This window comes from Gallinula chloropus, assembly GCF_964237585.1.
Source record: "Gallinula chloropus genome assembly, chromosome: 1".
Taxonomy (NCBI): domain Eukaryota; kingdom Metazoa; phylum Chordata; class Aves; order Gruiformes; family Rallidae; genus Gallinula; species Gallinula chloropus.
This window is the reverse complement of record NC_140085.1, coordinates 65,458,386-65,602,564: the sequence shown is the minus strand read 5'-3', so window position 1 is coordinate 65,602,564 and position 144,179 is coordinate 65,458,386. Positions and strand designations below refer to the sequence as shown.

The window sequence follows — 144,179 nt, the reverse complement described above, 5'->3', positions numbered from 1 at the left end:
GAGATCGTGAAGCATGAATATGAAACGGTGGATGGATGAAACACTGTGTGAAGTTTGGAAATGTTTCTTGCACAGGTTTCTACAAAACAAAAACTCTGTAGGTAACCAAATATACACACTTGTGTTCTGTAGCCGTGCTGGAAATGTTTCTGAAGCATTTGCAGGTATCACTTAGTGCCTAAGCCCTTTCCCTTTCCCAAGAACTTTGCAAATACTAGAAGTGAAGAAAATCAAAATGACATTAAGTTAGACTTTCTTGGTGAGATAGTTACAGGGCTAGATGTTAATTTGTTTACTTATTGGTCTCAAAGAGCTCCTTTCTCAGGTGTCAGACACAGTATTTCCCCTGGAGCTGCAACCCAGCATTCTGCCTGGTTCTCAAAACAACTTCTCCAAACAACTGGCCTCTTGTAAGAGAGGAAACTTCTTTACCTTGTGATTTGTGTAGCATATAGGCCTTTATGTCATGATAGCCCTCAGGTGTTTGCAAAGAAATGTGTTTATTGGGGTTTCTTTAAGCCATTCTGTTTTCTTACTGTTTGTTACTTTTGCTGCTTCTCTGTTAAGCCACTATATGAACTCAATACATGACCTGAAAGTAAAATAGATCTGTTACTCCTAAGCTGTATCAGAACCATTCTGTATTCATCAGGGGGTCACTCTTAGTGCAGAATGGAAAGCAGTGGCTAATGTATACATCCTGGCACAAATTCATGAACTGAAATTCAAACCCAAAGAAATGGTACAGTGCACAAAGGTACACCTTTACGAACTTCTGGCCAGCATCACCCCTTAGATAGCACTAACCTTACTATTTCTTGGTTTATGGCAGAGTGTGCATGTGGAAAAACAGGCCATCTTCACTGATTTCCCTTCTTCCATGTTCCGTATGTCCAGTACTGAGAAATCTCTTTCCCTGACTAATATAAACATCAGTACAGACAGTGTTTAAAATCTCAGCTAAGGTGGAGGTTTGTCTTGCTGGGCTGTAAGCATACATCCAACAGGGCCTTCCTGTTTGCATGGGTTTACCCCTTCCTGGCTTACTGAAACCTGACTGAACTGGCATACAGCTGCTGGTTCCTGTCTGCCCTGCCCTTTCCTCCCCCTTTGTGCTGCCTTTCCTCAGGCATGGCAACAGTATTCCTACCCTACACCTTTGTATTTTATTCCATTCTCTGTTTTTGCATTCCTAGGCAATTCTAGATCTGAATTCCTACCTATCTTCTCTTACCTGGCCAGTTTGTTGCAGCACTTCTCTATGTCACTCTCATTCTCCTTGGCATCTGTTTACCTACCTCTGAGACGTGCATGCCAGCTTTTCCTCACTTGCATGCTGATGATCTTGTCTGCAGCTCCCCCATCTTCTGTTCCCCTAACCATAGGGTACAAATAGGAGGCTTTGGTCATTTGTGACCTTCATATATTATGTACTTCATTAAACTGCTCCTCACTCTGCTCAGTTGTTGCATGATTGACTGAGCAAAGCCGGTTAAAACCATCAAGGTTTATATACATCAAGGGCAAATTTTATCATTTGGATTATTAAACACCAGCTTCACTGAATGTATCAAATCACAGACTGAATTCTCAGTGTGATGGGAAATCCTTTGAACAGGACACAAGGATGGTAAAAAATTACCACTATGAGAAAAATCTGGAAGGCTGCGATTGGGAAACTGCAGTTGATGCCATCTAACATCAGTGGGGAAGTGATTATTTCAGTTTCCTGCAGCGCAGTACTGGTGAGGTCACATCAGGAATGATGTGCCCAGTGCTGAGGCTTACAGTGCAGGGGAGATGCTGACAAACAATTCCAGTGAAGGACCACAAGGAGATTTTTAGAGGTCTGGATTTTTTACAAGGCCTGAGTAGGTGGGTTCATTTACCTTGAAGAACAGCCTGATTTACATAGTCTTACTTTACCTAGAGGGACTAGTAGATGTAATCAGGTCCTTCTCAGAGATTCAGAGGAAGGACAAAAGGCAGTTGTCACAGTGGCCAAATAAGTCCCAAATGGAGGTGAGGAAAAAAATTGTTCCCTGACAGTGCTGCTGAGGGAAGAGGTTACTTAAGAAGCTGTGGAATCATCAGCCTTGTAAATTTTCCAAACTTAGCTGGACAAGGTCTTCAGTAATACAGCTTTGAAGGTAGTCCTGCTTTGACCATGGGACTGGACCAAGTGATCTCAAGAGGTCCCATCCAACTTGTATTATACTGTGAGTCCAAAAAATACTACCTGCCACTTTCTTGTAGCAGAATGCCAACTGCTAAAATTTCTTCTAATATTAAAAGGTGATTAAGGGAGTGTGTGAAAAAGAGGTTAATTATTTTTTTCTTCCTTACCCCTGAATTTAAATAGTTTGTGTTTAGCCAGCCTTTCAGCAGTGCCACTATTGCCTAATTATTGTTCTTGTGAGATGGTAGCTAAAATGAAGTGTCAGTGTGAGAGAAGATTGGCAACTACAGTGTTGACCCTCAAAAGACAGGCAAGGTTTTCTACGCGATTGCTGTTCTGAAAGTGTAACTACTGGTAAAATAACGGGCCTGATATTAAAAGATGATGCAAAACTGAGAGCCTGCAGGGTGACAGAATGTAAGCAATAACAACACGAGTTCATAAAAAATAAATCTTGCCAGGCAATGTAATTGCTTTTTTTGATAGAATTACAAAAATAATGATTTCAGGGAATGAAGAAAGAAGTAGGTATTTGTTTACTTTTTAACATGAATCATAGAATCATACAATTGTTTTGGTTGGGAAAGACCTTGTGGAAGATTAATCAAAATTGGGTTGGGTAGGAAGAGTAGCAGGTGGATTGAAAGTTGGGTGAGAAATAGTAAACAAAAGCTGTTTATCGGCAGCAGTGCCGATGGTTATATAAGTTGGGAGTTAGACTGGTGTTGTGTAACATTTCTGTTTAATGATGTGGCAGGAGAGGGAAAATGCTCTTAATGAGCATTGAAAATAAACTGGGAATTGTGAGCCTCAGAGCAGAAAAATAAGGGGGCAGCGGGTTTAGATGCATAAAGAGAAAATAGAATGAGATTTTAACTTGGAGAACTGTTAAATCAGGACCGTGTATGTTATCTGGAACATACGTCCTAAATAGAAGTGGGAAGAGAGGTGTTCAAAAGAGGGATGCCTCTTTGGTGGTGCTGAAAATGGCAGCTAGGGTCCTGGAACCCCTCTTGAGCTGGGGTCTTGGTGTTGCCACTGGGCAGAACAGCCTTAAAACTCTTGCACTTGAACAGCATTGGGCTTGAAGAACAGAATGTGCTGTTTGCAGAAATTGCTTAGAATAAGCTTTGTCCTATCTGCATGACTCAGAGTACACCTTCTAAAAGCAATGGGGAGGTACTGGGATGACCTATGGGTAAAATTTGTTCTCTGGAAATGCCTGTCTTGATAGAAGGAGACTGGGTTGAAAAAGACTGATAGGAAATCATTGCGCCCATAACTGTTCAGACAACGAACTGAATAAACCTTTCCACGCAGTTATGAGAATCTGGGGCTTAAATGTCACAGTTTATAATGGAAACCGTGCGAGAAAAAGCATCCATGGCTGAAAGTGTGTTTTGGTGGTTGGGCTTCTGAGCCCTTCATGTGCCAAGAGCACTACCACTTCTCAAGTACTGCTCTTGGCACATGTCTTTTACGTGATGCCTTCTGCATACCATTTTCAGAAAGTACCATGCAACCTATGCACAACCCTGTGACTCCACTAGCAAGGGCTCACTTTTTTCAGTATGAATCATGGATTCATTCAGTAGGTCTAGGGCAGTGGATGTGCCCCTGTACTTGGCATTGGGTAGGCTGCACCTTGAGTACTGTGTCCAGTTCTGGGCTCCTCACCATAAGAAGGACATTGAGGTCCTTGAGTGAGTCCAGAGAAAGGCAATGAGGCTGGTGAAGGGGCTGGAGGGCAAATCTTATGAGGAGTGGATGAGGGAACTGGGTATGTGTAGCCTGGAGAAGAGGAGGCTGAGGGGAGACCTTATCACCACCTACAACTACCTGAAAGCAGGTTGTAGAAAGGTGGGCGATGGTCTCTTCAGCCAAGTAATAGAAGATGGGACAAGGGGAAATGGCACAAAGCTGCACCAGGACAGGTTCAGATTCGATGTTAGGAAAACATTTTTCACTGAAAGAGTTGTTGGGATGTGGAACAGGCTGCCCAGGGAGGTGGTTGAGTCACCTTCCCTGGATGTGTTTAAAAAAAGGGTAGATGAGGTACTTAGGGATATGGTTTAGCATAGGACAGGAACAGTTGGACTTGATCTTAAAGGTCTTTTCCAACCTTGTGATTCTGTGAATCTATGTGCACCTTCTACAAGCAGGTCTGTACAGTGCCAAAGCTTAACGGATTATTTTTTGTATTGCATCATTTTCTTAGAAACTGCAGTAGGAACTAGGCTTATGAATTTTAAAGCACAAAGCAGAAAAAATCTTTGGCTCAGTTTATTCTAAATATTGTGGTACCACTTAAATTTTTTCACAACCTCCCTTGACCCTCTAACGTGCAGAGTGGTTCAGTTCTACCATGCTAGGTGCAAGTAATGAGCTACATTAATTATTCTCATTTATATGAAAGGATGTAGTTATGTACATTTGATCTCATTGCATGAAAGATCATGGTTTAGAGAATAAAAAAAGATATGTGAGTGAATGAACCTCACCTTCCTAACATGAAAATAATTCTTAACTTCAGATTGGCTCAGTTATTTATTTAGAGGTAGTTTAGCATCAGGACAACCAATACCCAGGTTGTTTTTTGGTTTTTCACTTCTCTACTTACTGAGAAGGATGTTAGCACAGGTAAGAGTTAGGGAAGGGGGGTTTTTACACTTGGAGGGGGAATTTTGGGGCTAATTTGAGGGTTAAATTAGGGGTCACAGGGTTTTGGGGGAGTATCAATCAAACATAAGCCAATGGAGAGATGCTTTTGTGAGGAGTGTACTGAACTGGGTCCTCCTTGCGAGTGTGTGCTAGACTCCTGAAGACTTGTTAGCTGGCTGAAAGACAGAAATAAACATACATGGCTAGATATTATTATGACTTTATTCTTGTATATAAGCTTATGGCTTGAACTGTCACCAGTACTTTCTGTCTCCTTTCATCTTAGTATTTGTCTTTTGTTCTGGATGACTTGGTGCTCTAAGAGTGGGGTGTGTTGCTTTGCTTTCTTACCTGATTTTGTGTGTATTGTAGAAAATAACAGTTGTGGTAAAAAAATTAAATTACTGTAAATGTTGTTGGGAGTGGTTTGTTTCAGCATTGAGAGAACTGCAAGACCTGTGGATGGACTGATTAAAATATTTGAGTATTTTGGGATCCTTTTTTCAGTGGTTACACGAGGGCAGCCTTTAAAGTGAGTTTCTGCCTCGTCTCCTCCTAGCCATGCTGCTTTGATTATTGCATTCACATCGACTGCTGCTCAGCTGACAGCTTCAATCAAGCTCTCTCTAATGTCTTTAGTGAAACACTGTCTCAGCTTCAGAGGTCTGGCTCTCATATAGGGCATGTAATTTCTTTTAGCTTACTGTTAAAATTCCAGGGACACCTGTGCCCAGTCACAAGAATCAGGTTCAGTTTTTTGCAAAAAAGAAAAAAGTATTTAATCCTGATAGGCATAGAAATGAAAATTATGTTCAGGTTAATACATGAAGGTTCTGCCATCCAGTCAGGTCATGGCCATCATACAGTGGGAGTCCATAAATTTTCTTGCAGAATGCTGTGCACTGGAAGAGGGAGCCTGGGACATTTTGCAGACACTTAAGGTTCATGACTACCATGGTCAGGTCATGGACATCATATGGTGGGAGTCCATAAATTACCTTGCAGAATGCTGTGTACTGGAAGAGGGAGCCTGGGACGTTTTGCAGACACTTAAAGTTCATGACTACCATGACCTGACTTTTGAGTATTCACTTTCTGCTGCTGTTGTGATGTGTACACTGGAGGCTACTATTCCCACTGTTAGAGGTGTGACCGCCCACCTCCAGTTCTGTCTGTTACCATTTAAAATTCTGCCAAAAGCAGAACTAATTGATTCTGATTTTCTTTTGGACTTTTATGGCTGACCTTATGTCATGGATTAGCCCCAGCCGGCAGCTGAGCATCACACCACCACTTCCTTGCCTCTCTGATGGTAGGATGGGGAGGAGAATGGAGAGAGAGGGGCAAACCACAGGGTTGGGATAAGGACAGTTTACTGGGACAGCACAGGGAGAGAGAAGCAACGACAACAGGACTTGGAATATACAAAACCTGTGGTACACAATGCAGTTTCTCACCAATAACTGTACAATTCAGACTGTACGGCTCAGACCCATCTCAAAGCTGGACTGTCCCTGAGCCACATGTCCTGGAGCCATTTCAACCTTTCCTAGCTAGCCCTATTTTATATTGAGCATGATGTCATAGGGTATGGAATACCCCCTTTGGTTAGTTTGGGTCACCTGTCCTGGCTGTGTCCCATCCCAACTTCTGGTGAAAATTAACTATATTTCAGGATATTATCCACCCCTTATTCTGCACCATCTACGTCAAGCCCAGATTCAACAGTTCCCTTAATCACCACCATTTTCCCTGTCTTTGAGAGATGTGTGTGTATATGTATATACACATGCATACAGATATAATTCCCTTAGTCTATAGGCCATCCTTCTAAACGTCTGTTGAGTTCATTTAGTTCATGGCTTTGGGTTCCATCTATCATAACATTCTCACAGTGGTGATGTGTGCTGTTGGATTGTTGCATGCTGCATCCAGAGCTTGTGACTGGTGTATCTAGCATTGGTCCATGCTTGTGGTCTGCGGGTTGAAGATGTTGATTTCAATGAGGTTGTTGGGTGCTGGCTGCTGAGGCCAGTTCTAGATCCATCATCGTGGCACTCATCCATCATTAATTTCAGTGATTCTTACTGTAATACCATTGGTACAACATATAGCAATTGTGTAACATATGATGGCAGGGTTATTTAGCAATTAACATCATTCAGTTTCTAACTTATTTGTTATTCTCACTGAAGATCAGATCAGACTTGCACATCCTTCTGCATCGCCCACCAAGTGCACCCAGGTCTTTGGGCAAAAGCAGTCCCATGGGTGGGTTTTGCTTTGCCTGAAGCAAGGATAACCCAGACTGTCTTCCCCAACATATTCTTCATGTGCACTATGGGCACTTTATTCCCTTCTACAGTGTGGAAGTTTTGACTGGGCAGGGCCAGCTCAATTGTCAGACCCCCCAGCTAACTAACCAGATGGGCTTTGCTAAATGTCTGTCCCAGTGTTTGAGGGTCCCACCACCCATTGCACTCAGTGCAGACTTCAGCAGCCCATTGTGTTGTTTGACTTTCTCAGAGGCTGGTGTGTGACAGGGGATGTGACACACCCACTCAATGCCAAGCTCTTTGGCCCAGGTGTCTATGAGTGTTTTGAAAATGAGTCCCATTGCCTGACCCAATTCTTTCTGGGTGCCATGTTGCCATCGGACTTGCTGTCTCAAGGCCTAGGATTGTGTTCTGAGCAGTGGCATGGGACATGGGATATGTTTCAAGCTTCCTGGTTGTTGCTTCCACCACTGTAAGCATGTGGTGCTTGCTCTGGTGGGTCTGGGGGAGTGTAGTGTCATCAGTCTGCCAGGCTTCCCCATAAGTATATTTCATCCACTGTCCTCCACACCAGAGAGCCTTTACACACCTGCCTTGTTTGATTGCAGTGCATGTCTCACATTCATGGATGACCGTTGAGATTGTGTACATGGTTGAGTCCACCCCTCAACCACAAGCCCATCTGTATGTGCATCTCTTCCTTGATGGGCTGAGGTATCATGGGCCCATCGAGCTAGGAATAATTCACCCTTATGTTGCCAGTCTAGATCTACCTAAGCCACTTAAATCCTAGCAGCCTGATCCACCTCCTGGTTGTTTTGATGTCCCTCCACTCTTGGGTATATGGGCATCTATGTGATGTACTTTTACAACCAGCTTCTCCAGCTGGGCAGCAATATCTTGCCATAACTCAGCAGCCCAGATGAGTTTGGCTCTGTGCTGCCAGACGCTTTGTTTCCATTGCTGTAACCACAACAGGGCATTTGCCACTTTTCTGTTCTGGCAATGTCCACAGCCAGCTGGATGGCTTTTACCTCTGCAAACCTGATTCACCTTGTCCTTTGGCAGCTTCTGCGCCTTGTCGTGTAGGACTCCATATAGCAGCCTTCCACCACCTCCAATGCTTTCCAACAATGTGACAGGACCTGTCAGTGAACAGGGCATATTGCTTCTCATTCTCTGGTAGTTTATTTATACAGAACATGTTGTTATATGCTATGGAAGACCCCCTTTGGGTCACTTGTCCTGGCTGCATCCCATCCCAGCTTTTGGTGAAAATTAACCCTATCCTAGCTGAACCTAGAAACATCATTCCAGGTTTCTTGCTTCCTTCCCCACCTTTCACCCCTCCCACACTCCAGGATCTCCACCATGACCCCCAGATACAGCTGCACAGGGTAAGAGCACGGAGTGCTGAGCGCAAGCCTGGAGTCACGTGCGTGCCCATTCCTCACGCAGACTCCAGGTCAGCCTTTGCAGAATGTTGCCTTGCTGCTATTGATACCCCAAACACATGCTGCTGTGGGTTGGGTTTCCAGGACTCATATGGTACCGTGCCTGCTCCCTTGCCTCAGGTTTAGCTGACGCTCATAACAGTCTGGTTGCATAAATCTTACTTCTTTAGAAATCCAGAGTGAAAATAAGGGGAAGCAAGCATGCCAGGGAGCTCTTGCTGTTGCAGCTTTGTTTATAGCAAAAAGGTAGACTTTGTTGTTGTGCTTTTTTTTGTTTGTTTGTATAGGAAGTGTGGAGGCAAAGAGGCCACCAGGATAGAAGGAGAATTGACCATTGAATGACGCTGGGTTTGTTGCTGGCTGTATTTCTTTTAGAGCTTAAAAAGGAAGTTCAGCTAATTTTCTGCATGTTAATCTCCTCCTTTGTCTCATAACAGCTTTAAGTGTGCACTCATCTGTACTGATGTGCTGAAATGAGACTTTTAAAGTCTCAGTGAGACCTCATCCTGTTAGGAACAGAAGAACTGCTTATTTTTCAAATCTATGGAACAATACCATGAGTTTTTATTTTGGTCTCTAGCAAGTTAGTTTTCCTCTGACTTGTAGCAGGTAATTCTGGCTTAACATAGTTGAACATAGAATATGTTATCTAGCAATGGAAAGAGACTCTCTTGTCAACCTGCATGGCTACCCAGCCTTGAAAAGGTAAATAATGTCAGGGTGTGAAAACCTGTTTGATTCTGTAAGAATGAAAGGAGTGTACAGGACTTCAAAGGGATGTGCAGAGGATTCTTTATCTTGATCGTCAAAATTAATCGTGTTTTATAGTCACATGAGTAGTGGTAGTTGGAAACTTTCACAGTAAAGGCACAGCAAAACACTGCAGAGGAGGTGTTTTCACATGCTAAGACTTGCCATGAGAAGAGCTGTGACAAAGACATCAGAGACAAAGTGACTAATAATCCTTCAAAATTTGAAGGACACCTCATGTATATCTGCTGTGGAATGAAACATTTTGGGGGGCTCAGCCCAATGACAAGACAATCCTTAATTTTTAAAAGCTCTAAGAATAAAGCAATTATTTGCAGGTGTAGCCAAACGCAGCACCATTTTGCTTCGTAAATTGCCTTTTTCCTTTCATAGAATCACAAAGTTGGAAGAGACCTGTAAGATCAAGTCAAACCGTTCCCATCCTGTGCTAAACCATATCCCTAAGTACCTCATCTACCCCTTTTTTAAACACATCCAGGGATGGTGACTCAACCCCCTCCCTGGGCAGCCTGTTCCAGGCCCTGACAACTCTTTCAGTAGAATTTTTTTCCTAACATCTAATCTGACCCTGCCCTGGCACAGCTTTGTACCATTTCCCCTTGTCCTGCCTCCTGTCACCTTGAAAGACGAGGCCTTTACTCACTATTTTGATGAAAAGCTTTAGTATTCGCAACAATGTATGTTATTTGCATACTCAATCTGATAGTTCTTTTTGCAGTTATACGTACAGCAGCTGCTAATGTCAGTCTTCTGTCACAGAGTTTTATTCACTCCTACTATAGTAGCAACTGAGATGCCCTGAACTGAAGTGTTTGAGTGAGCAAAAGGATTTTTCTCCCATCTTCTCCAACACCTTTCCTTATTCTCCTCCCCTCTTCTCTGCTGATTATTTTTGTGCAATGTGTCACAGACACTCCTTTCTTCCTCACTGGGGCTATAAGAAGAGAACAGGATGATAGGAAAGCTGTAGAGAGAGATTTTCCACACAAGTTACATCTGAAACAACCTTCTAGACTGTAAAAAACTGTGACATTGTTTTATGTTGACAATACCCAGTTAAGGAGATGGGTGCATCTGGAACTGTATCAGCCTCTCAGATCAAAGGCTTTAAATAGCTTTCCAGTGTCATGATGTAGTGACAACGCCAAAAGAAATTCCAACATCTCTGTCCTCAAGGATCAAGGCTTCTTCTCCCATTATGAACAGCTTTAATTTGGGATTGTTCAGAAATTTACTCTTGAGGAGATTAAAACAGCCCTTCATCTGCACAGCCGGTACATCTCTAGGGGCAGATGGATTGCTTTTAAATAATTACTGATCCCTGTTCTTGCGAATAAATTTTATTCTTTGCCTTGGGGAAGGTCCCGCATTCTGACAAATACACCTGTGTAGGGGATTCAAACTCCAGTAGGGAAAAAAACCCCTGTGGAACATGGTAATGGGAAAGACTGGAATTTGTTGTATCATTTCTTCTGCTAAATGTGTTTTTCAAGAAGCCATTAGTTAACAGATTGGAAAGGATAACTAACGAATTAAATCACAGAGATCAGACAGGCTTTATGATCTGTAGATACTCAATTGATAGGGTGAGGATGCTCCTAACTTGTCAAATCTAGCTCCTGATAAGAAACAGACTTTTTTTTTCCCTCACCAGAGTGATAGCAATTTCAACTTGCCTGATTTTCAGTGCCTGCAATTATGCTTATGTTGTCAGCAAGTCACTGTTACTCTGTCCTTAGAGATATCTATACCATGGAGTTCAGTGTTGGGCTTTGGCATTCTGGGGAGGTATTATGCTGTGATAGGGAATGCTTTGGAGGCAGTAACTGCCTCAGCTTTCTGGATATTAGGACAAAATGCAAAATCACAACAAAGTCTACATTGGAAGGAGAGACTGGAAGCTTCCAATGTGCCATTGAAAGCAGAGCCTCAGTTTAGGTTATCCAGGCCCCTGTTAAACTGAGACTTGAATATTTCTGATGAGGGAGATTCTACTGTCTCTCTAAGAAGTCCATTCCAATGTTCTCCCACTGAAAGATTTTTTTTCACTTATATCCTGATCAAAATTTCTGCTGAGCAATTTACAAGGCTGCACGTTGGCAGGACAAGTAGTGAACAAAGTACCACCATCTTCTAGAACTGCCTTTTAGTCTTGGGAAGACATCGATTAGCCTTCTGGAAAGTTAGTCTTTTAGATGTTAGGTAGCATATCTGTCCTGACCTAAGTGTCTGCCTAAAGCCCTAATATTAACATTTTATGATCTGAAAGGTTTATTTCAAAATACCATGTAGCATCTCTTGAGGATATCTTCATTTGGAACTCTGTCCCTAAGGGTGCATCTTTTATCTTCTGCAAGGGCTGTCAGTACTTTAAGATTTTCCCAGTATTGAGAAGTGTACATCAGTAATTTGTATCAGACTTTTCATTTCAAAGTGTCCCTGCTTGCTTTAAAAATGTAGTGTACAGATTGTGCATTAAAGATGCTGGTGACCAGCTTGTGAAATCTGAGAGGGAATCTGGTTGACAGAACTTTGCAGCACTCACGTAGCAGTGTGCCATGCCAGGCCTTAAGTGGTCTGGGGTTTGGGTTTTTTTTTTCCCTCTTATTTTCTTTTTTTTTTTTTTTTTTTTTCTCCTTTAGAATGCAGTACACTGTGCAGAAATCTGTTTTGGATTCTTTGACTTTTAAGTATTTGTTCTTTATATTAAAATAAAAATAACTGGATATAAAATATGAAGGATGTTTAAAATGCATCAAGATAGTTCTGTGATAGGCATTTTAAAGGCTCTGGTGCCTGGAAACAGTTCATTAGGGAACAATTCACAGGGAAGAATTCATTACTTCCTCCTCCTTGCCTGCATCTTAGTATTGATGTAGTCTTTTAGACTCAGTTGAGAGATCATCAAACAGAGACAAAACTGAGACATCTGTATAAATGGAGCTAAAAGTGGTTCAGAATATGATAGGCACTCTTTGGGTGGCACTGAACTGTTTTTTTTTCAAATGATCAAGATGCTTTCTTAAACTTTTTTTGCTTTTTGCAGCAGGATATATAAACCTGGCATTGAATTACAGGACAGGTGTCTGGAAAAATATTCTGTGTGGCAAAGGAAAGTACACCTTCCAAATCAGCAGCTCTGTTCCCTCTGTATGTCCCATGACTCCTGGTTCTATTGATGAAGCGTTTATTGCTTTTTGTTTCCTTTAAACCTACAGAGTTCCCATGTCAGGGAGTGAGAAGGGGTTTTTTTTTCCTTATTCTTTACTTTTACTCTCAGGCCTCATTACTTGCCATAGTTACAATGTCTGAACCCTTAGTTTAGAAAGCACTAAAGTTGATTTAAAAGAAGAAAACCCACAACACGGGCAACTGAGCTGACTTGATTTAGCAATCCTTGGAATATGAGAAACATGGGATTTCAGAATGTGGTTTCTACAATCAGGTTTTGTTTGGAATAGTGTTTAAAGCAGTGTGTTTGAGTATAGTGTTTCTTGAAAAAGCCAAACATACAGAATCTTTTCATGATGGTATCTGCCAAATTATCTTGCTTCAGCTTGCAGGAGAGGGGAGTCACCCCATTACTGATTAATATTTAATGTAACAGTTTCCATGCGATTGGAGTAGGAATACTAAGTACTACACAAGAGTGTCCTGTAATTAAGCCAACAGCACAGAAGGAGGTGGGGGAGGAGAAGACTGAAATCTGATCAATTTAGAAAAGCTTTGTTTCACAGATGGGATAGGATGTGAGTTCACAAAACTCTTCTGAAAAGTCTCGTGAGTGGCCTGAGAGAATTTTGTGTTTCTTCTGGCTAGATGCTTGGCAGGAAAGAGACTTGTGCAACGTAAGGAAAGACTGACTGAGAAAAATAAGACAGAAGGAGAACACATAGGCTGGATAAAATCCAGGAAGCAAAGTATCTTTCATGTTAGGAACATGGATGTCCAAAGCTGTGTAGATCTGTCTTCTAGACACTGACATTATAGGGTTAAAACAACAACAAAAGCAAATAAAACATTGCCATGTGGATTATATTATTCTAGATTTACAGCTAACTTGTTTTTCTGAAGGGAAAGCCTTTTCAGTAAGTTAGATTAGGCTTGAAATTAGTCTAGACACGAACATTTATTAGAGAAGGAAGATCATATACATATCGCTGCTATGGGCATAAAATTTGATTTCTACATGGCATATTTGGACCAAAATTAGCACTGTCTACCCTTATGTGGTATTGCATTTCGAAAGCCTTTAGCGTAGCTCGTGTCTGGATGCACACCATTTACTAAGCATTTTTGGCCATGTGTTTGATAGATTCCTCTGAAGCAGTCTGCAGCATAGCATAGCACGGAGCATTGTGTTGGCTGCTTCTGAAACAAAATGCCAGCATCTCAATTAATTTGTAAATGGAAAATATCTGCCTGTGATGAATTACAAAGTGCTGCTTCTAAAGGCCAATTGATATTTCAGACTGTAACTACTGTGTACTTGTTACACGCTTGAGTAGATTAGAGCAGATTGAATGACAAGAGTAGTTTTCCCCTCCCAAAACCACTTTTTTGTCTTTCAGATACCACCATGAGGAATTTTTGTAAGGTTCCTTGTTTCTGGCTGCTGATCAAGGTTATCTCAGTTTTCTCATCTCTGAGAGCCACTGATGGTCCAAATAAAATTTTTCAAAACTCAAGTGAATGTGGGCTTGGCTTTTGGGAAAGGGTTAAACATGCTTGCACCCATTCTTCATGCTCCATATTAGGCTCTGAATGCCTGGTATTGCAGCTAGCACACAGCCTTCTCACCAAGTGTAAATGAGTTCTTCTTAATGCAAATAGAACTATGTTTTGCCATTACACTTCTGCCTCTATGAAAGGTCAGTAATTAATACACTGTAAAGTTAAGTAGCTTCTACTGTAAATCTGGTAATTGAACTGCTGCATTTTTTTGGTGGCTTGATAGACAGGGTCACATCAAACTGTGGTCTGATTTTTGCCCCTTTGCTATCCTCCTTTGTCATTTTAAATCTCTCACACCCTTGTAATAAGAGCCAACACCGATCACAAGGCTTGTGAACAGCAGCACTGTTATATAAACCTGCTGGATTATTGTAAGAGGTTTACCTTGGTTTAATTTTTACACCCTTTCTTGTATCTCACGCAGTATAGGCGAGAACTGTTTAGCCTTGTTCTTGTGGGATGAGTAAGGTGGCTGAAGTATCTGCCTCCTCTTGGGATTTAAATCTGACTTTGTTGTTGGCAAAGCAAAAAACATTAGTTGCATGGCTGTTGTGTTCCAGGCACATCCTATTTTTAATGTTGAAGTTGACCATATCCCACAGTGTTACCACACACCATGCAAGAAACTTTATTGTAAGGGTAGATAAGCTTTATTTCAAGGGCAGATGCAGATACTCAGATAGGATTGTTTGGTTTTGGGTTTTTTGTTAATCTAAAGAGCTTCAAGACAGGAAGGAGCATGTGGACTTACCTCTGGCTAGATGTTGTAGATATGTGTTGGAAGCCCAAGCCACAGAAAAGAGTCCAGCCCAAACCAACAGGATGAATTGTTTGTCTTATGCAGTGGTTTGATTGAAACTTGAGCTGTTAATGGCCCTTCAGGTATGTTTGGGTTATCCTGAATTATTCAAAACCTGGTTCTCATGAATGCAGGAATGTCTCCCTTGAAATACCCAGTGAGGGATGTGCAGGGATTTGTTAGGCAGTGTAGCTTGTTGCCACTGTTGGTAGACCTGGAGTAGGCTGGAGATTGAAAAGCTGTAGCTATGTAGGAGCTATATAGCACCCTTTCTCCCAGCCATTTCTACCCTGAGTCACCTTGGGGGTCTGGCAGCAGGGAACCTGGTAGTCTACTCTGCTGACAACTTTCAGTTGTGAGGGTTCAGGCTCTGGGCAAGTACTTCATTCGTTTGTCAGTTTGACTCCTTTGTGAAAGCTGTCTCTCTTTGATCTGAAGGTGGAACCTGGGATCAGGTTTTGCTTGGAGATGCTGCTAGATAACTAAGAGAGGATCACTCTCAAGGCCCCAGGGCAATCAGTCTATCACTTGCAGTGATGTCCATAGTTGGAGGCTGGTGAGGAGTTAACGGGGAAGGGAGCCTAAAACAATGGTGTAAATTTGCTGTCCACTGTAGATAGAGAGTTGGGTCTCTGCTAGCCCTGACAGCAGTGGTTTTAAATGTGCCCATTCATGGAGTCACACCTGTTTATACTTAAGTGCCAAAAAGTGAATATTTTAGCAATGAAGGATTTCACTCAATTGTAAAAAGCACGTGCGTAGAAATGTTCCTTCAGGGCATAATTGGGGAGATTTGAAAGATGTGTGCTGCCTTTTAAAAATGAATGGTTACATCATTCCCATTTCTTTAGGTAGAGCTATATGTAGGAGGGTTGTTTTTTGGTTTTTGTCTGTAATTTGTTTGTTTTGAAGTTTAATAGTTCTGCTTCTACATAGACACCAGCTGCCAGTTAATTCAGAACAGCAGACTGCTGGTGAAAGACAGCCTCTTTAGGACAGAAAGAATATCCACCTCATTTTGAACAAGCTGGACAGGGTTAGAACAGTTCTTGTATTAATGAAGTCCTCCCACACTGTCCATGAAGGCAGAAGGGATGTCATCTCTCATGATAGGCAAGAGGCTTCTGCTACTTGCTAGCTTTCTTTTATCTGTAGTCAATTGGGAAGACGTAATAATCTAAACTGTCATTTAAAGCAGGAGTGGAAAATCAGCTCTCAGGTCATGGACTTTACCTCCACAAAAAAATAGGTGGTAAATAAGAAGAACCCTTCTCACTTCCTCGCCCCTGCTTTCTTTTTTGGGTTTTTAATTTTTAAAGGTCTGATTTGTGAAGTTTTGTCCCATGGGGATATCAGGGATATGCTGCTGCTGACTTCCTGCCTGTGGTTGACAGCTTTTTTTCTCCCTTGATCTTCTTTTCTCTGTGTGTAGTAAAAAGCACTTCTCTGCATATGCTTTTTTGTATACTAGGAGGGAACAGCAGTTGGTACCATGGATTTTTTTTTTTTTTGCATCATTGATAGCCAAGGCTTGGTTTGGTTTATGTTAGCTCCTTTTCAAGGAGTTCCTACTTGAAGATGGGCTTATTGATGGTTTTACAAGTAACTGGTGTTAAACTAATTCTGCTGTAGTGAGAAAAGCCCCTTTCCTCCTACAGGTAGATGCAGAATTTAAACGACAAGGATTTTCCTGGTAGGCTCTGAAATAGAAAAGCCAAATAGGAATGGTGAAGAAAGGTCTGTTGAATCTGAATTACTTTACTTTCATAAAGGTAAGATGTTGATAGAAGTAGAACTTATTACGTTAATTTTGAATTTGAATATTAATTATTGTCCTTTAAAAAGAGGATTGGAAAAGGTTACGGTATAAACATGACTCAATTGGAAAGAAACCCTAAGATGATTAACTGAAATTATTAGGGGATGAGAGCATTTTCAATAACAGGAGACACTAAAATGATAAATGCTTAGATTAATGAAGGACAAATAACATGGGATGAAATAAAGGATTACAAAATAATGAATTATGGGATGAGTATGGATGCCAGAACAGAGGAAAGAGCTGGAAAGCTTAACACTGGCAGTGAATAGGAGAAAAATGCTGGTTTATGACATATGGGCCTCACTGCTGTAAGACATTGAGGCTAAGTTCTCAGCAGAATTTAAGAAGGATTAGCTGTTGGAGATGAAACAATGTATTCATTGCTATAGAAGATGAGATAAACGCCCTGTAATTAAAAGGGATACAGATTCTTAGGCTAAAAAGCATAAGTAGACTGTTCAAAAGCATCTGGCACTACATGCTGCCCAGCTGGATAGGCCTATCTACTTGGACACATGCTGTTCTCTTGCCCCTCATATGTTCTGTTTTCTCCCACCTGCTAGTTGCAGAATTGGTAAGGTAGTTTGGGGATGAGTAAAGAAAAAGAAGAGGAAAAAAAAAGTTGAATATAGTTGTTATATTTAGAGTCAGCTATTAGTTGCTTGTTTTCTGCCTGGATTGTAGACTGACTGTTGTGTGGGTTGACTTGGTCCCCATGTGTATAACTGCCAAGCCCAAGAAGTCTCTGACTTCCAGGGCTTCTACACTGATCTGGTGCAGCCTCACCTTGAGTACTATTGTTTTGGGTGTCACAGTACAAGAGGGACATAAAAGTATTGGAGAGTGACCAGAGGAGGGCAACGAGGATGGTGAAGGGTCTGGAGAGGAAGCCTTATGAGGAGAGGCTGAAGTCCTTGTTTTGTACAGCCTGGAGAAGAGGAGGCTGAGGGGAGACCTCATCGTGTTCTATAGCTTCCCCACGAAGGGGAGCAAAGGGGCAGGCACTGATCTCCTCTTTTTGGTGACCAGTGATAGAACCTGAGGGAACAGCATGAAACTCTGACGGGGAGGTTTAGGTTGGATATTAGGAAGAGTTGGATACTGGGAGGTTGGTCGGGCACTGGCACAGACTCCCCAGGGAAGCGGGCACAGCCCTGAGCTTGGCTGAGTTCAAGAAGTGTCTGGATGATGCGCTCAGTGCCGTGCTCTGACTTGTCTGGTCCTGTGTGGAGCCAGGAGTTGGACTCGATTATGCTTATGGGTTCCTTCCAACTCAGGATATTCTGTGCTTCTATGATTCAGAAACAAACAGTGAATAGACTTCCTAAATTTTAGTTATTAAAGCTGAAAATATCAATGGTTTTTTGGATTCTAACATAATCTTTGGAGGGCTTGTTTCATGATGTTTTTTGTAAAGTGAAAACAAAATCCCAAAAGGCCCTTGTGCCAGTGTGAATGTTTTGATTTAAAAGTTTAAATATAAGTAGGTAGCAGAATTTCGAGTTTTTTGCAAAGTTATTTTTTCTGTTCCTTTGGAAACTCAGGTATTCTTTCTGCTCAGTCTGAGGGCCTCTAAGGGAAAGCTGGTATGATAGTGTGTCATAATCACAATTTCTTACCTTTAGGACCTCATATTGCACTTTGACCCTCATCTCCCACATGTGCTGTGCCTATCAAGCCATCAACTGTATCTAATCACAGTGGGTTAAGGTTCTTGACATGGTTTACAACTAATTCTTTCGTATAATTTTGAGACAGCATCTTGTTCTCTCTCTTGTGTGAAATCTAAAATGAGAAGCCTCAACCACATGTGCATTGTTGGCAATAAATGATTTTTAATGGAAATTTCAGGGACCACATGACATTGAATGTTTGACAAAGTAGAAAGTCTTGTAATCGGGTCTTATTTTCTTGATCGTCCCTCCAGTGAGGGCCCCATGTCAGAAGGTTGAACTGTTTTTGTTGTTGTATGTAATTGTAAACTAGAAAATATTAGTTTAGGCCATTCAAAGAGATTGTGCTTCTTTGCCTGGGGGAAGCAAGGAACATAGCTGTGCTGCTGCTGAGGAACCACAAGCTGTTACGCTGGTGGCCTTTGTATTAGAGAAAACAAATTAATTAATTTCCTTTCCAGTAACAATTTCAAGAAAGATAATTTCTCTGGGTGAATTCAGGACTGTTGAAGGTGGGGGTTGGATTGAGGTGGCTGGACACTCAATTCCTGTGTCTGTAAGAACAGATTCTTTCCCCATAGTTCTCAAATTCTGTGTCTTCTCAGGGATGCTCCTTCACATGGTTCCTGCGTCCTGTAGTGTCCCACTCTTGCTTCAGTGCCAGGCCTCCTTCAGCTATGCCAACGATAGCTGGAGTCCCAGAATGTGGAGCCTAGCCTCTTAAGAACTCATCTGAGTGTCTTGTGTTTTCCTTTCCACTTACTTTCAATGAAAGTTTACCTGTCCCTGGTCCTTTTAGCTGGAGCCCGGTCCTTTTAGCCCTGGAGGTGGCTTTCTTCTGCAAGTGGAACTGAGGGTCAGATGATGCCTGTTAGATGAGCTTCGTCCTGCTACAATGTGAGGAGAGAAAGGCATTAACTTTTCTTTATCCTCTCTCACAAAACTTTATAAAAGAATTTACAGGTCAGATTGCAGGTACCAGCTGAGAGTAAATTTGTTTCTTAATTAATTCAGTTTCTTCCTGGGTCATCTGTCCGTTAAGCACCCAAGGAAGTGGTGGTTTTATGAATATATTAGAAATCACTGATATTCATGCTAAGTAAGAAAACTAAGTATGCATTTCACTCTTCTCTAGATGCTTGGTAGCGATTCCTTTTAGCATTTGTAACAAATGAGCTGTTCTCATATACTCTAAATAATGTGGGAAGCTAGGATCAGTGATTAGAGACTCCAAACCTGACCTGACAGTAGTTCTGTCTGTTTCTAATGGAATACTTTTCCTGTTGGGAAATGAAAGTGTGTCAGTGGTAAAACATGGGTTGGGATATTTGGTTCTGAAAAACAGTCAGGTTTTAAAACTTGTCTACCATGCAAAGTTGTCCTTGAAACCTACTTTGTTTCTGTCCAATCCCAAGATGGGTAGAATACTTTGGATTTACAGCATGCAAGCTGGGAGCTTGGGAGGTCCCAGGATGTGGGCTACAACTCTCAAAACATCCAGGTTCTTGCTTATAAATCCTGCAGCCTTGTGAATCCTGGAGCCCTGTGAACTCCAGGTATTTTCACTTGCTGGAGCCTGTAAGCTGTGTTTTGGAAGCAGGAGCACTGAAGCCCCGAGATCGCCATGCTTTTGTCTCATGAGATTCTAATTTCAGTTTGATTTTTTGGACATTCTTTTCCTTTTACATGTATTCCAAAATCAATTGTGTGGGGTTTTTTTAAACCCAAGCTTTCCGCTGTATGTATACAACTGTACGCCAGAGCCATAAGCTGTTCTTTCCAATTCTTGGTCCGTATCTCCTTCTCACGACCTTCCAGGATTCAGAGCAGTGACTGGAAAGATGTAGTCACTGAGTTTATACTCAGCAATCTTGGTTCTTTGTTTACCTTTCGTACCCCGAGGAGGGCTTGTATAATTGAGTGCTTGGTCAGTATCATTCAAAGCAAAAAAGAATGAATTTAAGAACCATATCTCTTAAACCCTTGATAGCGTATGCGTCTGTGTGTCTCTCCGCAGGGCTCAGTATTGTTTTGAAGTCATGTGGCAGGGTTACTAAAACTCATGATTTCTAAAAATAATGAATTTGAGAATGGTGCAATGGTTAGTATAATAGCCAAGGCCATGTGAGGCACGGGTTCAGTTTGCTTTTCTGTCACCCATTTCCTATTAATCCTCAGCAAATGTTTTTGGTCCTTAAGTTCCCCGTGTTGAAAATGATGATGGTAGCACAATCCTACATAATAGAAATTGCAAGGTAAAGTATTTAACAAGTTGCAAAAAAGGCTAGTATATTGTGGTGACTGGGGTTTCTATTTTACCGTACAAAAAACTCCCAGAGTTTTGTATTTTCAGGTCAGGGATCATGTGAGTCTGTAACAAAAGCTGAAGATATTTTTGCTCAGCCTTCAGTGTTTATTCGTGGTCTTGCCTATTGTAGTCCCTCTCCCTCTGACTGGATCAGCAAGATCATTTACAGAAATGGCTTGTAAAATGAATTTGGAACTTTTACAAGAGGAAAAACAAGCATAGTGTTTATATATTGCTGAAATACGTTTTATATCTATATTATATCATTAGAAATACATGTTTCTAAATATGTGTATAAACTTGGTCAGCTTCTGCTCTGTTTTGCAGCGTGATTCCATAAGCTAGTTGTGCAAAAGTAGCTGAAGAGGGGAGGTTGAGTCACCATCCCAGGATGTGTCTAAAAAAAGGGTAGATCAGATACTAAGGGATATGGTTTAGCTTAGGACAGGAATGGTTGGACTTGATGATCTTAAAGGTCTCTTCCAACCATGTGATTCTGTGAGGGCAGAAACAAACAGAGGTATTCAGGAGCACTGTAGCTGGGCACAATTAGCACTGAAGTTTTGGTGAGATGGAACTAGGGGCTGAGAAAAAATCTTAAGTATTTTGTGACTTCAAATAAAACCTGAAATTGTTGGGATCTGTACTTTGAGGACTACGGCGGACTGTTCCCTGAGGGAACCCAGGAAATCAGGTTCACTAGGAGAACCAATGTATATTGTTTGGGCCTTGTTAGTAATACCTTTCCATTCTTCTGCTACACCCATTGTGATGTTGATTTTCATACCTGGTATCTGAAAGTGGCCTAAATTCTTACCCTTAATGCTCTGCTGAGCCATTAGATGTGATACTCCTGCTTGTTGCCTTCCTATTCCAGGCATTTGTGTGTGGGACTGACATGATTTTCTTGACGTGGAGGGATCCCTCTGCAACGAAATTCTGTGATTTGGTAATCTAAGATTAATGAAGTACAGAGTGAGCTTTTGAAGGTTTTCATGCCCTGGTTTTACTTAACAGAGGAGAGATCCATTGTGAAGGCAACGGTCGTTGTTCCCGTGCTGTGGTTCCGCTGTCAGGTGCGACCACGGTCAGGTGCTGTTGAATGGCCTTGCGGCAGCATCTACCGCTGAAGTCATGATCTGAGACAGAGATGAGTGCAGTGGCCAGTCAAAGCATGCTGGATGAACCAGTTACAGCTTTCTCACTGCTGTTTAGGGTTTTCTTCCCCAGCAAATATGTTCTGTGTGATTTATTAACTGAGCTACATAAATACCGAGTTGGAGGAAGTGGCATCTAATCTGTAAAGCTGCTCTGTGGCTGCAGATTCAAATGGTGGAAGCTTGTAAACTCTCCCTGTGACAGCAGCATCACTGTCAGAGGGTCGTATGCTTCCTTTGTACACAGAAAGAGGGGATGCAGAGCTGGAATTGTGTTTGCCCTAATGTTTGTTGCTCAGCTATGGGTTTTGAAGCTATTGGGTATTGGCTATACCCGTGTCTTTGGTTGGTTGTTTTGAAGAAGAAACCTTGATGTAGACCAGCCATGGAGAACTCTTAATGGAACATGCATTGCAAATAATGATAAGGGAGACTAATCTTTTGGAGTATTTGAAGGCAAAACCAGAAAACTGGGAAACTTCAATGAGGTCTAATAATGAAAATTTTGGGGCGAGAGGGGGAAGGTTTATGGGGGAGCTGTGTTGCTTTTAATTTTAACCACCAATATGAATGTTTCCAGTATTCATAAACTCTGAATGGATTTGCAGAGATTTTCTTTATTACAAAATATTCTTTCAGTCTTTTAACCTTGAGGAGGACAGATTAATTATTATTGCCATGTAACTTCATGTGGGAAGAAAAAGCAAATATTTGTATTACATTAATTTTCACAAGTGCCCAGCATTTTAATTTTTATTTTCCTTAAGCTAGTCCACTTCAGTGTAAATTTTACGGTAAACCAATGGATGCAACAGGAAAATTGCTTAAAAATACTTCTGCATTCTCATAATTTTTTGGCTGAGAACTCAGGTTTTTATTGTGACAGGTAAAAAACACCGAAAATCTCTCATCTTAGGATTGCAGTGGCACAACTTTATAGTGCCAATAAGTGAATTTTCAAACAGAAGAGTTTTTTCAGATTTCTAAAACTATACAAAGACACTGGCTGTGTGTTTGAAAACAATTTATCCTGTGTGCTCAGGTGTCTAAGGCAGGTACCTGGCTACAAGACTCTTCCATGGATTTTTTTTTTTTTTAAGAAAGTTGGTTCTTGATGACTTCTTGCACTGAGGTTTCCATGTGCACCACAGAAATGTACATAAACGCCCCACTCTACTTTGGCCACTGCTAATTTAGCTTTCACTTGGATGTTTTGTGTGTAGCCTTTTCTGCTGTCATCAGGAGTGCCAAGTGGTCATCTTGCAGTCGCCATTCTGACGGACACATTTGATGCAGGTCCTATTAAAATGACTTTTGAAAAGCAAAGTGAATAAACCCTTTTGATACAGGACTGGACCTGCCTGTTCTTCGAATGTGATTCTAGAGCAGAAGGGGTGAGAAAAAGATGCTGCAGACACATAATACTGGGTATTTCATGGCATGTAGTACTTTATAGTGGAGGCATCTTTTTCTTGGCAGGCTTCTTCTGAGAAGGTACAGCACTGCTTTAGGGTGTTGATACTGATGTTAGATATCTAAGATTGAGTAAATATTATATTATCTTTTCTTAAAGTTACCCAATAAAATAATTGACAGTGGCTTGTACTATGCATGTGGAAGGGTCAGGTGAAGATTGTGCGTGACTTGTGTTTTCTGGCAGCTGTATTTCTTTCACGGTGTCTTCCCCTAACAATATAAAAGAAGAACCCGCATTTTAAACCCGGGTGTCTCTTCGCACCTTCAGCGTGCTGCTTTTATGCTTACAACAGAACGTCAAATTTGGCAGCACCAGGCATGACCCGAAATACTCCTTTACTTCCCCTCCCAGCACTTGCACGCATGCGCAGAGTCACACGTGCGCGGTCACGACCTCCCTTTCAGAGTCCTGGCAGCCATGTTGCGTTGCGCCGCTGTTTGGAAGAGAAGCGTGGCAGTTGCGTCAGCGCTCCTCGCTCACAGACTACCTGCGATGCCGGGCGGCTTGTTGCCATACACAAGGTCTCTAACATACCAGCTAATTGGAGGGTAATAGCGAACTACAGGGCGAATCACTGCAGGTTGGGATGTCCTTGTGTCTGGAGAGTTCTAAGAGTTGACCGATGGTCCCATAAGAAACGGTGTCTCTGCTTTTCTGGTTGATGATATCACAGGTGATGGCATCGCATTATGTGCACGTCTAACTGAGACGCGTGCCTGCTCCGTGGATGCTGGGTGCCAGCCTGTTCCAGTTCCTTGTCCCGTGCCGTTTGTTTAAGCCTGAAGAAAAAAAGTAAAAAAACACGTCAGTCGCTGCTAATTTAACGAGCAGGGAGAGGTTAACACCTGTCTGCCTAATCCGTGCTTTTCCAGCATTTTGTTGCATTAAAGGAGTATCACTGCCTCCCAGTTCTCGCTTACGAACAGCTAAACAGTACTTGACATTTAAAGAGATTTTCTGTTGTGCACTTGTATAGTCAAGAGTAATTCTAATCCTATTATGTCATGGAGGCGTGCCCTGGGGGAGAAGGCTTCTGCTAACTGGCCCGATGGAAAGCAGAGGGGAGGGGCGAGCGGGAGGGTGGATTTATTACTTGATAGTTAGGTCAGGGATTTCTGTGGGAAATGCCCAGTGGTTGCAGTTGCTGATGATTTCACGGCAACAGCGGTGAAACACAGAGTTGCGCTCCGGTAGCTGGTTACTGAATGAGATGCTGCAGATGGGTGGAAGGAAAAAAGGCAGCGTGTGAGAGAGAGAGAGAGAGAGGGAGTCAGAGAGACACGGAGAGGGAAGCTGAGGGCAAAGAAGGTGCTCCGGCTCGAGGAGAGTCTCCCAGGTGTACTGCGGAAGCTTTTTGGAAATGGATGCGAGGACCATCTGCTGCCTATAGATGAGAGGGCTGTAGACTAGGAGCAGAGAGAAAGAACTTATGGCTCTTTGGAATAAAAATTGAAATCCTGCATAACTGATTCATCAAGATAAACCATGAGTATGCTCTTGCACGGGATATTAGTGTATAAATCCATGCCACAGATAGACAGAGTACAGCCTACATTGCTATAAAAAAATAAAACCAGCAACAATGCAGTGAATAAATTCTGCAGTGATTATCTGGTTTATGCACGGAGAAAAAGGGAAGCAAAACAGGGACAGCTCTTGTTGCACTGTGGCATTTGCAAGGCACTGCATTTAGTGCTGAGAGATGCTATGCATTAAATCTGACAACTGTGAAAAGAGAGATCATGGAGAAGTCAAGTAGTGAGGATTCTTCAATTCACCGGAGTCCATCTTTGGATAGCAAAGACTCAGATTTTGCTAAACCTTCTACCTCAGGGAGGCAGTTTGGTCGAGGTTTTACTGCTGGAGCTTTCTATGGTACAACTGGATCACGCACACAGAGCCACACTGGGGTCGGAACTGGGACCGGCATCGGAACTGGGACTGGCGTAAAAAGTGACAAATACAACGCACCCAAAGGCAGCAAATACGTGGTCTTTTACCTGGATCTATCCTTTGTTTTCCTTTTAGAATTTAAGAAGTGCAACATGGCAAGAGGCTGCTTGTGTTGTTTGAAATACATGATGTTCCTTTTCAATTTAATATTTTGGGTGAGTACTGCCTTTTCAGTTGCCTTCATTCATTAGTGTATCCTGTACTGCTGCATTATGTGTATGGTGCGTCTTTGAAGCAGTACAGCGAGTTCCCCCCTTCCCTCCCTCCCTCTCATACCTGCTTGGAATATTTTCGGTGTTAAACTTGTGTCTGTTGGGAAAATGTACGTACTTTCAATGTCTTTATTACCACCTGGTTCCTGTAGTTTGGCTACTGAATTCCTCAAACTTGCTGTTCTAATAGGTGCTCTGAACCGGGTTATCTAAGTAAAGGCAGAATTGTTGCCCTTTAAGGAAGAGCAGAATTATTGTAGCATTAAAATCCTGCAGCGGCAGGATTTCTGCGTTCTGTTATAATACCTCGTGTTGCATTAAGCTGCAGGTTAATTTAACATTCTCATTGTACTTTAAAGACATTCTCCTCATTGTCACCATAAATCTCATTTGCTTTTTGTAAACTTCATTTGACAAACTGCTTTTTCATTCGAAGGAAGTCCTGTCCCATTTCCCCAATTAAAAAGCCAATAAATCACATACTTTCTAACCTCTTAAGGTATCGGCATAAATGTGAAATGACTGGAATGGTGAATTAATCTGGATTCAGTTTCAGATGCATTTGTCCACAGCGGCGTGTGAACTTGGAGACTTGCACTTGCTTCTGAGGGATCAGAATTGATTTTCCTCCATCAGCCAAGAGGCATGAGGAGTTGTAACAATGCCTCAGCAAGCAAGTTAAAAGCATAATGGCTACTTTGAGCAAAGTATTGTCATGTACAAGGGAGTGAGGAAAAGTCATCTGGCACCTAGGCATCCTTGAGTGAACTGTACTGTTGAGGAAATCACAGGCTAATTGAAATACTGAATATAGCCCAATATGAAAGGGTTTGCTTAGTTTGAAATCAAAGGTCACTGCTTTCCTGATGGTTGTGGTGTGTGTGCACATGAACAAAATGTGTTGTGGTTGTGATCCAGAAATATGCAGTATGCCTCATAAATAAATGAAAACACCATCCCTGGATTCACTTTGAAAAAAGGGGCATTAACGGTCTAGTTCACATAGCTACCTCTGGTGTAAAGATATCTCTGTTCAAATTAGGAGTCTTACTAGCAGCTTCTCTGTTTATCTTGACCCACTTACTGAAATGACCTTTAAGAGCAAGAGTTAATGGGAGATTTGGTACAGCGTTGAACCACTCACGTAACAGTGAGATTTATCAGTAGTAGACCGAAATGCTACGCTCACTGGACTTGTGGGAGTCATGCTTAAATAACTGGTCACTGAAGAACATCCGATTAAAGTTCACTTCTGATTTTTTAAATCTTTTTTTTTTGTCTTCTCTGTACATAAAACCTACCAGAAAGTTGCCTTAACTATTTCTGGGGAAAAAATCACTTTGAAGACACCAGATTTATACCAAACTGGCTGTTTGACCCAATGCTGCACTACTTTGACACCTTGGAAGTATTTTTTTCATACGCCATATATCGTAATTAATTTTGGATCAGCATTTTCCTGGTATCGTTTCTCTTTGCCTGTGCGATCTATCATTGGATATTGCTTACCCCTCACCTTCTTAGAGGCAATATCTTTTTTTGCTTTTATCTTCTTCCGAAGCAGCAATTTTCTTGACTCTGCATCAGACCTTCAAAGTCCATTTTTCCATTCCTTGAACTCACATAAAATATTTCAAATCTCATCTGCATGCTTATCTCTCTCTGCTTAGCTCCCACTGGGCTTTTTACACAAATACATCGCTGCTTAGGTTAAAACTAGCATGCCATCTGGAAGAGTTCTCCAGTACCCTGTTCTTCTTCAACTCTTACCTCTTAATCCCCTTTATGCCCTCCCTACCATGTCTTTTGTTGTGAGGCTTATACCACTTTTCTTTCTGTTATTAAATGTTGTCACCACATCTCTGTCCAATATTCTAAAAATGCTTTTTTTTTTTATTTGAATGAGGCTATACAAAATGAAAATGGTACCCTGGAATGATGAACCTGAGAGATTATAGAAAAATACTAAATGCAACATGTCAGGTACTTCTCAAAGTGGTTTACAATAGGAATTTTGATCCACCACCCTGGGTTAAATTGTTCAGATGTTCCCCTTTCTTCACTTTAGCTGGCTTATGCTCAGTTTTGCAAGCCAAGCTTGATGTTCCCATGCATCCTTCCAGAGGACTGCAGTCTTGCTAGATTATTTACTTTTTTGAAACCCAGGCTATTTTATTGCTTTGAGCCATTCAGATGAACGATATTATCTCCTCTCTTTACTCACGGAGAGGCAAGCTGGAATGAAGCATGCTGCAGGCAGGTGTTCTGTCGTTTGCCGCCTCTGACTCTGTACCTGGAATCAACTTTAGTTCTGCTACAGCTGTCTTGAGATATTCTGGATGTTTGGCTCTGTGCGTGCGCCTTGCTGATGCTGTGCACTTGCAGTATCTCTCCCTCCTGCCCTGAACTCACCTGCCAGCCCAGCTCTGGGTTCCCCATGCAGCGCTGCCAGTGCCCTCTACTCCTACCCTGACCCATTATTGCAGTCCTGTCTGCCTTCTTAACTGGTTTTTCCATTCCCAGGTTTGCCTGTTCTCATTGCTTCCTTCTGAATTTCTGTTAAGAAACCCAAGTGCACAAACATGAAGTTGTGGCCTGCTCTTGAGCAGTGACTGTCATCTTTTTCAGTGCAAGGTGCTTTATTTGTAAAAAGAGAAGACTCATTTTCATGCATGACATTTTCTGAACCTGTAATTCAAAGCAGAATGAGACTCCTGGTCTTCAGAGGCAAGGAGACTGCTTCCACACTGTTATCTTCTGACAAAAGCAAGAAGCATTTTGCTTTGCTTTTTTTTTTTGTTCATTTTGGGTTGGTTTTTTTTTTTTTATATACAGGAGCTGACTTAGGCAAGTGGAAACAGAGGTGGAAAAACTGTTTCAGGGGTCTTTAAACAAGTGCCAGCCTAGCAGCTGTGCAGCTGCAATAGGCAATCCAGCTGACCAGACTGCTCACCACAAAGCTGCATTGTCCTGAGCCTGTAGTAGCAGAAAGCTTGTCTTAGGGGAAGTGTTGCTCTGCCACAGTAAAATGGTGTTTCTGAGGTGCTTCCTTTGAAAATGAAGACTGGTGGTATCCTTTGGCAATGCTGACCACTATTGTCTTGAACGTTCTCAGCACTGTCCCAAATAAAGGTATTCTGTAGGAAAAGAGGAATCCTTTCCCATTATTTGCTGCTTGACGCAGAGAACAAGACAGGGACCTCATCTGTCCCTCATGTGGCAGCGAGCTGTACTACTCCTTCAGCCTGGCAGCCAGATCATATGTGTATATGTATTTGAAGGCCCATTATATATGTATGTTATATACTGTGCGTGCTGTTTTAGATACATTTTACATACGTGCTGGAAGGTGATGGCTGGAGAAGTGCGACAGTTAGCGGCCTCTCCGTGTCGCTGCGTAGCAAACGTGCTGTCACTGCAATAACGACAGTAAAAAGGTGGTGCCTTGTTTCTGCCCAGCAGGAATTCAGTGTTTGTGAAGTAGGTTGACAACAACAAAATACAGCTTTTCAAAATTAGTAGCACCTGTGTTGGTTGACATGGAAGGATCATGAGATCCGAGTTCTGCGAAGCAGCTTGATCAAAGTGGGGCCCAGCAGTAAGTTGAAGCAGAAGGTGTTTTTCCACTATAGCACTAAAAGCTTCAGGTATTTTTCGGTGGCCCTCTGATTCTTAGCAGTTGTTCGTGGCCATCTGGCATTGCTTTCTTTTAGAGATTAGGAAAGTCTGAGCTCAGGGTTAAGGAAGCTTATGGTATTTAATTGTGTGGACGATGATTTACACTGAATTCAGCCTAAGTGTATAATGTGTTTTGAAAGGGACTGGGCGACTACAAATGTTGGTTGGCTTAGTTTGCCTTCAAGAATATTTATGTGCAAATATATGGAGATTCCAAAGTAGCCACTATACCTCTGCAGAAGAAATAAAACACTGATTTTTACTGCTACAAATAGCAGTTTAATTTTCAAGAAAGGTAATCACCAAATATAAACATTAGGGTATACTTCTCTCTAGTGTAAATTTCACTTCATTGCTTTTTTTAGAGAAAAAGATTATGATAATTATTTTCTCAAAATGTATCAGAAAATCTTACCAGCTATAAAGTGGAAATTTTATAAACCATATTTTTAAAAAAGAAATGTCACTTGTGAAATGAGAATTCCATAGGGTCCTAAAAAAGAAATTTTTCAGTGATAAGTTATCAGAAATTCACTAGAGAACTTTGCAAGTAAATGGTGGTCGTGGTTAAATTGTGGGCCGTTCTGTTCATTTAACTAAGGTTAATGAATCAATGTACAGTGAAGCATTTATAATACACATCTCATTAGACTTCAGAATTGCTTAAGTTTAATATAAAATGCATTTTATTGGGGGAATGTATGGCAAGATCATTAAATCTCTCATCTTCTGTGTTCCAGGTAGAGGTAAGGAAAGACTAAATATAGTTATGAAGATCCTTAGGGTGGTTTATTTGTTCAATTGTTTATGTTTAAACTACTACCAAGAATAATCTCCTAGGAACAATACCTATTTATTAATGGTATAATTCTGAGCGGAAGTTGCTATTTATCAAAGTTAAATTAAGTCAGATTTGCAAATTCAGATATTTAATATTCAGTTTGAAAGTAAATTTTATAATAGGTTGGGAATATTTTTCTTTGGCTAAAACAGAAGACTGGAAGAGAAAAAGATGTGTTGGAAACTTATTGGTCAAATGTAGTAGGAAAAAGTCACATACAGCAAACTTTTCGCTGAGACTTATTAAAATAATTGATAAGGATTATTGCTCCTGAAGACTATTTTTCTGCATTAATTAGTTATCTAATTTATTCTTGCAGTGGGATATAAATATATATATATGCTTTCTCTAGATTAAAAGCAGCATTCTGTGTTTCATGGTGAGCATAAAGGCAGTGGTACAGCAGCCATGCAGGTCACTTTTACTAAAGTCTCAGATCAGACTAAAGGAAAAGGAACACGTCCGTTCTCTCGGTCTGTCAGAGCTATTGGCACTGTAAAGAGCTAAGAACTTTACAATGGTTTATATAAGGTAATCCATACTTCCTTATACCAAACTGGAACACAGACTATAGCACGCTGTTTAGTTTGAAGTACGACGCTTTAATGCTTCACTGAACCTATTGGACAGGCAGATAAATCTGGTGAAGAGACTTTGTCCCTACGCGTGACTGGAAGGTAATCACTGGGCTTTAAGTGGGGTGGACAGTTTGCCCCTGAAACAAGAACAAAATTGCTATACACAGACAGTTTGGGGGAAGAAACACATTCAAATTCTCTTTTGGTTGTTGTCTTTCCCCTATCTCAAATTCTCATTTGGTTGTTGTCTTTCCCCTATCTGCCTTATCTTGATGTGCCCCATTTTCTGACCCAGGGAATCATGACAGTAGGAGTGACCCTGGGATGCTTGTCTCTTGACATAATAGCAATATTTACTTCTGTCGTATTTTGAGTCTCATGACACGAGTCAGCAGTGCCGTGACAATTGCAGCACAATCCTGTGAAAGTAAAACAAACCAGCAAGCAAACAAAAACCCAAACAACAGCATCCCAACAAAAACACTCTCCTCCCCCAAACCAACAACAACCCCAACCAAAACAAGCAAAGGCAGTGAAATCTGGAAAAAGCTTTTAGATGGTTTTAGTCACGTTGGCAGGAAGAGAAATCATTTTTTTAGTAGGGGTTTGGTAAGCAGTGGAAAGGTTGCTGCTGTTGGTTTTAGTTTCCCCTCCCAATGGTGTAGCACTGTTGCTGTGTCTGTGCAAACGTCCACCTTGGGGGTGGGGGGGAGCTATCAGGTCGAAGTTTTAACATGCCAATGTTTTTGGCTGGTAAGAGAGGCAAAGGTAATACGGAGTTCAAACACGGTGGTGTCCCAGGGAATATGATGTAAGTAAAGTCCATTTAAAAGCCTCCACGGTGACATTACAGGAAAACATTGAAATGGCATTTGAGGCCTGAGACTGGTTTTAATTTAAAATAGCAAGGTTTGCTTCAGAGTTGAGTTAGACTGGTCAGTGCAGATGGTGAGGCCCCCATAACTGTTTTTAGGGTATAAGCTGTTCCAATTTGATAGGGAAAACCTCCGATATGGCATTTTTCACAGCGTTCCTCTCACTAACTGCACTTTGCTAACACCATATTCTATTCAGGCAGCTTTGGGGGATTTTTTTGTGTGTGTTTGGCAAGGGCTTTTTAATTATTTTTCCTTCACTGTGGAAATGTTTTTTACTCTAGTTGTAGTTAGGTGTGAGAGCCATTTGTGTCTGTTATTTTGGATAAATGATGAGTTGATTCATGACTCAACAAGCAGATTTGTTGTATACATCTGTTGTAATGGAAGCTGCTAAACACGGTTTAATCATTTGTATATGAGGGGGTTTGTAGTTGTTGAAAGTGAGAAGTGGAATAAGAATTTCAAAATGGAAAACAAATTACTCCCCTCCATATGTATGCTCACCCCCAATATTCCCAGAGTCAAATCTTTCTCCGAATTTGTGACTCAAGTTCTGTTCCTCAGATCCTATGGCTGCGTGACCTTAAGCAATTTTTTTCAGCCTTCTGTGCCTCAGTTCCCCTAACTCTTACAAAGCAATGGTTGTAATCATGGGGTACAGCTATTGTTAACTTTGAGTAAGTTTAATAACTCTAATGTTTCTTACACACCTCTGGACTCCTAGACCCATGCAGAACATGTCAGTATGCTGCTTGATAGGGCCTTAGTTAGTATGCACCATTTTTGTCTGTTCTTGCAGCCTTCCAGGTTGCAAGAGGCTGATCCAGTGGGTTATAACCTTCGTCACGTGAGTAGAGCCTAAGCTTGTTTACTCCATTATCTGGCTGTCTGAGGAGGCATCTAATTTGCTGATTTAAATGCTGCTGACATAAAGTAAGACCCAGGTAGAAAAGATAGGAAGATGCAGTCCAATTTGTGGAAAGTGAAATTCAATTAATTGGGGTTTTGCTGTAGATAAAGTTAGGGTCTTCCTAATAGGTAGTGGAATTATCACAGGTAATTATCACAGTTTACTATACTTATTAGCCCCTCTGTTTATATCATATAATTCATAAAGTTATCCAGCCTTTCAGCAGCTCATGGAAACTTTGAATCAAAGGTGAAATTCTGCTGAATACCTTGGGCTTTGCTTTAAATTTATTGCAGAAATAAATATACCACACCTTCCAAACAAAGTAAAGGATGGCTGAAGTTGCTTTATTAAACAGTGAATGTTTGCTGTGCTTGTTGGGGTGGTCACATAAAACTTAATCATGTTGGTATCACTTTACAGAAATGACTGCAGGCACTGAACTCAAAGCAATCTTAGTAACCAATTTGAACGCATCTTTAAGTGTTTAGTGCCAGAGTTAACACGCTGCCTCTATTGACTGGTCTCTTACCCAGATCCTCCATGCTGTCTGGGGACACAATGCTGCTGGGTTACCCCTTACATCCCTTGGAAGAGGGGAATGCAAGCTGAAGTGCAAAAAAACCTAGCTTGCCATTTTCTTCTCTTATTTCTTTCTCTGCCTCCCAGCATTTGATATGTTTTTGTTGTTAAAATGCAGTAAATGAGAATTAACTTTTCCAAGTCAAATGAATTAATAATGTTTGCAAATGGAAAGAGCCCTTTACCCATGGATTTTTGTTGAATCTACTTGGTTCTCATTGCAAGCTGCATTTGGTACTCCTGTCATTTTGTCTGTCTTCTGAGTCTCCTGAATGAAAACCCCCTGTGCTGTTTCTAATCAGTGCACTAGGGATATGTAGGTTTGAGAGTACAGTGAGCTGGCTTCACTATGTATTTCTTCCCCTATAACACTGGCAAGTCATGAGGCATCAGGGATTAAATTTGTGGGTTTTTTATTTCTATTTTGGACTTCCTCATACTTGTGCTTTATGTGCATTCTGGTACAATTTCTACTGCTGCAGGTACAAATTGTAGATCTGCAGTAGGAAATAATCACATTACTGTCAGTTCTTAAAAGTCACTATGCACTGAGTGTTGCTCCAAGGAACTAAAACCAGCAGAAATTTCTATGCTAATCATTAGTTACTTACATAATTATTAATTTCTAACACCCTAAGCTTGGAGTTGTGACTGATAAGTATTTTTTCATTATAATAAGTGGGGTTTAATGTTGTTTAATTTTTTTTGTGGTGGAGGAGATTGAAGCAAGACAATTGTGAGCTGTAGATGAAGATAAGATTATGGACAAATGACTATAAGCTGCAGGCATTCATCAGCTTAGCGAATTACTAGTCATTAGCAAGAGATGCATTAGTTTCTTGTGCGCACGTTTCTACCGTGTAATGCAAAACATGTTGGCTTAAACCAAGCAGTTCACTCTGTGTGTCATGATTAACAGTGGAAGTAGTCATCTTGGAGTAATTCTAATATATATAATCATCTCTGTATACTGCAGCGTATGATCACTTGAGTCTGAAATGATGCAAAACTGAAACAGAGGGAGAAGAATCGGCACTGTGCTCTTCAATCAAATTCTCTCACTTAGTTTCCTATCTTAGAAAACTGAAATTTACTGGAAGGGCTACTTCTGAGTCAGAGGTTTGTTCTTTTAGGCTTCTTGACTGATGTATTAAGAACGCTTTTCTTTAAATGATGCTGCTGAATACTTAATTTTGTTAGTAGCAGTGTCACTGCAGAGCAGCGTAGGTTCTTCAGAAGACAAATTTTTTCTTCTTTATTGTCTTGGAGAGTTTTCAACCCATTATGATTTTAAGCAGATAAGAGAGCTGGCAGTGGACTGTAATTCAGAAATATAAACATCTAATTCTGTTTCATTTCATAGAACTTTTAAAATTTAGAGGTTAAGAATCCTCCTGTCCTGTACTTTGGTGCTCCTGCCACCTTTTTCTGCTTCATCTAGCTATTGCTGTGTCCCAAAGAGTGCCTTTTCTTCTGCAGTGTCCTCTGGATAAAAATGCAATTAAATCAGGAAAACCCCCTGAGCTTTAGTTCTCAACTGCTCTTTCCTTAGAGTTTTAACTGCCCTATCACCTCAATTTTCACTGCTTTAAGGAATTGACATTACCTCTATTGCCATAATCCCACAGCACCTTAGGACCACTTAAATATATTTATCCTCTTGACACCTTATAAGTATGGGCCACACTTTTACCCTCCTGGTACAGATAGAAAGCTGAGCCGCCAAAATAAAGAGAATATCTGTGGTGGAGCACAGGGTAGAGGGCTGAGAGCAATTGTAGTCCAGGACTAGGAAGTCCTCGTACACGTAGTGCAGTTCAGCATGGGTAGGCTTGTGTTGAGTTCTACCCATCTGTGTGTGTTCCTGGCATCGTCCATGAGCTCAGAAATCCTGCCCATCACCTACCTCAAGCTTGGGTGTCTGCAGCGGTCTTTCCTGCACTTTCATTTCCAGATTAGCTTGGGCAGAGACAGCTTAAGTCTGTCTATATCCACGGTGTAGATGTGTCCTACTAAGAGACTTGTACAAAGTTAAACTGAAATAGAATCTGGATCTCTGAGTCCTTGGTAAGTGACTTAAGCAACAGGCCATCTGTTATGTGCCACGCCTTGTGATGGACTTGATGCAGGCAAGCCACCTCTGAATTACACATACTTGTGGAGCAGGGTCTGCAGGCACAAAACTCCTTTCAGATTTAGGATCTGTTAGGCCATTCTTTTATTTGGCTTTGCAGTCCAGAGGTCTAGCGTGATCCTGACTTCCAGAAGTACCTAGAAGCATGGAAGTTTTCTCATGACACACAACATAAATCCTAAACCTTCCCACCACCTGCAAAGTGTCACTGCAGTTCTCTTCCTGAGATTGTCATCCAGTAGATGAAAGTCAAGGTGAAGACTTTGCTATAGGATTGTCTCTCTCTATGGTTTCCATTGGTTTTATGTCTCCAAGACAGTTGATAAGATAGTTCCATAAATGATAAATAAATAAACCACTGTATGTAAGACTTATGCAGAAGGTAGAGGTAAGAAGATGAAAAAGTTTCTTGTTGGCTATCTGGCAGTAACAGTCTTCCTACTTTCTGTAGCCTCTCAAGCTATGGAACGTGGTCATCGTCTGTCAGAGCAGCATTTGCTCTCAGGGCTTTTACAGCGGGTGGGATGTAAAAAGAAATCCGGTGGGATATTTTATACTGTAAACATCTGGGACAATGTTGGGTTTACGACATTTGGTTCCACACTGGTTTTTCTGTCTTATGGGGTGTAGTTTAAAATGCAGAAAGCTGGTGTTATCTTTGATCATGTTTTGTTATTTTTGTGTTTGTTTTAGCCTTTTTTTTAGGTGTTATCTACTCTGCTTACAGAAGTGACCTGTGGAGGTGGCTATGATATATGACCTTGGTGTGATAGAGCTTTCTGTTACTTTCACAGGTTGGAATCCCATTTTCTTGGGAAATTGAACTCTTTCTTTCTACCTTTAGGTAGAAGTGGAAGCTGTCACTATTGTTGGATTTTCTCCCTGTTTTTTGTTGGGTTTTTTTCTTAGCCTGTTCTTGCATTTACAACTTCATTGGAATACATAATTCTTGTGCTTTATGATTTATTAGATGTTGGTGGTAAGGTCTCCAATGTTCATTTAGATTGATGAACAATAAACCATAGCAGGGTTACAAGTTAAGACAGTTAAGATTACTATGTTTGACTTCTGGTGGTTTGCCTCCCGTTCATGAAGCTTAAATGTAAAACTGGACACAGTGGATCAGACCACAAAAATCTGCATAGACTTCTTTGAAAGCAGATGGTAAAGAATACTTTAATAGATACTAAAGGAATTGAAAAAATCATGAAACTTGAGTCATTTATCCTATGGTCTTCCTAAATTCTCTGGCAGTAAGTTCACTTGTTTAATTGTACATTATGTGAAAGAACATTTCCTTCTAAACCCACTGCTTGATAATTTCAATAGATGCTAACAGATATTCTAAAAAACAATGAACTGTCCTCCTTTCTGCTTGTCTTTATTGATGTATTGTATTTTGTATTTAATTTTATTTTATTTTGGAATGGAAAGAAAAATCAGAGAACTTCTCTTAAAATGAGGTTGCTGCAAAAATATTATTTAGCAGGACTTAGAATAGCATGTGTTCAGATCATAGAATCGCAGAAAATTCCAGGTTGGTAAGAATCTGAGTAAAACACCTGTTCCAACCTTGAAAGCAAGGCCTTAGATTAAGTTACACAAGGCCTTGGCAACCCTTGCCTTGATTATTTACAGTATGAGAGGTTCCACCACCTCTTGGTGATCTGTTTCAACATTTAATTGTTCTGAATTCATTCAGTTTGTTCTCAGTTTTTCTTACAGCCACACCAAACTTTCCCCTGAAGCATCTTGTGCCCACTGTTTGTCTTGGTGGTGCTCTGCTGGATGGTCTCCAGCTTCCTTAGCTGGGACAACCAAACCTGAACCCAGTAGTCCCAAGTGTGATCTAACAAGTGCTGAGTGAAATAACCACATCCCTTCATCTGCTGGATAGTCATGCCAGAGCAGCCTGGGGCAGGATTTAGATGCTTATACTAATATTTATACCATTGTGGTGCACCGTGGTGTAGCTTTTGTGTTGAGTTGAGTTTAGAGCCTGAGGGAGCTGGGCTTGTTCAGTCTGGAGATGAGAAGGTTGCGGGGCCATCTCATTGCAGCCTTCCAGTACCTGAAGGGAGCAGAGAAACAGGAGGGGAATCAACTTTTTAAAAGGGTGGACAATGGCAGGACAAGGGGGAATGGATTGAAGCTTAAAGGAAGGAAGGTTTAGATTATGTATTAGGGAGATATTTTTTACAGAGAGAGTGGTAAGGTGCTGGAACAGGCTGCCCAGAGAGGTGGTGGATGCCCCATCCCTGGAGGTGTTCAAGGCCAGGTTGGGTGGGGCCCTGGGCAACCTTGTGTAGATCCAGGCATGGAGGTAGCTGTCCCTGCCTGTGGCAGGGGGGTTGGAGCTGTATGATCCTTGGGGTCCCTTCCAACCCAGACCATTCTATGATTCTGTGAGTTTATCACAGCAGTAGGCATGGCACTCCATCTGGAATTCAGTGAGGTGAAGAAGCTGTAATGTGAGGGCAGAAATTTTTTCTTCCTCCCTTCTGAGCGTTTACACTCATAATACATTGCTGCAATTAAACCCTTTAATCCTTTTATTGGTTTTTCCCTCTGAGAGTGGGTCTGACTGCCTTCCCTTCTAGTCTCTCCTGAAGTACACTTCAGCTAAAACCCTTCAGCTTCTCTGAGCTGTTCAGCAGTTTTTGCGGCTGTTGTGTCACTGTAAGTCACTCTTAGTTTTAAACTCCGTCCAGCTTGAACGTACAGTTGGAGCAAGTGCTGACAAGAACAAAAACATTGATTTTATCACTCCCCCAACCAAACAGCCACGCTGTGTGATTGTGTTCTCTAGTACAGTATATTGATTTTATGCATTCTATATGTGTTACACCGCTTCACAGTATTTATCGGAACTGCTGACGGCTTTTTTTTTTCCTTCCACGGTGCTTTTATTTCTGGTCTGATCAAGGCTTCTGCCAGCCAGCTAGTGCTTGTTTTCTCAGTTCTGTTGAGTCTCATTAACAAGGTGTATATTTCAGAATCACGAGATTTTAGGAGTTCTTGATTTTTAACCAGGTCTGGGGTGGGTTAATGGTGGTGGGGTTTTGTTTTCTTGGGGATTTTTTGTTAATAAAAAGCTAAGGGTTTTTTGCATTCTCATGTGTGGCATTTTTAAAAAATGATACTTTATATTGGAGGGTTGAGGTCAGGAAACAGCTAAACCTTGAAAACAGCATGTCTGTATGAAGATTATTTTTTAGAAATAGAGATGTTGGGTTTTTTTAAAAAATATTTTGCTCGAGCGTAGACTGCACGACAACTCCATGTTTCCCAGCAGAGTATCTGTTCTGACATGTGTCCTAGTTTTAGTCCTTTTTCAAGATCCCAAATGTGTTTTCTTGAGAGGGCTGCATTAGAGCCCAACGGTGTTTCTTTCAGGATACTTCGTCTTGCTTGTCCTCACAAAAATTGCTGGGATCAAACATGTTTCTGTAACACACAGAGGTCTGAAACGTCAAAGAATGCAGGTTCCTCGCTTAAAAGCTTCTGCAGTTGTGTGTGAGCAGTAATAAATGGCCTCTGGGGACAACTCTGAATGGGTGAACCGTTCCCTATTTCAGCAGTCTCGGGGATTTTTTTCCCCACTGGTTGGATGCTATGTAATGAGCTTGACCCAATCCTTAGTGACAGCTTGTCGGGCTGATTAATGTAGACTCCAGAGAATAGCTCTTTGCTGTCTGATTGATTCATTTTGCCAATAGAATTCACATTCCTGTAGTGTGAATAATAAACAAGTGATTTAATGAGCTCTCCCCAACCCATTCCAAATGGTACATGCTGATTGGAGCAGGTCATGCTTTTGGAAAGGTTAAATACTTGCTGTGTGTTACATGCTGAAGATCTACTGAATTCTATACTTCTCCCAGAAATCCAAATTAGAAAGTTAAGGATGAATTTTCTTCTGTGTCATACAATTAGACACATTATCAGAAATGTCACTGATATTTAAATTGCTACTTACTTATAAATTTTCTGGTTCTTAACCGCTTTTTTTTATCCTCTATGTTTCCCACACAGGAATGTGTTTCGCATGAAACTATTATTTCTTTGCAGAATTCCCTATTTTTTCTCTCAAAAGGTGATGTGAAAAAAGTGGGAAAAGATTTGTCCTTCCTTGAGGTTGTCCTTATCTCTTGTATCCCTGATGTTGGGATTTTTTGGTGGTTTGCCACCTTGTTTTGTGCTTGTTCCCTAGTTGTTGTCTATCTCAGTTGCTTCACCTTGGGAGACTCTCAGGAGCACACAAGAACAGGTAGCATTACAGCACAGCAGAAAGATAGGAGAGTGGAGCCAGAGCAAAGGGAAGGAGGAAGAATTTCTTGTTTGGATTTGGATAGTTTCCATTATTCTTCAGAACTTTTACAACCCCAATTAGGACATCCTGATTCTGGGTCTACAAAGAGTTCTCAAAAAAAGTATTAAAGAAGGATGTGCATAAAATTAGCATAAAAGGAGGAAAAGGACGCTTTTGTAATTCTTTATGATCTCTTACTTGGGGGGAACATATACATAGATGTATTTTTGTCTTTTAAAGCTTTACTCTGCGCATCATAAAGAAATATGAAAGAAAATAGGGAGGCTAAAAGCATCCTTCATTCCTTCTCCTGTCCCCCCATGACTCTTCCTCCTTTCCTCTGTCAGAATCCACAGCACACAGGTTTTTGCTGCCCGGTTTCACTGTACACCCACTTCTCTGTTCTCCACACCCAGCCTTGCTGGCGCTAATGTCACACCTGCCCTTTTTTTGATTCAAAATTTGAGTTAACTGAGTGGGGGAAGCAAAGATCCTGATGAGGTTATGATCAGGTTTCTGAGTAATAACAGCTGCTGGCTTATTTGCTTTCTTTCCCAGCCTCCATCAGGGAAAGCTGAGAGGATTCATTTGCACTTGTGTGAGGCACCGCTTTTATAAATGTGATCGCGCTGTGCCTGCATGCACGCAGTCCTCTGATGTGACTTCAGATTTTTTTGAATGGATAATCTGTAGAATTTTTTCTGTTTTCTGTTGAAAGAAGCTCAGCACCTTCTAAAAACCATTTTTTTTCTGTCCTCAAGTTGCTGGTAAAAGGTTCTGAAAGCTGTAATTGCAATACTGCTTTGATGACAGTCTTTGGCATAATTTTTTGCTTTATTGCAGCTTGGGCAAGATAGAGGGGAGGCTTCTTCCTTCATTGTTTCTGCCCTGTAGTGTCTCCTACTTCTTCCTTCTGTTCTTCTGAGACTGTAGCTTGATGGATGTGACATTCATTTTAGCAGTGGCTCTTTTTGCTGCAGTATCAGTGCAGATTTATGTCTGGTCATTGATGCAACGTATTTTCTGGGGAGTCAGCTCAAGGTTAGCTGTGTTACAGGATGTGTTGTGGTCAGGTTTACCAAAGAAAACATGCAAACCCAATAGCATGGAGAGAAAAAACAGGCTTATGGAATTATGGCTGTTCAGTATTATATAGACTTAAGATCTGTCTTAGGTCTGGAATGAGAACAGTAATGCTGAAACGAAAGGCATTGTACAGAATCAGGACTATATGCTCAAATGGAAGAATCCTGGGGGCACAGAGTTTGACACAGAGACATGACAGTGTCATCACTGTGCTGGATGGACCCTGAATTAGTTTTCCTTTGACAGATTAGGTAGCATTTGCCCCTGTACTTGGCATTGGTGAGGCTGCACCTTGAGTACTGTGTCCTGTTCTGGGCTCCTCACCATAAGGACATTGAGGTTCTCGAGCACTTCCAGGGAAGAGCAACCAGGCTGGTGAAGAGGCTGGAGAGCATATCATATGAGCACCGGCTGAAGGAGCTGGGGTTGTTTAGCCTGGAGAAGAGGAGGTTGAGTGGAGAGCTTATCACTACCTACAGTTACCTAAAGGGAAGTTGTAGAGAGGTGGGCGATGGTCTCTTCAGCCAGGGGACAGGAGACAGGACAAGGGGAAATGGCACAAAGCTGCACCAGGGCAGGTTCAGATTAGACGGTAGGAAAAAATTCTTCACTGAAAGAATTGTTGGGATGTGGAACAGGCTGCCCAGGGAGGTGGTTGAGTCACCTTCCCTGGATGTGTTTAAAAAAAAGGGTAGATGAGGTACATAGGGATATGGTTTAGCATAGGTTGGGAACGGTTGGACTTGATGATCTTAAAGGTCTTTTCCAACCTTGTGATTCTGTGTTTGTGGCCCTTGTTTTGCTTAGGTTAGGTGTCCCATTTTTAAATCTAAAAATGTTTAAGGAACACAGAGAGTGTGACATTACAGATGATCGAATTTGAGACTGGTCTAATGATAAGGCACAGCTCAGCTCTTTAAAACTGAGCAGATGCAGCCTTTTGCCTAGCACTCCAGGAAGAAGGAGCAAGAAGAGGGTGCAAATGTTTTTGGTTCTCCAGGGTGGGTTCTAGAGAAAGACTGAGTATGCTCGGTCATGACTGCCTGAATTGATTTTGAGTGCTTGACAATAGTTGAGCCCATTAAAATATGCCTTTTTATTAGACTGTATTGTTTTCAGTAAAGCTGTTAATTTATAACACTTGTGCAAGTACTTGGAAAATACTTGGGGGAAAAAAAAAGTACTTGGAAGAAACCCAAAAATATTGTACTCTAGTCCTACCTGAGATTCACTTTTAGAAAATGATACCTGAGCCGACAGTTGCAAAGAACCCCCAATGAACTGGGCAACCAAAAAAACCACCAAACCAGCATTTTCAAGGGAGGTTCTGAACTTGAAGATTGATAATCAGCAATGGGATTTTTGAAAGCTTTCATCACTGTCTGTGCTTTTCTACCACTAAAGTCACTGAAAGAAGACCGGGCTGATGGTCAGTTTTGAGACTCCCGGATGCCTGGTACCCTGTTCAGTGACTGGCCAGATGCTAGTGCCTGAGGATTTGTTACAGTCACTCTCAGCAGCTTGTGACAGAGTTCTTTGTTTTGAAAACTCCATTGGCTTTCCAGCTCTGAGGACAGGAATCATCTTGCCTTAATTATTTATCTATGCTAAGAGATGTCTGCTATAGAGACCTTATTAATGTTTATAAATATCGTAGGTATGGGATGCAGGGGGAAATGGCCAGCCCCTTTTCAGTGGTCTCTGGAGACAGGACAAGGGGCAATGGCTGCAAGTTGGAGCACAGGAAGTTCCACACCAACATGCGGAAGAACTTTTTCACAATGAGGGTGACAGAGCCCTGGGACAGGCTGCCCAGGGGGGTGGTGGAGTCTCCTTCTCTGGAGATATTCAAGACCCGTCTGGACGCCGATCTGTGCAATATGAGCTGGGGAGCTGCTTTGGCAGGGGGGTTGGACCCGATGATCTCTTGAGGTCCCTTCCAGCCCCTACGATTCTCTGATTCTATGATTATGCTCTGGATGCTCTATCTATGAGATTCCCCAAAAGTGTCCTTCATAGTTCGGCAGAGAGGGTGTAGTTAAACTTGTTTTAATGTAGGTGCTTCATATCAGACGGGTAAACATGATCGAAAGAGCTTCTAAATGGTTACTTTGTAGATGGCTAAAGCAAAGAGAGGTGGATCTTAGTGTGGATACTCAGTTTAATATTGCTGTGATTCATCTGAGTGATTCATGACAAGGATGTTTCCATTGCTGACTCCCATGGCAAATGGACTTGTTCTAGTTTGGTTTTTTTTTTTTTTACGGTGGGGTTGGTTGTTGTTTTTTTAGAAAAATATTATTTATTTTCTGAATAGAGTTGTCTTTCATTTAGTGGAATGCTTAATTTAAAACGTCTTTGGCATTAAGCAAAAGCTCTTCCCTTGATTAGTTGCTGTTAAGTCACATTACTCTGAGTTATCTCTGTTAAGGGTATTAATTAGAAAGGGATTTTTAAAAGTTTTCAGTGCATAGTCATTAAAATATAGCAATAGGCAGAGAAAATACATTTCAGCTGACAAATGACATGAGCTTTTATTTAACAGTTCTTATTCAAAGGTACTGAATCGGGAAGACCTGCTTAAATGAATCCATTCTTCTATGTTCAGAATAGTGTGGTTTTGTAAAAGAGATTCCTGCTCATTCTGGACTGATACACCCATGTGATCCCATGGAAAAAGCATAAAGAGCTCCATTTGTTCATGACTTCATAGGGGACTTTCCAAAGTTAGTGCAAGCCATCAGCACAGAATGCTGCCTTAGCTACCACTGAACTGTAAACTTGAGGCAGTTTCTATACAGAGGTTTCCTTTAATAGATTTGTTCACAAAAGGGTGCCTTCCAAATGGGTTTGGGATATGGTCACAGAGGAAAGCATCAGATTGACTTACATTATTGTTATCTGTGCTCTAGATGACCTTGTAGGTTTTTTTTCATTTTCATAAGCAAAAAATGGGGTCACTAGTAGGAAGAGCCCAAGGATCTGGGAGATACTGAATTTGCTTTGTGGTTACATGCAAGTTGCTTGTTCCTGCTGCGTTTCTTGACCTTAAGTAAAATAAATAAATTAAGAAAGTCCTGTTAACTCCCTCCTGAAAGGAAAACTAACAAAAAACCCCAAGATGAAGATAGGGACAAGGAGTGTTAAGACACTTCTTCAAATTTAAAAGCCCTTTCTTAAAGTTACAAGGCAGGCACCTGGGATACAGAGGGCCCAACAGCCTTAAGCAGGGTCGTGTAAGAGAACATGTCAGACCTGAGAGTAGCACTGTGTACTTCCCTTCTAGTCAGGGCCCATCTGCTATAGGTCATGTCTCTGTTTTTTTCCTCTTTTATCTTTTGCTGTAGTTGTGATGGCCTGTGGAGTAACAAGCAGTTGAGGTGGTGTTTGATTAGCTGTGTTGCTTGTGGTCTGCGGGCTGTATGAACGTGACACTTAATGCAGCCATTTGTATCTTATTGGTGTCCACTTCTTCCAACCCTATGAGACTTGAATTAAACTTCTCAGGAGTGGAGGGTGTTTCTGTAAGTAACTCAGGAGTGTGAGGTGGAAACAATTTCTTATAGGTCCCTCAACTTTGTTGGTGCCTGGGGCTAATCTGGATGTGTGGTCAGATGGGGCTGACCCATGAGTGTTACCTGCACTCAAAGCATTCAAGCCGTACATGGCTCAAATGCTGTAAGTTGTCCACCTCAGATGTATGTAGTCATGTCTGTTGACTTTGTTGACTGAGGTAATTTGGAGAGCTTTTCATTTCTCTTCCTATTAGGGCTTATCCAGCCCAGGAGCAGTTCTGCATGTTTCACAGAAATAGTGGCTTCATTGAGTTAATGAGACCCAGCACGGCAGAACTGCACCGACTTCTCGAAGAACAGAACTTGCCTGTGAAAGCGTTGCTATCAGTGAAAGTGTGACAGAAGAAAATAGCTCAGCTTGTCTCTAAAACTCGAGGCTTTCAGGGTTCAGAGTCAGCAGAAAAAAAACCACCCACGAAACTGTATTTGGTAATTGCAAACCAAACATGGCTGATGCAAAAAAGAATGGCGATGCAATGTAACACTGGAGCTCCCTCCTGCCTTTTGACATTGCCTTTTGGAAGGGAGCCATGCTCGATGCAGAACGCTGGGGAATATGAGTGGTTTAAATTTTTGATGCTCAGGACAGAAAATCTATTTGCTTGAAAGGGAAGATAGAGCTCCCTGTTAGAGGGATTGTATGTCATCACTGCCCCATAAAATAATCTTGTCTTTATAATTATAATTTTCTGCCTAGAAGCCAGGCCTGGGAGTAAAAGAGCTGCTTTTTACTGACTTGCTTATGGGTCACAGATACTCTCTTTCAGAATGATCTGAGACAGTTTGTTGCTGGCAGGTTTTTGCTAGGCTGGTGGGCTTTTCCAGCTGGAGAGGAGGAGAGGAATTGCAGGAAGGGATAAGCAGTAAATCTGTGCCTCTATAAAGCCAGAGGCCTGCTAATGTCTCTAATTAGTGTTTGTTTTGTTCCAAAACTAATTGTTGAGCAGTCGATTTTAAACATGGTGGGAACTCCCAAAACAAGAAAAGATAATTGAAAGGTGAAGGGAATATGAATTTGCATTCTGTGAATCCTTCCAGAAGATAGATGAACTTCACATGCTGATTACTGGAGTCTGTCTTGACCCGCAAGGTAGGGTTCCCAACCTCGATGAATGGTCTCTCTGTCTGCCTCCTGGGGATCTGCAATCCAGACCCTCTATGGAACCCCAGTGTAGAGGTTTAATATATTTTTTGTTTTCCTGCCTGCTGTTAACCGTGAAATGAAGCACATACTCAACAGGAAAAGTGAGACAGCTGTCATGTTCTTGGAGGATGGCTAACGAGAATGGAGTTCTTAATTATTGTGGATCTTTACCACATGTAAACTGACCATCTGTTAGAGGAGAGTAGTTTCATGGGAGTGAGAAAGGATTTAGTGTGTACATTTCAATGACAGTGTTGCTCACTGATAGAACAGTAGTAGGTGTTAGCCAGAAGGATTTCTGAAGTTTCATCCCATTGCTTTTAGTAGCTGAGTTGTCCTTATGAAAGCAAGTTTCCATTTGCTTGCTTTCCAGTAATGGAGGTTGTCTAAGCTGACCAGGCTTCATGGTGAAGCCTGGCATTTTGCTTAGCACCTGCCATCTTGCAACCTCAAGAAGCATCTTGTTTGAGGCACTACCACAGGGATGAGGGACTTACCTTGCTGCTTGTACACTCCTCAGGAGTCTATGCCCTTGATGTCATTGGAAAGAAGTCTTGGGAAGTCATGAACAGTACTTTTCAAAGACAGTGCACTGAGGTTTGTGCAGTTAAATTCACAGACATTGAAATATGAGGCTGTCATGGGCACATGTGGCATTTTACAGGGATGATGATTGCAGAACTGATGAGTGAGTGTTGAGCAAGCATTCTGGCTAGGAAGCAATCCAAAAAGGTAGATAACCATCATTTTAATAAAGTATTTGCTGTCATTACTGTTAGTGTTTTTATGAAATTAAATTACCCAGTTACTCTGATGATGGCTGCAGGTAGTTTCATGGTTATCTATCTGTGTGTGAAGATTCTGCGTAGGGTGGTGTAATAGTTGCTCTCTTAGAGAGATGCTTCTCTAAGAGAAGTTACCCTTTTTGCTTGTAATCCTAGTAACACAGGAGTGATAGAAGCTAATTCTTCCCTTCATCTGTTGCACTTCCTTACTGAAGTAATGGCATGCCTCTGAGAACACTCATACTTCATGCTGAGTGTCATGCTGCACAGCAGCGCTTCCTCACTTCACTACCTGTAGTTAATGAGCACATACAGTTAGCCTGTTTCTTGACATATCCATGACCGTCCCCTATTTTACCTTCCTCCACTCTTTAAAGCCATGCATAAGGGTGATCTGCTTGCTGACTGATTTGTCTATTTTTTGCTTTTCAAAGCAGTTTTCTATTAAAATTGTATCGTAGTGACCAGGGTATTTTTAAAATTTACTTACATAAGCCCTTTTTGATCAGATTAATAATACAGTAGGAATCTATCATATTTCATTTGCTAACTCCAGTTGGAACTGTTATATGTAACAAGATGTTTCTTGATCCTGTTTGGGTCCAATACCTGTTGTTGCTGAACAAATTTAAATAAAAATTCTCTTCATCTAAGCAGTTAAGCTGTATTGTATTATGGGAGGAAAATAACTTTTCCTTCACAGCCCCTGATCTCATACTGAAGCAAGAGATTTGATTGCCCATGTTGTAGGGTGCAGAGCTACACGTTAATGTATTTCACACTCTTTTTCTGTGTTTGCTTAATTTCCAGTTTGCCTATTTTGTTCAATCCTCTTATTGCAAAAAAAATATATTAAATACTCTAGAGAGAAGGTCATTTTTCAGGAAGATGGGTTTTGGGACTAGTGAAGAATTAGGTTATCTTTACATTATGAAACACAGTGTCAGAATTAGGTCACTGTTTCCTTTAATATCCAGTATAACTGGCTGGGAAATTTGCAGAAAAGTTTAGGTAGCAAAGGGGTTTTTTTTGATCAACCACTTATTTTCTGGGCTGATACAGGTCCAGTGCACTGATGCTGAAAGTCACCCAGGCAGATCAATGAAGGCACTTTTCTCAAATCCATGTAAAAATTATGCCTGACATAGTGTTTGAGAGCCATCTAGCAGATCATGGGTTTATTTCCTTTGGATGAGAGGCAGAATAGCCTCCCTGGCCATTTTTCAGAAGTGCTGGAGTGCTAATCCTGGCATCCTAGCCAAGACCAGCTCGGATAATTATGCGCTGCCTTCTTAAATTCCACATGGTGTCTGAGTGGGCAGACTATTCTTCAATCCATGTCCCAAATGCAGTATCACATTTAGGTATTTTCCCTGATGTAATTTGTGCTGATTATGTGGATCTTACACAGTGCTACTGCTGTTGCATCTACCAACATTATTCCTGTCCTCTTATGTTGAGGTTTGTAGGAAGAGATGATATCTTTATTTGAAAAAATAACATATCTGGAGGAAAAAGCTGTGATATAATTGTCAGAACAATGTCTGACTTGTAGAGGCCTAGGCCTGGTTGTGCGAGGTGCTGTGCAAATGCTGAGTTGTAGTCAGGGTCTGTTTTGGGAGATGAGATACTCAGAGGGAGAGGCAGGTACAGGGATCAATGTGTGCAAGTGGGGTGACTGATGGTAGAAACTGGTGAAATAGGAGTGGAGCTCATTCTGGGTGAAGTGAGTTAGTTTGCAAGATACAGGAAGGGAGAATAAATGTAGCAGAGATGGGGCTTCATGAACCTCTAGGCCAAACAAGATAGGGGAACCGGGTAGAGGAGAGCTGAGGTGAGCAGGTTGTGAGTGCTGGTGTTCAAGCAAGCAGCTCATCAGAACAAGGAAGGAACTCTCCAGATGAAACTGCGTGGTCATTAGTGCCCGTTTTTACTGCTGTGCAACAAACCGGGTCTTACTCTGTTTACTTGGCCTGAGGATCTAAGCTCTTGGTATCCAGTTCTGTGTGGCTTGGTCTGAGCATGGAAAACTGTTGCATCTCTATGGACACAAAAGGGGGGACAGTACTTTGTTCCAGAGCTCTACATTTGATGCTCTGGGCAATACAGGCAATCTCATTTTGGCTACTTCATTAATTTCCCACTCTATGCTGGTTGTGCACGTGCAGTAGAATAGCGCTGGGATGGAGCATCTATCTCACGTAACCTGCGTGTGCTGTGCAGCTACTGTGCAACTCATGAACATGCTAAAGAGCTTTTCAAGCAGCTTAGGAGGCCCACCTTTCTGTGCTTTGTCCTATGTTTTTGAAAGCAAGGAGAAAAGAGCTCTTAGCTTCCAGTTAGTGTTGCTACTTTGAGAGGAATATCCTGTGTATGGTGAAGTCCAGAGAAGAGATCCCTGGGCTGTTCTCCAAACCACCTGCTTGCAAAATGGCTCCCTTCCAGCTACTGTGGTGATCTTACTCTTCATTTGTAATATTGGGGAATGCTTGCAATAAACACATCTGCTGTTTATGTTAGTGTCCTAGAGTACAGTTACTTTTTATGATGCTAGTTTATATAAATTTAGCCCTGAAAAAGTGCATTTTTCTTTCATTCATGTATTCATTCATTCATTCCCTGCAGAACTGGTTGATTCCTTGTCTTTTAGCAACCAAATATAAAAAGCAAAATGGTTTGGCAAGTCATTATGTGCAAATTCCAGCACATGGCCCAGCAGTGAGATAGGTGTTATAGCTCTTCCCCACTGGCTTCTCATGATCCCCATACCTACAAGTGACATTTGAAGTAGCCTAGACTAAAGAACATAATAATTCTTTCCCTGTTGCAGTATTTGTGCTGAATTATGAGAGCTCTCAGCTCATTTTTCTTAGTGCTTCTTTTATTGTCAAAAAACAGACCACTGACAGAATATACATTTATTTTTGAACTGCTGAGTGGAAGTAAGTTTTATCAAACTTACAGAGAGGGGCCATCTAGCAGATTATGGGTTTATTTCCTTTGGATGAGAGGCAAACCATCTTATTTTCAGTTCAGCTATTCAGACTCTGTTCTTGTTACTTTATGATTCTTGTCCTCTGTTCTGATTTCTTAGTTTCCCCATTACTGAACAGCTGAGCTATCCAAGCGACCAGCATTCCACTTGTTTGTGTTATGCAAATATTAAGGTTTAAACTTTTAGAAATATAGATTTTGTTGTAATGCTTATAGTGTATCTTGGCTCAGTGAGCAGAGATCCAGAGAATGGAAAAATAGAAAGAGAAATGGATTCTTACAAATAGGGGACTTTGGTTAGTTGATTTTTGACCCTGCTCACAGTGTTCTGACTAAATTAAGCAATGAAAAGTCTCTTAAAGTTATGAAAAAAACCCTTCAGTTCTATCAGATCCTTGGAGTAATGCACGTTCGTGGTGAGCTGTTTGTTTCATCAGCCTGATTTGGTTCTGCTATTTTTCTTTTTTGGTCCAAAATAAATCCTTTCTCCTTGTGTAGTAGCTCATTTTTATTATGAAGTGTGTGTGTGATAAACTAGCACTGTGTGGGTAGATACATCTAATGATGGTACCTACCTTCACTGAATTAAAGCTCCACTAGAAACCAATAAGATGGATGGAATGACTGTATCAGCAAAGGATAAGATAGCACTGTAGCAGTTAGAATTTGAAAGATGTCAATATTGCCTAATAGTGTGACTTTGAATCTCCAGTCATTCAAGAGTTACCTTAAGACCTCTCTTCCAGAGTCATGTGGTAATTCAAAACCACAAAACTGGACAAAGCATTAGCCCTGGCAGTCTTGGAAAAAAAGCTTAAAAGCATGAGTTAAAAGGCACTGGGGGAAAAAATAAAGACAGAAAAAGAATCCAGAATATATTACTTCATTAAAAAATCATTGTGGGATTTTTTTGTTGGGGTTTTTTTTTTTTTTTTTTTTTTTTTAGACTCATAGAACAGTTTTGGTTGGAAAAGACCTTTAACATCATTGAGTCCAACCCTTAATTTAGCACTTCCACATGCACCAGGAAACTATGTCTCTAAGCGCCATTTAAATCCCTCCAGGGATGGTGACTCACCCATTTCCCTGGGCTGCCTGTTCCAGTGATTGACAATGCTTTTGGTGAAGAACTTTTTCGTAATATCCGATGTAAACCTCCCATGGCACAAGCAGCAAGCAACAGTTGCTACTCAGGAGAAGAGACCAACACCCACCTGGCTACAACCTCCTTTCAGCGAGTTGTACAGAATGATAAGGAACAATTAAGTTCCTTCAGCCTCCCTTTCTCCAGACTAAACAACCCCAGCACTCGTGTAGGACTTTTACCCAAGACTCTTTACCAGCTTTTTAGCTCTTAAACATGAATTTTAGAGGGACCTGACATTTAATTTTTACCATAAACAAAGGGAAAAAAAGAGTAAAAGGGGGAACTGTGCATTTGGAGAGCAAGGCCATTATATATATATATATATATTATACTGGTATGAAGTTGGAAGTGAAAGAGGCTTCTCCTACAGTAACTTACAATTAGAAGACTTACAAGAGTAAATCCTTCCATCAACTGTTTGTCCTCAGATCCTTGGATTTTCATTGGAGTTGAGTGGTGACTCAGCACTTTATTATTTATGTTCAAATTGATCCTTTCATTGAGAGAGCTGAAAGGGTCATTCAGATTCAAGGAGTCGATTTAAAAAGCAAATTAAGAACTCTAGAGCGTAGTAAAATGGTTTCTGCTTGCAATGGTGAGGAACGAGTTTTAGCTGTGGAGGAGACAGCAAAGCAGCATACTCCAAAGCAGATTTTACCAGGTGACTGCCATGCTCTCTTGCCATCCTTCCTAATTCACATTAGTGGCTTTGTGACTTGAAATGGCAAGTGCTGGTTTCACGTGGAGGTTTTGGGGGCAATGGTCCTGCCTCCTTGTGCATCAGAACAGTGCTCTGTCTGTCATGGGTATTCCTGCATGCAGACAAGAAGTAATGCAAGTGAAGTAGACCCTGTTCTCTCCTTCTCTGCGCTCACCAAAGCTTCTTACAGAAACCTTGCATAGGCTGGGGAGTTGATTTTTAAATGGTCTGTCACCTGTGCTGTGGTATTTCTGAAATCTGTCTCACAAAAATGCTTAGTCAGCACCTTCCATGCTAAGAGAGCAACAGATAATAGTTATGTAGCATAGGGAATACCAGAGATGTATAGAATAGGTAATGGATAGAGATAAATGTATAGAGAATATGTATCGATGTGTAGATAATAGAGATGTATAAAATAGGAAGTACTGGAGAATACCAGATGTGGTGCTCATCTGTCATACACGTTAGCAGCATCTTGAAATAAAAGTCTCTAAATGTTTTAAATACATTTTTGAATGTTTTCATGAGGTTTTATGTTCAGCCATATCATAAGCTGCTTTAACTGCTGTCTCCAGTTTTATACACCCTTGAATGTACCTGAATTAACAGGAAGATAAAATTCATTGCAAACCACAGTTGCTCAACGTATACTTGACTAAATACGATGTGTCTGTTACTCTTCTCTCTGGAAGACTTTATCTTTCTGACAGGAACTGACTCAGTTGCCTGGTATCTAAAGCTTGTACTTCAGGATGGCTACTGTGTAGCTCTGAAGTCCTTCCAGATCAGCCACTGCCTGGGCTTTACTCACGCCTCCTGAGGCAGGCTGTTGGGTGATCCAGGCCCTAGCTGCAGAAGAGAACAAGCTAGCATATTGGGGGGGCAGGGGTGGAAGTGGGAGGGAGCTGCTGAATCTGACATCTGCAAATTAGGGGTTACATCTACAGGCAAAGCCAAGCACTTTGTCTGTTAGAGTGGTGGGCTCTGGAAAGCTGCTATTGCTCAGTTGTTTTCTGCTTTGCCCGTTATGAGCTGGACCCCAGCATCTATCTGCTTCCCCTCTGCCCTGACCCCGCTGCGTGCTGTGTACCTGCAGTGCTCCCATCAAGTCGGAAGCTGCAGGTTTGCTGCTTGTAGGGTTGTGAAGCTTGGTGGCTGGCTATTCTGCAGATGTCATTAAAAGAGATGTCACTAAGCTGGGAGGAAATGTTGATCTGCTTGAAGGTAGGGAGGCTCTTCAAAGGGACCTGAACAGACTGGACCAACGGGATGAGGTTCAACAAGGCCAAGTGCGGAGTCCTGCACTTGGGACATAACAATGCTGTGCAGCACTACAGGCCTGGGGAAGCTAGAAAAAGCTAGAAAGCTGCCTGGCAGAGAAGGATCTGGGGGTGCTGGTTGACTGCTGATTGAATATGAGCCAGCAGTGTGCCCAGGTGGCCAAGAAAGCCAACACCATCCTGGCTTGTATGAGAAATAGTGTGGCCAGTAGGTCTAGGGAGGTGATTTTACCCCTGTACTCAGCATTGGTAAGGCTGCATCTTGAGTACTGTGTCCAGTTCTGGGTGCCTCACCTTAAGAAGGACACTGAGTTCCTGGAGCCTGTTCAGAGAAGAGCAACGAGGCTGGTGCAGGGGCTTGAGGGCAAATCATAGGAGGAGCAGTTGAAGAAACTAGGATTGTTTAGTCTGGAGAAGAGGACACTGAGGGGAGACCTTTTCTAAAAGGAGGTTGTAGAGAGGTGGGCGGTGGTCTCTTCAGCCAGGTGACAGGAGACAGGACAAGGGGAAATGGCACAAAGCTGCACCAGGACAGGTTCAGAATAGATGCTAGGAAAAAAATTCTTCACTGAAAGATTTGTTGGGATGTGGAACAGGCTGTTCAGGGGGGAGGTTGAGTCACCATCCCTGAATGTGTTTAAAAAAAGGGTAGAAGTCCTTGAAAGAGTCCAGTGCAGGGCCACCAAAATGATTAAGGGAGTGTAACACCTTCCTTATGAGGAGAGGCTGAGGGAGCTGGGCCTGTTTAGCTTGGAGGAGACTGAGGGGTGACCTTGTTAATGTTTATAAATGTAAAGGGTGAGAGTCAGGAGGATGGAGCCAGGCTTTTCTCAGTGATGGCCAGCAACAGGACAAGGGTCAGCAGGTGTGAGCTGGAGCATAGGAAGTGCCATGTGAATATAAGGAGGAACTTTTTCACTGTGAGGGTGACAGAGCACTGGGACAGGCTGCCCAGAGAGGCTGTGGAGTCTCCTTCTCTGGAGACATTCAAAACCTGCTTGGATGTGTTCCTCTGATTTAGTCTAGGTGATCCTGCTCTGACAGGGGGGTTGGGCTAAATGGTCTTTTGTGGTCCCTTCCAACTCCTCATGTTCTGTGATTCTGTGAATGGATTCTTATGGAATTTGCTGTCATTCATACTAATTTATGACTACTGTAATATATGCCCAGAGAAGGGGTTTCTAATCAAATGGGTTTGTAAGAACTATTGTGTTGGCCTTCCTGCATCCGCTGTATACACAGAGAGGATTTAAAGCCATGTATGTGCAGGAATTCAGATGTGTGATGATCTTTCACCCAGCATTGCACAGGGTTAAAGGAATGTTTCCTGGTATTTAAACAACTTTAGAGAGGATGAGCTTTTAGACAGTTTTAGAAAGTTGAAATAAGAACTGACCTGAATCAGCCTTTCATCTGTCTCGAGTGCTGTGTGCTAGAGTTTGCAAAACATTTGAGTTAACATGGTGTTGTCAGGGTAATGGGCCGAGCTAGTTTCTTCTACCTTGTTGCAGTGGCAATTTCTTTCTGTTCTTCTGTGCTGGAGCTTTCAGTATTGATGGAGAGTTAACTGTCTGCTAGCCTGAGTGTAAGCAGGTTTCCGTCTGCAGAACAGAGGAGTTTGGGGTCTCTCAAGCAAGTATCTTACACTTGTACATCTGACTCTGCACCCTCACAACGTTCCAGAGAGAATGGTTGGCAGTCATCTTTGTGTTTCTCCATCCCCTGGTATTGTTGATGAGATGTTAGAAAACCTGCTGATTGCTGTGGGCAGCACAAAGACTGGGATGGGCTGGCAGGTCCTTTCCTGGCAGCTGGCGATTTTTTCAGTCTGTTTCAAGCTGTTGACCTAGATAAGGTGAAAGACAGAATATCCCTTGACCAGCCTGTCATCCCTGGAGCCATCTGGCTCCTTCCCATCCCTTCACGTTTGCATTTATAGTTTAAATGCTGAAAGACTGGACAGTGCCTTGGTTTCATGGCTGCATGCACCAAATGGGTAAAGAAAAAAACCCCAACCCCCTTTCTTAAGTTACTTTCTTAAGAACCTCATGTAAAGTTACATAAAACCTATCTCCCCCACTTAAGACTCAATTTCTGGTATCTTTTTTCTTTTAAAGGAACATTATGAGTGATGTATGAGCAAGGTAGTGGAATTGTAGGAATTCAGGTGTTAGAAACTGAAGTATTGTACAGTACATTGACAGTGCCCTAGAATATTTGCATAGCTCAAGTGAAGGGTTTATGAGTAATTTTGTTTGTAATGCCTCGATTGCCAGTGAGTTTGCACCTTTCCAGCAAGCATTTTGGAAGCAGACCAGTTAAGGCTTCCTACCCAGAGCTACTAATTCAGATAGCTTAAAAAAAACCCAGCTGAGGCCAGCATTGCAAAAAGGCTTGCAACAATTCTTTATAGTGCTTGCTAACTCTGTGTATGTGTGTGCATGTGTGTGTATGTGCTCTTACCAAATGGAAAGACAGGGAAGAATTGTTCTGACAACATACAGGCTTCCCAACTAATGCTTGCTTTAGCTTTCTTGTAACTCTCTCTTCCAGGTTTACTACTTCACTAAGGTTTGATAGAACCTAGGAAGTCCCCCATTGCAGTGGTCGCTACAAGTGAAGGCAAAGGAGACAGCCCTTGCTGCATGAAGGTTGTAGTAAAGAAATTTGGGTGCAAAGGTTGATGCCCAGCCAAAATGTAAAATTAATGGCAAGTAGCAAGTCCACTGGTGTGTATTGGGTTCTTAGTGCTTTAAGTCTTGGTTGGTGGCAGTCAACGTAACTGGGTGCAGTTGGCTTCTGGTTTGTCAGAGCTTTTTTAAAGAAGACCACCCATCTGTCTTCAAGTGTTGAATTGATCCCATTCAGTGTGTTTGGCAAAATCATATTCAGAAGGTAAAGGTGTCAGTGAACACTTAGATGGACCATACATGTTCAAAACATGGTAAAGGGATTTTTATGGCTGAAGTAAAGAGGTGTTGGGTTTTGTAGGGATGGGTTGCCAGTAAAAATGTGAAGGTACCTTACACAATAAATACGCCGCTGCGTGGCTGCTGAGCTGTGGTTGGCATCGCTTCTCACAGAAGCAATTCTTTACAAAAAAGCAGAATCTGTCATTGAGTATTGAGTGGTAGAAGCAACTTTCTTGCTTCTATGTTCAGAATTGTTTCATTTGCCTGTGTTAACACATCAATAACTTATGCGTTTAGAGTTAGGATCTAATTAATTGGAAAATTAAGTGCCTTGCAGCCATTCCCGGTTTAGAGTGCAGCAGCAGCAACTTCTTTTTCTTGTACTGTGTTGACAGAGCACATGTGGTTTTGGGGATTTGGTTGCAGGAGAGGACATCTTTCTCTGTCTATCTGCAAGGGACATTGAAGAAGACATTCCTTCCCTCTCCAGTATATCTGATACAATTCAGGACACCCCTCTTGTGAATCAGGAAGCAGGTGGATGTATTCTTTCCTTGGAGCAGGGGTTTGGCTGAGCAGACATGCGTTTGCCCCATCCTTTGCTGTGCAGAGCCCCTCTGTAACCTCCTAGTGCCTGTGCAGTCCAGGCAGACCCAGTGCAGTGCTGGGGTTACTTTCAGCTATGCGTCTCATGGGCAGGAGAATTACTGACTGTTATGGATAGGGCAAAACCGAGGAAGCTTAGCACATCCCTTAGAGCCATGGTGTCCTTTTGGAAGCCAGCAGGATTAAAAATAAGCCTTTCATTTGTGTGCTGGACACATTTGCTCTGGTGTGAGTAGACAGGTGCCAGAGTCTGATTTTTTTTAATTTTTTTTAAACAAAAACTTTACTGCCTATTTCTTAGCTATACGCTACTGTAAGCATCATAAGTTTATCCATAAAATATCTCTGGTGTTCTGAGCCAGAAACTACTAAATGTAATGTATTTCTCTAGTTTCATTGGCCTGACAGTGCGCTGGAGGCTTGATCTGTGCTGTTATAAAGTGCTTTTGTTACGTTATACATAAAGAAACTTATATCAAGTAATTATCACTTGCTCATTCAATATCTTGCTCCTCTGTCATACATTCAAGACACAATGGTTGGAGATTTTAATACTATTTCCACTGTAAGGCTGTTTGTGAAAGGCTTGCAATGTCAAACAAATGCCTTTTCTGTATCTGCATTTCTTAACGTTTCAGAAGGAAGAACCTGCAAGTCATCTTCAGTTCGGTGTACACTGACTAACAGCGCATGGCAGTAACGCTACCATCGTTCAGCAGGTCTCTTCCTGTGCCATTTGAGTGACATAAAATGCAACATAATGGGTGCTGAAGTCCATAGTTTTAATATATAGAAACCTAAGTACAGATCTCCGAACTTGTTCTCTATGTGCTTGTATTTGGCTCAAGTAGGGACTTTTTGATCTATAGTGATGCTGTTCTACTTACAAATTGGAGACATTATTGTGCTAAGCCTGCTTTTAAAATCAATGCAGAGTAATTGCAGAGTGCTCATAGTTTAAAGACATTAACAAGAGAAATGTGCTATAGGAGCAATACTTGGCACAAGCACAAGCAATTACAGCTAAATTCCCTGTCCATTTCCAAGCTAATTTGAACAAAATTTTTACTGTATAGGTTCTTGGACTTTTGAAGTTGGTTACTATGGAAAGAGTGATGAAAAACATCAGCTTGAGCTATCTTGATTAACTGTCTTGCGGCAGCGTTCTGTTTGGAACAGGTACGCTGCCTTTCTGCCCTCCAGATGCAGTTTTTTCAGATGCCTGTCTCCAAGTACCTGCTGCCTCATTTGTTTCAAGGTCATTGGACATGTTGAGACTTCTTGGAGTGTTATGTGATTGTATTCTGTGGTAACTTTGTGGTTTAGCCCTGTCTTCCTCCCATTGAATGTATTTGCAATTCTGTTGTGGACAAATACGATCAGCTGTGTATGCTGTACCTACATGAACATATTCCCACACTCACCTGACAGTTGGCTTGTTGGCTACTGGCAAAGTTGCTCGGTCTAATGGAGAGTGTCTGCTCCCCTGATAATGAACACTGTAAGTAAATGCAGTTGTTTAATTTTTGTGACTATCAACAGCAATTTGGTATATTAATGTGACATACATACTTGAAGTATTTTCTACTAAAGGGCTGGTGGAAGGGACCCCAAGGATCACAGAGCTCCAACCCCCCTGCCACAGGCAGGGCCACCAACCTCCATGCCTGGATCTGCACAAGGTTGCCCAGGGCCCCATCCAACCTGGCCTGGAACACCCCCAGGGATGGGACTACTCTCAAGGAGCTCTTCTCCCAGTCTGTATTTATATTTTATCCAGCAAAGTCAAAGTTGACTGAGTCCCTGTGAGTATTTATAGCCCTGATGGGAAGATTGGAAGGTAGTGGTGCAAATGTAATTCCACTTGTAACCTCCTGCCAGGTATAAGGTATAGGAAATGTGCACAAGTGTTGTCATGAAAGCACTCGACTAGACAGAAGCTTAGACAAAAGGTTGTGTGTTCTTCAGCTGATGTCATAGTATGGACCAATGTTCTCTGATGCATGACAGACAAATAGTGACAGCTGTCACAAAGCATTTAGTTTTAGGTTTAGCCTGATTCCAAAATCAATTTGCCCAGCTATGTATCAACACACCTCCACTTTGCAACAGTGTTAAAAATTGATAGCTCTGTGAGTTAGTGTCTCAGCTTGGCTGGATGGATGGGTGTCCTGGGTTCAGCTAGGACAGGGCTAACTTCCACCAGAAGTTGAGATGGGACATATGATGGCACATGACAGGTGCCCCAAACTAACCAAAGAGGTTATTACATACCATATTATGTCATGCTCGGTATAAAATGATGCTGGTGTGGGACAAGCAATGCAGCTCCAGGACATGCAGCTTGGGGATGGTCCAGGTCTGGACAGGTCTGAGCTGTACACTCAGAGTTGTACGGATTTTAGTAAGAAACTCCATTGTGCATCACCATTTTTGTATATTCTAAGTCCTGTTGCTGTTATTTCCCCCTCCTCTTACTGTCTCAGTAAACTGTCCTTATCCCAACCAACAAATTTTGGCTTTGTCTCCCCATTCCTCATTCCATCCTGCTGGGGGGGCAGGTGGGTGAGCAGCCGTGTGATGCTTGACAGGGGCTAAATGTCAACAAGGAAGGGGTGTGCGTGTAAGTCTCTTAGGACTTCAGTACTGGGTAGGAGTTACACTGCACAGCAACTCACATCATTTTGTTCCAATGATAAAGGCAGTTTCTCTGTGGATAGATAGGAAGTTAAGAATATGGATGCCGGATGTATAAACTTAGAGCTAAGTTAAGATGTCAACATTTTACCACAAGCTTTTTTTTTTCACTTCTAGAATATTTTTTTTTTGCTGTTTGGTCTCATTCAGCTGGAGGAGAAGCACCTTGCTTGTTACCCTGGTATCGATTGATACCAGGAACTGTAAAAATGTCATTAATATTGCGTGTTGTTGCTTCAAGGAAAAAAAATGAAAGGTTTGAGTCTTGATCTGGGAAAAAAAATTCTGTTATTGCTCCTGTACCCTTCATATCATTGATAGTTTTCTTGCAGCACTGTTTCTTGGTTCTGAGGTCCTCCACAGGGGTAAGGAGCTGCTGTGAAGTTCAAGTGACAATATCTTCATAGACGCTTAAATAACAACATTTTACTGTCACTTCCCGCTTCTGTAGAGACTTCATGGTCACCCCACGTCACGGGGTTTGACATGCTTACTGTAAGAGTGTTTGGTGTTTTGAGTGAGTGGCTTCCTCTGTCTGAGAATGATGAGATCTTTGCAGGTAAGAAAGATGGGAAGCATAATTGCAGTCATGTAGCCAGGGTCACGCAGCAAGTTGCTGCCTGTTGATTGTCAACACCTGAGCTGGGTGTAAGTGTTAACAGCTAGTGGTAGGCTTCATGTCTCAAGCCAGAAGCAGGGAATGAAGGGACTGACTTGAAGCAAATTTACTGTAAACCTCACATTGTCCTGCTCAAGTTATCACAGAATCACAGAAGGCTTTGGGTTAGAAGGGACCTGAAAGATCATTGGTTCCAACCCAGGACACCCTCCATGTCTAATGTAAACCTACCTTCTTCCAGCTTGAAGCCATTGCCCCTTATCCTATCACTACACTCCCTGATGAACAGTCCTTCTCACACTTACCTGTAGGACCCCTTTAAGTACTGTTAGGTTGTAATTAGGTCTCCCTGGAGCCTTCTCTCCTTCAGGATGAACAAGCCCAACTGTCTCAGCCTGTCACCTTATCTAGGTAAGTGGCTTGGTGGTGGAGGATACAGAGGAGGTAGAGATACTGAATGCTGCCTTTGCTTTGGTCTTTATAATACATTTAATATATTTTACACTTGAGAAAAAGCAAGGGCTTTAATTAGGAAACACAATGAGCCTGTCATTGTTGAAAAGGAAAGATGAAGGATATAAACAAGTTCATTTGAGTGTGTAGTACATGCAGGCAGCCACCTTTGTGAAGGAAGGAGCTGTAACTGTCTACATCAAACGTATGGCATCATCCTATTTTGCAGCCTATTAAGGTCTGCTGGCAAGTGTTAGTAAAATGGTATTAGTGATCCACTAGTGCATCAAAAGGATTTGTGGGTTGCCATAAGAAATTGAAGGATGATGCACATTCTTTAATCAAAGAATATACAGTGGGGAAAGAAAGTACTTTTATCTCTTAGGTGAGTTCATGTATGAGAAAGGAAGGATGCAAAAAAGAGGATGCAAAGACAAAAAGTTTCTTGTGCCATCACTTGTGTTGTGCCCAATGTAGTAAATTGAGGAACATGAAAAAAAAATACTAATGTCTTCTGCTTGTGGATGTTTCTCCACAGCTGATTATGGGAAGAAAGGAATGGGTCCAGGATGCTCAGTTCTCCTGTAAGGGATTCATCTGTGGCAGGGGCAGAGGCTGAAAGTGACACTGCATTAATAAATATGGTGAAAACTCTCATCTTATCCTAACTGTGATAACGCTTAGAAACATGGCAGGATGGTTTGCACAGCTGGTGATGGTTAGTACAATAGCATGGACATGGCTAGTTAGAAATGACCAGGTGATTCTGGTGAGTGGACATCATTACAGAGTAAGCAAATTATCCCCTTGGGTCCCAGAGTTCCCGCTTCAGGGAAACTCTGAGCCTAAAGCTGTTCTTCTGTTTGCTTTCATAGTCAATTTGTACCAATGAGCTTCCTTGTACGTTTGCTAGTAGTAGCCATGAAGTCTGTGTTTTGTATTCCCAAAGAAACAGAATGCCCATCAAACCCAAGCTATAAATACTCAGTGTTATTTCTAGTGTCATCAGGCTGTTTCTGGTGTGGGGTATCTAGTATTAAAATTGAATTTTTTTCTTAAGGGTCTAGGTTAAAAGTTGAGAAAGATTGGCATTATGGTATTGGGAAAGTCAGGGGTGATGAGCAAGTAATAGTTTGTTGGGAAATGTATTTCTTTTATTACACCAATTGATATCCCTTCCCCCCTTCCACCCCCTACCTCTGGAAAAAAAAAAAAAAAAAGAAGAAAAAGGATGATTTCAGGTATACAACTTGTTTGTTAGGTTTGAATTCCTCTCATCCCTACATTTCTTCAGTCATCTCTGCAGATTTTACTAGAAAGCAGCCAATCCATAAAACCTTGGATTTAAAGTGAGTGAAAATTGATCATTCAGGACAAGGACACTAAAAAACTCCTGAATGGTAAGCTGATGTCATCTTCACTCCTAAATGCTATAAACTGAATATGAGCTGCTGAAGAATTATTTCTGCACGATGAAAATAGCCACGGTTGCTCAGCTCTGGCAGAGCGACCACTCGCAGCAGTAGTGCTTGGTGGAAAAAATACAGAATAAGCATTTTCTTAAGAATATTAGGGATAAATGCATACTAAGATGTTTGTAGTGTGATGATACAGAAAAATGTCAGTGTTCTTAACGTTTTAAGATTATTTCAGCTAGAGCTAATGATTTTGTCTCAAACTTGGAAAGCAAAAGGTCGTGTTACTGCTGCTTTTTGGGTTTCTGTTTAGCCAAGATGACATGGGTAGAGCCACAGGCAACCTGTGATCTTTGGGAATATCTGTGTATATCAGTTCTTCAACAGACAACTGGAGACAATCATGCTTATTTTGCAATGGTATTTCTTGGAGAAATTCCATACTGCTTGTGAAGTGCCTTAGTAAAGACAGCAAAGGAGCCATATCAGTATCTAGATAGATAAATAAATGTAAATTATACTACCTACAGATGATGTTACTGGGGTGCTAACAACAAATGTCTTGTAATGTCTTTCTAAAGTCTCAGCAGGCACAGGGATTGGTGGTGAGCAAGCTATAAGGGACAAAGTGTCTTGTATGCATTTCTAATGTCATTCTAAGGATTAAGTATTTTATTTATTTGATTACTGTGATGTCAGGGATTTATGTTGTAGGATGTGAAAGTAAGGGTTTTGCCCCACAGTCCTGATTTTCATACAGGGATTATTACTGCAGATTCAAACTGCATATTTACGCCTGGGGGCAGGGGTAGGGAGCGAAAGGAGGAGGTGAGATTTTCCTCTCCCTTTGTCTTGCTGGCTGTAGGATGATAAACAGAGTCACGTAATGGAGAATTTGTTTGACTTGATTTCTGACTGCTTTGAATATATATGGGGTCAAAATGGTCCATGCTTCTCTGAAGTTGATAGACCACTCCTAACGTTATTTAAAAATGAGCCAGATCAAGCTCATCCAAAAATTGTTGTGAAAGCCTCTGAAAGGAAATGAAATTTGTGCATAAATTTAAAGGCTCCACAAAGCAGAACCAGCGCACTGAATTCTGTACCAGTAGCTAGAAAAGTTTGATAGAAGACCCAGTGCTTATTTTCAGGGTATTTTGGGTGCTTGTTGCCAAGTTCTCAGAAACAACAGAAGAACAAAATAAGCTAAAAGGAACTTCAAAAGAATCTTGAGTAGCAGTAAAGCGATAGCATACCTCAGATCCTGCAACTGCTGTATCTAAGAAAATAAACCCCCTTGGTGAATTACTTGACCACCAAGTGAGTGACCTATTTCTCTTGCAAAGGTGAAGAGATTCCACTGCTTGTAAAAGATGTACTGAGTGTTTAACTCCTAACTTGCTGCCATGGCCCTGAGCCAAGCAGGGAGAAACTCGAACTCTTCTGTAGTTGCTGGTATAAATTAATTTTGTCTGTTTAGCTTCTGTGGCTCCAAACAGCTTTCTGTTTGTTCTGTGGATTAGTAGCCAAGTGCATAGCTGATCCACACAAACTGGAGTTCCTATGATGGAGAACGCTCTCTGAATTATGAGCAAGTAAGTAGTAATAAGTAGTCCTGTGGACTGTTTTGAAATGTCATGCCTCCTATATTTGTCATCTCAGATTTTGTTCTTGTGACATCTTGCTTACTGCCTGGGAAGGGAAGGTCTTGTGTCACATTTAGATGTGTTTAGTATCCTTTTGAAGTAACAGTACCACAACTCTGCACAAAATCTACTTTTTTGCTGGCAGCTTTCCAGGTATTCCTACTTTTCACAGCTTCTTTCTTTTGCAGTATATGAAGTGAGATGGAATCCTTGATGAGTCTCAGGAAAAGTAGTCTCCAGTTGTTTCCCAAGTGCAATAATAATATACAGACTTTGCCTTGTTTAACGCTCATAGGAAATTCTGTTTCTGTTCTATATGAAGAAAAAGTCTGCAGTATAATATGAAAAGTTCAAAGGAATCACACCAGATTTTAAAATCGGAGTCCTTGTTCGTGTGGAAGATTATTGTACAACATCAAAATGCGTGAGGTGTTTTTGGAGAAGGAAAGCTGCTGTTGTGAGGAAAGCTTATGTTCCATATATAAGGAAAGCTCACTGCTAAGAGCGGTTAGTTACATAGCTGAGACTTCTAAATGCAACCTTAATTATGCAAGCTCTTATCAGTTATATATAGAAGACAGTCCATGGATAGACAAATCTAGTATGTCTTGTGACAGCTATGGCTGTATTAAATTGCATACTCTGGTGGCATTCTGCCAGCCAAATGGGACTGTAAAATTAAAAGAATAAGAGAAATTAAAAATGCTAAATCTGTCCTAAACCCATTGCTACTTTATCTCTCTAGGTATGGGGCTGGGTAAATTGGTATTGAAAGTGATACAAAGCTGCCTTTGTAGATCAGCAGTAGCAGTATTGCCTCTATGCTCTTAACTCAGGACACTCCCTTGATGTCTTCAGCATGCCCGGTAATTACACTGGTGCAGTGATGGCCTGCTCAGTGACCCTGAACCTGTCTCCTAGGAAAAATTTGGAAAGCATCCTGTTTAGAGAAAATACTTCTCCTTGGTTGGTTATATATTCTCAGAATGTAGTTCCCCTCTGACTAGGTGAACAATATCCGTGAAAATACATTTATTGCTTTGCTATTGCATCTGCTTTTGCTTCCAGGATATCACTTGATACCCCAGTTCTTTCCCTGGGATGTCAGATTTCTAGAAGCAGTGAAGTCTGGGAGTCTCGAATAGCATCCCAAATGGAGAGAGAAAAAAAATAATAACTTATTTCTTAAGTACACAACTTTCTGCCGTGGAATGAGTTGCCTCTTGTTCCCCAAATAAACCGAAATTTCAACATGATCTTCCCAGTTGATGTGCGATCTCTTTCTTTAGTACTGAATTTTCTTTCAGGTTTGAACTGTGTTGGAAGATGTCAAGAGTAATTTCAGTAGGGCTTGGTGATACCTTTACTGCAGACCTTAGGGATAAAGTTATGGGAGACAGTTTAATGTCTTTTTTCTTGCTTTTCTTACTGCAAAATATAGAAAAAATTATTTTACTTCTTTTTTTTTTTGCTTTGTTTTGTTTGGGGTTTTTTGGTGGTTGTTTGGGGTTTTTTTTGTGGGTGGGGTTTTTTGTCTGTTTGCTTTGTGTTGTTTGGTGTTTTTGTTCTTTCTTTTTGTCTTGCCTCTCCAGTTGTAGAGTGTCTGGCACACAGCCTGCAGGTTGGAAAAATATTCTTCCTGGTTTTCCAGCTTCCCATCTCTACAGTGCAGGGAAACCAAAGTATGATTGACACGGGTCAATAATATCCTTTTAGATAGTTGTAATCCCTTATTTGTGCTCCTGTGTTAGTTCAAAGGAGAGAAAGGAAAGAAATGAAGGAGTGTTTGTTGTTAATTCTAATAGAATTTACATGTCTAGAAGTAAGTCACTGACACTTTTTATAGGTATTAGAAGAAGGTGACATTGATTCATAATGGAAAATTAATAATTTTTTGAGGAGAATGTGCATATTTCTGTGTAAATAACAGCATGCTTTTGACCCAGAGACTTTTTGCTGTTAAATTATGGCAAGTTGTAGAGGGACATTGAAGAAGTCCTGAAAGCGATGTTAAGAATTGTGTGAGAATATGGTCGGTGAATACAGGTATTCTGAACGGAATGTGGCTTCGTTCCTTCCTGCTGTATGTCAGGCAGCTGTTGCGGAATGATTGAAAGCCCAGTGAATCAGGAAAAGGATTCCTGCTGTTAATTATAGGTTTTATTGTTTAAGAAAAAAAAGAACGTTAAAGAAGTCTAAATAGGAAACTCATCAGGAACTTTTACTGCTTGAAAGACACCATCAGGCTTCTTTGATGTTCCTGTGTACTTCCATCAGTCACCGGTGAGTGGGGGGCTTAAAAGACCCATCTGTTCCTCAGGTGTGTCTTTTGCCAGTGCTGACACCAGCTCTATGTTTAAAAGCCCATCATTTACTCTTTATTTCTTCTGTCTTCCAGCCCTTGTTTTTTTGTTCAACTAGCCTGAGACCTTAAACACTGCAGAAGATGAGAAAGGAAATCCTGAGTTAGTTTAACATCTAATTTAATGAGGGATGGAGGATCAGCTAACTGAGCGCACCAGACTTGCAACGTGCAGATTAATTAGGTAGTAGTTAATCAGGGTAATTTTATTATGAGGAATTGCATGCTTAGAGGAAGGATTTAAAAAGACCTAAGTGAGATCTGGCTTGCCTCTCATGCCCATACCAATTCTAGGTGCCATTCGTGGCAGTTGTGTCCCTTGCTCATTTTTGTGCCTTTGAAAATAAATCTTGAAATAAATCACATCACATTCATTCTTTATTTGGTAGGAGGGGGAACTGAAAAGCGAATTACAAGACCTCTGTTTCAGGGACTGCTGTTGGCTTGCTGTGACAATTTTAGCTGGACCATGTACTCTGACATAGAAATATTCCTTGATGAGTTTACTAATGCTGTGTAGAGTGCCATAATAAGTAGTGCTAATTGTACTTGGCATGTGCATTTCAAGACCTACTTAACTGTTAGTTATGCACATAAAATCAGTCTCAGTATTTCTGCTCATCGCACCTGATTGTGATTAGTGTCTTTGTGTGTCACAAGCACTGCCTGTTGACACAGCTTTACTTAAAAGTAGCCCTTCTGTTAAGCTGTGTATCACCGTCTTCCGAGTTTCTGGCTTTTCCTTAGGTGTACAGACTGTAGTTTCTGGGTTGGCTTAATTAAGCTGGATCACAAGAAGAAGTCATTGACTTCACAGTCAACGATGTAAAATAATCAATTGTAAAAATGATAATTAAAGGTAAGCTAATGGGCTGACAGTAAATGGCTTAAGAGGTAGCGCTTCTGATTTGGATGTGCCCTGATTTCTGCTCGCTCAGGCCTGTGCTGTCCAGCATGCCAAGCTGTCTGGCCTGTTGTATCCCAAGCGATCTGTTTGGAACGGCTGCTTTATTTGACAGGGTTCATACCATCCCTCACTTCTCGCTTACGTATTAACTTTATAGCCTAGCTTTACTGTTCTGGAGCGTCATCTGGAATAAAGGGGGGGTTAATCCTATGCCTGACAAACTTGGGGAATGTGAAGTTAAACTCTGTCTCCTGAAACAGAAAGTAGCCCCGTGAAGGCATAAAAAATGTAGGCCTGAGCTCAATCTCACTGAGGTTGTAAGTACTTTAAGTGCCTTTCTGAATTTGAAGACTTCCCAAAGGTCGTTGCATGCCTCAGGTGCACCCAGGATGGTTGCATAGTAGCCTGTGGGAGCGGGGACAGCAGATTGTTGGTAGCCCTTTGGACGTGCATTGTGTCTTCCATGACACCTCTTTCAGATGTAGTATTGTTGCTGTTTATGATTTCAACATGAGAAATGGGGCACAACTGGTTGGTACAAATGGGAAAAGAAGCAGGCTTAGCACTCCAGTCAGTGTGTCAACTACAATTCTACTTGTTCAGATTTAAGAACATGTCATATGAGGACATACCTTAATAGGGAGTAGGGCTGAGGCAGCTGTTGGTGCAGAACTCAGTGATCCCAGGGTAACATGGAGTGGAAGGTAATGGTAGAAATATAGGCTGATATTACCATTCCAATCTCTGAAACTCTGAAGAGGTGTGATTGCTGTGCCTCCATTATACCTCCCTGTGCCTTGCATGTTCTCCTGGATGTATGAAAACACAGATCTTCCATCCATGTTTCACACCAGGCAGTCACATCCCAGCTAGTTTCACCTGTGGTGCTGTGGATCAAAATTATCTTTGCGTAGGTGGGTGCTAGGCAGGAGTATCATAGATTTCACTTAACATGCAATTCTGTTGTTTACAAATGACAGTTACTTTATTGGTTTGGTTTGGAATAGGATAGTTTAGTTCCAGTTGGAAGGTACCTACAACAGTCATCTAGTCTAAGTGCCTGACCACTTCAGGGCTGACCAAAAGTTAAAGCTTATTATTAAAGGCATTGTCCAAATGACTCTGAAACACTGACAGGCCTGGGGAAACAACCAACTCTCTAGGTGCTGTTCCACTGTCTGGCCATCCTCTGGGTAAATAAATGCTTCCTAATGCCCAGTCTAAATCCCCGGCACAGCTTTGAACCATTCCCATGTGTCCTATCACTGGATCCTAGGGAGAAGACCTCCCTGCTTCCCCTCCTCAGGAAGCTATAGAGAGCAATGAGGTCACCCCTCAGCCTCCTTCTCTCCAGACTAGACAAACCCAGAGCCCTCAGCCACTCCCCATAGGACATTCCTTCCAGCCCTTCCACCAGCCCTCTTGCCCTCCTCTGGATGTGTTCAAGGACCTTCGCATCCTTCTGAAACGGTGGGGCCCAGCACTGCACACAGTGCTCAAGGTGAGGCCACACCAACACTGAAGACAGTGGGACAGTCCCTTCTCTTGTCCTGTGTTTCCGCTGTGTTTGATGCAGCCCAGGATGTGGTTTTCCTGGGCTGCCAGGGCAGGCTGCTGGCTCCTATGGAGCTGCTGTTGACCAGGACCATGCCCTGCTGCCCCCTTCCCCTAGCCCCCTCCGATCCCTTTCTGCAGGGCTGCTCTCCAGCCCAGTTCTCCAATTTATCTAGATCCCTCTACAAGGTCTCTTGTCCCTGCAGAGAGTCAATAGCACCTCCCAGTTTGATGCCATCAGCAAACTCGCTAATGGTGCATTCAGCTCCTGCATCCAGATCATTGATAAATACATGGAACAGAACCGGCCCTGAGGGACACCACTGGTGACTGGGCACCAGGCCAGTGTTGTCCCATTCACTACAACCATATGAGCCCTGCCCTTCAGCCAGTTCTTCACCTATTACACATGTGCCTGTTCATTGCATAGTTGGACAGCTTGCCCAGAAGAACGCTGCAACGGACAGTATCAAAAACCTTACTAAAATTCAGAAAAAACTACATCCACTGCCTTCCCTTCACCCACTGGGCAGTTGATTTTCTCTTAGAAGGATATCAAATTAGTTAGACAGGGCTTTGCCTCTTTGAACCTGTTGGTTGTGCCTGATGATTGCATTGTCCTTTAAATGTCTTTCAGTAATACTCAGTATGATCTTCTCCATACTTTTTCCAGTCACTGAGGTTAGACTAACAAGTCTGTAGTTTCCTGGGTCTTCCCTTACATCCTTCTTGTTAATTGGAATAATGGTGGCTAGGGAATGATATGTAGGTATCTCCTTGGCCACCCAAGACCTTTGGTAGGTGATCCAGGATGGTCTTGCCGTAACATCTGCTAGCTCCCTCTGGGATGAATCCCATCAGGCCTCATGGCCTTACAAACATCCTGGTCCGTCATTATTTCAGTGTCCGTGTATGCAAAACCACTGTTCCTACAGTCATGATCCTCTGACTCAGGGAACTGGGCAACCCCAGGTCTATTGGTATTACTAAAGACTGAGGAAAAAAATATTGAACACCTCCACTTTCTATTCACTCCTATTTGTCAGGTGACCATCTTCAAAAAGTAGTGGTCCAAGGCTTTCTTTAGACCTTCTCTTGGTATTAACATACTTAAAAGCTTCAGAAACCTTTTGTTTCTAACATGCAGTGTTGGCTGTATGAGGTGTTGACAGAATGGGAAATTAGTTTTCTGTAAGTTTTCCCATTTATTTCAGCTTGAGGTTAGGAAAAAGAAACCCCAGAAGTACTCCAACAAACATAATTTTTTAATTGAAGCTAAATTAAATCTTAATGGTTTATGGAACCTTTCAAACAAATAGTATTTGCTTAATTTTCTCACCATAGTTTGTTCTACCACTGGAATGGAAGGGGCTCAGCTTGTGTATGTTTACTCTTCTCCCTGTAAATATCCATTGCTGCTGTCATGTAGGAAGCATGAAGTGTTTTTTAGTTACAGTGCAGTCTGTCTTTCTGTGGTTTGACATATGGAGATAGGCTAGGAACCTGGAAATCCTTTCTCCACAAAGGATTCTGGGGTCTGACAATTGTGAAAGGACTCTGCATCGCAAAGGAGACACATAAGCTGCTACCTCTTTTCAATGCACTAAATAGGCATTTACTTAACAGTTGCCATTGCAGTAATGTTGTCCAGAGTTACAGCTGGTGTGGCTCCAGCATTCTGGAAACAATTCACGTGTCTTTACACATAGTGAGGGCTTTTTGTGACTTTCTTGAGTCCTGAGAGTGGGACTTACTTCTGCATTTGTCTAAGGAGGCTTTATTTGCAGGTGTGGTCCCACTTAATGTGAGGATGTACAGGGCAAGATTCCTTCTTTTAGGCTCAGACATTTCAGGCACTATCTTTCTTTGATAAGAGACATCTTTTTCTGAAGTTTATTAATGAACATCCTTCAAGGATAAAGGAGTTTGGAGACTTCTTGTTAAAGGCATGTTTTCTAACTACTCTCTTTTCAGCTGGGGTTATTTTTGCATAGTAAAGGATTTACTCATGTACAACTAGATGTGATTGGCCGTTGCCAGAGGCAGTTGAATTTGATGGCTGAATAAAGATCTGATATCATAGGACAAATCCCTCTTAAAATGGAAGGAGAGGAGCATAAAAAATGCATGCATGCTTACTGTGGTACATGAAATCCCGGTACATTGCCTTTGCAGTGATTATTTATTTAAGTTCAGTGCTTAGGAAACGATGAAGAAAAGCTGTCCGAAAAGATACTTGATGAATTTTGCTTCAGTCCTTGTGACTGCTGTACACGTGGTCATGTAAGATGTATGGTGCATTGATTCTTTTAATATGGGGCAACGAGTTATTATCTTTAATGACTAAATATGTATTAGTACCCAGGTTGCACTGATGTTAGAACTAATTTCATTTTGAAATGTAAATTGCTAGATGCTTGGACAGGAGCCAGTTACATTAAAAGAATATAATTAAGTATAGCAAATACACCTTCTTAAAAGAAGATGAAATCTTAGAGAGGTCTGTCATGTAATGGACCAAGATACAGTTTGTTCTGACTGGTTTTCCTTCCAGGTACCTAACTGAATGCACTAGTGCTGTACGTCCAGCACAAGCCTGCTTCTGTCTTCTTTATAAATACTATTTTATGGTATATTTTTGAGATGAGAGACCGAAGCTTTTCAGAAGGTACGTGTTGAATCAGCTCAGTTCTATTTTGTTCAGGTTTATATTTTCTTCCACAGTCTTTTGGATCGTTAGGTATGAAAGCTGTAGAGGTAGTATGGGTGTCTGAAGTTTTTCCCCGTTGCCTCCAAAGTGGATTCCATCCAGCTGGTTGAAGTTCTCACAGCCAGTTGTCGCAGTTATGCTGAAAGGTGCAACTGTTGCCATGACAGCTATGAATTTTGCAAATATCTTTTACATCATGTTTGTGAACTGTAAATTCTGATCTTAGGTTGGAATTGCAAACCCAAGAAAATAATTAGCTATAAAAGTTCCAGGTTCCATACGAACCTCTTATTCCTTTTAAATAGCTCATGTCAGGTTGGCATCTTGGGCTTTTTTTCCATCTTTTTTTTTTGCAGTGTTTGCCACAGAATGGTGATAGAATCAGAGAAAAGTGTATCAAAATTATTTGTATAGCATCATACAAGAAATGTTTTTAATTTTTACATTTGTGGCAGCTATTTTTTAAGTGACTCATGCACTGTTTGTCTGTGGTAGCTTTGTGGGTGTTTTGCCCCTTTCCTCCTACTGTCATGGAAGTTCTCATTTAACATCATCAGTGTGTAAAAGACTATTAGAGATTTCAGGTTTGAGATTATGTATTTGTGGGTGTGGGGTTTTTTGCTAGTTCATGTATAATTTCAAATGAAATCATATATATATATATAAAAAGTATATGTATTGTATTAGATATATAATCTAAGAAAACAACCTAAAAACTCGTGCCTCTACAAAGTGGCTTCTACTATGCATTTAAATGTCAAAAATAGAGAGTAATTCAGTAGATTTTGGCTAGAGAACCTTACATTAAATACACCTGGGGAAATCAGATAGGATTTTCCATTTCACAAATTCGTGTGACTGCAATGACATAATAAGCTTGTCATGGCACAAAAAAATTCACTGGTGTAGCTCTAGTTGACTTCCAGTGAATCTGAAGTACCTAGAGTGGGTACAGTTGCTCTGAGGGTGTTACTCCTTTTCTTTCCAGTAGCATTGTCAAGTGCCTATTGCAGAACCACAGAATCACAGAATGTTAGGGGTTGGAAGGGACCTTAAAAGATCATGTAGTCCAACACCCTGGTAAGTAATATAAACACAAGTATCATTATATGATACCAGTAAAGCTTGCTTTCTGTGTAAATAGTTAAGCTTTTTATGATAAAATTAAATTGAAGTGATGAGGTAGAAACAAATCCATCTTTTGTTTTGGAAAAAAAATTTAGTTACCTTTAAAATGGTAATTATTTATGAGTTTGTGGTGTGGAATTAAGTATTTTTAATTCTTCCTCTACCAATTATCAGAAGTATCATACTGCTTTTCCTTACAGTTGTTATTTCTTGACTTTGTTGTGATATGAAGGATAACAAGAAGAATTATCCAGCTCCTTCTAGAATAAGCATAGGATTCTGATTAGGGTGAAGGCAACGAATAGGGGTGAGGAGGAAAGCAAAAGGGCTGGGGTGGGGAACAGAATAGCTCAGGTTTGATTTGGCTGCTTTTCAAACCTTCTACTTTGGGAAAGGCTTTGCCCTATGGGAGAACGTAAAGCGTAAAATATCCCTCTGTGGTATGTCACACTTCAGAATTAAATCGTTTTCATGGTTCAGTATGCATGTAGAAGCCCACTTCAGCTCTGGTAGTCAAAGGTGGTTTAATTTCAGCCGTGCTAAACAGTGACAGTATTTATGTTCTGGTTATTCTACCAGCACAGCTGTTGTGACAGGTCTCCGAACTGCGCTGCCTGAGCACTCACCCTGACTATGGCTACAGCTTGGGTGCATTCATGGGTGAAGCGCTCAAGACAAACTCCAGCTCTGTGGTTTGAGTCACAAAGGAGGGATGATGTTTCCAGAACCTACCTTTCTGTCCAGGGTAGACTTGCTAACTCTCTAGTGCCAGTTCCCATCCCTCTCCTTGACCTGTTTTTTGGGATCTCCTCTGCAGTCTGAGGGTTGTTGACAGCTCCTGTTTCTGTGCATTAATTACCTTATTAAAAGGCAGGCAGTTCTCTTATATGCAAACGAGTGAAGTGTGTTGAGGGGACAGAGAAGTGAGGCAACATGCTTGTAGTGTGGTATTCAAGAAGGAAAAGGGAAAAGTTGACTGCCACAGAGCAGTAAAAGCCAGAATAATGGGCTAGGAGGAGGACTGCCAGGGAGAAAAAGATTTGGGTGGTTTTAAAAAAGAAGAGAAGGGAAAATAGGAGGAAGAAGAGAAGGGTGTTGGGAGGTGGCTGAGTACATGGAAATTAGAAGGGAAGGGAGTCAACATCTTCTTTTTCCCATTGTTTTCTTGAGGTTGCTTCTCCAGGAAATAATTCAGCTCCCAGAACTTCATCTTCCTTTTAGCTGGCATGCCTTTAGGTTATATTTTCTAACTGGAAATGTCAAACACACATAATTTTTCCTCCTCATAAAATTTAATAAGAAAACAAACCCCACTATGCACTGTAGCTGCATTGAGCATTCTCACAGCTCGATTCATTGGTTGATGGTTTAAAAACACTGACTATTTTAATTTCAACTTCTGGATTCCTTTTGATTAGAAAAGCTGGGAAGGGAGGAGTGGTCGATTGCTGGATTGCAACTAAGGTTGGCTTCACAAGTCCAGTGACGACTCCTTCATGTTGTCAGCTGTTTCTTCCTTTCAGGTGCTGAGCTCTAGCACTTCTAAAAGCCCTGTGTTTTTCAGGTCTATTTCCCTGTACCCATATCTGTGTGCTGTCGGGTGTAGTTAACCATTTTGTTCACAACTGGGTATTTATTATGCTTCCTGCCATGTAGTGTCCTGACTTGTGTGCTCTTTCATTGTGTCGAGCCCATTGCAGCCGGAGAGAAGAGCTCTTGGCTATTCCTGGTCTTCCCTTCAGCTGGTCTCTCCCTCCTTCCTTCTTAATTTTTTGATCTCTTTGTGCATGCTATTTCCTTTTACAGTCCTATCAGCAGGTGTTCACTGGTAGGGTTTGATAAGAATGATGTGGTATTTCTGTATAATTGCTGAACTCTGTTATTTATACTTTCTGTGCCAACGCTGTTGATTTATGCATAGAGGAAGACAGCATTTCTGTCTTACTCTATGTTAGATGCACAGATAGAACGACAGTATAGCTAACGTTTGCTTCAGTGGCACATAAATTTATTCCTTATCGCATTGTTAGTACCACCCTCTTTCCAAAGTGAATGGAAAAAGGACCAGGGAGACAGTCAAATGGAGAACCTACTTTTTTAAAGCAATGTTGTTTGCATTAAATAAAGGGCTTTGTGCACAAAGAGAATGTGCTGACATGCCTAGTGCGATTCTTAAGCGTGGAATTATGAATACAAGCATGTGTGTATAAATTCATGCGTGTATAAATTCTGGTTCATGCATAAAGTTTATTCTGTATTGCTTGCAAACTCTGAATATGTGAACACTTCAGGAGGGGAGAGCAGTAGTTGTCTTGCTTTACCTTTGCTTTTGGGCTAGGCTCTGCTGTAATTCCAGATCCTTGCAGGAATGAGTCTCCATTTCACAGATTCACAGAATTGTAGGGGTTGGAAGGGACCTCCAGAGATCATCAAGTCCAATCCCCCTTCCAAAGCAGGTTGCCTAGGACAGATTGCACAGGGAGGCATTCAGACAGTCTTGAGTATCTCCAGAGAAGGAGACCCCCCAACACCCCTGGGCAGCCTGTCACCCTTTCTTCTGCATGTTGGTGCAGAACTTCCTATGATCCAATTTGCAGCCATTGCCCCTTGTCCTGTCCCCACAGACCACTGAAAAGGGGCTGGCCAATTCCCTCTGTCTCCTGGACTTGATGATTTCTTGTTGATAAGTCACATGTGTAATCTAATAGTTGGATGACTACCTAAACATCTGAGAGGAGCATGAAAAATTCACAGGAATTTAACTGGGAAAGCTCTCTTTATTAAAGCATGTCCTTTTTACTCACTTAACGGAAGAAGAAGGGTCTGCTAGAGACTTGTATGCTTTCTTAACATCATCACTGCTCATTGTGAATAATTTGTACGTTCTTCTAAAGCATATATGCTGAAAGTCAGCTGTTCAGGGGCATGAAAAGAAATAAACAGGACTGAATTTTTACAAATCAGATGATAGTGTTGTGGCCTATACAGCTGTTAAAAAGGTCTAACTGCAGCCACTGGTGTATATATACCTACACTGGTTAGGGGTGAACAATCAATGAGAGTCCCAGCACAAACATGGAGTGTGGCCTCTGCTTGTTGGGCAGCACTATAATAACCCTGGAAACATCTGAAGCTTCAGCTGAAGGAGTGCCTCAGCAGAGTGCTTTCCACAGTGACTTAAATGGGGCAGCCATGCAGGTGGCCTTGTTCCAACAGCTGAAATATCAGCTGGTAGCTTTTCACATGTGACAGCGCAGCCACAGATCCAGTGAAACATCAGCACTGACCTCCAGACCATCATAAATGGACTTTGGGAAGAGAAAGAATCCTGTGGCAAAGTGAAAGGAATGGATTGTACAGGCTGTTTGAAGAAAGAATGAAATCTAGTTTTTTTTCTTTTCTCCCCCCCCCCCCCTTTTTTTTTCATTAAGAGTGCCCACTATGCTGAGATAGGAGTGAGACAGTCATGGGGTAAGGAGATAGGAGTCAGTCTGGTAGAGACACCTCTGCCATTGCATCTTGCATCTTTCTCCCTTTTTGTCCTCCCTAGTAACCAGAGCAGGTGGTGGGATTAATGAATGGTTTGGCTGCTTGCTTGGGAAGACGTGTTGGGTGAGCACTTGAATTTTGGCTAAAAGGTAGCTGTGTGCTTAGAAGCTCAGGAAATACGAGGAAGATCCATTACAGCCCAAAGACTACACACTCTCAGTCTTACTCCTAATACTTTGGGGCTTTTGTGTCCTGGATTCTTAGCTTAGGGTTTGTTTGATTGGGTTGGGGTTTTTTTTGTCTGTCATCTGTTTAAAAAACACCACTGTCATTCAGAGGAAAACCAGATGCCTCAAAATGTGCCCAGCATTCAAACTCAATTATTAATTGATGTTCCTCAGTTCCTCCCCATATTTCCACAATGACACTGTTCCTTTACCCTCAGATCACCAATGTCATCATGTCTCTGCATTCATTCCCCCCCCCTTCTTTGACAGAAATTGCTGTTATTTCCATGTTCTTCACTTTCATAGAACAAAATACATCTTAAATCTCCCCTCTCTGCAGCAGCCAGATCAAACTGGATTCCTGATTCGGTTTCTGTTGACTAATGTGTAACTAAGATTTTCCTTCCTCTTTTTTAGCAAGCCATCCACCTTCTCACTAGACTTTTCTCTCAGCTGTGTGTATATCATCTCTCCTTGCTAAATTTGCTGTGTTATTGTAACCCCGCATTCGCTGGCATTGCTCATCACAAAGCAGAGTTAATTAAGAAAAAAGACTTGCTTGAGGAAAAAAGAAAGAAAAGAGATATGTATTTCTTAATGCAGGGCTTTTGCCACATTTCATTAGCTAAGGGGAAACATGAAGACTAGAAAGTAAATAATGCATAAATAGTTAGGAAAGGTCAGGGGTGAAAGCAATATAAAGAGATTTGCACGGTAAATAAGTTTAGTTGCACTGACAAATTGATTTCCATGTCTAGGAATTTTTCAAGGAAAATATTAGCTGAGATTTCCAGGCACGGGTGCTTCGTCGGGTGCCTCGGCTCCGGGGTGTGAGAAGCCGTGCTGCAAGCCTGCAGGCCCCGCTTACCTTAGTGAGCAGGACGGCAGAACGAGAAGCCCCTCTACCTGCTTGTGGCTAAAGAAGGAATGAGAAACGATTTGCCACACGTTTGCCTTAAGCTTTTTAAAAAGCAGTCTAGCCTGATAGATTGATTTACGCATAGATTAATGAAGGAATGAACTCGCCTTGCATATGTAATCAGCTGAAATTGCTGTCCCATGCCGCCATTTTCCGTTTTTGGGAAGATTATCGTGTTGGCATTCAAATTCAGTATTCAACTTACTGCCCAGTCTGACCAGCGAGACGTGTACGTGTGGAACAGCTGTCGAGCCAGTTAACCTCTGTCCTGGTTTTGTGCATTAGAAAGGAATAATCACTGCGAATCGCTTCCCATTTGTCTTTATTGTAGTTCACCTTAATTCATCCTCTCCTTCAATCTGCCAGTTTTATTACTAGATTGAACGTTAAGCCTAAACACCTGGGCAGTATCCCAGTTTTAAAGATACATTTTTATGTGATGGGTGTAATTTTTTTAAAATAAATTATGAGAACCCCCAAATCCGTCTTTTCTTTGGTGAGGGGGGAGGGAGGAGGATGGGAAATCTGAGTGAGTGCACACAGCTTCCACCAGAGAGCTTTGTCTTACTTTTTCTGTAGCATAATTTTTCTGATTTTTTTTCTTTCTTCTTTTTTCCCCCTTTGCTCTGGTTTGTGCCAGTTGAGAATTGGGAAAGATTTCTTTTAATCTTTTTAAAAGTTTGTAGTTCAGGCAGGATCCTTAGTCAACAGCATACAATATGTCAGCCCAGAGTAGTATTTTTGAGAATGGCATTTTTAAATACGACTTGCTAGAGGATTATTTCTCACTTTGGCTGGCATAACCCCTCCACCGTTTCTGTTACCATAATTTATGCACATCTATTTTTAATTATTAATGAAGCTGAGCCCAGCCTTTCCTTATTGGACTAAAGGACCAAGAAAGACAGAGAGAATGCTTGTTCAGCATACGCTTCCCTGGAAGAGGACAGGTTTCGTTTTGTTGGCATTTCACCTCTGAGCACAGTGCAGGGGAGAGGGAGACTCAGCTTCCAGGGCTCATTGCTGTGGCTTATGTCACCCACTGAATATAGAATAGAATTCTGCCAAGAGACACGGCAATTCCTATGTGAAAATAGATGCTGTGCTCCGCGCTCAGGCTAGCAGCTGCCTGCTTTGATATATGGGCTTCGGCAGGAAGGCAGTCACATGACCTTGATGTAAAACTGTCCAGTGCCTTGCAAAAGTTCTCTGCATTTTCAATGAGCGTCAGCAAATGGAGCCAAGCGGCTTTTCTTCATGAAAACAGCAATAAACAATCTGTGGTACCATTTTGGTCTTGGATTAACCTAATCATTGGCTTGCTGGATTGTTTTTTAAGCTGCTGGCCTCTAAAAAACTGGTAGCAATCACTTGTCCGTGCTCAAAACAAATGTGTTGTCTCTGACTCCTTTGGAGCGGTGAATTGCAAAGGTTATTGGCATTGCAGTTGTAACTGTTCAAGGTTGACCGAGAATGTGTCGTAGTGAGGTGATTTGTTGGTCTTTGTGCCATGCTGTGTAATATTCGAGCTTTATCCGTGCTGGGAACAGGGTGGATAAAAGATTTGCGCTTCCAAAACGAAGGGTTCATAGACATGAGTTGAATAAATAACACAACAGAATGCAACAGAATGCAAAAATAATGAAACATGATAGAGAAGGGAGCCTGTAGTTTCTCTGTGCTTGTTCTGTAGCAAATCAGTATGCAAAACACTTGAAACCCTGACAGATCCCAAATACTGCTCTTTTGGTGCGTGCTTTGGCAGTGGAACTCACTGCTGTGAGATGACACCAACACCAAAGGATTCAAGGACAGTTTGGACTTCTCTATGGTAAGACTACCCACTGGTCAAACATTAGAGGAAAAGAAATCCTAGAAATTGAGGTACTGGACTTGGATTAAGAAATATGATTGACAATTTAGCACGTGCTTTCACGTAGCCGTATGGCATCACATCATGTCCTGGTGGCTTCTGGTTCTACTTGGAGTTGCCCAGCCTCTGTGGGGTAGTTGCAAAGTACTTTGGTCATGCCTAAGTCCCGTGCTGTTGGTACTAATGGGGGAAAGGCTTTAATTTCTTAGGCACCAGCAGTTGCTTGTAGGGGCAACCTAGACTACATGTGTTTCAATTAAGCTCCTTACAAGTAGTAGTAATGCATCAGTGTCATAGAATTATCTCACACAGGAAGAATGCCGTGGCTGACTAAGGCACTGTCACGCTACAACATCGCTGTTCTCTAACCAGGGAGAAATGAAGGTGACATTGGAGCAGAATTCTCCATTGCTATGAAGCAGTGCTTTCGCGGTATCATGCACTTGCCTCATGATGTCCTCTTCCATTTCTAAAATGGTCCTAACACCAATTAAGAGAGATCTTAATAGAACATGAGGGAATAAATAGCATTTGAATACTTTCATGAGAGAGCATGACCCAGAGGTTTTGCTACTAAAGTGCAGTGGAGAAGAATACTGAGTAAAGTGTGGATGTTCTGAGGATCTTCTCCTAATTGAAGTGCAGAGAGTACAAGCTTTGTGATTTTTCTTTTTTTTTGTTGTTCTTGTTCTGTATTTGTTTTGGCATTTTTATGTGCTACCTTTTCTTTTCTATATAGGGAAAAAAAGTATTTCTATATTTATCCTTTATTATCTCTAGCTTTCTTAGGTTCTTATGTTCAGGTTGCTCTGACCTGAACACTGCTGGCTACACAGGACACTAGAAAGTTGCAAATAATATTTAAGGCCTTCCAAAAAATAGCTTTCTTCGTAATTGCAGGAGTGGTTAGTTAACAGGAGTTGGGCTCCCAGGTCTCACTGTAAATAATTTCCAGCCTTTATCTCTCTTGTGGGACTCTCTTGTGGGATTTATGCATGTCAGCCAGCAGTAAGGATAGGTTGCCCTGTAAGGGAAGGTGAGCTTGGAGTCTTAGTGACAAAACGAAACATTTAGTTTAGTGTAAGCTAAGCATTTGAGAAACAGAACTAAGAACACACTAGGTTGTTACCTAGTGAGCAGGTACCAAGTGAGCTGTAGATGCAGATACTGAAACCATTGTGAAGACACTTGGGATTATAGGGATTATAACTTCACAGAAGATCCAGCAATTAATCTTTTCATAAAAGGAATGAAAATGACATTAAGGTGATTAGGAAGAAGACCCTTGCATTCTTCCACTGGGGCCTTCAGTTTTGTAGGCTCTTAAAAGCTAGTGGGCATAGCTTCCGTCAGGTTAATTACTTTTAATCAGTAAGTGTATATATGGAATATAGTAAAAACAGCTGTAGCTGCAAGACAGATGAAATTTTTGCTCTCATCTTCTTTATTGTATAGGCAGAAAGTGAAAAATCAGGATTATTTTTCCTTCTTAAGAAGAAATGTCTTGACATTTACTTTTGACAAACTGATGATGCTATTTGGGCAAACTAAGACTCTGTAGCATGCTATTATTGATTGTCTTTGAAGATGCTGGAATTTTCTGACTTGGAGAAAATATGGAACTATTGGAAAAGGGAACTTTTCCTCAGCCCGTGTACAGTTAATTGAGCAGATACTAACAAAAAGAAATAATGGTTAGACCTTGAAATGCTCTTAGCTCTTTGGCTAAGAATTTCATTGACTTTTGTAATGGCAAACTCTTGTCACCCCTCTGAATCTAGTGAAATAGAATGTGTAATCTCACTTTCTAACTACATGCACACACGTTGTTTGCACATGCACAAAACAGACGCAGGGATAGGTTAGGTTTTTGTTGTGTTTGACAGAGCATATGGCTTATTCATTACATATGCAATGCCTGTGTGGACAGAGGGGTGAAAGAGGAGACAGAAAAAGGACACCATCTGGTTGTTTTTTCTTGACCTGTGTTTGGACTGTGCAGCAATATTGTTTGTGCTCTAACCCACAGACATTTCTGCACTTTTCCAAATTTTATGAAGATTGCAGATATATGCTTCAGTCTTCTCTCTTTGCAAGAAGACTAAGAAAAATACTTTGCATATGATAGTACAGGAATATCTGGTGGATGAAATAAAGAAGCTTAAAAGTCAGGCTAAATATCAGCTTTGCTCAGATGCAGTACTAAGTCAGGTTTAGAACTGATAAAGTTAGTAAATTGTGTTATTGAATGTGGTCCACATGTTATTTAGTCTAAGCCTACACCGAAGCATCTCCCTTAGTCTGGCTGAGTGAAACATTTTCTAGAAGGTATATGTAACTCTGAACTTCCTTGAAAAATGAGTAAATTTGGTCCTGAATTTTGATCACGTAGCAATAACTGTCCTGATTAAATCTCTTCCTGGTGATTGAGAGAGGTGATTCTGCCCCTCTGCTCTGCTCTGGTTGGACCTCACCTGAAATACTGAGTCCAACTTTGGAGCCGTCAACACAAAAGGACATGGGCCTGTTGGAGCACATCTAGAGGAGGGCCATGAAGATGATCAAAGGGCTGGAGCACCTCTCCTGTGAAGACAGGCTGAGAGAGTTAGGCTTGTTCAGCCTGGAGAAGAGAAGGCTCCACTGGCACTTTGTAGCAGCATTCCAGTACCTAAAGGGATTCCCTACAGGGAATCTGGATGAACTGTTCATGAGGTCATGTAGCAATAGGGTGAGGGCTAGTGCACAATTTGGGAAGTTTGGGTGAATAACTGGGTAAACATTATAATTCTCCAAGCTAGCTGCCAGGAAAAAAACTAGAATTTTCTTTTAAGGTCTTTCTGGGGCTGCTTTGCGTAGCTTTTCCATAGGTTTGGGTCACTTGTGATTTCAGCCCACCTAGGGCCTGGCCAAGGATCTCTCATATTGTCCATATGGAAATTCTAAAATTAGGAACCTGCAAATAGGTTGCTCTCAAATCTTTTACCAATCTTAGCACCTCTAGATAGGGCCTAGCATTTAGGGCCAGAAAATCCAAACTATTGATGTGAGGATCTATTTTAATTTGATTCCCTGATTATTCCAAACAGCCACATTGGGAATGGAAGGGCACCAGCTGCTCTAAGAGGAGGAGGTTACAGATATCAAAATGCTTCTCTTTGGGGCAGGAGGAGAGGGACTGGGGTGAAGAAAAAACCTAATGCATATGCACAGCAGTTTCCAGAATGAGTTGGAACTCTGTCCTTTTTGTTCTTGGGTTAGTCTCCAGCAGTTGTGTAACTGGTGCTGGTTAATTTTTGTAGCTGAATTCTGCTATTGTGAACATTCTTGACCCCAGTGGAGTATATGAAAGGTACAGCGGAGTACTTGAGGCTAGAACGTTTTGTATTATCTTCCTTTGAAAAAGTGGAGCAGATGACTAAAAGCTATTGATTCTTGGGGATGTCTTTGTTCCTGTAGTAGGGAAAGGGGTTTTTTCTACTTAATAGACTCATTGGCAGGTGTTCATGCCTTCACAAGCCTTTATATCTAGAAATCAGCAGATGACTAGCTGCTGTGGGTAAGGCTCCGCTAACTGGCTAAAGACAGACTGCTCCTTCATGAAGTGGTATGTGAGGTTTTCCATTTTTCTTTAATTTTAATTAGCTGGTTTTGAATATTTATTGATGGGATGTTTGTATGCTAAAATGAGAAAGCTGTCTTGGGGACAGTTCCCCAGTTTCTTGTGACAGGCAAGAATGAGTCTCTTCACAGGAAGAGATCTGCAATCTGAGTAAGTTCAACTGTTTTGTTGTTCTTTTTTCTTAGTCTGCACCCAAGGTTTGAAGTGTCCTTACACAGTTCTGAGCAACAACACTTCTGTAAAAGCCTTGATATACGTCCTTTCATAGCAAGAATGCTTGCACATAGGGTTGGCTCTTGCACTGAGGACTCTTGGGTCCATTCCCACTAGAACTTTACAGGTGATTTTTAAAACAGAATCATCTGAGTTATTTTCTTTGCCAGCACTAAACCTGGCAAGAAAACCACTGCAAAGGAAGTATGCTGCACCTGCAAAACCAGCTCACACACCTATCCAGCCACAAAACACTGATAAAGCTGTCGCTGGGGAGCCTAGTGTCACTGGAGAGGACTGAGCCCTTTTTCATACTCCCTGTGTGTAGCAGAATAGGTTTCTGCGCTACTTACAGTAGCTTGTAATGCTACTGCAAGGCCTAAAGGGAAGAAATTTAGATCAGATATGTGGTTTTATGCTTTCAGTTACGCTTTCTAAGTGGAAGAGTTGGTGCCCTCCTCTGTCAGTGGCATAGCACAAGGTTCATTCTTTCTGCATTCTTGTTGCAAAGCTCCATGCTGTAGGAATACACGGTCATTTTCTATTGTATTTAACCAGGGGATGGCTGCCCTGCATTTTACACATGGGAGCAAATATTTGGCAATACTTCATACTAAGAAAGTACTTGAAATTCTCCGAGTGCTTCTGTCCCATATTACAGAAAATCCATGCTATGCAGATCAGCAAGTCTGTACTCTTTTGGCTGTGTCTCTGTATTTGAAATTTCTGGGATTAGCCGCTTTTGCTTTTGTCCAGCTGTGAACTGTTGCACTGAAAAGGTAATGTGTAACTCTTCCCATTTGGTAGGTGTCAGGAATGTGCGAAGTAGAGGTGAGACCAAGATCTTGGAACACATTATTCCATCTCTAACTTGGCCTTCTCCCAAAAGAAGGGCAAGGTCCTTCATTTTACTAGTCTCTCAAATGTGAAGAAAATAGATGACAACATTTTTGAAGCTGGATACATAAGAGTGATTCGATATATCTTTCTTTATGGCTCCCAGGCCAGGTTGGATGGGGCCCCGGGCAACCTTGTGTAGCTCCAGGCCTGGAGGTTGGTGGCCCTGCCTGTGGCAGGGGGGTTGGAACTCTATGATCCTTGGGGTCCCTTCCAACCCAGACCATCCTATGATTCTGTGATTCCCCAGAAATGTTTTCCCAAAAGTGGTGAGCAGCATTTAGTGTGTTTCTTGAAAAGCAGCAGTTCAGGTAACGTGCTGAGAACTACAATCCACACCTAGCTGTGTGTTCAGAAATAGGCAGTGGGATTTCTTGAATCCTGCTGCCAGTGGCAAGCCAGGGCCCTTGCCCTTCTTATGGCACCTTCTACTCTCTTTTCTTTGAGTTTTGTGTTGCGTATCTTTGCATTATAGAAAATTTGGTATGAGGAGGACTGGGAAGGCTGGCTTCCTCCCCTTCTTTCTGTGACCCTGTTGAAATCAGCAGAAGCGATGCTTTTGACTTCACTGCAGCTCGAATTTTAGCCTTTCTATTTAAGAAAACAGGTTATGCTCAGACTCTTTTACCACTTGATTTTCCCATAATAGTCACAGCTGAATGTTTTACCTGTAGTTTGTTGCTCTTTGGGAAACAACGTGTCAGTGTATTTTTCTTTAGGAGGAAATTAAGATACATATGAATGGAAAGTTTTGAAGTCTTTGTCATCTGTGTATGTTACTTTCCAGGCCCAGACATTTCAAATACACTTGACAGAATTTTACTCTCGTGGATATATATGGCAGTGACAACAAAAGCAAAAAGACTGGTTCAGAAATAAGTTTAGAATAGTGGACTTGAATTTAGTACCTTCCCAAAATAAATTTTTGCCAGCTTCCCCCTGCACAAAACACCTTCAATCTCTGGATTAGGTGACCCAAGTCTCAATTTAGTCTGAAAGCTTTTCCTTAAAAATGTTTGGAAGATGATTGGCTATTGTTATTTAAGGACTCTAGTCTTTTCCTAACAAAAATATTCATTAAAGCTTTTTGCCATTCTCAAAATCAGTGAAATGACAGTATTAATGTTGAGGAAGCCACTGCTACTGTTATCACCAAAATATTTCAGCTCCTTTAAACATTTTGCTTTACAAGGACTGTTAGAAAAATCAACTAAGATACCATTCTGCCCTAGAAACTTCTCTGAAATTTATGCAGGAAATAGCCTTCAAAAAGTTTTGCTGCAGTGGAGGAAACACCACATATTGCTCACCACCAAGAAAGGATTCATTTAGCCAGAAATTAATCTGGAGCTGCCTCCTTGGACAGAACTAATTCTTGTCAGGCACAAAGCAAGTGATGCATAAACACAGAATCCCAGCACATTTCATTTTACACTCGCTGGCCCTGTTTCGTTTCTGACCTCTGTGTTCTTTTGATGTTTTATGTAGTGTCAGCTGTTCAGTTTGAATACTTAGTAGGCATTTTTAGTTGCTACCTTTTTTGCAGAGGTTACAGCAAAAAAAAAAAAGAGGGAGAGCTGTCTCTGGTGGTTCAGTTTAAACTTGGCTGTACATCTGCTGGCAAGCGGGTTTGTATGTGCACGAAAAGAATAAACATCTGCATGGGCTCCAAATGAATGGGAAAATCTTTAAAATGGCTTTGGAACAGCATAAAATGTTTGGTTCAGAGTGACAAGGCAGAAAAAACCATTATTATTACACAAAAAAACGTGGCTCTGTGTTTAGCAAGTTGTCCTTAAGCATCTTCCAACAACAGGCTGTCTATGCTGGTTAATAAAGCAGAACCAAAAGATCTCCAAGTTGGTGGTGTTCTGAGCCACTAAGTCCATTTATTCCACAACACAGGCCTCCTGGCTTGTGTCTAGAGTCAGTCTAGCTTTTCAGCTGCCTCTTCTGAATCTAGGACAGAGGTGTCCATGTGCCCAGTTCCAGAGCTGGCTTGCCTAGGCTGAGCTATCATTGTACAACCAGCGTACTGAAATGCAGCTTGAATCTTCTCCTTGTGTCTGGTGAGGAGAGGGGAAAGAGGAACAAACCAAAAGTGACTGTACTTGACTGAATGCTCTGCCACATATGTTCCTATCCACACCTGGATTTTGGTTTTGTACAGCTTTGGAACAACAGGTTAAATGTTTGAGGAAGTTTGCATGCTTACAGAATGTTAACAAATATGCTCGTTCAAAGGTCTTAGAGCTTCACAGGTCACAGAAGGCAATGCACCTAGCTCAGATTGTGAACTGACTAGTCAGAGGTCATATGACATGTCAGGAGACAAATTACAAGTGGAGTCTAAAAGTGACATGTGCCTGACCTAACTGCTATATAGCTCCTACCGTGACATTTCCGTTGCATTTCTCTGCAGCAATTATATTGTTCTTTTTGTGTTGCTTAAGAGCAAAAATGACAACATGACTAAGAAAGGCCTCAAGTTCAACCTGATGGCAGGTTGAATATGAGCCAGCAGCGTGCCCTGGCAGTGAAAAGGGCTGACTGTTTACAGGGGTGCATCCAGCACTGCACAGCTAGCCGGGAAAGAGAGGTGACTGTCCCACTCTACCCTGTGCTGATGCAGCCCCAGATCCAGTACTGTGTACAGTTTTGGGTGCCTCACTTTAAGAGATGTCTCATATCAAACTATTTGAGTGTGTTCAGAGGAGAGTGACCAAGATGGTGAAAGGCCTCAAGGGCGAGAATTACGAGGAGCAGTTGGGGTCACTAAGAAGGTTGAAGGGTGATCTCATCACAGTCCACAACTTCCTCGAGGGGGGCAGTCGAGTGGGAGGTACTGATCTCTCTTTTTCTCTCCCAGTTTTGTATCATCAGCAAACCTGCTGAGGGTGCATCAAAGTCATGGATGAATATATTGAACAGGGCTGGACCTAGTACTGACCCCTGAGGAACACCACTAGTAACAGGCCTCCAACTAGACTCAGTGCCCCTGATCCCACCCTCTGGGCTCTGTCTTTCAGCCAGTTTTCAATCCACCCCACTGTCCGTTCATCTAACCCACGTTTCCAGAGCTTGGCTAGGAGGATGCCATGCGAGATTGTGTCAAAAGCCTTGCTGAAGTCAAAGTAGACAATGTCCACTGCTTTCCCTTCATCAACCTGTCCAGTCATGCCCTCATAGAAGGCTATCAGGTGAGTCAGACATGACTTCCCCTTGGTGAATCTGTGCTGACTACTTCTGATCATAGAATGCTTTGAGTTGGAAGGGACCTCAAAGATCATCTAGTTCCAATCCACATGTTTTGAGATGACCCCCCAGAACGAGCTTCTCCAACATCTTTCCAGGGATGGAGGTGAGGCTGACTGGCCTGCACTTTCCTGGGTTATCTTTCTTGCCCTTTTTGAAGATTGGAGTGACATTGGCTTTCGTCCAGTCTTCATGCATCTCACCTGTTCCCCAGGACCTTTCAAAGGTGATGGAGAGTGGCTTAGCAATGACTTCAACCAAGGAAACATCTTCCTCTAGACTTTCTCTGTTATCTCCAAAGTCTGGGGCTCCTGAGGACTGGTCTGAGCAGTAAAGACTGAAGCAAAGGTGGCATTCAGTAACTCCACCTTCTGCTCATCCTCCATCACCACGACACCTGCCTCATTCCACAGTGGGTCCACGTTTTCCCTAATTTTCCTTTTGCCACCCATGTTTTGACAAAGAACTAATATCCTCAGAGTCCTGCCATTGTATTTGTCCTTTGTACTTCTGCTTCCTAATGCAGATATGTTTTTTGGCATTATGCTGATAGAGCTGAAGCTACCATACAGTAGCAGGAATGACCTATGGAATACAGAGCTTGTGAACTAAAATACACTATCATATACTTGAATAGAATTATAAGCAAATAAAGAAATCTGTTGTTAAAGCAGGATAAATTTATGGAGCCAGAGAAAGATGAGTAACCCCACGGTGGCAGTCAACATTTTGCTGGATAATCACAGAGTCACAGAATGTTAGGGGTTGGAAAAGACCTTGAAAGATCAAAACAGGTTCCATCTGTAACTTTGGAAAGTCAGAATAACACTGCATATTTTCCGTGTTTAAGTACAGAAATAGTTGTGGCAGTAATGCTTTGTGGCATTCTTCATACTTGTACATTACCATTCATCAAAAAATTCTTGTTTGTGGTCTCCTCAAAAGCAAATTAGGTGAATGCAGTGGCTTTTTGATGACTATAGGTGCCCGTGAGATTGCATCAGTCCAATTGTATTAATTTGCCTGTAAGGTTTATGGCACTGTGGAACTCCTCACAAAGTTTGACGTGTAATTGAATGTGCTGGATCTTTTCACACTAGGAGGTCTTTTGAAGGACAGCAAAAAATTCCACCCTGGTTATGTGTTATGCGAAGGATCTCAAGGTAAATGTGTGGTAAGGAGCTTCTGCTGTCTGAGGAGAAATCAAGTCTGTTCTGCCTCTCACCTGCTTCTTCACTACCTATGAGGGAATTAAGCATGGAATGGGAGACCATCTGATTCAACCCAGAGTAGGAAGGAGAGTCTTGAGGAATTTTTGTGTGAAGCAAATTGGGAAACACTAGGAACTAGGTTCTAGAAGTTGGCAAGAACTGCTGAGAGCTTGAATGAGTGAAACAGGGAAATCAAAGGAGTAGGTTAACATGACTGCTGTGTATGAGTGGCTGTTGGGATTTAGGACCAAGAAGATTAGAGCATTTTGTTGGAATTTAGTACTGCCGACACTTGCTCATCTATCTAACATTTCTTCTGTTGGCTTGACATGAGAAAGATCACCACATTTGCACAGTATTGAGGCTCAAGGCAGTAAGGATTAGTGATGTGATGACTTCTGTCAGCTCTTCTGTTCCCAGAAACAAGTGCTGGCTTTTCATTGAGTTAATATTGCACACTGCAAATCTGAGCTCAGTTAATCTATGTCTGCAGGCATACATGGACTTTGGAGATGCTTCTGCTGATCACAGCTTTTAAAAAAATCCTTAAACCAGAAAATGTCCAAAATGAAGACGTTTCAGCCTGCAGGCAAGTTTATATGCAAATTAGCCAATAGGCATGAATGGCTGTCTTGCATTGTTGGTGGTCTTGGCAATCCAGGAATAGTGTTGAGAATGGCTGTTTTCCCACGTCTGATGCGATGGGTGGAATATATCACCTTCTGGTTACTGCACTGTCTTTGGCCCATATATAGTAGCTCTTGCAGTCAGATGGTAGCTTGGCCGGATCGATCTGATGTTTTTAGTAGGCATGGGACAGGACAGCTACATTACTTACTGTATGACGAGCTTAACAGACATGCATGAGTTGCTTAATGAAAGAATATTGCAAAGGCTCAGTTACACTGCTTGTTTGGCAAGGAAGATATAATTAATAATGTCATTGCATAAAAGTCAGCTGTTGGGTAGTCATGCTAGCTGCCAAATGTTACACGATGCAGATTCAGAAATATTTCATCCATCTGCCAATGCTTTCAAATCATTCTGGCAAGGTTTGGATTTCTATTTTAAACCGTGTAAAGGGAAATTGCTCTCATTCTCTCAGTGCTAAGGATGGTGCAAGCCTTACCCTACCTACTTTTAGACAAATAGGCAAGGAGAAGAAAAGTATTAGAGGTCATCACGGAGGTTCCATTTAGTGTCTAAAATGTATCGGACATATGCCAGGGTGATTCTTGTGGTCTTTGGTGGGGGGAAGGGGTGACGTGTCTCCGGATCAAGTAATGTCTGCATCCAGGAAACACTCCACAAAAACTTGTTAAGCAAAATTACCACTTCATAAATAAACAATAGGAATTTTCATTATACACCTTCCATTAAAGCAGTGAAACAAATGTCACTTCCAACTATGCACTGCTACTTTGCTGAGATTGCTGTTGAAGATTTATTTTTTGATGATTTTTTTTTTTTTAATTTCAAAAAACCCACAGGTCTTTCATCTATATGCCCCTTTTTTCTTAGACAAGCTGAGACAGTGTAATCTACAGTTTTCTCTTGGTTAATAATGGCATAATGGAACTGTCAGTTGGAGTTTTCCATTTTCTTCCCCTTCTGTTCCTGACCATACCTATAATCACAGCTCTTTTACTGCTTCATATGGCCAGGACCATATACTTAATATCAGACATAGAAATTAAGCAAGTGAGATACCTTAACTAGTAAAATGATATGTATAATAGTGATACAAATGCAAGAATTCTACAAAAGAAAAAGACCTACTTATTTCATAATTTTTGTTCTCAATGTAAGGTCGAAGTCCCTTATGAAATCTCACCAAAGTGGGCTGTACTACTGGGTTTTTCAGGTTCGGACTCTGTGAGATGAAAAATTAGTCGTGTTTTTACATGTAAAATACAGTATTTCATACCCTTGCTCATTGCCTCTGAGGAACAACTCTCTGGGTAATCCAGGCTCTGGAATGGGTATATCAAAAAAAGAAAATAGCAAGAATGTTTGCTGTACAGGGACATAGAAAGGACTTTTGATCAGTGAATGAACTGAATGCTAAGTTGTGGAAGTGCTACAGTGTTTCTAGAGCATTCGGTCTAGCTGCATTTCTAAGGGATAGACAGCGACTTGTGAGATACGACTGCAAAGTCATCACAGCTATATCTATCACAAAAACACATGAGCAACCTACCACAGTGCTCTTCTAGTGGTGAGAGAGGAGCCCAGTAGGCCAAAGTGTCCAGAGAACCAGCACAGACTAATGTCTTTGCTCTTACTCCTAGGTTGCTGCTTTTTATGGAAATATTTTTCCTTGCTGAGTACATTTGCATGTTATATTCATTTCATGCTGCTATTTTGACCATGGTATGAAGAGATACTGTTCCATTCCTACTGTAGTGTGAATCCTTATAGCATCTGATCTGTTATCTTTCTGCCCTTCCACCGCCACTAGTACTGGAGATGGGCCTTTTTTAAAATAAAGAAGAAAATGAAAATAGTTTTTATTTTTTTTAAGAGAAGAACTGGAAAGAATAAGAACGTCAAGAATTACTAGAATTCCTTCATGCTTTGGCACAAGAGGCCTCTCCAGTTTTTGCTAGCTGTTGACAGTCCGTGCTGTAAGCTGTAAGAGAGAAAAATCTTTTAATTTAACTCCATTTAACTCCTTTTGAAAAACTAAACCTGCTTGAAATCTTGACAACCCCTTTTATGACTGTAATCTCTGAAAATGCAAGTTAAATTAAAATATTCAAGGAGAGGATACTTGTCACTTTCCACAAAGAAAGCAAGAAGAAAAAATTGGTAGAAGACATAGTGGCTGGAAGCAAAGCTGACTGAAATCCTAAACCAGTTTTTGACAGCGGAAGCTTTCATTTCACATTATTTTTTTAGTTCTTTTCAATATCTAGTTAATTCAGTAATGAAAAACCAAGTAGCTGAAAAAGCAGACAAGCTTGCTTTCTACTTTTGAACACGTAAAGAGAATGAGGTATTAGCATATAAAACCTACAGTTTCTATGTCTTTAAAAGAGTTTGGTCATCAGAAATGTTCAGTACATTAACTACGGATACCAATGCTAAATAAATCCATTTAAAATGAAATAATTTTCATTTGAAATGAAAACCGTGGTTTGGACACTCTCCTGGTTTCTTATCCATACAACACACCAGACATGGTACTGTGTAACTAATAGCAAATATTTTTGAAATGCATTGTGGCCTTTGATTGAATTTCCAGTTAAATTAATCTGAAAATAAAATAATCATATAGGAAATAACATTTACTGCATGTTAACACGGTAACAACAACAAAAGATGACTAGGTGTGTAAACATAGATTCTCTTCTGGCCTGAGATAAAGATGCACTAAATATCTATGGAAGGAAGCTGGGTGAAGGATATAACCCCAATGCAGAGTTAAAAAAATCCATGACTTACGCAAAGTTTCTTGCTCTTGATTTTAAATTATGATTGAAGCTGGTGGTTTAAATAGCTGCGACTTAAATCAATCAGCAATGATCCCAAGATATTAGAAAAACATTCTTGAGAGTGGAGGTCACTTCAAAGGTTTCCTAGTAGAAATAGCAGCGTTCCTTTTCCACATCTGGGGAGAGTGGTGAAATCTCTCTCCATCTGTCATTGCTGCACCATCCACGCAGCATTCAGAGACTGATATTCAGAAGAAGCAAAGCTAGACTTTTTGACTATAGTGCAGATACCTGAGTCTTTTTAACATACATTTCTCTATGCTCTTGTTTTTATTTGATACTAAGTTTACACGCTCGTTCAAACCGTCTGGTCCCCATACACCTCTCTCCTAAAGCAGATGGACAGAGAAGAGTTGTGCTTCTTGCCGATGGTTTAGCTGCTTTTTAAACCCAAGGTAGATACTAAGCCATGCAAGAATACCAGCTGCTGATCTGTAGGAGGGGATGATGTTTCTTGCTGTCACAGAGTTCACTTGCTTTTCCTCAGATCAGGCCTGCTGCAAATGCAAATGGCCTGATCTGAGGAAACTTTAATTAACAGGCATTTTCAGGTAAAAACTCTGACTCTATCAGAAGTAGGGGGCTACTGACAACCTAGGACCAACCTAATTTTTTTCATTGCCTTCCATTTTATAGCTGACAGGCGTGTTCTGTTGTATTGCAATGTGAACAGAAAAGCACGAGCTGGGCTTCATGAGGACAAGGCACGGCGCTCAGTCAGACGTGAATGGTGAATGACAAATCAATCACTGCTTAGGTTTCTGTATTTTTGTAATGTATATGAGGTCACAGGATAATTGGAGAAACATGTCAGCACGCAAAAAGTCAAATAGGGAATTAGGTACGTCTTTCTTTAATGTCTTGCTGGATGGATTTCACACTTGGCAACAATAAATGAAGACCACTGTAGCTTCTCTTTGATGTATGTGGCAAAAGAGATAAAAGCATATAGGGGGGTGGGTGAGCATGGGCTATGTTTTCGGGTGTTCCAGCTGAAGCAAAAGCTATTTTAACTTGTGCAATGGGAACAATTTTTGGAAAGCTTTCTGGATGGAGACTGGAAAGGTCAAAATCCCATGGCTGCCTCTCTACTGGAAGATTATTTTAGTCGATATGTTAATGTAAACCATGTTTGTATTAAAATCTATAGCACAGCTTGCAGTTTGAGACTAGCTATATTTTCCAGTCATATATCTTGTGTGAGGCAAGTCAGTACTGAAATGTCATTTTAGAAAACATCCCCAGATTATTTCGTCATGACAAGCAGTTTTACACAGACAGATTACACTACACAGTTTTAAAGTCAGCAACTTGAGCTTTATTATGAATTCTATAGCACTAGCAAAGGAAACTCAAGATTCATATGTGGCAAAAGGATATCCTGACTGTATGAGAAGGTAACCAATCCCAGCATACGGATCGAAAAACACTTCCTTTCGATATAGGCCGCACTGGGGTTATTTTGGTTTAGATGCCATTCTTACAGAGTTCAATATTTTGTTTATATGTTGCTTAAGATTTCCTGGCAGATCTTCCTTCTGTCTTCTTATGTTTACCAGATTATGAGCTCTTCAGGGGCTGCATAAGCCATTAGAGTGATTGTATGTGACAGACCTGTTGCTGTGTGCCCTTGCAAGAAGAACAAATTGCTTAGGGCCCATTTGGTGGCCCTTATTGTTTAGCTTAAAATACATCAGCTCGTGTTTCTAACTACAGAGAGTGCCAGTTTAGCCTCAAGGAAGTTCCTTCTGCTTCAACCAAAATATCATCCTGAATGTGGAGACAGTTTCCATGGGATTATAGGAACCTCATGAAGTTCAACAAGGGGAAGTACAAAGTTCTGCACATGGGGAGGAACAACCCCATGGACTACACTAGTACATGCTGGGGGCCGCCTGTCTGTCAGGCAACTTGGCAGAAAAGGACGTGGGAATTCTGGTGGACACCGGGCGGAACAGGGCCTAGCAATGTGCCAAAGAAGGCTAGTGCTATCCTGGGCTGCATTAGGAGGAGTGCTGCCGGCAGGTCAAGGGAAGGTGACCCTTCTTCTTTATTCAGCACTGGTGAGGCCACTTTTGGAATTCCAGGATTTCTACTAGAAGAGAGACATGGATATAGTGGAGAGAGTCAAATGAAGGGCCGCTAAGATGCTGAAGCATCTCCTATATGAGAAAAGGCTGAGACCAATATCTGTTTAGCTTGGAGAAGGGAAGGTTCAAGGATATAATAAACCCTGAAGGGATGGTGCAAAGAAAACTGAGCCAAGCTCTTTTTGGTGGTCCCCTGTGAAGTATAAGAGACAATACAATGGGCAAAAACCCAAATGTCAGGAAACACTTTTTTTTTTTACTGTGAAGATATTCAAAAGGATATTCAAAAGCTGCCTGGGCAACTGACTGTAGATGGTCCTGCTTAAGCAGTGGTGTTGGACCACCTCCAGAGGTCCCTTCCATCCTCAAATAGTCTGTGATTCTTGATTCATCTTTGTGCCTTGTTGAGTATGTGATCTGTGCATAATTATAGACAATTATCAGCTCTGTATATAGTGAATGAGCAGTCTCAGCACAAGCCAAGATTCCTGCGGATTGGCTCTAATGTATACAGGCTGATGACTCAGCAAACCAATGTGGGAAAGGACATTTCAGGTATACCAGGCTTGGAAGGAAGACTAGAAAGGAAACCCAGAGACTAAATTGTGAGAAGTTCAAGATCAGAATACCTCTGACTCTGGCAATTGCCATTTCCGGACAGCTGAGTTTGTTCTGTGCAAGTCAATCACCAAAAACATAGAAGGATATATACCTTAAGACATTGAGTGTTCAGATGTTGTCACCTCCATCACCTGTTGTCATGTAGAGCTGTATAAACAAATACATTTCCACATAGTAGGTGTTATGAGTTGTCACCTTCCAGAGAATCCACTAGCCCTGCTACATGTTCACTGAGGTATCCTCTGGCAGCCAATAAAGACAAGTAAGCATAATTTCTTCACAGCAGTAAACTTTGCAATTTTTTTGTAAAAGGTTAGCTAATTTTGGAGACTGTGTACAACTGTGCATTCTCACTGACTTCATAAGGGAGAAGCATCGTTCTGGGCATCAGATGAAAAATGTTGTTGGTGGGTCCAGGCTTAGAATTTTAGCCTGAAGTGGTTTGGAGTTTTCTCAAGAAAAATGAAAAACTTCATACTGATGAAGTGTTCTTTCCTTTGTGTTTTAAACTTGTGACTCCCTGAAGTTACAGTACTTAAGTACAACAATGACTTTGCTCCCATTAATGGCTAATCTGTATATAGAATCCCAATTGATGAGAAAAATTAAAAGATGGGAGAGTCCAAATGCAATTCATACCAGTTTTCCAGAGAGTCTGATCCCATTAGAACTTTATGATACTGTTTTATAGCTGTCTATCTATGTGATTGATGTTACTTACAGAAGTGGAATACAGATTACCGTCAGCATTACTAAATCATGCTGAAGTGGAGTGTGTTCCACATGTTTTGCAATATAGCTTTCCAGTTTTATACCACAACTCTAGAATCATAGACTCACAGAATGCTTTGGGTTGGAAGGCACCTCAAAGACCATTTCCAACCCCCCCTGCCATGGGTAGAGACACCTTCACTAGATCAGGTTGCCCAAAGAAAGCCCCATCTAACCTGGCCTTAAACGCCTCCAGAGAGGGGGCTTCCACAACCTCTCTGGGCAACCTGTTCCAGTGCTTCACCACCCTCATAGTTCTTCTCAAAGTCTAATCTAAACCTGCCCTCTTTCAGCTTGCAGCCATTGCCTCTTGTCCTGTCACTACGCTCCCTGGTGAACAGTCCCTCTCCTACTTCCCTGTAGGACTCCTTTAAGTGTTGGTATGCTGTAATTTGGTCTCCTTGGAGCCTTCTCTAGGCTGAACAAGCACAACTGCCTCAGCCTGTCTTTACAGGAAAGGTGCTCCAGCCCCCTGACCACCTTCGTGGCCCTCCTCTGGACTCTGTCCAACAGCTCTATGTCTTTCCTGTACGAGGGACCCCAGAGCTGGACACAGTACTCCAGGTGGGGGTCTCACGAGAGCAGAGTAGAGAAGCAGAATCACCTCCCTCCACCTGCTGGCCAAATTTGAAGATAATAAAACTTGTATATGTGAATCATCTGTCTCTGCTTGTGGACTGTTATCCATTTTCTGTATATCCACAATGAACACTACTAGGTAGCCTAAGTTATCTTCTTAAGGTGCATATATTTTTCTATACAGACAGCCCATTTCCCTATACAGACAGCTCAGAATCATGAGACTTTTATATAGAGTGCCTTAGGAAATATTATAAGACAGAGAAATTCTGTTTTGCCAACAGTAGGGATTTGAATATAGGTCTCCTGTGGAAGTTCTTAAAGCTTTCCATGCAGTGGAATGTGTATTCTGTAAGAAGTTTGTTTCTTTGGTTTTGATTTTTGAGTCAGGTCCCTCTTGAAGGTAATACTGCCCTAAATTTAGAAGTTTAGCTTCAGGATACTAAGGCTTTTTTGCTGAGGAATAACTTGAAAATATATGTATTTCATCCTGGATATATTTTGTGTAACCAGGTAGTTCCATTTGAATATGAAAATATGAAGTCGTGTTTGCCATTGGCAGGTGTGAGTAGTGAATTTCATAGCTACAGAATATATTCTTAGCTTGACAACTAAGGCTGTTGACTTTGCTAAAAACTGAGGTAATGCAGCATTACAATTGTGCTTATAGATGTAAAGAGTGGGTATTAGGTAGTCTCATGTTAGGTTCTTATCAGTATTTTCTTTTATAACGAAGTTGGATGTGATACCAAGAAGGGAGATGAATCCTTTGTCTGGAGTAAATATATTTAAAATAGGAGTTATAAGTCACTGTCCATGACCATAACTTCTTGGTTTTCTTCTCAGTGGTTAGCCATTAACTAGTTCTGACACCAGAATAAAAGCATCAGTTAGCTTGTTCTTCATAACAGTCAAGCCAAGGAGATTTCTGTAGGGTACGGTCTGGACTTACTAAAAAACCAGCCTATTCTGTACCCGAGATGTTTACTTCCTTGATAAATTGCTTACAGGTGACCTGCAGAAATAGGAAGAAAAAAAATGCTCAAGGGGCAGTTAACTTGTGAGTAAATAATTAGAGGTATGGAAATGGAAGGTATTTTTAGGCCACACTTGAAGGATTTAATTCCCCCCATCTGTTAAGTTTTTGAGTCAAGCACGTGTGTGTAAAGCAAAACATACCACCTGGGATAAGAAAAAAATCAGACTTCTTGTGTTTGCTTTTTGAGATGACCTTTGAGACTAACTTTTACTGTGTATGGTGGGTAGCTCAAAGTGGTTGTCTAATTTGGATATCTGTGTAGTGCACTTGATAAGATTCCATTAACAGTCCTCTGCTTCTTCAGTGGAACGTGACTGATATTTTGATGAATGCGGCAGGGGCAGAAGTAAAACTGAAGATGTGACTGGGTAGTGGTCACAGACCTTGCTTCCCTTAGAGTAAACCTTTGGAATGAGCTCCAACTTATTAGGTGCCAGAGAATCCACACATGAGCAAGTTGTTCTAAGTGCCCTCTAGGAGGGCAAGTGTTAACAGACGTTAACACTGCACAATGGATCAGAAAGCCCAGAATCCGATCACTGAATCATAAATCTGTAGGCATCCAGTTTCCATTTTGTCTTCCATGGCAGAGTGATTGGCTTTTTTCAGCAGGTCAAGTGAGTAGAAGTTGTTGAGGCTATATTTTCCTTCTGTAGGCTAAAATAAACAAATCAATCTGAAGAACTGCTGGGCTTTTTGGTTTCGCACGTGGAAAGAATCACAGAGAGGAAATACTGTGTTTACTCAGTGTTGGCATGGAACACTTGAGCCCTTTAGAACAGTTTCACTGCATCAGATGGGATCAGATGAATCCCATGGGCATGGATTTTTGTTCCTTACAGGATTTGAATACTGCTGCTTTTTGCTCTGTGCATATGATGTAGGTAGGCAGTGATTTTGTCAGGTAGTGATGCTGCTGCAAGTGTAGCGTATCACTACTAGTAGTTGTGCCTTTTAAACAACAATATATGCCCATGAGACAGAGCCTTGCATTTTACTTCTGGTATTTTGTACATTTTGACTTTCACATGTGTGAAAGTGGCAGAGCAGAAATAAGAGATTGGGAGATATCCTACATGATGTGGCCTAAGGCTTTTTTGTCTTATTCTGGAACATTTTAGAATTAAGTGTGTTTTTTGTTATCTTCATTAATTGCTAAAAGGGCATTTTGAACTGCAGTTCCATTATGCAGTGGTTTTAGGTAAAAACACAAAGTCAAACCCCTCTATTCTGGTGAGACCCCACTTGGAGTACTGTGTCCAACTCTGGAGCCCTGAGCACAAGAAGGACATGGACCTCTTGGAGTGGGTCCGGAGGAGGACCATGAAGGTGATCAGAGAGCTGGAGAAGCTCTCCTACAAAGACAGTCTAGAGAGAGTTGGGCTTGTTCAGCCTGGTCAAGAGAAGGCTCAGGGGAGAGAGGAGACCTTATAGCGGTCTTCCAGTACCTGAAGGGGACCTACAGGAAAGCTGGGGAAGGACTGCTTGTAGGGGCACGTAGCAATAGGACAAGGGGCAATGGTGTGAAAATAGTGCGTGGTAGGTTTACATTAGACATTAGGAAGATGTTCTTCACTGTGAAGACGTACAGGAACAGGTTGCTCAGAGAGGTGATGGAGGCCCCATCCCTGGAGGCATTCAGGATCAGGCTTGATGAAGCTCTGAGCAGCCTGATCTAGTCAAAGGTGCCCCTGCTTACTGCAGGGGGGTTGGACTAGAATGACCTTTAAAGGCTCCTTCCAACCTAACACATTCTATGATTCTATGAAATCAAAATCATTTTAAGAGCAAAGCCATAGTCAAGTGAATATAAATTGTTGAGAATACATTTCCCTCAACATAGTGGCAACTGGTTAATTTATTGGCCATATGGGACTGTTGAAGGGTGAGCGGGTTCTGCCAATCACTCCCTGATGAATCATTTTTGGAATGGGAATCATGGAGTCTCTGTTGGTGTGCTATTGTCATCTGTGCACCGTTGCAATAGCAATTGGCACCTGTTCTTCAACCTTCAGCAACCCCACAACAGAAGAAAGAGTTCAGGCTCTTCTAATCTTGCTGATCATATTTGCTGCTCTTGTCCTGCAAAAAAGACTCAGAGTTTCCTTCCAGAGGATGAGACATATAGGGAGGCCTTCCACTCGGTCTAGGGAACTGCCTGGTGGAAACTGGAGCAACATTTTGCCTGGAAGAACCTCTTTGTGTGATTGCTTTACCTTGCAACTCGTACTCATGCCTGCAGGGTTAAGGTAGGCTGCCCATCCCATTTCCTCACAGAATTATAGAATATAGAATCATAGAATATCCTGAGTTGGAAGGAACCTATAAAGATCATCAACTCCAACTCCTGGCTCCACACAGGACCAGCCAAGTCAGAGCATGGGACTGAGCGCGTCATCCAAGCGCTTCTTGAACTCAGCCAAGTTCATGATCAGTCCTCCCCCCTGCCCTGGTGGGATGGGGAGGACAATCAGAAGGAAAAGATAAAACTTATGGTGTGGGGTAAGGACATACTTTCCCTTTTTACTTACCTGGCCCCTTTTAATGTCAGTCCTTGTTAGCAGGCTCTCCAAAGAGAATCAGGTTCAGTCTTACAGTATTTTCAGCAAGCTGCAGGTGGAAGTTTTATCTTGCTTCAGCTTTTTTACATTTTTGAAAGTAACAAGATACAGTTGATCCAGGCAATAGATGGATAATACATAATATCTTTTAATTGAAGACCTTGTGCCAGAGTATTTAAGAATATGTAGGAGGTGTTTCCAGTCTCCTGAGAGATGTTATTTGCCAGGTAGTAGCTTCAAATAGAACACACTAACAGAAAGAGATAGGACAGCTTTGTATTTTACCAATGAAAAATTAAAGCTAGACAGTTGTAATATATATTTTTTTTTCCCTTGGTAGAAGTAATATAGTTACTGAATTGGTTTTTTCCCAAATGAATGCTGAGGAAAACCATTCATCCTTTTATTATTGTTGCTATTTTTTATCACAAAAATTGTACTGCAATACCAAGAAGAGCAGATAGTGATAAGGGCAAACAACTTGTTTTCCTGCATTCATTCCTGTTGCCTTATTTTAGTATCTCTATTAAGAGCTTAAACAATACAAGGTCATTGGGTCCTGGAAGCCATGCTACTGTCTGACATAAAATAAGTAAAACTTATAAAGTCAGCTTTATTCCTTAGTCAGTTATCAGGTGTGCCAGAAGAAGTCATGAATTAGAGAGGAGAGTGAATCCTCTAGAGTTTTGTGCTGTTTTAATGTACAGTTGACCAAGAGAAAAATGCTCATGATGGTCCAATTTAGCACAAGACTTACTTCACACCTATACAGTGATTGTTCTACACATAACTCCTGTAGGTAGTTTCTTTGTATGGATTCCTTGCATCTGTTCTGAGAAGTGCCTCCAGTAGTTGAAAGAGAAGGCTACAAGTGGATTTGCAGAATGTCATTTAAGTCCATTAGCATCTTTTGGGCTGATGGGGAACACTAAGTGTTTGATGTGCTGTGTTCTTGGTTCTGCCCTGTAGCACATCTTTAAGAGAGTATCATAAGTCAGAGCTGGAAAGGTCCTCAATCTTTTTAGACAAATTTGGATGAGGGTTGTTAACTGTTGCCCCCTGCTGTGTCCTTGAAATATCTGATTTTTCTTCTTTTGTTACTACTGCTTTTGTTTGGCATTAAGAGATAAAGCAGAATTAAGCAGCTGTGATTAAAATAAACAAAGAGGATAAAGAGGTTTCAGGAGAATTGGCCCAGGAAAAAAACGATAGAAATTAGTAACATGTGACCAACAAAGGTGCCTAGATTTCATGAAGCTATGCCAGTGAATACTAAATGCTGTAAATGTATGTTTGATGGTAGAGGGACCACAATCTGACTGCTACTTGTGCAGCTGACAACGTCCACCAATAAATGGGTGGACACCTACATCTCAGAACGAAGCACTGCAGATGCATGCCCCTGCATTTGCACAAAAACCCATCGAAATTTAGCTTGTAGTTTTGAACAGCCATAGGGTTCTGTTTTCAAAAGGCATCAGTGCAGCTGCTCTGAAGTTAGAGAACTGGTAGAACTCAACAGACCATGACTCCTATTGTGTTTTACCCTATCATCAATGGAATAAAATATGATTTGCTGTCTTGTCTGATACATTTCTTTTGGGGCTTTTGGACTGTGATTTAGATGTACTATTTCTTCTTGCAGATATATTGTTACTCTGAAAACTGTCTTGGTAAAATTGTCTCTTTCTGCTGAAATCTACATAAGTAGTCCAGAAGTCTCCTTCAAGCTTCCAGAGCCTTGAATGTGGGAATCAAATGTGAGACAAATAAAAATGTGTTTGTTAGCCAAGCCATAGTTGCTAACATGTACAAATCTTGTACTTTCTTATGTTTGCACAGGAATTAGGGATTGCAGTAAAATATTATTCAAATTATTCCAAGACGTGGTACAACAAAATTAAGTTCTCCTTCTGTTCTGCAGGTTCTAATGGGATTAAGCAGAATAATGCATTTACTTTTGCTATCAAACTCAGTTCTAAATGTTTCTGTGGAGCAGGTGAATTCAGGAGATCTTTCTGTCCAGCTGGTTTTTAGATTAGATTCTCATTTCAAGTGAAATTAACTTTATGGAAATAATTAGGAAAATAAAAGCATTTTAAAATCATGGCAGCTTTGAATTAATGATATTACATAGTGAAAAGCCTGAAACTTCCATCTTCTGACAAGCAGCTTCAAAGAGCTGTGTATTAAAAGACAACATTGCAATTTGCTGCCTGCTTTCAGTATGGTTGTGTAGATAGGCTCATTTGCAAGAATTAAAGAGAGACTGAATTTAATCCCCAAAGTTTGCATTTTAGAAAGATATCTTTACAGCTATGTGTGTTTAGGAGCTAGGACTTAATGCTCTAGAACGGCTTTGTTAGGCTAATGGATTTTCATTCATTATGATGAATTGGGTAGAGAATTCTTTTGCTACTATCCCCTTGCTTATTAATGAGAAAATGGTTTAATATGAAGATTATGTATGCACACTCATTGTGTTTTAGATGAACTATTGCTGTCGAGTTTGCTTGACAAGGACAGCACAACTGCACATTCTAATATATGCATAAGGTTGGGGTTTTTTGTAGGAGCTACAAGTCCTTTATGGGCCTTGTGAACTGTATAGCCTTTAGGAATTGTATGCTAAATACGCATCCGATCGGTTCTCTTCTGAGGCATGACTGCATCATTTGTCCTTCTGTATTAGCTATTGTCTGGTTTTAAAATATGTTATATGTGGTATTTTGAACTCTACGTGGTCTTTGTGTGGTTTTCCATCCAGCAGGTGAATGACTAGGGTCCTGGAAGTCCTTCTCATTTCTGGAGTTTTTGTAGTTGATATATAATTTTTTACCTGTTTGTCTTGGTTTTTTCCTTAGAGATCTAATACTGTTTCCAAGTTTTGCTTCTGTTATCCTCCCTGCCCTCTGAGTTTAACTGGCACTTAACTATGTACATCATCTCTGAATCCCCTTCTTTCTTACCTACTGCACTGTGGCATTGTGTGTTATATAGACAAAGATGGTAATGCTGACACTGGCACAACTAGATCTGACCTTTCACAGCTGAATACAGGGATGGGGTTTTTGTGTCTCCCTTTGCTACCTCTGTGCATACCACTCAAAGTAACCGTGACCTTTTGAGGGAAGAATTACTGCAGCCTGAAGTAAAATAAATAAATACATTAACATGTATAGAAAAAGAAATATATAAAAATAGGTTTTCTTGCATAAAATTTTGTGGTTTACTTTATATCCATTGCCTCTTGTCCTGTCACTGGACACTCCTGAGAAGAGTCTGGCTCCCTCTTCCTCATTGCCTTTTGTCAGGTATTTATGTAGATCAGTAAAATCCCCTTGAGCCTTCTCTTCTTGAGGATAAACAGTCCTGTCTCTCTCAGCCTCTTCTTATATAGAAAGATGTTCCAAAAGCCTTACTGAAGTTCAGTTAAACATCAGTAGCAGCTGTTCCCTCACCCACCAGGCTGGTCACCTCATTGTAGGCTATTCGGTTCCTTAGGCATGATTTCTCCTATGTAAATCCATGGAAACTACTTCATCTTCCTGTCCTTCATGTATTTGGAAATGGGTTTCCAGATTAGGTTGCCTCATGACTTTCTCAGGAATTAATTTCCTTGAATTAAGCCCAAGGTTGTGTCTCTAGCCAAGCAGATGAATCTTGGCAAGTCTCGTTTTCTTTAGTTGAGAGATGTTTAAAGATGCTACAAGGACACACATAGGTACCATATGGATTTCTGGTTGTTGATTTAAATGGTTCTATTAAAGAGGTTTTTAGGCTACCCACTGGTCTTTTCCCGTCAGAGCAGCCTACCATTTACATATTGGGAGTGGAGGGAGAAAGACCAGTGTTTGACAATAAATAGAGAAGAGTCAGACTGACACCATGTGTTGCTATTGGTGCAGGCGTGGGAACGTGATGTTCCAGTGTCTGAAGAGTAATCTGTTCCTCCTGGAATGCTTGATCCATCTCCCTCAGCAGAGAAAAGCAATATTCTGTGCAGCTTCTGATAGTTCTGAAGCTGCCTGGAATACCTTGAAGGGTATAAACACCTATAAACACCCCACCAAATACTTGTGATGAAAAAGGTTCCTAAATTCATTAAAAGCATGAGCAATAAAATTTGTCCTTCAAAAGAAAGAAGCTACTGGCAAACCAAACCATTGTTTCTACCAGTCCTCTTCCAAGTTTCATTCCTCTGCTCATATGGGGCTTTTGGTAAAGCACTGATGGAATATATGGGAAAACTATATCTGGTGCCTGCAAAACAACTGGAGCAGCCAAGGGTGCTACCATTGCCCCAGAAGAACGTAACACCTGGTCAAGTCCATTTTTTTGGATGATGAAATGAGGGACATTTTCCAGAAACAAGGCTAGGCTGCCTACAAGGAAGCTGAAGTGTGTACAGCGGCTCTCCACAAGTACCTGGCACATGTGAAGCAGAGTGATCAGAAGAAGAGGTTCTTAGTTTTATGGGAGAAAACAAGACAGAAATAGAGAAACCCCTGGAGACTCTTGAGTACCCCAGCCCTGTTGTTCAGGAAATGTTTAGATAATGTACGTCCACTGTATCAGAAGAATGTATATGTCCTCTCAGGTAAACTAGGTCAACACAAGCATATTTATTCTTGGAACAACTTAGGGAAGTTTTCTATACAAAGGAGATTCCATCAAGGGGGTTGAGCTTGCTTGAATCGGCTTGATGTGATCCTCAGAACGGTGCATCTACAAGCCTGGAAACACCAAAATGTTTTTATGAACCCGTGGTTGTGGTGAAATGGCCCATCTGCTGAAATGGGTAACACAGTCAACCGTGATCTTTTGGAAGAATTAAAAGTAGCCAGTGAGGTCCAAGAAGCAAGATGTATACCACCTGGAAACAGAAAGACACATAAAGTCCAGTGATTTACCCTGTTCAGTTTAGTGTTGAAAATAAAATGGTCATAGAAATCTCTAACCTTTGTTATCTATAGTATCCATTAAAAAAATGTGTTGGGATGGGTTTCAAGAACACAGACAGCCTTGAGGTTGTAAGTTTTATCTACAGGATATATTTATGAAAATCATTACAAGATATTTGTATCTTCTGAAGAATATTCAGAGTAGTTCTGGTCATGGGGAAAGCTTCATACTCATATTTTATGAAGCACATGGCCATGAGGTCATTTGGTACTAGATTGTTAGAATACAGTTTTAAAAGCTGTTCAAAGGATAATCCCTTGTTATGGCGATGCAGGAAAACAAAGCAGTGGTATCCACAGGCCACAGAGAGGGAATGCTGCAGTTGCTTTCTCAGGAAAGTAGTATTGTGTTTTAAAAAGGACATGATGATTTCAGGATACTGAGCACTCTTTAGAGGATAACCATACGAGTCAAAAAACTCTCGGCATTCTATGCTACTCATCAAAAGTTTATCTTGCAGCAATGCTGGAGGGATCCCAGTAGTTCATACTCCGGACTATCAGAGATAGACATTGCCTGAACCACTGATTCTAGCAGGGGAAAGTGAGGCTCAGCCCTCTGACTGGTCCCTGAAGTCAGCAATGGTTTGTAATGGTATATTCCTGACTTGTCTGCAGTGCTATCTTCCACCCACATGCTTCTGTTCTCAAGCCTTTTTTATACTATTTTTGCCTGGCAGGAGGAGCTTGAGTGACTTGGGTCATACATACCTTTGTTATGATTGGCTTAAGTATTCCTTGCTTCATGTTTAAAGGTATAGGCTACCAGAAATTCAGACCACGTGCTCTGTGAGGGGTGGTTGCAGCTTGTAAGTGGGTAGTTTTTGGATGGAGGTGTGTTTTGGGATTACAGTGATACTATAATGAGCAAAGTTTACCCAGAAGGCATGATTTTGACAGAAAATGAGGAACTGCTGGCTCAGGCCTGGCCCAGGGTAGCAGCTATGCAGCTTATCAGTTCCACAGTACCACCAAGTTCACATATTATCACAGAGTCTGACCACAGTGCCTTCACTCCGCTCCATCCTCTGTTAAAGTTTCTTTTAGAGTAAGCACATCAAGCTCCCTTGATGTTGCTAATATCCAGGGTTCCCTAGGGAACTTCTGTGGTATGCATTCCTTGCATATCAGCCTTACTCCTTCCTGGAAGTTTCTTCAAGGCTGTACCTTTTCCTAAAGCGTGAATTTAAGTTTAATTCCTAAGTCATCTCCAGCAACTTTGCCACATCTGGTCAGTCTGCATTTGAGTGACGATTGCAGAGAGCTGTTGTTGCTTTACAGGCAGGCAGTGTGGTTTTACCATACATCATCTTTTCAGTCATCTTCTTGTTACCACCAGCTGGAACACAGTGCAGTAAAGATCTACAAGATCCATGTAGAGGTAGAATGAGGCAAACTCTCCCATGACATAGGCTGTAAGAGGAAGTTTCTTATCAGCAACACATGGAGAAGCTCCCCAAATATGTGCCCAGTTGTGGAAAAAATGCAAGGCTTTTCATCCATTTTTGCGTGTTATTTTTCTGATGGTAGGGTCAGAGGCCAGGCTCCCTGCTGCAGCTGAAGCTGTAGCGGGGTTAATGAGATGGCTCAAACACTCCATCAATGTGGAGGACAAATAATAGCCTTTCTGCAAATTATACTGCCATGCTTTACTCCGCGGTGCTATTTCACAGGTGGCGTCTTCGCTGATGTTATTCCAGCTGTCTGGTTACTGTATTTCCACCAGCCCCAGCTCCCACTTCCCAGAGAGCTCTGGAGCCCTCCCCAGCTGTACAGTAAAGTCCAGGCTGGTGTTTAGTGGGAAGATGCGGTGGCCTCTCTGGCCCACTCAAAGAATTGGGCTCTTTGCACACGCCAGGCTTTGTGCTGGGTGTCCCTTCATGGCCTCATGGGAGGGGTCTGTTACCCTTGGGTGTGTTTTAGCTTGTCTATGCCCATCATCCATGCCCTGTCCCCCCCACCTTCAGATATACCAGGGTTTGTTCTGCAGTCTGCTAAGTAGGGGACCCCACTTATTTCTATTTTGTTTCTATTTCAACTTTAATTATTCATGCCATTAGGTCTAACTAATTGTTTTCTCCATTTTATACCAGTTTTTATGGCTATATATAATTAATTTCTATAACTACTTATATTTTCATACATTAGATGTATGCATATATAGAATTATGATATATATAAAATAGTGTCATGGGGTATAAAGAAAAAACCATGTATTTATATTTATACAATCCTTTCAATATTTTTGTGTGTATATATGTTGCATATGTTGTATATATAGTATAAATATATATAAAGTTTACACATTACATGTGTATTTTTATATGTTGTATGTAAATGTATATGTTGTAGGAAAAAGTGTCTACATTTTTTGTATCTGAGCACTTCCTGGTGCAAAGGAAGAAGGCACCCAACCACAGAGCTTACCTGAGAACATGTGGGTATGATGGTATCAAGAAATGGCCATCAACCAATCATAGTGCAATGACTTTCAACAACATGGCAACTCCCAGCCATAAAACAGTAGTGCCCTGCCAAAATAGTGACCAAACCAAAATGACATTGCCTGTGTATGCATGGGGAAGGGCTGTCTTTGGATCAAACGTAGTTCTGCATGAACCTGTAGCAGTGACCAGTCCTGCCAGCAGGTCTATACAGAGCACCTCTTCCTGTTGAGTCCTCAATCGTGTCAGGAAACAGTTAATAGAATTCTGAAATGTACTGCTTTGATTGCTTGTACCCTGCTGTGTTGTCCTTTCTGGTTGAAATCCTTCATGAGAACCAGGGCCTGTGAATGTGAGGCTTCTTCCAGTTGTATGAAGAAGGCCTCATCTACTTCTTTTTCCTCATCTGGATGTCTATAGCAGATAACTACTGGGCCTTAAATGGAGCCCTGTGGAACCCCACTGGTGACTGGCTGCCAGCCAGATGTAACCCTGTATTCCAGATTCCATTCTCATTTTCTAGTCTATGGCAGATGAATTTCTCAGATTTTGGTATTTCGGATCATATTTAGAAGATGACCTTGCTTTGTAAGATACTTTCTCTGAGATTTTCAGCTGTTAAGCCCCAGTTTTGATTAATCCTGTGGATTATGAAGACAGGGTAAGAAAATTTATCTGGGATTATCTGAAAATCTCCTTTAATCACCATCCATTTCCAAAGATGAATGAACCACCGAAATCCAGAGATGGCAAGTGGTATCCAAAAACTTAATTTGCAGAAAGTGCATCTCAGTTTTGAAGTGGTAGAAACCATTTGGTTCCCATCATAGCCTTCTTCCAGAACAGTCATTATGATCTGTAACAGAGGAAAGAATACTGTAGAAGTAAATATGAGCACCCCTCTCTGATAGTAAATGAATGGAACGTCTCTACTGCTGAGCTTTGAGTCCTCTTTCCCCTTTAAGTTGCCTCCCACTTTGATTAATATTGTGCTCTCAACAGAGCAGTTAATGAATTGTGATAGTTTGAAAAATCCTGTTATTTGCTGTGATAATCCTTCTGGACCATCGAGTTGCTATCTTCCAAAACTTAAGTTAATGTGCATTGAAACAGGAACAGGGACTACTGGGTCTGCTGAGACAGGAAGACAGGGAGGGATTTTTCAATCAGTCTCTCATACTGATATCTTCATACCAGACTGAATCACCAGATCCAAAATGCCCAGTAGATGTAAACTCTTCCTGATGATCTGAAGAGTCTTTGAGGAAGGTTCTCAGCTGCTAATGAAGATGTCCATCTTTATGTCTCATAGAAGTTTTCTTTCAAAATTCCTGCCTGGTGGGAGAGAACAGCCTTTCAAACTGTTTTCCAAATGGGCTGCTGCTTGATTCTGAGGAAACCTGTGAGCTCATTAAGATATTTTAAACAAAAGAGAAGGAAAAACAAAACAAAAAAATCCCACCAAAAATCCTACAACCAAAAAACAGGAAAAACAACCCAAGGACAGTCTGAAGGCTGTGCTGCTTCATAAGGGCAATTCTCTGCACATTGACTGGTCTGAGAGTCAGTTGGAGAAATGGTGGAACATTTGTCTTAAAAACAAAGAGCTAAGATAGGTAACCTTTATCTTGTAGGACTTACCAAACAGAAGGGAAATATTACATCAGCTTTTCCAGAGTGTTGCTGACCTCAACAGAAAGGAGGGCTTTAAAACCCACCTGGTCACTGAAAACCTTTCTGTGCTAGGCTTTGGTGATGCATTCTGCTTCTCCACATGGTTTCTCTGTGCTTGCCCTTTTAGTTCAGGTCATATCCCTGTTGATTTACTGTTTAAATACAGGCCTGTTAAAGCCTAATTCAGAATATCTTTTTGTCACTGCAGTTGTCCTAAAATCAATTTCCAGCACTGACACGTATTTTCACAGTCACACTGTTAGTAAGCCCTCATAATGAACCTGTGCTTTGGTCACTGGGTGCAAGGGGCATATTTAAGCTGTTCCATACATTTTTCATTGTATCATCTTTGCTACAAGAAAGATGACCTGTTTTAACATAACTGAGAGGAAGGTGGGGAGCTTTCTGTTCTCTGGAACTGGGCCACATATGGCCCAGGGCATGGCATCCAGTGTGGAGGTACAAACTGCAACGCTTGCTTTGTCTTTTTGTCCCTTCTGATTATTTGTCAATATTTGACTTCTATATGTCTCTCTTCTATTCCAAGTCTGTTAAGAACTTTGCTGGTGTTTAACCAGCATTAGTACATCTGATGTCAAGAATAAATTGTTCTTTGACTCTCTCACACACCTAGTTGTGCAGCTTTTCCATCACACTTTGCATGTGTGGGATGGAATAATGGCAGAAGTCAACCAGAGTATGGCCTCGTCCCTTTTCTTTTGGTCATGCCTTCATCAAATTCTTGTTTCTTGATGCTGTTCAGTTACTTATTTAAAGAGTAAGTCTATCAGTATTACTCTATTAATAAGCCTTAAATAAACAGCATATCTGACCCCTTCTTCACACCAAGTTATTAGCTGCTTGGTAGTTTTACTGGATTGTGCATGCATTATCTTACTCTGAGGAGCGTGAAAGGTCATTACTTGTGTATAATGTGTAACAAGCTACAAGTGTTGCTACCAAGAAATAATATTACCTGTCCACAATACTTGATTCTTATGATCACCTATGGCATAATTTATCAATTTACTTCTCAGTTATGTGAAGCAAAATATACTATGTAATGCTTGGTGGTATTCCCCTTGCTCCTATTGGGAAAGATCAAAGAGACAAGGTGTTTGGTTTTCATGCTGACATCTAGAGTTGTATTTCATTCATATCCTGTCTAATAATTCCTTCCAGACTAAATAATCCTGTGCACAATCTCCTTCTGTACAATATGTCAGTCTTGGCGTACCTCTGCCCATCTGTGTTGTCCTTCCCCAGGTCTTGTAAACTCTTATTATACCTTCTTTAGGTCAAGGCAAGTAAATCTGGGTAAGTGGCTCTATTGTCAAAGTTTGTGTTGTTGTATTAGTTTGTGTTGTTGTATTAGTTCACACAATTCTCAGAAAGCCAGAGTGAAATAAAAGAGCCCCTTTCCTAGTCTGACGGTAACACTTCTCAGGGGAAGACTTGCTTTTGGGTTTCTCCCTCTCTGGGTTTTTCTGGAGTACTAATTTCTCTCAAAGCATTCGAGCCTCTCCTTAATGTTTCCTAGAAGGCTGCATGTCTTCTGGGTACAGTGGCTATACATGTTGAGGTACTGAAGAGAATTCAGGTTTCAATAGGAAAACAGCAAAGTGAGGGAGAACCTCTGAATAAAATTGATGTTCTTTTTGCTTGCTTTCAAGCTCAAAATACACATTCCATAGCACCATATAAGCCAGATTGTGTGTATCTGTGTATGTGACTAACTTTATGATAGTGTTCTACAGTTACCCTCATGACACAGAAACCAGGAGAAAGATTTGATAGTTGCCTGGAGGATGATAGTTTCTAATCATCAGAGGGAAACGAGCCAACATTTTTGGAGAAGAAAAAATCCAGTGAAATATATTATGCTGTTGAACAATTTCCCTGGGGAAGGAATGCCAGTGCCATCACTCTCATGCAATTAAATACCAAGCAGCATATATTATTTAATTATATGGTAGGAAAGGAATTCTCATAAAGTGATGTAATAGATTTCTGCCTCTTTCACCTTCCGGTGTTTAGTTGTACCAAACAGAAGGAGATGGACTCAGTGGGAATGAATAGCTGTGAGAGCATTTTTACAGCACTGATGTATAGAAAATGAGATTGGTGGAGAATAAAGTGTGAGGGAAAGCTGTTTTATTGCTATGAATTCGATGATGGTATGGTTGTATGCAATTAAGTCCCAAATCAGTGGAATTATTTGGGATTTTTTTTCTTTTTTTTAGGATATGTGAATGAAAAAAAGCAGTTGGCCTGGACTTAAGGTTTAAAGCATAAATTTTAGCATTAACAGTAGAATGACAGAGACAAAACCAGAGAAGAAAATACAGAGACTGAGGAGCTCTGGAGAGGAGAAAAATACAATTCGCTATAAATTTAGTGCTCTTTGGTATGGGATGCCACCGTGTGGAAGCTTTTGGGATGTCATGCAATAGGATGGCCTCTCTTGCAGGTCTTCTTGGCTATTTACTTTCTTCAGTCGCCATAGATAATCCTGCCTGCATCGGTCAGCCTTGGTCTTTAATCACTTGATTTTTTAATGTAATCTGCACTTTCAATGTAATTTGGGAATGGAGAAGTCTTAACTTTGGAAGGTAAAAAGTCTGTGAAAAGGGGAGCTTGTCCAGTGGGTCTAGAAATCAGCTGTGGTAAGCAGGTACTGTAGCAGTGCATTTCTGTGTGTTGTCAGAAAGTTTTGGAGGGATGTGTAATCACATTGTGAGCTTTGGCACGTTAACCCTATCACTTAGCAGTTGGAATGGTTGTCTTCACCAGGACATTGAAATTGCAGGAAGAGCTAATGTGAGCATGTCTGCTGCCTCACCTGACATATCACTTAATTTTGCACTGTAAAGGACTCTTCTCCCAACGCTTTCAGATGCCTGGCATTCAGGCTGTATCTCCATAGTGGTCTGCCTAGGGACAGCACAGGTGTGTTGCTAATCCACAAGACCTTTGTTGCAGACGTTTCAACTCCAGTGTTGAATGCTCCTTCCTCGCTAGAGAAGAACGATGAGGATGTGGTAGGTGACCCATCTTCTGCAAAAGGAAGTTGAGTTTACCAAAATAGTAGGGTGGTCACCACAAGCAAGTGAAGAAATTAGTTCTTCTGTATTGAAGTGTATATAGAGGGTCTCCTGAGTTTAGACCCTGTCACAGAAACAGAGGCAAGCTGTTCGTTTTCCTGCTCTCCAACTTTGATTCTCCTTTTTCTCTTGGTCCTTTTGGGTCTTCATGTCCATCCCACGGAGCACCAGTGGACTTGTTAGTTTCTTACTTACTGCTTAGCAATTAACTGCTTCTGTCTTTGTCTAAATAAACATGAGCCTTCTGGAGTCACTTCCTTGCCACCTTTCTCTTCTAAATCCAATGTCTGTCAAGGATTGTGTTGTTTTTTTGGAAATGGTCAAGAGAGTCTGGTAAGTGCTTCTTTTTTCTGTCTCTTTTGCTACTACACTTATATTTGGAGTTGGATACTGTGGTGCAAATATTCATAGAATCATAGAATCACAGAATGTATTGGATTGGAAAGGGACCTTTAAAGGCTATCATCTAGTCCAACCCCCCTGCAGTAAGCAGGGACATCTTTAACTAAATCAAGTTGCTCAGAACTTAATCAAGCCTGACCCTGAATATCTCCAAGGATGAGGCCTCCACTACCTCTCTGGGCAACTTGTTCCAGTGATCTACCATCCTCATATTGAAGAATTTTTTTCCTAATATCCAACCTAAATCTCTCCCTTTCCAGTTTAAAACCATTACCCCATATCCTAGTGCTACATGCCCTTGTGAACAGTTCTTCCCCAGCTTTCTTATAGGCACCTTTCAGGTACTTGGAAGGCCACTATAAGGTCCCATCAGACTCTCCTCAAGGATGAACAAGCCCAACTCTCTCACCCTGTCTTCACAGGAGAGGTGCTGCAGCCCTTTGATCATTTTTGTGGTCCTCTTCTGGAGCACTCCAACAGGTCCATGTCCTTTTTGTGTTGAGGGCTCCAAAGCTGAACACAGTACTCCAGGTGAGGTCTCACCAGAGTGAAGTAGAGGGGCAGAATCACCTCTCTCAATCTGCTGACCACACTTCTTTTGATACTGCCCAGGATGCAGTTGGCCTTCTGGGCTGCAGATGCACATTGGTGGCTCATGTCCAGCTTCTCATCCACAAGTACCCCCAAGTCCTTTTCCTCAGGGCTGCTTTCCAGCACATCATCTCCTAACCTGCATGGATAATGGGGATTGTCCCAACCCAGGTACAGAACCCTGCACTTGGCTTTGTTGAACCTCAGGAGGTTCACCTGGGCCCACTTCTCCAGCCTGTCCAGGTCCCTCTGGATGGCACCCCATTCCTCTGACACATTAACTGCACCATACAGCCACCTAGCACCACGCAGCTTGGTGTTGTCAAGGGTTGATCTTTCCATTGATTGCATGTTCTTCTTTTTGTCCTTTACTTGCCCTTCCTTTGTAAACCTTTTGTCCTAACTTTGCTCTCACCACCACCATTGTTTATCTGCAATGATCTATGGCTTTTGGCCTGGTGATTCCAGAATTCACTGGCCTCTTTCAAAACACTGGAGCTGGGGATGGGATTTCAGAGCCTAATAAGTTATGAAAGTCCAAGGAACACATTGGTGAAAAACTTTAAATTCTGAATTCAGGTTCTGAAGGACAGTAAACACCGAACAATTTGAGTATTTGGCAGGGGTACTAGAAGCGTCTTTGGAAACATTTACAGTCTCATCCATGGAGTGTCATGAAGTCATTGATTAAAGTGCCATTAGCTATTGGAAATGTACAACCCTGGCAGCTTAGAAATACCATTTAAAACCTTAAATGAATATTGTGTGGTGAGAGATGCTTCTAACCTCCTGAACCATGCAGCTTTTAGCCTGAGCAACTGTCTGCAGTTCTCATCTAATGGTTGAAGCAGCTGTTCCACAGAGTGGGTTCCAGAGAGGGCTTGAGGCACTGAAACTGCAGCAATTCAAGGGCAAAGAAGATGAATTTTAAAGCAGAAGCAATAGGGTGATTGGTTTTATGAACTGCAGACAGTTGAAACCTATGGTGATGTCCATTGAGTCCTGTAGCAGGGTGTGATCAGGAGACTTGAGTTTTGCATATCTCCCCCACCCCCTGCTCACTTCCCTACTCCTCCAACTTCACATTGGCCCTGCTGACATGCCATGAAAGGCAATGAGAAATCACTTCAAGACTTAATTGGAGAGGACACATTTGATGGAAAAGATGAAAGTCTTGTAGTCCTTTCCTGCCACGTGCATGTGTACATTTTGTAGGAGTCTTTTCATAGGGATAGTAGCTGTTCAGCTCACACTCATGCTGCAGCTGCATCCAGCCTCTGATATAGGAAACACATGTTGTGACATTTATCCACACCCAGTAAGGTGAAGTTATTGTGTGTTGAATTTTGGAAGCAGAGGTGCTTACAAGGATGCTGAAAAGTTCTTCTGAGTTACTCAGGGCATGTGCTTCTGAGCTTTAGACAGTTGTGGGTTTTTTTTTCAGATTGCTAAGCTAATGCTTAGGTGCAATGGGGCTGGAAATAGCCACCAATGCAGTATAGTTAATCTCCACCTCTCAATTCTCTTTCTTTGCCTATGTATTCCTACATTTTTATGCTTTTCATGATATTAGTACATTGGGAGTTCCCATGGGAACGCTTGTGAGCATCTTACATAAGACCTACTCCTGGTGACAACTCTTCACCAAACTGGTAAATGTCCCTAAATGCAAAGCATTAGGACAGAAGGGTCACAGGGGAAGTAAAAGAAAATAATCATGCATATGATAAACATAAGCCTGACTCATAGATGAGGTGACATGAAGTCAAGAAGATACTATTCCAGTTTTTCTGTGAAGCAGCAGAACCAAAAGAAGACAGTTGTGCCCTGAACTGTCTGCCTTGCTGGTAAAATCACCTTAGTCAGAAATGGGGATATTTGCCCCAGAAATGTAGGTCTGTAGCTCTTCATTGTGCTAGATCACAAGGCAGGATTGAACCCTATTTTAGTGGAGGCACTCTTCTCTGACCTTGTGTTTCCAATCTGAGTAAAAGTTGTAACTTTATATGGGCACAATGGGGTGGGCTGCATGTGGCAAACCTAATAAATGGCCAGAGCTCTTGTTCTTCATTGCTGACAGGTGAGGATCAGCAACTTTGGGATGCCACCAATGATTAGGTGCTGTTTTGTTTTCCCTATGCAAAATACTCTGAGTTGGAGTGTGTGTGTGTGTGTGTGTGTGTACACATGTGTGCTCTGATCCATCTCCCAGTGAAGGTGATGGGAGTTTTGCCCCTGACCTTGAAAAAGGATTGATTTGGCAGGGTAATGGTTCTGCACTGCTTCTGATTTCATTGCACGGTGATCACAGATCAGGTGGAAAGTTGTATAACAGCCAATTTGAGCAAGTACTAAAAGATGGGCAGCTTGTAGGTCCCCTGTAGTGCAGCACCTGGCCATTGTTCTGAAGACCTGCCCTGTGATTAGGTTGGGAAACCTTATTTTCTTAACCAGACATAGTGTTATTCAGAGTGAAAAGCAAGGTGAAGTTACTTTTATGTTTCATTAGCAGCTTTGCATTTCCTTCAGGTTTTCACATTGAGAATAGCAGAAGTTGAGCTTTCTCTAGATAATAAACCTAGAAATCTGATTTTTATGACACTGAGCACTAGCAAACAGCAATAAAGCTATGGGAATTCATACTAAAACCCAACCTGGCTACTGGGAATGAGCATTTTATGACAAATATTCATCGAAATGATACTATTGATTGTCATTAACTCCAGGACTTCCCTGCCTGTGCTAGGATGAGGAAATACAGGGCTGGGTACTCTGAGATGCTGTAGATGACTGCAGAACTAAGTGCAGTGGAGCATTCTTTCAAGTGATGGTTTTTGTCTTACTACAGAAAAATGGCATTGAGTTGTGCTTTTGGGAGATCACTGGGGAGCCCTGAGTTCATGAGCTGTGTCTTTCAAAAGACAATTCTACCATCCAGTGGCCTTTGAATAGGTCTGTAGGTGTAGGTGACGTGACCAGTTCTAGGTAAGAACATTTAGTTCGGCTGTGTTCCAGCACCAAGCTGGTGAGAGTGTTACCACAGAACAGTTACCTGGCAGTTTGCTTGAGATACTCTTTCCTTTCAGATTGGGGGGGGGGGTGGGATGGGGCAGGGGGGAACCAGTGCTGTTCAACATAACGGTAACATCTTCTGTTTCTCTCTTCCCAGTTATGTGGCTGTGGTCTGCTGGGTGTGGGCATCTGGCTGTCGGTGTCGCAAGGAAACTTCGCCACGTTTTCTCCCAGCTTTCCGTCGCTGTCAGCTGCCAACCTGGTCATTGCCATTGGCACAGTCATCATGGTGACCGGCTTTCTGGGCTGCCTAGGTGCTATCAAGGAAAACAAGTGCCTCCTGTTGAGCGTAAGATACCAATACTTATTTTCACTAAGACCAGTGACTGCTGTTTTGGTTTGTATTTAAATGACCAGTGCAAAATTGTCTTGTGGATGACTAACATTTCCCTCAGCTTTCAATCTTCTGTGTGCTTGTGGTATGATATCCCATAGCTTTGGTCACAGTCATGTCATTCATAGAATCACAGAATCATAGAATTGCCTTGGTTGGGAGGGAGCTCTTAGATCATTGAGTCCAACCATCACCCTAACATGCCATCCATTACTAAACCATGTCCCTCAGTACCACATCTAGCCATCTTTTAAATACCTCCAGGGGTGGAGACTCCACCACTTCCCTGGGCAGCCCGTTCCAATTGGTGTATTAGAACATTTATCCTTGTTACTGTGTGCTCTAATGTATTAGTTATCAAAGCAAATTACTGTCAGTTACTTCCGAATTGTTAAACATGAACTGTAGAGCCAACTTGGGTAGCCCTTCTGGAAATGTCTATTAGAAGTATTGACTGAAAAATCTTAAGCACAGCTGCTTTTGGATGCCACTCAAAGCTTCTCATGGCTATTTTCTACTTTGCCCTTATCCAAGGCCTTCATCAGAGGTTGGTGGAAACCATTTGACTGAAATTTAAGAAGTTGGGGTCTCTGCCAGGTCTTACCAGTAAAAAAAATAAATTGGGAGCCCTTCTCAGAAAACACAGTGTGGGTCACTTCTCTTGGATAAATCCAGGAGGCTTCATCATGCTTCTCCCCACCCCAAGGAGAGAAGTATTCTGGCAGAAGGTGAGAGGAGGGCTTTCAAAGCAGCCAGCTACCAATTCAGTCACAGCTTATGAATCACAAGTGCTATGACATTGAGGACCATGTGGGTTTCCTTGTGTGAAAGTCTCCCTTACATGGTGTTGGGAAAGAGCTGGGCAGCATTCCTTAGACCACCTCAGAGAATTAAGCTGGAGGACAAATGTGCACCTATTTTTTGCTCTTTGCTTCATGGTTTTGCATGTTCCTTGCTAGGAAAGGAAACAGAAAGCGTTAATGAGGTCTATGTCATTCTTCCACACAAACCACAACACCAGCTGAATTTTGGGGAGGGCGTTTAAGAGTGTTTATATCCTTACAAGGTTCTGCAAATGTCATGTTATACAATCAGGACTACCATGAGTTTCTGGTTGGAGAGCTTGCTGCACTGCACGCTAGATCTCCCCTTGTCTGTATGGGGGATGCCATGCCTTAGTAGCAGCCCACTAAATACATAAAGACAAGTAGTGGGCATGAAATGTAGTGAAAAAACACTGGAGCTCACATTTGGGATCCCCCTGTAAAAAGAGGTTTCAGCTACAGAGAGTTGGGAAGAGAACTGCTGGGTAATATAATGACTATGCCAACAGGCGGGTCAGATGTGGGTAAAGCCCACCTGTGAGGGAGACACTCCTGAGGCAATCTTTGTGGTAATGGATTTAACATCTGTTCTGTAGACTGTATGAAGGAAAGAGGCTCCCAGGGATGTGTGCTGTGACAGTAGTCAAAGCAGCAAGAGGAAAGCATTGCTGAAACCTGCAAACTGGGCAAAACCTAAACTAGACAGTGAGCTTCCTCATTGATGGTGAGGCCTTCAGGAGCTTTAGTGGCAAGGTAGTATCAAGGTTCCTGAGTAGTTTGAAATAAAACTTGCATGGTTTTGGCAGTAGAGGAAAGGTTTAGAGGACAAAGTCTATAGTTTTAAGAGTTTCTAGCAGCCCCAGGCTTGATCTCTAGTTGCCAAGTTCATATACACTGTCTGTTTTTCCTTTGTTCTAGTTTTTCATCGTTTTGCTGATAATTCTCCTGACACTGCTGATATTAACCATTTTGTTCTTTGTTTATATGGACAAGGTAAGCAAATAAGCCTTATAGATTAATTACTGGCATGTAAACCATGTATAGATTAATTACTAGCATGTAAACCAGGTTCAGGTTGCTATTGTTTGATGGACATATGTGGGTTCTCCTTGTTCTTCACTTGCTCTTGGGATCTTGGCTGTTTTCTGTAAACTGCTTCTGCAGGGGGAGCGAGAAGCTGTCTGATGTCTTTGAAGGAAGCTGATTGTCTTGTGGACCTGGGTTTTGGAAGGTCCTACTTGGGTCCTGGATAGCTTTTCAGGGCCAGCCTTTGAGCAGGGCTGGAGTTGAGAGGCCTGGGATGTCACAGATTATTCCAGATGCCACTACCTGGCTCACTTGACTGGGCAGTGCCAGAGAGTTTGACAAGGGTGCAAAGTGAGGCAGCTTCTCATGAAGCCTATTTGTAGGAATCTGCTACCTAGTAGAGCCTAAGTGAAGTAGGCACAACTGGCTGGCTTGTCAGATAGGTAAGACTGGAAAAATCCTTGGTGAAACAGTGAACCCTGCTAAACACAGGACAGAGCCTTACGGTATGAGTATGACCAGCCTGACTTTCATACTGAACTCCTACCAGGTTGTGATTACAATGCCTACCACTTTCAGGGAGCTGGGGTAAACTTCTGATTTTGAATGTGATGTCAAAGAGGGATGAAACTTCTTCTAATATAGTTGACCTTTATGCCAGGACCCATAGGTTAATCCTTTCTTGGCTGCCAGCTCACTGCTGTCCTACCTGCCTCCAGGACTCCAGGCTCAGACTGAAATTCATACAACAAAGGGGACATCTCAAGTCTCCTGATAAGCATCCCAATTTTCTCTTTGAAAGAAAAGAGCACATTTGAAAGTCATAAACCCTACAAGCCTGTCCCCACAAGGAGAACAGTAACAGCGCCCTTTGCTGACTGGTTTCGTATCAGCCTGCCCGAGTCCCTGCAAGGCATAGAGCTACGTTAAGGCTGGGAGGCTGGTGCTCTGGCTTTATGATGGCAGTAAATTAAGGTAGGCCACAGCTTACAGGCAGGATAGGTTGCTGCAAGGCATCGCCAACAGCTGCCTGGCAAAGCTAAAGTTGAGATCTGAGGAGGTGAAGGAGATGTGTTCTCCATGCAAGTCTGGACCTTTTGGTCCTTCCTGCTAAACAGCAGTGCTTTGACTTCCTGTATTTTTCACGTGGTGCAGGTCAATGAGAGTGCAAAGAAGGACTTGAAGGAAGGTATGAAGCTATACAATTCAGAAAACAACGTTGGACTGAAAAATGCATGGAATATCATTCAAGCAGAGGTAATGTATGTTTATCAGTAGAAAAAAATGTAACAATTTGACCATAAAAGCTGCTGCAGTCTGTGAACTGTGGCATCCGTACCACATCTAAAAGACTGCTAATGCAGACTTTGATTCCTGATTTCACACTCCTGAACATCCAGGGGGTACTGTGAAACCCAGGATCCAAAGCATACTCTGTGAGGTGAAGGATGCTTACCTCTCTCTGAGATTTCCTGTGCCTATCGCAGGCACGGAATTGATCTGAAACAGAGGAGAAGCAGTAAAACTTCCATAGGTACAACTGCAGTTTTGGCAGCTTAGCTTGTGCTCTTCAGCAGCCATGGGAACATGTGGTAGTTTAGTGGCCATAAAAGTTTTGTGGTGGTGCCTGATTGACAAGCTGTGCTGGTTAACTTATGAACCCTTTAACTTTTGCCATAGATGAAATGCTGTGGTGTGAATGACTTCACGGATTGGTACCCAGTCCTGGGAGAAAACACCGTCCCAGACCGATGTTGTATGGAAAACTCCCAGGACTGTGGACGGAACTCCACCGAATTAGTATGGAAAACGGTAAGGCTTGCTTTGCTCAGGTCAGGCTTTAGGGAGGGGTGGGAAGAAGGAAAACAGAGGCAATGGCACGTGAAACAAAATGTGACCTTGGGATTTCAATTTTCATCTTTTCATCGTTTCAGGGATGTTATGAGAGAGTTATGACGTGGTTCGATGAGAATAAGCATGTCCTTGGTTCGGTTGGGATATGCATCCTCATAATGCAGGTAATACCTGGGTGATGTTTGTCAGTGTGGCTTTGGTTTGCTGGCAGCACTCTTGATCCTGCTGTCTGAAAAGTGGCGCTCAACCGCTTTGAGTCTGAAGAGTTCATTTAAGGCCAGCAGTAGTCAGTCCCACAAAGAAGACCTGCTGCAGGGGGGGTTTGCTTACCTGAATTTTGACTCCAGCATGCTGCTTCAGAGTTCCCATGTTTGGCCAGTTGTTACCCTGTCCATTGGGGAACTTTTTTTTTTTTAAAAATCTTGGAAGCAAGTTGTAGAAATTACCAGAATGGGTCAAATGGTGGCCACTGAACTCACAGTATGTTAACGTGTTTTAAAAAAGAATTGCAGAACTGTCACCATAATCGGTTAATGTTTTGGGGTTCCTGTATCACTGCTGTACTTCTGGGGCAGAACACCTGAATCTGATGTTTCAGTCACAGTTACCTGTCTAAACAAGCACCTGTTTTTGGGCAAAAAGGAAGAGTGACTGGTATGTATTGGTTCTGAAAAATGGTTGCAAAGAGCCCTGAGAGCTTTTTGCCTCTGTTCATGCTCTGACAGGTATCTCTAGACATCCCCGTGTTGCCTGAACAGTGTACATCCAATCTTACTGATCAGTGTTGAAGCTTGAGAAATACAGCTACTGTGGAATGACTTTTAAAACTACAGCTGGACCATGAAAAGATAAGTGCAGTTTTGGCAGCCTCCCTATAACTGAAGCCCTTTATTGTTTGTTTTCCTTCAGATTCTTGGCATGGCCTTCTCCATGACGCTCTTCCAGCAGATTCACAGGACTGGCAAAAAATACGATGCCTAAAACCTCTGAAACATTATCCCATCACCCCTCCTGTCTCAGCAGAAAAATGAACAAAAGGAATGACCACAAAGAGTATCAAGCCTACCCCTGCTGAGGGAATCCGTCCCATTGGCCGATCTACTTTGTTCTACTTGTCCAGTTATTATTACAACCTGTTATTTGACTAATTTTTTTTTTTTGTCTGTTTCACATTTGCCATTTATTTGCCAAAGAGGGGGGGACACCCCCCCCCCCCAAAAACGGATTTTCTACACGAAATCATAGATCTGCTCTAAGAATGTTTCTTAACTTAAGAACGTGTTTTGCTCTACTAATCCATGCTACATGTGAAAAAATTACCTGTTCAAGGGAGAATTCTTCAAAGTCTTCCATTAAGTTTTCAACCCTCGTGTCCAATTTACTGGAAGACTCGGAAAAGCCACTCTAACTGAGAGTCCTAGGAACTGGAGCTGCTTTGCTTCGCAGCTCCTTGTACCTTACGGTGTATACTTTTTTATTATGATAATGATGATGATTATTATTATGATGGGTATAGCTTAGAATTTAGTTGCCTGACTTATAACTTCTTACTGGTTTTGGTTTTACACACTTACTTTACATTAATTTGGGAACCACTGTGCGATCTCCAGAGGACATGTTTTTCAAAGTTGACAGTTGTTGCAGGCAAATAAAGACATAACTTTTCTCAAGTCCATGGGAGGGCATTGTCTACCTATATCAGGGCTTCAGTGCCCTTTCTGTAATAAAAGTTGCTCCTTTCAAATCAGAGACTCTCTTCTCAGATGGAATACAATGCCTTCCTACTGGACCAGAGGGCAAGCTTCTTATTCCTGTGAAGGTAAGTTCCAATGCCTTTACTTACCCAAAGCAGCGTCTGGTTGCTTTGATGCCACACTACTTTGAAAGCCAAAAGTACTGAGTGAGCAAGTTACCACTCCCTGGCACAAAGGAGGGAGGTTGCAGTCTGACCTACTGGCCAGTTGGCAGCACACTTCACAGACTCTGTGGTCCGTTTCAAAAAGTTTGTCCAAGGCATGGCATGCTGCTGGATATGAGGGAAGGGAATGGCAATTTCATGGCACCATTGTCATGCTATGCCCTTCGTTGAAGGTGTTTCCTCAGGGAGATGACAGCTGTCTCCCTGAGCTGGAAAAGGTGGTTTGCTTAAAGGTGTCGAGATGATGCAGGAAAGAGGCAGTTTCCAAAAGAACACTCAGAGGCAGGATGTGTTGTCATTCCTTAGGTACAGAATTGGTTCTTGCCGTCAGATTGCCAAGTCCATCCAATGGGGCAGTTCAGAGTTGACTGCAATGTGTGTTTTTACAAACATTCCTGTTAGAAAACTTGAACATAATACTTCTCTAGTTTGAATGCTGCTCCATTGCAAGCAGCCTCCGTTTACCCTTTGTTCCAGGTTTTTTGCTGGTTAGTGAAGGAAGAAGGAAAGGCTCAGGCATTGGAGGATGTTCTGATTTAACTCCAGTCAGGGCTTGACTCAGCTCTGAAAAAAACACTGCTTTTTGTATTAGCTGCAGTCAGAAGTGACCTTCAGAGCTTACCTCATCTAATGTCACTCTGAAAAGGGGATTGTCATCTATGTGAGATGGAGTTTACTCTGATGTTATCAGGCTGCGTTTCAGAAGCTGTTGAGGATGGAGATTTTGTGCCTTTCAGAGCCATGCCACGTCAAACTACTTCTCTGGTAAACAAGTTTCTCTTAACGTGCAGTTTGAATATGTATACTTTAAACTCTTAAACTGTGTAATTTTCATTGTATCATTCAGTCTATCTTTTCCTTGTGGGCTGAAATAGCTGTTGACCTACTTCATATTTGGGAGTTCTTAGTCCCCTGTTTATCTTCCTGGTAGGTCCTGCATACCTCTGTACATCCAGCATCAATAGTGTTTTGTGTGGCCCACGTGCCACTTTTTTGAGTTCCTAAGAAATCAGTGTGGTGGGAAGGAGTGTGAATGTGTGGGAGACAGAGACGAATTTGGGTGTTGCAGTGAGGAAGGAGGTTGCTGTTCTTAGAGCACGGACCGTGGCCATATATGAGCACAATGCCCAAAGCTTCGCAGGGCTCATTCCCCACTGAAGCAGACGATGCCATATAGGGGTTCAGCTGTTTCGCTTGGGTTGCCTTTTGGAAGAGTCAGGGAAGAAGCAGAGGGAAAGCACAGAAACTGAATCCAGTTTTACTTCCATTTCTAACAAAAATTGGGACCAGGAGCATCTGGAGATGGATGTTCCATGTTGAAGAAGGGGCTCTGATGCCCAGTGTACTTGCTGCTACATGTAAGACTGTATCCAAAGTTGCTAAGATGCGTTCCCATTTTTGCAAGAAAAGACAGGACTATTTTTCATCCGATGGCTCCACTGCATTCTTCCTTTGCACTAGCTTTCTCTGATGCTCAAACAGAGCAGGGTGCAGGGCTGAGCAGGAGCATCATCTCTGTCCTTTTGGGTCGCACAGTGGTACCTGCCGCATCTTAAATTTAAATCTGCAGTCAATTTTTGTACAAATAATGGTAAAATATTATAGTGAAAGTAATAAGGAAATAAAAAAAATGTTTATGAGTAACTCAGAGATGAAGTGTATAGTTGCAAACTCAGCTACTTTGCCTTTCATCCAAACTTATTTTTCTAGAATGCTTCATTCCATTTCACGATCTAGCAGTATAGATCCTGATTATTATTTTTTTTAATGACTACTCTTGGCATTTTAAGCACAGTATTAAGTGAGATAGTTACACGAGCTTCATGTATTCATCTCTATGAAGCCACCTACAGGAAGGGAGTCAAAAGCAGGGCTGATTTGTGTCTCTAGCTGACTCTGTGATGTGGGAGGTGATGACAGACATCCTGAAAGGAGCAGAAAAGTAATGCCATTTTCTAGGCAACAAAAACAACCCTGAAAAGTGTGAGGCTGCATCAGTCAGTTTGTCAGAGAAGGCACTAACTGTCCTGTAAACTGGTCAAAGGGAGCTTTGGCTCATGTATGTATGCACTTTTTTGCTTATGCTGGTGGGTGGCTGTCTGTGTGTTTTCCCCAAATGTCACTCTGATTATTTAACTATAAGTTTTTAGCATGTTTTTAAATAAAAACTGATACCGAGTAAAAGTATCTTTAATATACACAAATATCAGTTTGTATAGATGCATACCTCTCTGTATTTCTGATTCATGGAAGCACAGTTCTCCTGTGTGGAAGTGCTGCTTCCCTGAGTGCTCCTTCAGACCGTGGCACGGCTGCCTCACTGTGCTTCCTGTTTGGAATCTGCAGCAGAACTCGAGCAGAGGCGTAATGGGGGAGCTGCTGGAAGAACCTCTACTTGAAAGCTGTTGAAGTGATAGTGGTGAATTCTGTTCCTTCCTGGTGGTACCAAGGCTGTTAGTCGCAGGAAGCCTGGGAGGTGGGCATTCAAACCAAGTGGCCATAGCAAAATAGCACATGAGATGATGAAAGCAGTGGCATAAACGTCTCCCAGGTGACAGAAGATGTCTTGTACATGTCATGCATTGAGTTCCTGGACTATGGTCGTGTTAGGCCAACTCTCCCATCCTGTGTCCACCCCCCATTTGAGTGCACGAAACGCAGACACACAGGGGAAGGGTGCAAACAGAAGGCAGCCAAACTGGTCCTCTTGGTCTTGAGCAAGGGGTTGCTCAGGCAGAGAAAAGGCAAGGAGGAAAAGCATGTTTTCCCAGCAGACGGTTCCTGGGAGCAGAGTGGAATAAGGCATACATAATTCTGATGCAACTTCTTTCCACAGTGTTGAGCAGCTCCATCCTGTAGCCTGTATGGGGAGGCCTGGAGACGTTTGCTGACGGGCTGTTGTGCGGTAGACGGTAGATACTAAGAAACAACATGCCATTCCCACCAGGTGATGTTTGCACCAGTGTTTCTTCTATGCAATACCTACTTTCGCCTTTATATAAAAAGATTTTTACTAGGATGATATAAAAATAAAGGATTTTTTAAAAGGTGCCTCTTTCAGCTCATTTCTCTCCTAACCCCAACTACCCTCAAAATCAGAAAGGGAACAAAACAAAATCAATCCAAAAGGTGACTCCTAGACCTCTGCTCCAACTCCGCTGCCGTTAAACACACAGCTCTTGAAGCTGTTGCATCTCTCTAAAGATCCACCCTCCATCCTCCACCCTCCTCCTTCAAAACAATAAAACAGAAATAGGTCTGGCAGGTCCCTAAAGAACAGCAAACTGGTTTTGAGAGCCTGGTAACAGAGGAAAGAGTAGCAAGTGTCCCAGAGAATACAGTCAAAGAGAGGACAAAGTAGTATAGAGCTTGAAATAGATCTGTAGGTCATTGAGCAGTCTCAGAGAAACCATGGAAATAAATGCTGATAGAAAGATCACAGAATAGTCCTCCAAGTGCCAGGAAAGTAGCAGATGTTTGAAAGATCCCCAGACAAAACAGTGGAGCCAAGCAGAAGCCAACAGAGAATCGGAAAGGTATTTAGAAAGCATAAAGTAGCCTCAGGGAAGGGAAGAAAGCCTGCAAGTGCTCAAGGAGACAAAGGGTTAAAGAGGTCAAGAAAGAAACAGACATGGCAAAGGACCCCCCAGATGATACACAAGAGGCTCAGTGATAACAAGAAATTGTCAGAGGCATTGAAATAGCCCTAGAATACCCAATAGTCCCAAGGGTGGCTTCAGAGAAAAAAAAAAGACAGAAAGCTTGAAAGTGCCCCAAAGAGCAGCATCAAAGAGGGAAACCGAACCAAAATCTGTAAAAGACTCAGACAACACAGTGTAGCCTCAAAAAGAAACTAGTAGAAAGCCTGAAAGAACCATGGTGAACACACCAAAGACCTTGATGATAACAAGAAAGCAGCAGAGATGCTGAAAGAGCACTAGGAGAATCTGCCTGCAGCTGCTAAGGAGAAAGGCTAAAAGCAACAGAGAATAGCTTTGGAGGTGGGAAGAAACAAGCAGGGAGGCTGAAAAAGTACCAGGAGAAAGAAGAGTAACTGTGCAGATGCCACAAACCTTGAAGAGAGGCTGAAACAGCCCCAGAAAATGCAGTTCAGTTCAACTTCAGGGGTAATGAGTAGCAGAAAAACTGAAAAGTGCTTGAGAGATACCTCAGTGAGAAGAAGGAAGACTGAAAGGCAACCAATAGCAGCTTTGGAAAGGTTAGGGAAGAAATGGAGAGGTTGAGAGAGTCCCAGAGAACAAGAGAAGCCTTGCAGACCATGAGAGACTAGAAGAGAGCCTGGAAGAACCTCAGAAAAGGTAAGAAAATGGCATAAAGCCGGCAAAAGTGAAGGATAACAAAGACTAGCCTCAGAAGGGTGGAACAAAAGTAGGTAAAAAAGAGACCCACAGAGCATACAGTACTCTTGCAGAAATGAAAAAAATAACAGCAGAAAGAATGCTGAGAGCACAAAGGGTGGCCTCACAGAGACTAAGAAAGAAGCAGAGCTGTTAAAAAGAGTCTAAGGAGAACACACTGTAACACTGTAATAGCATCTAACAACCTCTGACAGCATAGGGAGTAGCTCTCTGACTGAGAGACACTGGTAGGGCATGACCATATCTCCAGTCTTCATTTTTTTTTTACAAACAAAGCATTAAACAGTACTGGGCCCCACATCAATCTCCTAAAAAGACAAATAGTAAACTCACTGGCAGTTGGCTTGAACTGCTGATCACAGCCCTTTCAGCCCAGTATTCCAAGCAGTTAATTACAAAGTTTATCTTCCATTTATCCAAACCATCCATGGACTGTTTGGCCACAGTGCTACAGAGAAGCTGTGGCTGCCCCCTTCCTGGATGTGTCCAAGGCCAGGTTGGATGGGGCTTTGGGCAACTTGGTCTAGTGGCGGGTGTCACTGACCATGGCAGGAGGGGTTGGAATTAGGTGAATCTTTAAGGTTCCAACCCAAACTAGCCTGTGATTCTATGATTATGAGGTCACTATGGAGAGCTGTGGCAAAGAGCTTGCTTCAGTCCAGGTGAACAATGCTTGCTGGTCTCTGCTTTTGGGCTCAGCCTTGGTCAGCAATGACTCCAGCCTCGAGCCAACTGGTGTTTGCTCTCTGGGGCCTGCAGGGAGCTTCTGGCTGCTTCTTGCAGAAGCCACCCCTGCAGCCCCCCCCTTCTCTGCCAGAACCCAGCCACGCAAAACTGCAACAACAGGGTGGGATTTTCCCTGATCATATCAATCTTGCTCCCTGCATTCCCAAGACACAGAAGAAACTACTGACAGTTGCTTCTGCTGCCCAATACAAGGGGGTGCAGAAATGTTTTGCAGATGCTTTTTCCTCCTCAGAGCTAATCTTAGCCCAGCACAGGGAGCAAACATGAAGAGGCTCCACAGAGAAGCCATTCCCTACATCAGTGTTATTCCCTAGGAGGCTAGGTGGACAGGAATGCCATCTCCAGTCATTGAACAAGGTTGAAGTAATCCCTGCATCCTTTTTCTAGGTTATAATGAATGGTTGGAGCAAATCATGGCACAGGCAAGTGTCCTTTTCTCTATGCATAAACTAACCTTCATATTGAAATGTCAGGTTGAAGCATGATCAGTACATCAGAGCACGGAAGGACTATGCATGGTACACTCGCTGTAAAGGAAGTAGGGTGATGAGCAAAGTTCAGTCATTAGAACAACACAGCACTGGAGGGTCAATGAGAACCAGCCCCATTCAGCTGTTTATGTCATACTGGAGAAACTGCTGTTGCTGGCAGACTCACTGTTCTTGAGCTTATCTCCTTCTCTGTGTTTTGGCTGTTTGGCTCAGGTTTGATGTCATTAAGGAATGCTGAAGTTGGTGACACATGGTTGTGTTAGGCTAGAAAAGGTAGACACTCAAAATGAGGTGTTAAGGTTCTCTGGGCTCTGCTGTGTCCTTCCCTAGAGAAAAACAAAAAAAAGCTTTCCAGGTGATTGCCTTTCTGCTGTAAGTGCAGCATTAAGTTATCTTAATGTCAACTGAAGATTTGGGAGCTTCCTGAACTCTTCCTCACTGAAAAAAAAGAAGGTAGGCTGAGGTACTAGAGCTCAGTCTGTGCACAGGAGGAGACAGAAAGGCAACTGTTTAAGCAACCAAGCAGTGGTGAAGTATTGGGTATGAGAATGAGGCAAACTGGGGGAGAAAAAAAGGCCACCTAGAAAGAAAAGCAAAGAGAGGCGAGTCTCTTGGCTGTGGGTTGTGTTCTGCATGACTCAGGGGTAGAACAGATACTGATGAGGACCAAGGCGTTCAGTCAGTATCACCAAAAGAAAACACTGAATAACAGAGATGTTCCCAGAACCTTTTCCATTCCACAGAGACTGCAGAAAAGGGCTAGGCAAAATTGGGGAAAGCACAGCAGGAACGGGACTAGGAGAGTATTGTCTAGAAAACAGAAGGATGCAGGAAAGTTTAAATTAAGGAAGATGATCGAACTCATCTAATAGCTTCTTGAACAGCAACAGAAAAAATCAAGATGATGTAGTCTGTCGAAGAAAGAATGCATAATGACTGTTGCTACAACTTCCTCCTGCCGGCTTTTGAGGTATACAGCCTCCAGGCATACTGCTCTGTAATGAGGAGAATAACTCTTCTTTCTCTCTCTTGCCTCTGGGCAACTGTATTTGTGCATGCACAGATCTGTGGCTACCACAGGCTTCACATGCACCCTACTATTTCGTTTATGCTGAGATATACATGCCCATCACAAAAGCTTGAAGTTTTCTGCCAAGTGGCAAAACACTATCTCTCTTTTTTTTTTTTTTTTTTTTTTTTTTTTTATGTCCTTGTATTGTTCAGGAGTTTGGGGCACAGAATTTTTGTATTTTATCCCTTCTTTGCTTGTTCTGTTTGTTTTCTGCTTAATTTCAGTTAACGTTGGCAGAATTATATCTCCTCATCATTTACATTACAATCCAATTACGTGAATGCATCATTACAATGATTGGTAAAAATTAAATCTATGATGAAATGGCAAATACTAAAGAATCACCAACTTTTCCCTCTAAGAGAATGTATAATGGCACTCTACCCTCCTTGTTTTATCCTAGTTGATACATTCAAGGTCAGAGAGCAGCTATTCAGAGGTTCATAGCCAAAGTGCAGGAATGGGCACAGAGGAACCTTATGAAACTGAAAAAGGACAAAAGCAAAGTCCCTACGTACAGAAAACTGCTTTGTTCCAGAAGCATCATATTCATAACAGTGAAAACCCTCAGTGATCCACCATAGGCTGCTTAACTTTTTAATTTCAGAAAAATAGTATTTTATTTCTCTGTATTGAGGCAAGGCCAGCACAGCCAGCATATGGATACACATCCTGCCTGACACGACCTAAGAATTTGAGAAACTCATTTTCAATCCACCTGTGTTGTTTTTGGCATGCTGCTCAATGAAAATCCTTCACAGCAGGATGTGCTGTAACACACAACTTTTGCACAACTTTATGTGGACTCTCTGTTTTTTTGAAGTTACCAGCCCGCTGGCTGACTGCAGACTGCTTTAGCAGGCATCTGTGGTGGTTTGACCCATTCTGAAGGCCAGATGCCCACCAAAGTTGCTCTATCACTCACCTTTTCAGCAGGACAGAGGAGAGAATATATACTGAGAAGCTCAGGAGTTGAGATAAGGACAGGGAGAGATCATTCCACAATCAGCTTCACAGGCACAACAGACTCAACATGGAATAAAGGAATGATGTGCAGAAACAAACTTCACAACCCGTAGAAGGTTATAAAGCAGGTATGTTTATTGCAGCACTGGGTGCAAGGGGGATCACTCCTCCAAACTTGCACACCACAGGGACAAACAGACAGGTATTTATTACACTTACTCATGTATATTCATAAAGTTTATCATACATATTAATTCAATTTCCAGGAAATGGGTTGGACTAATAAAATTCGTTTCAGGGACTCATTACCATAAGTCTCCTACTGGTGCTTGTGAAAGCCAGCTAAACTGGTTCTTCTTTCAACGGTTATCCTTGCAGATGATAAAGCTCCTTTTGTTCCTCTTTTATCCCTTACAAGCATCCTTAGTTTACACAACAAATGTTGGTTCCTGTTTCCACATAGCAAGCTAATCTTGCTTGTTGAGACATTTTCCACACAGCAAGATAACCTTACTTATTGAGAGTAGGTTTTAACCTGTATCATTAAGCTAAAGGAGGGAAGGTTTAGATTAGATATTAGGGGGAAGTTTTTTACAGAGAGAGTGGTGAGGTGCTGGAACAGACTGCCCAAAGAGGTGCTGGATTCCCCGTCCCTGGAGGTGTTCAAGGCCAGGTTGGATGGGGCCCTGGTCAGCCTTGTGTAGATCCAGGCCTGGAGGTTGGTGTCCCTGCCTGTGGCAGGGGGGTTGGAGCTCTATGATCCTTGGGGTCCCTTCCAACCCAGACCATTCTATGATTCTATGATCATTGGTCAGTTCCTCACAAGTTGTTTTCCTTCCTAGCAGGGATGGCCATTCCTCACACCCTTCCTCTGCTGCACTGTGGAGACCCACCCACGGGAGACAGTCCTGCATGAACTTCTGCATGAGTCCTTTCCCACAGGTCTTCAGCTCTTCACCAGCTGCCCCAGCATGGGTCACTTCTATGGGGTCATAAATCATAGAATGTCTCTCAGTCTCTCAGGCCCAGACTGCTCCAGCCTGGTCTCCAACAGAGTCACAAATTCGGCCACCAAACCTGCTCCAGCATGAGCCTCTCTCTCTCTCTCTCTCTCTCTCTCTCTTCAGGCTGCAGGTCCTGTCAGGATCTTGCTCCAGTGCAGGTCACATCATCTTCCATATGTCTCCACCTGCTCCACCATAGTCTTCTCCACTGGCTGCAGGGGAATCTTTCTCTCCAGTGCCCCCTCCCTCCCTTCTTCACTGGCCTTGGTGTCTGCACAGTTTCTTACATCTTCTCACTCCTTCTCTGGTGGCAAGAAGCGGCTGCTTGCAGATTTTTTCCTACTAAATGTCATTCCCAGGGGCGCTGTGACCGTGGTTCTATGATTATAAGGTCACTATGGAGAGCTGTGGCAAAGAGCTTGCTTCAGTCCATGTGAACAACGCTCGCTGGTCTCTGCTGATGGGCTCGGCCTTGGTCAGCAACAACTCCGGCCTTGAGCTGGCTGGTGTTTGCTCTGTGGGGCCTGCAGGGAGCTTCTGGCAGTGTCTTGCAGAAGCCACCCCTGCAGCCCCCCCTTCTCCACCAGAACCCTGCCAAGCAAAAGCACAGCAGCATCACTGCCTGCTTTTCCATTTTGCAGCTCTCATCCTAGGGCCTTTACACCAAACCGGCTGGGTTGAGTGATGTTCTTGGCCAGGGCCTCTCTGGCTAAGCAGTCCTACAGCTGCTGCTGCTCCTGGCTGTGGCATAAAGCTGCCCATCGGCCCGGACTGCCGGCCAAAGGCCGCAGCTCTCACGCCCTCTTTGCTTTAGGACATTAACTCGTGGTGTGAGCAGCCGCTCCCGCTGCCCTGCCCGGCACTGGCGCGGTGCCTGCTCCACAGAACGGTGTCTGTGCAGCACGCAGCGCCATTACGGGCTCACTAGGTGTTTCACGGGAAGACCGCGGGCCGCAAGCTCTCCCGGCTACAGCAGCGGCCATCCGGGCAGGCGGCACAGGGCACCGCTCGGACGCGCAGCTGTTGGGCAGGGGGCAAGCGAGGGGCGCGGCTGTGGGGCATCTCCCCGCCAAAAGGCCTCCCGCGGCTCGCAGGCCACCAGAAGCCCCGGGCGGGCGGGGCAGGGGGCGGGGCGGGGCGAGAAGAGGGAGGCTACGGCTCTACCTCTACCGGCCAGGTACCGCGGCCCAGCGGCACGACAAAGGGCGGCCCCGCCCCTGCCCGGGCCCCGCCTATCCCGGTGCGCGTTTGTCGAGCGGGCGCCGCCCCCGCCGCGCCGCGGGCCTATCGGGCGCTCTCGGCGGCGGCTGCCGCTTCGCCGCTTTCCGTTGCCACCCATAACGGAAGCGCTCGGCGGCTGAGGGGTGACGCGCCTCGAGCGCGGCCTGCGGGTTACTCCCCCCCCTCCCACTCGTGGCCCCCCCCATACCCTCCGGGCAGCATGTGGGCGGCGAGCCCGGGGTGGGCGGCCGATGCGGTGAGTGCGGGCGGAAGGGGGACGGGAGAAATGACCGCTCCGTTCGTCGTTTTCCTCCTCAGCCTCTCCCCGTACTGCGCGCGCCCCGCAGGCCGCTGCCTCTCCCGCCCCGCCCCGTCTCCGCCGGCGAGCGCGCTGCCAGCTTGGGGAAGGGGGTGGGGGGCTTAGGCCGCCCTTTCGTGGGGACGCCCGGGAGCCACCTGGAGAGGTGCCGGTGCCGTGCTGCTTAGATCGACGGCCCCGCCGTGCCTTTGAGCTCTAATGGGAGCAGCTCTGGAGGGGGTCGGTAAAGGGGGTGACTGCAGCTCATGGTCCCCTGCAGCACAAAGGGGGTAAGTGGTGACACAGCACCGGAGGGTGTTGTCGTTTCGCCGTGTGTCCTGTACTGGTGCTGGTGTTGCTCTTCTTGGTTCTGCTCTGTAGCCCATCACTCCTTACCTCGGCCTCCTGCTTAACTGCCTTGTTCTCTAAGGAAGAGCCAGAGTCCCTTAGCGTTGCTGAGAGTTCCCAGAAGGGAATTGCAAGAAGTTGATGTCTGTGGGGAAAAGAAGCTTCGGCAATAAAGCAGGATTGGCTGAATGGAAGCGGGCAACACAAGAAAGCAGATAGACTAGCCCTTCAGGGTGGCTTTGCCGTCACCCCTACGAGGATGGTGAGGCGCTGACAGGTTTCCCAGAGGAGCTGTGGCTGCCTCCTTCCTGGAAGTGTTAAAGGCCTTGCTGGGTGGAGATTTCAGTAACCTGGTCTAAGTGGAGAGTGATGATCTTTAAGGTACTTCCCAACCCAACCCATTCTGTGTTTCTGTGTACTGTAAAGCATGTTTATGATTCAAACTTCAAAGTACTGTTGGAAAAATGAGGGACTACGTTACCAGTAGGAGTAAAGCGGTTCATCCACAGCACAACGTGAACATTCATTGTTTAGGAGGGTGTTTCTGCTATCAGAGAAATTGTGTTTAATTTGAGCTGTTCTGCTAAATCCTGGACTGGTAGAAACTGCACTAGGCCTTCAGTTAGCAAAAGCACTCCTAATGAAATTCCTATTGCTGTGTCTTTGATAGTTGACATCCCAGAAAAACAGATTTTCCTGCTCTCCGTGCAGGCATTCAGAGTCTTTGGACAAAAACGTACCTGCTCAAGTCCTTACGGGTTTTAAGCATTTTGGATTTGTTTCACCTTCGAGAACAGTTCTCTGGCTTCTGTGGCTTCATGTTCTCATGCTTTTGGGTCATTCTTCCACTCTTCTAAGTATCCTGGAATCTACCTTCTTACCCTGGACTTTGTGACTAGGATAATAGATGTGTATTGAATGTAGCATTTTTTTTAAAAAGCTGTAGGAATAACTGTCTCCATAGTGAGTTTATTCTGGAGGGAGGCTGTTGCCCCACATGAATGTAAGTGGGTTGACAAAGCACGGATGAGCTGTTTATAACTTGTTCAAAAGCATTACTGACTTAATCCATTAGATTTAAGGCCCTGAACTAATGTTGGTTTGCCCATTTTAGTGGGAACATGATAAATGTTACCAAAAAAGCCTGAATTGTTTTCCTCTCTTCTTTAAGGTAGTGTAGAGTACCTCTGTCTCCTCTCTCTAGGAGACAGCATAGCCAAGTAGTCATCTTAGAGGAAGAATCAAGGTGAAGATGAAAGACTAATCAAAAGACACTGGCCAGTTGTGCTTTAACACCAAGGGAATGTAGGCTCTGTGACATGGTATTGCTGTGAGGAATGAGAGATGTTGTCAGATTTCCTCTGAATTCTTGTCTCTTTAAAAATATTTCTCATGCAGCTGATTATCTTTAGTGTAGTTCTGCTTGAACTTGAGGCAGCTGTTGGTGTATGTAGCCTTTTATCTACTAAAGTAGGTTTGCCCCCACAGATCCACAGTTTACAGTTGTGGAGGTCCCCTTCTGCTTCCCCTGTTTTCTAAGCATCTGGAGGTTTATGTATCCTTTTGGAGCCTTTGGTTAGCTATTATCACAAAGAGGTTTCTGTGTTTGGTTTTCAAACAACCACAGAGGACTAGCATGTGGAAAAGAAAAAGGGGGAAGGAGAGGGCTAGAAGAAGTGCCCTCTGTAGTGCTAGAAGTGCCTTATGCTCTCAGCCCCTGCCTCCGTAGCACTGGCCAGCTGGTGCCTGCTTCCAGTCTCCAGTGTCTGTTTTCTTCAGGCCTCTACTTTTTTTCTGGGTTGAAGTGTCCTGGAAACAACTGAAGCATCCAGGAGATTAATTGGACATTGTTTGACTTATTTGTGCTGGAGGGTGTTGTTCCAGTTCTTGGAAGCAAAAGTTAAGTTGAGGCAATTGTTGGCAAGGGTGCTAGATTTGGTTAAGCAGTTAGAGTGAATGAATTGATGGATCTCATCAGGGAGTAGGGCGAGCTGCTTTCTCTGAAAGATTCCCTCCAAACCACTTGGAATTTTTGCTTGGGCAAGGACGTGGCATGGCAGTCAGGGTCGGCATGTTGGATCTATACAGATGGAGTCAAGCACTTAAGAGTTTTCAGGATTTTATTTATGAATGAAGAAGCTGAAATCTGGCAGGGACTGTTCTTCTAAAAAGTATTCTGTAATAGCTCTTGGTGGGCCTGACTTTAACTGCTTCTTGAGCTTCCATAAACCTAAAGCATCCGCAGAGTACCATGAAAAGGAATTCTGTGAGTTGCCCTCTGTTTTATGAAGAAGTTGCACTTGTTTTGAACTTGAGGTGTCTCCCCTTTATGTTGGAAGGAAATGTGATTCGTTATTCTGTATTCAGTGGTGTCATGATTTCCTAGACCTCTGCTATATCCTTTCCTCAGTCCTTTGTCTTTCATCCTGCTGAACGCCAACTATGTTAGTCGTTGCTCGTGTGGAAGCTGCTGTGGCTTTTGGTGGGAACCTTCTCTGTAATTGCAAGTACAAGAGTACCAGTAATCTTACTGTATCATTTTTAAGTAGGTACATGGGGCTGGGGGTGTTAACAAATCTGAATGCAGAGTTGAGGGATAATGCATAGTGGACTTGCACAGTTAAATATGTAATTATTTGTCTTAGGGTTTGGTTTGGTTTTGGGGTTGGTTTTTTTTAACAACTTCTGGGATCTGGTCCCATTTGTTTACTACTGGTGAGTACCTAGTAGTACCCAAAGCTATCAGATGTAAGCCCAACACTTCATTCCAGAGCCTACTGTATATAAGAATGGCCTTTCTCATATGACCATGGGTATGAAATTGAGCACCTCTCTTTGATCTGATGAAGCCTGTAGTTCTTGCCTTTACTGGCAAACTTGCAGACATTTGAGGTGGTTTTGCAAATGTTTAACTAAAAGGATAATACTGGATAAGTAGCAAATTGAGAATTTTTCCTCTGAAAAAGGGAACACGGGCCCTTCTGCCTGCCAGGGTTGGTTTGTTGGTTGGTAGTTTTGTGTTTGCTTTGTTGGTTGGGATTTTTTAAACATTGCCATATTAATGTTTCAGGAAATGCTTCAAAGAACACCAGAAGATCTTCTTCCAAAGATGTCAAATACAGCGGAAGAAATGGATACCTCTGACACCCAGTGGGGCTGGTTCTACTTGGCTGAGTGTGGTAAATGGCATATGTTTCAGGTAAATACCTACAAAGTTATATTAGCTGTGATGGATTCTACACATTAAACAACCCATTGCTGAATTTGCCCTAAATGTGCTTTTTCATTTGTTTTGAAGACTGATTCAAACAGTCACTGCTCTGTTAGTAGTGAGGATATTGAGAGGAGCTTCCGAACAAACCCACACGGTTCCATTTCTTTTACGACTGCTAAATTTAACTACACACTAGACTTTTCAGGTATGTATCTTTTAACAGAGTAAATTTAAATAACAAGAAGGTGCCAGGTGCAGCAGTTCATTTGTGCATTCAGAAAATTGTTGTCCTTGTATCTAGTGCAAAATCTTATGATTAGGAATGTCTTCTTTACTGGAATGTACATTAAAAATTTTTTAAAATTATTTTTTAGCAGTAGCTGCCCTGTTATATTTTCTAGAGTAGTTTATTAATAGGAAAAAAGCATGTCTTGTTTAGTAGTGCTCTGTGGTGTTAGTGCTTCTTACCTCAGCTGTAGGTGGTCTGTAGTGTACATCTGTGGGACTGGGAAGTGCAAATCATTTTTCTTTAACATACAACTGTTGATAAGCTTGAAAACCATCTTCCAGTCCGAGTCTCGATAAGAAACATTGATATGAAAAAAGCTTTCAGAATAGTGGCTCTAAGTGATTCTATAATTCAGCAGGTAGTTGAAGCCAATTCTGTTGTCAGAGTAACAAGGAGAAAGGCAAAAGTATTTTCTAGTAGGTTGTAAATATCTCACTTATGCCATGCTTGTGAATTACAGACTATTAAAGGATTCCAATGTATGTAGCTAATTATAAATTAATTTGTCTTTTATTCAAAGGTCAGTTCTAACGACTTTCTTATTTTTGGGGTGGGGTTTTTTTGTGTCTCCATCCATAGATTTTTATTTTCCGATTAAAAGACAAAACAGCTATATTCTTAAATAGAAGCCTCGTCCAAATCAAAGAAAACATTATTTCATGTACAAAAAGGGAAGACTGGGTAAAACAGTGATGTTCTGGGAGTAAAGTAGTATATAAAAGTATAAGAAATTTTATGTTTACTTGTGTTGGAATGTCTGTTATACAAAAAGCCTTTGTTTTACATCTAGAATAAAACCATTAAATGTGAGTGCTAAACAACAACATTTATGTTAGTCTTTGTAGGTCCTGATGTCTTGCATTAAGGATAGTAGTAGTATGCTTTGTCATCCTAGTTGTATTAAAGTCAGTGGAAGTTTTGCCAGTGATTTTAGTGGAGCTGAATATTAGATGGGTATTTTAACAACACGTGTTGTTTGTGTGATATTTGACTGTTTTCCCAATGTTTTGAGGCCAGTACTTAGAAAAAAATATCAAAAATGCTGGTTTGTTAATTGTTGAAATAGGATTTCCTGTCAAGCAACTTTAGGTGTAGTCATGTTATTTAAAAAAAAAACAAAAACCCAAACAAAAAACCCACTTAAATGTTTCATATGCTATAGATGAATTCCAGAAACTTTTATCCTAATTCTTGTTTTATGCTCAGTGATGAAACAAACCAACCTAACTACGCTTAAGCAGCGTCCCATAAAGCGAGCTCCCTTTTCTATCAGTGCTTTCAGGTAAGGAAATAAAAGGATAAGTCTTTGTTTTTATTTTATTCCTGATTCTTTTAAGTAAAATTAAACAAAAATATAGTTTATTCATGTTTATTTACTCTTTGCATTGGACATTTTGTTAGGTGAGTCAAGGTAGGAGAGCTAGTCAAGTGAAGAACGTTTCAGAGGGGAAGAGTCACAAAATTTGTAGTTCATCTGTCTTCTGAGAAAGCAAGGAACTTGTAGTGGGAGAGGCAAGGCCTCCTGAATACTAATATCCTTTGGCAAGGCTCTTTAAAGCTGTGCTTGACTTTAGCCATTGAAGTATCTTGCTGTAAATACCCATTGAATCAGAGTTGCTGTGGAGAAGCAGCTGCAAAAAATGGAGTAGTTTGTTTCATTGTAATAATGACTTTATAAAATGCTTAAAAATACTGCCATAACAGCAAAAAAGTGTGTTATATTTTCTTGACTGTATGTTTTAATCATTTACTCTAAAATTACAAGAAACTGCATCGTAATGACTGGATTGTTTTATGGGTCTAATTGCTTTAGATTTTAGATTGTAAGTTTCTTACCACTCTATCAATCATCAGATCTAAAGCTGTGCTGGTGTAGATCTGATAACCAAATTACTGATAGTAAACTGTTCTATGCAGTGGTACTACCACAGGTAAAATTGACTATATAGAATAAGTGGGGGGTGTAGGGGGTTGCCCAGATAGTTTCTTAGAAATAATTTTAGTTCTGAATTGTAATCTAGTTATACTTTGAAAAAGAAATTTAGCATTTGTAGTAAGAAATGTGGTAGCAGTCTTTTTACATTGACATTCAAGAAGACCTGTCTTTTAGAAAATTGTCAACTGTTGTGTTTTCTTCCAGTGGATATTTGCTGAAAAGTGCATGCAGTAATGTGGCAATTCAATTCTGGGGTTTTGTTTTCTTGAATAATTGTATTCAGTACTCTTTCCCTGTGGCAACAGCATTCTCTGCTCTCAGGAGATTGTTTCTTTTAGTACCAATTTTAAGGTTTAAAAAGCTGCTATTCATGGAGTGTATATGCTTAAAGCCCTCTTTCTTTGAGGGTTTGGTTATGTTTCTTTAAAAACAAAGTAAATTTTCAAGTCTGTATTTCTAACATGATGCTGTTTAATACTTAAAATGAGGGCTCAGTTTCCAGAGGCTTAGGCTAGCTGTAGTTCCTGGTAATTTGGAATGTTTGGGCTAGATCTCTGCTGTCACATTTCTAAATTAGTGTTCCTCTCCTAATGCTGCATACCTTTCTGACCATGTATTTTGATTTATCTTCCTATCTTTTGTTGGGTAGATGGTGTATTAAATTTGTTCCCTGCTGTGCTTTATTTGTAAGCTAAGCCAGAATTTGAATACAAAATGAGACCTCTTGCCTTTGACCTTCCTTGCTGACAAAAACAGCCTTTGTTTGAATTAAAACCTTAAGTGGTTTTGTCTCATTCCCCTCCCCCCCCCCCCCCCCCCCATTGTTTGGAGCAGGAATATAGCAGGAAGAAAATGCCTCATGTCTTTGATGTGATGTATTTTTACCTTTTTTTGTTTGTTTGTTTTAAGTTTCATCTGTGAAAATGAGGCTATTCCTATGCCTTCTCACTGGGAGAATGTAAACACAGAGGAGCCTTACCAGGTAAGAGTTGGGATGCAAGTTGGTGGAAAAACACATGATGATGAAAATAATGCATCGAATTGAAATCGTACTAACCTCTTTTTTTCCAGCTTATTCCATTGCAAAAGAAAACAAATGAATATAATGAAGTTTCTAGTCTCTTTGGAAAAACAATGGATAGCAACCGCATTAAAAGAATTAAGAGAATACAAAATCTAGACTTGTGGGAGTTTTTTTGCAGGTGAGATTATTTCTAACACCAACAGTCTTAGGTTTGTTAACAGAGCGAATCTTGAAGGTGTGCAGCAGAAATATGTTTAATTGCTTTTATTATTCATGAAAATGTGTTACTCTCTTATTTTTTTGTAATTCCCTTATTTGTCATTCCTCTGTATTCAGAATTCCATTTGCAAGACTCTGTAGCTTCCACAGGTGTAGAAATGTAATCCCTGTAGAAATGCATTAGATGTAGTTGTAGCACAAATAAGATTGATGGATTAAAGATGTTTAGGATGTCCACGTGGCAGATGCCCATGGTACTTACAGTGAAGTAAGCAGAAGAAAAACTAGGCTTTTTGTAAAACAGTTCATTGACTTATTTTAATTTTAATGCATATTTGTGGCTTAATTCCCCAAATTTATGAAACTTAGGACAGAATTACATGTCCAGTTAGCAGATAATCATGTAATTTCTTTAAGTTTAATGTGCTAATAAAGCTTTTTCCTAAGTTCTCTGCTTTCCCCTCTACATATTGTGCTGGCCTTGAAGCAGTACGAAGTGCTGAGTTCTGTTTCCATTTCTAGTATCAAACAGTTCTATTTGACAAAAATTTACTCCTCTGTGAAGGAGTATGTATCAGAATCAGTTTTAAAGTTGTATTGCACTATTAAAAGCAACTGAACTAAGTTAAATAGTGATGAAATAACTGGGCAGGTGTATATTAAAAATCCATGTTATGATTTTTTGAAAGATATGAAATTTATTTTTAATTTAAATCTATATAATGAATAAGAAAATTACTTGTTCTTGGTTAAGAGAATTAGCCTTCTCTTAAAAGTAAATCCATTTGGTTATATTTGCCTGTTTAAGTGTTAAAACACAAGGCCAAGCAAATAACCCTTAACATCTATGTTTCTACAAATAAGTTTCTTTAGAGGTGTATTTGTACCATCTTAATACCAGTCTTAATTTTTGAGAATAGGACTAGTAAGCAGACTTCAAAGTAAATGTCCTTTGGATCTCCTGTGTGGATAGCAGAGGGGAGCAGAGGAAGACCTTTTCTGCTTAGCTTAGGAACTGATGCGGTGTAGAGAGCGTTCTAGTTTTTCTGACTGTTCAGTGAGTAGAATTCATGGTTTAACAAATCAGTCTATGGATGCTGGGCTAGAAATATTCTTAAGATACAAAACTGAATGGGAGTTAGAATTTCATGTGTCAGGGGTATTACAGTATGGCCATACAACTAACAGCAAAACAAGGTAGTCTTTAGTATCAGTGTGGTATAACAGTACATAGAGAAAAGAATTTCAGTTTTAAAACTTGTTTCCTTTATATAAAAAAATAATCGTAATTAACAATGAAAATTCCTAGAGTAAGTGTATGCAATTGGGAGTTAGCTACTTTTCTGCTGAGGGTAAAATATAGCCTCGGAGTAGATGGGCTTACATGCACTGGTGAAGATGTTATTGCCCCGTAGCATGTTACAAGAAGTAGGTATTTCAGCACTTCCAGGTCACTAAAAGTTCCTTTCGTGTCCGATGTGGGAAAGTAAGAGTAGTAGAAGATGAATCTCCCTGGCAAATTTTGGTTTGTGCATCTCGGTTTGGAGTTGTAGAGGAGTACAGCAAGTAGGAAAAGGTGTTTGGTTGGTGAGATCACTGACCATCTTTAGAAACAGCTCGTGTGCTTGCACATGTACGAAGAGCCTGTCTCCAGGTATTTAGTTTTCCATTGGGTTTCTCCCTTATTGAGTGAACTGGCTGCATGAGAGCCTTCTGAGTGACTTAAATTTGTTTTACTGGATTAGCTTCTGACCATTGGGGATAGTGTTTTTTAGAACAGTTGGACTCCTTAATTTCTCTTCCAAATTGGCAAAAACTCCTGCTGTGGCATTTCTGTGTTCTGCAGAACCAGCTTTCCATGTGCTCAGTATATTCCACTACCTACAAGGAACAGTTGCTGCTTATAGTTTTGTTGTTTGATCAAGGTTTTTTGTTTCATTGATAAGGCCAGTGATTAAATATAAGCATTGTTTGAATGATTATTTGCAGTGTTGTAGTGGTCAAAACATATTTGCCTGTTACAGTAGCTCCCTATTGTATGAGTATTTTAAATTGGTTTTATTATATCAACTGGTCAGACATAGTGAAGGACTATTACAGAACATTTTTGGACAATTGATTATTCACCTTTTTCTATAAATTTGTTCCATTCCCTTATTTTGACAAAATTCCTCTAGGTTGCCTTAATACATTGTCAGAGATCAGCAGCCAACAGAGGTCTGCTGACTGAAAAGCTTCAGTTATTTAGCATTACTAGCCCTTTGCTCAGAGGTGTCGTCTCACACCAGTGGTTTCTGAAGATGCAGGGAATCCTGAGTTTTGTTGACTTGCTAATACAATGGGGTTGGAGTGTCTGGAACCTCTCTGCATGGCACACAAATTGTCACAGATGAGATTATTAGTGAAACCTCCCAGATGCCCTTGAGATTCTGCTGACATTCATCTGATTTGGAAACAAGCTGTAAGGAGAAAAAAAGACAAGAAAACAATTAAGTTGCCAAGACACAATTATTTTAGTTTGCACTAAAAAGAATAAGCTGAACAATAAAAAAGAATAAACATCCATTTCAAGCTGAAGTACAGTGAGATTTTTCACTTCTGTGAAATGTAGTTATTTATCAAGAATGCATAATTGCAATGCAATACCATTAATATTATGAAGAATCTTTGCTGCCTCTCTCTTGCCCTGGACCTGGTCGATAGGACTTCCTGAGAGCACCTGTAGGCTCTGAGAATGCTTCCCCAATTCAAGTGTGCACTCCAGTTATCGTTAAGCAATCTGCTTGTAAGCCTAAGTATATTCCTGGTACACCTAGGGGTGCAGCAGAGTGCTCCATATGCTGTGGCTTTATACAGAGAAAATTCAGGTACATAGACAAGAACAAAGCTGTGATGCATTCCAGCTTGATTTTTCTGGACAGTCCAGGGATCGTAACTATGACCAGCTCAGTGATTTAAACACAGCTCCAGAGGCTACTTCATGAATCTTAGGAAAACCCAGCTGACAAAGTCATTTAAAGATTGATAGCGAATATATCTCTTCTTTAATTGAAGGTGTGCCGTGGTCTTCTGACCATTAGAGTGTAATATACCTTGATCTATGGTGTAAGGGTGGGTTTTTTAAATTCTAGACTGATGTAATCCTGTCAAATACATGACTTACCTGTTTTAGAAAGTATGTGAACCATCAGTTCAGAAAACCATTAGGAAATGCTCACGTTGAAGTAATATTACCCCAGAATGTAGGTAATTTTAAATATTTCTGCTGGTTTATCTAGGTAATCACAATGAATAATCCACTAACTTTATTGTAAGTGGGAGAAAAATGCCTTTCTTTGAACAGTGTCTAGGCAGAAAATAACCACACTGAAACTAGTGCCAAATGATCAATAATGATAAAATTGGTACAATCCCCCTCCCCCTTTTTTCCTAATCTTGGATTACTTCTGAAAGTAGTCTGCAGCACCCAGAACGCGGTGATTTCCAGTCGTGTACCTTTAAGAATTCTAGTCTGTTTAAAAACCAGACTTGCCTAGGTACTTGTGAGAGTTGAATGTATAGCATGTTATACGTCTGTCCCCTCCCTACTGTGTTCAGGGTAGTAACTCAATTTGGCTCTACAGGTGTCTGTAATGCTGTATTGTGTGTTCTCGCTAGGAAAAAAGCTCAACTCAAGAAGAAGAGGGGTGTCCCCGTTATTAATGAGCAGATGTTATTCCATGGCACCAGTAATGAATTTGTAGAAGCAATATGTATTCATAACTTTGACTGGAGAATAAATGGGATGCATGCTGCTGCATATGGAAAAGGTAAGTAGTTTTTGTTGCATGCAGCAGTTTGGTAATCGTAACAGTTCAACATTAGGTGTTCCCTACAGTATGTTCTTTGAGATGCACTCCCTGTATTTATCCAAGAGCTGTTTAACATATCTCTGTTTTTACATCAAGCATAATTCAGAAAGTTAGGAGGCAGTAAAAGATGTAATTGCCACAACTAACTGATAGGACCAAGAAGTGTGGAGAAGGGATGCCCAGGAAAGCAGTGCTGATCGCAAGACAATCTCCCTACTAAAGCATTCCTGCTAAAAATACTTGGTTATGTTGCTATAATCTAATGATTTTGGGAAAAAAAATTAAGTGATTGCTAATGAACATAAAAACCCAGACATCTTTCAGCATCCTGGTATGTATCCCTGCTCTAGTAAGGTGTCACAATAAAAATGTAATCAGATTTATTATTTTTTTTTTTACTTCAAAGGGACCTATTTTGCAAGAGATGCATCGTATTCCAGTCGCTTCTGCAAAGAGGACATGAAGCATGGAGATACTTTTCAGATTCATGGTGTGAATGTACAGCCCCATCTGCAGAGACCAGATAAAGTCATGTTCCTTGCTCGAGTATTAACTGGTGACTATATCAACGGCGATTCGAAATACATGCGGCCTCCTTCCAAGGACGGAAGCTTTGTGAACTTGTATGACAGCTGTGTGGATAACACCTGGAACCCAAAGATCTTTGTTATCTTTGATGCCAACCAAATCTACCCTGAGTACTTAATAGAATTTTCTTAAAGGAACTGAACTGAATGTTGTTTGTTTCTTTTTGATACTTGTGTTCCTTTTGTAAAGACAACAATACAAAAGATGGAGTGTGAAGAGAAGGGTGGAGGAAGGAAACTATTAAGAGAGACTGTCAAACTGTTTTTAGAAGTCTGTTAACTTTACTAATACATTTTTTCAAATGTAGAGACTTAGAAATTTGAAATTGCTTAGTGAGCCTTAAATATGTTGGGCATTGGTAAATTTTCAAGGACAAGATTTATGTTCTTATTTTTTTAAAATATATTGCAAGTATTTATTCATGTGGTAGAAATATGCCTGTAATATAGTATGCATATGATGAAACTAATCTTTTATAAAGATTGTCTCTAAGACCTTACAGATAACAAAACAGTCTCACCTCAGTGCCTGGTAAAATTATGGAGAAAAAATCATTCTGGGAGTTACCGAAAAACATCTAAAGGACAACCCAGTCATTGGTCACAGCAAGCACGGCTTCAGAAGAGGATGATCCTGTCTATCCAATCTTGGGTCGACCAAGGGAATCCAGTTGATGTTACTTTTTTTGGGATTTCAATAAGGCTTTTGATACCATGTCTCACATTTTGTCCAGAACACGAGACAAAGCCACAATGTGTTGGGTGGGTAATTGGCAGATGGGTTGGGCCCAGAGGGTGGTAGTAAATGGGGTTACATCTGTCTGGTGGCCAGTCACTAGTGGGGTTCCCTAGGGCTCTGTCTTAGGCCCAGTTCTTTTTAACATTTTCACGAATGACCTGCACACAGGATGAGAAGTTGTCTTAAGTTTGCAGATGACACCAAATTGGGAGGTGCTGTTGGCTCTGTTGAAGAAGTCTTGCAGAGAGACCTGGACAGATCAGAGAGCTGGGCAATCACCAACTGCATGAAGTTTAAGAAGGCAAGTGCTGGATTCTGCACCTGGGAAGGGGCAACCCTGACTGCACATACAAACTGGGGGATCAGACTTTGGATACCAGCCATGCTGAGAGGGATTTGGGCATCTTGGTGGACAGCAAGTTACCAGTGTGCCCAGGCAGCCAGGAGAGCCAACTGTACCCTGGGGTGCATCAAGCATGGCATTGCCAGCCGGTCCAGGGAGGTGATTGTTCCGCTCTACACTGTGCTGGTGTGGCCTCACCTTGAGTGCCACGTGCAGCTCTGGGCACCAGAGTGCAAGAGGGACACAAAACTCTTGGGAGATTGTCCAGAGGAGGGCAATGAGGATGGTGAAGGGTCTGGAGAGGAAGTCTTAGGAGGAGAGGCTGAACAAACCAATGGACTTCAACTAGGTAAGAGGAGGCTGAGGGGAGACTTCACTGCAGCCTATGGCTTCCTGACAAGGAGGAGCAAAGGGGCAGGTGCCGATCTCTCTTTGGTGACCAGTGACAGAACTTGAGGGAACAGCATGAAGCTGCAACAGGGGAGGTTTAGGCTCTTTCCTGAGAGGGTGGTCAGGCACGGGAACAGGCTCCCTAGGGACATGGTCACAGCACCGAGTTTGGCTGAGTTCAGGAAGCACTCGGACTCAGTCTCATGCTCAGATTTGTTTCGCCCTGTGTGGAGCCAGGAGTTGGACTCTATGATCCTTATGGGTCTCTTCCAGCTCCAGATATTCTGTGATTCTAAGAAACACCATGGGGACTTTGCTACATCTGTGTCTCTGTTCTGTGGTACACCTTGCTTTGTGTTTTGGTGCACAAGGTGCAAGGTACACCTTGCTTTGTGTCTTAGCTAAGATTCTAAGCCTACTAAAAAAAAAAAAATCTATCTGGGGAAAACTGATGAAGGAGCTGTGAAACTCATCAAGAGTGTCATGCTTAACTTTGGGTACATTTTTCTGTAATCTATGATTTGCAAAGCTTTAATCATATACTTCATGATTCCAAACCCCTTGCACTAGGAGTTTTGCACAGAAATGATGTCTGTGAACACTTGTGACTTAACAGTTTGGTATGGAACTATTGAGCTTGGTGTTGGGATATCAGCAGTCCCCTACACCTTTCTGAGTTCTTATTCTATAAAATTTCCCCCCCCCCCTTTTTGTTAGGGTATGCATGTTCATGCAGCCGTGCTGCTGTGAGTCTTGCCTGGTCAGAGTGTAAGAAGCACACAGTGCTTTTGTACTTGGAAACACTGGGAATAATACAGTTAAACTAAAGATTAACATATCTAAAAGGTGCCATACTTTTTTTTTTTTAAACCTTTTAGTAG

At 41.8% G+C, this 144,179-nt stretch overlaps 2 protein-coding genes across 2 annotated transcripts; both read left to right on the top strand.

Annotated features, from left to right (window-relative positions):
* Positions 1 to 25,053: 25,053 nt before the first annotated feature.
* Positions 25,054 to 119,375, top strand: TSPAN9 (tetraspanin 9; the record flags this gene model as incomplete). The annotated part of the gene is made up of 7 exons (XM_084279176.1): positions 25,054 to 25,419; positions 114,322 to 114,513; positions 116,301 to 116,375; positions 117,564 to 117,665; positions 118,089 to 118,220; positions 118,343 to 118,426; positions 119,172 to 119,375. The coding sequence occupies 7 exons, from the start codon at positions 25,054 to 25,056 to the stop codon at positions 119,241 to 119,243; spliced, it is 1,023 nt and encodes a 340-aa protein (XP_084135302.1). The 3' UTR covers positions 119,244 to 119,375.
* Positions 119,376 to 130,200: 10,825 nt separating this feature from the next.
* On the top strand, positions 130,201 to 142,031 carry PARP11 (poly(ADP-ribose) polymerase family member 11). Its single transcript, XM_084275724.1, has 8 exons — positions 130,201 to 130,316; positions 133,777 to 133,905; positions 134,005 to 134,125; positions 135,416 to 135,491; positions 137,055 to 137,127; positions 137,217 to 137,347; positions 141,046 to 141,197; positions 141,646 to 142,031. Exons 1-8 carry the CDS (start codon positions 130,281 to 130,283, stop codon positions 141,957 to 141,959), a joined length of 1,032 nt encoding a protein of 343 aa, XP_084131850.1. The 5' UTR covers positions 130,201 to 130,280; the 3' UTR covers positions 141,960 to 142,031.
* Positions 142,032 to 144,179: the final 2,148 nt, after the last annotated feature.

Excerpts from the sequence above, each read along its gene's own strand:
- PARP11 (XM_084275724.1), top strand. The coding sequence starts at position 130,281 with ATGTGGGCGGCGAGCCCGGGGTGGGCGGCCGATGCG. Across the intron at positions 134,126-135,415 it reads CTACACACTAGACTTTTCAG|TGATGAAACAAACCAACCTA; the intron begins GTATGTATCTTT and ends TTTTATGCTCAG. Across the intron at positions 141,198-141,645 it reads TGCTGCTGCATATGGAAAAG|GGACCTATTTTGCAAGAGAT; the intron begins GTAAGTAGTTTT and ends TTTACTTCAAAG.